This window comes from Rosa chinensis, chromosome 6, assembly GCF_002994745.2.
Source record: "Rosa chinensis cultivar Old Blush chromosome 6, RchiOBHm-V2, whole genome shotgun sequence".
In the NCBI taxonomy this organism is placed as follows: Eukaryota; Viridiplantae; Streptophyta; class Magnoliopsida; order Rosales; family Rosaceae; genus Rosa; species Rosa chinensis.
Genome location: NC_037093.1, coordinates 49,251,211 through 49,361,573, shown reverse-complemented (window position 1 = coordinate 49,361,573; position 110,363 = coordinate 49,251,211). Strand labels below are relative to the sequence as shown.

General features: G+C 37.8%; 8 protein-coding genes and 1 long non-coding RNA gene across 9 annotated transcripts; 8 read left to right on the top strand and 1 right to left on the bottom strand.

Moving 5' to 3' along the window:
• The first annotated feature begins 22,553 nt into the window (after nucleotides 1-22,553).
• LOC112172329 (pleiotropic drug resistance protein 1) lies at nucleotides 22,554-29,496 on the top strand. The gene is made up of 24 exons (XM_024309624.2): nucleotides 22,554-23,091; nucleotides 23,197-23,317; nucleotides 23,407-23,495; nucleotides 23,596-23,680; nucleotides 23,786-23,945; nucleotides 24,057-24,133; nucleotides 24,237-24,290; nucleotides 24,398-24,488; nucleotides 24,600-24,901; nucleotides 25,035-25,316; nucleotides 25,423-25,739; nucleotides 25,842-26,002; nucleotides 26,091-26,194; nucleotides 26,269-26,425; nucleotides 26,509-26,595; nucleotides 26,679-26,788; nucleotides 26,889-27,221; nucleotides 27,309-27,599; nucleotides 27,689-27,772; nucleotides 27,854-27,987; nucleotides 28,063-28,290; nucleotides 28,382-28,553; nucleotides 28,642-28,893; nucleotides 28,990-29,496. The coding sequence occupies exons 1-24, from the start codon at nucleotides 22,754-22,756 to the stop codon at nucleotides 29,245-29,247; spliced, it is 4,287 nt and encodes a 1,428-aa protein (XP_024165392.1). The 5' UTR covers nucleotides 22,554-22,753; the 3' UTR covers nucleotides 29,248-29,496.
• A 31,577-nt stretch (nucleotides 29,497-61,073) lies between these two features.
• Nucleotides 61,074-64,488, top strand: LOC112170418. The gene is made up of 3 exons (XM_024307705.2): nucleotides 61,074-61,585; nucleotides 62,684-62,770; nucleotides 62,872-64,488. The coding sequence occupies exons 1-3, from the start codon at nucleotides 61,286-61,288 to the stop codon at nucleotides 64,210-64,212; spliced, it is 1,728 nt and encodes a 575-aa protein (XP_024163473.1). The 5' UTR covers nucleotides 61,074-61,285; the 3' UTR covers nucleotides 64,213-64,488.
• A 307-nt stretch (nucleotides 64,489-64,795) lies between these two features.
• LOC112171491 lies at nucleotides 64,796-65,608 on the top strand. Its single transcript, XM_024308670.1, has one exon. It carries the CDS (start codon nucleotides 64,796-64,798, stop codon nucleotides 65,606-65,608), a length of 813 nt encoding a protein of 270 aa, XP_024164438.1.
• A 736-nt stretch (nucleotides 65,609-66,344) lies between these two features.
• LOC112172001 (tetratricopeptide repeat protein 4 homolog) lies at nucleotides 66,345-69,781 on the top strand. Its single transcript, XM_024309158.2, has 8 exons — nucleotides 66,345-66,605; nucleotides 66,680-66,892; nucleotides 67,002-67,193; nucleotides 67,290-67,490; nucleotides 67,607-67,687; nucleotides 68,314-68,446; nucleotides 69,245-69,337; nucleotides 69,422-69,781. The coding sequence occupies exons 1-8, from the start codon at nucleotides 66,501-66,503 to the stop codon at nucleotides 69,493-69,495; spliced, it is 1,092 nt and encodes a 363-aa protein (XP_024164926.1). The 5' UTR covers nucleotides 66,345-66,500; the 3' UTR covers nucleotides 69,496-69,781.
• A 210-nt stretch (nucleotides 69,782-69,991) lies between these two features.
• Nucleotides 69,992-72,004, top strand: LOC112171999 (ammonium transporter 1 member 4). Its single transcript, XM_024309155.2, has one exon. It carries the CDS (start codon nucleotides 70,395-70,397, stop codon nucleotides 71,871-71,873), a length of 1,479 nt encoding a protein of 492 aa, XP_024164923.1. The 5' UTR covers nucleotides 69,992-70,394; the 3' UTR covers nucleotides 71,874-72,004.
• A 992-nt stretch (nucleotides 72,005-72,996) lies between these two features.
• LOC112172000 (alcohol dehydrogenase class-3) lies at nucleotides 72,997-76,218 on the bottom strand. The gene is made up of 8 exons (XM_024309157.2): nucleotides 75,963-76,218; nucleotides 75,275-75,321; nucleotides 74,869-75,194; nucleotides 74,488-74,570; nucleotides 74,328-74,403; nucleotides 73,671-73,828; nucleotides 73,434-73,595; nucleotides 72,997-73,346 (listed from the first exon to the last, which is right to left on the bottom strand). The coding sequence occupies exons 1-8, from the start codon at nucleotides 76,131-76,133 to the stop codon at nucleotides 73,230-73,232; spliced, it is 1,140 nt and encodes a 379-aa protein (XP_024164925.1). The 5' UTR covers nucleotides 76,134-76,218; the 3' UTR covers nucleotides 72,997-73,229.
• A 9,695-nt stretch (nucleotides 76,219-85,913) lies between these two features.
• On the top strand, nucleotides 85,914-88,836 carry LOC112171490. Its single transcript, XM_024308669.1, has 4 exons — nucleotides 85,914-85,946; nucleotides 87,430-87,589; nucleotides 88,318-88,330; nucleotides 88,488-88,836. Exons 1-4 carry the CDS (start codon nucleotides 85,914-85,916, stop codon nucleotides 88,834-88,836), a joined length of 555 nt encoding a protein of 184 aa, XP_024164437.1.
• An 8,797-nt stretch (nucleotides 88,837-97,633) lies between these two features.
• Nucleotides 97,634-98,204, top strand: LOC112169233. The gene is made up of 3 exons (XR_002924595.2): nucleotides 97,634-97,758; nucleotides 97,885-98,002; nucleotides 98,074-98,204. It is a non-coding gene; the product is annotated as an uncharacterized LOC112169233 (long non-coding RNA).
• Nucleotides 98,205-108,610: 10,406 nt separating this feature from the next.
• On the top strand, nucleotides 108,611-109,229 carry LOC112172824. The gene is made up of 2 exons (XM_024310314.2): nucleotides 108,611-108,904; nucleotides 108,979-109,229. The coding sequence occupies exons 1-2, from the start codon at nucleotides 108,783-108,785 to the stop codon at nucleotides 109,187-109,189; spliced, it is 333 nt and encodes a 110-aa protein (XP_024166082.1). The 5' UTR covers nucleotides 108,611-108,782; the 3' UTR covers nucleotides 109,190-109,229.
• Nucleotides 109,230-110,363: the final 1,134 nt, after the last annotated feature.

The window sequence follows — 110,363 nt, the reverse complement described above, 5'->3', positions numbered from 1 at the left end:
AATAGAACTGAAACCCTTCTATGTTCATTGTTGGTGATGCTACATATGCTATTCTTTGATTAAAGTTGCTTTCAACTAAATGCATAATTCGCTGAATATATGTGCCATGAAATCTGATGCATTTATAAAATATGATTTTGGGCTTAAGTTGATGTACTGTTGTACTTTTGTAATGGTAATCTATTTCCTTGGGAACTCATGATGATTGTACTAGAACTTTGGGGAGAGTGTTCACACTTTTGTTGGGTGGGCAGTTATTGGGTGTTTAAGTAAAAGAGTTAAATGCAAGAGCATTGGAGTTTGGATTCTATGTTTGATCACATTGCTTTTATAGATTGTCAATTGTGTTAATTATATATTCTGTCTTGTTGCATGTGTAATGTTTCTGTTTCCTAGCAGGTTGTTGAGGAAATCATATTGCAGAATAAGAAAAAGACCAACTGGAAGCCCAAGCAAGGGTAGCTGAGCAAAAAATCTAAGGATTGAAATTAAAAGCAGATGATGTAAGAACTCATTTGTTCTTTCTTCTGAGGCCTACATTTCTATTCTGTTTTAGTGTCTTATTGTATTCTATAAATGTACTTTGCTTTTCAGTTTCTCTGTTAAGACTTTCATCTATGTTTTGCAACCATAATTTGTGAAATGCAGAAAACATAGCTTTACTTGTGAAGGATTCTTTTGTATGGATGCAGCTTTATAAGCAAAATATGCTTTTGACTTTGGTTTCTGTTTTGTTTGATGATAGACTTTGGTTTATTTTACCGATTTATATGTTGTTCAATGCTACATGTACCATCATGTTGTCACATGGAATGTTGGAGAAGAGCTCTTATTAGGGATAACAGGTTTTCTAGCCATTATAAGTTTGATAGTAACTTGGAATTGATAAGAGAAACTTCTGCTCAGTATTACAGATCTCTGCCTTTACTAGGCAAGTTTTTCCACCAAAATTATAGAACCTTAATTCTTAAGCTTTTAGCGGTTTCATTCACCAATTAATAAACTCAAATCTGGAATAATATAAATTTAGGTTATAGCTTTGGTGCTTTTCATGCAGTGGGAAACAAGTATGGCAGGTCTGGGACACATCTATATATATATATATATATATATATATATATATATATATATATATATATATCTCCCAAAGCTATAAAAATTAGTCCCAAGCACCTCTCTTGTTCCCAAAATTAATTACTGGTCGGTTTGGTATTTGTTTTTCTTTTGTGGATTGAACGAATCTGGTGATCGTCCTGATGGATATGTACATATAGGTAAATTTTCCTATATTAAATTCTAATTACCTTTATGGGCTTGTGTTTAGGAGTACATATTAAAGGAGCTGACTATTGTTAGAAAGAGTTTTCTTGTTGGAGAGCTGTTATTGTTGGTTGTGCTACTATTGCTGGAGTTGTAAGGAGGTAGCTTGACTGGTGAGTGTCGCTTGACTGCTACTCTTTGCCTTTGTTTTGTTGAATGCATTTGTTGAAGCTGGAATGCATTTGCTGGTATTATGAGTTGTTATATATGTTGAAGCTGGAAGGCATTAATGTTCTGTGCTGTGATGGTTTTATGCATGAAGTAGTTGGTTTGATTTTCAATATTATCGTGGTCTGGATTAAAAATAATCTACATCAAATGCATTGGCATATATGTGCCAATATTTGCAATTACAATACATAAATTATTCTCTGTTCTCTGTTCAATTACTATATATATATATATATATATATATATATATATATATATATATATATATATAGGGTTGAGTTGAGTTAAGCTTGCATGGGATAATCGATTAGTTGGGGGAGTGGGGATATACTATTACTGATTAATTAAGGATAACATGATTGTGATATATTGTGATATAAAGTGTTTCTCTTTGACTCTAATATAAGTATGTTTTGATTGGTTTCTGTTTTATTATTATTAATCTTTTTTTTTTTGAAAAGGGGTTCTGATTAAAGTATGTTTTGATTGATTTCTGTTTTTCAAATTGAGCAGCTTTTTTTGTTTTTGTTAGGATTATGGAACTTAATGATTGCATGTAGGATATGTTATTGGGGTTTTGTTGATAGATGACTTAGTTTTGGTCTATGTTTTTATTTTAATGTAGATGAATAGGTCATGGATGCATGCTGATAGGAGGTCTTATGAATATAAGTTAGGGGTGGCAGAGTTTTGTGAGTTTGCTTTGGGAAATGCTAGAGACCCTAATCGTATTTGTTGTCCTTGCACAAAGTGTGGAAATGTGAAAGATTTTTCTGCTCAAGTGATAAGGGATCATTTGTTTGTAAATGGGATTGACACGGGATATGAGAAATGGACAGAACATGGGGAGGTTGTAGTGGAGTCAGGATCAGATACAGATAGTGAAAGCATTGATGAAACAGAGTCTAGTGAGTCTGACACTGTTCAGGGCAACATGGGGGTAGATTATGAAGTACAATTGGATAGTGATGTGGACTTGGAAGGCGATGAGGATGAGCAGCTTTCAAGTGAGTGCAATGAGTTCAGGAAGTTTGTTGATGATGCCAACAAACCCTTGTTCCCTGGTTGCACTAGGCACACCAAGATGAATGTGCTTGTGAGGCTCTACAACTTGAAAGCAAAGCATGGTATGAGTGACGCGGCTTACTCGGACTGGCTGATTGCCTTTTCTGAATATCTTCCCGTAGGAAATGAGATACCTGCTTCTGTCTACGAAGCAAAGAAGACTTTGAGTGCATTAGGAATGGATTACACCAAAATACATGCCTGCCCTAATGACTGTATTCTCTATAGAAAATAGTTTTCCGATGACATTATCTGTCCTACTTGTGGTCTTTCTAGGTGGAAAGTTTGCAAAAACGGTCAAGAAAAAGAGGGAGTGCCTGCAAAAGTGTTATGGTACTTTCCTCCTATTCCCAGATTCAAAAGAATGTTTCAATCAATTGAAACATCAAAGAATTTAATTTGGCATGCTGCAGAGAGAAACAAGGATGGCTTAATTCGTCATCCTGCAGATTCAGCTTCTTGGAAGTTAGTGGATGAAAAATGGCCAGCCTTTGGTAAAGAACAACGAAACCTACGACTTGCATTGTCGTCAGATGGATTCAATCCCCACAGTTCATTGAGCAGCAAGTACAGTTGTTGGCCCGTAATTTTGGTAACCTACAATCTGCCTCCATGGCTGGTAATGAAAAGAAAACACATGATGCTTACCTTATTGATATCAGGGCCTAAACAACCGGGAAACGACATTGACGTTTACCTTGAACCGTTAATAGATGATCTGAAGTTGTTGTGGGAAGGAGTGAGTGGAGTTTATGATGCTATTAGGAATGAAACTTTTACTCTTAAGGCTTTACTATTATGGACAATCAATGACTTTCCAGCATATGGTAACCTTTCAGGGAGTATAGTTAAAGGCTACAATGCATGTCCGATTTGTCTTGATAAAACAGAACCTACAAGGTTGGTTCACGGAGGAAAGATGGCCTACACCATTCATCGACGATTTTTAGGGAGACACCATCCTTATAGAAAACAAAAGGCTGCTTTCAATAACCGTCCAGAACATTCACCAGCTCTAGTTCCGTTGACTGGAGAGGAACTGTTGAGAAGGTTGGAAGAAGAAGTTCCACAATGGCCTTACGGGAAGAAATATCCTCCTCCTACTTATAAAGGTGCTGAGGATCAAACGAGGCCTTGTTGGAAGAAGAAGTCGATATTTTTTCAGCTTGAATATTGGAAATATCTCCCTGTTAGGCACTGCCTTGATGTCATGCACATTGAAAAAAATGTGTGTGATAGTCTAATAGGGACGTTGTTGAACATTCCCGGAAAAACAAAGGGTGGACTGAAGACTCGGTTAGATTTGTTGGAATTGGGTATAAGATTAGGATTGCAGCCCAATCTAGATGGTCCGAAAAAGAAGCGGTTGCCATTGGCAAGCTGGAACCTAACGGTAGATGAGAAAAAATGTATGTGTGGCTGTTTTAATGGCACGAAGGTTCCTGAAGACTATTCATCAAACATTTCCAGCCTTGTTTCGATGGAGGATTTAAGGCTGACCGGACTTAAATCCCATGATTGTCATGCCTTAATGCAACAATTACTCCCTGTTGCAATCCGAGGTGTGCTGGAAAAACCTGTTAGAGTTGCTGTAATCCGACTTTGCATGTTTTTCAATGAAATTTGTAGTAAAACCATAGATGCTTTAAGGCTGCCAAAAATCCAAAGTGATCTTGTAGAAACTTTATGTGAGCTTGAGAAGTATTTTCCCCCTTCGTTCTTTGACATAATGATACATTTAACGGTCCATTTGGTTAGAGAAGTTGAATTATGTGGACCGGTTTGTTTTCGCTGGATGTATTCTTTCGAAAGATATATGAAGGTGTGCAAAGGATATGTGAGAAATAGACGTCTTCCGGAAGGGTGCATTGCTGAATGTTATATTGCTGAAGAAGCGGTTGAGTTTCTAGCCGAACTTTTCTTCGACGACAAGACTGTTGGCATTCCAGAGGCTCCCATCACAGATGACAAACCCACCTCAGGTGCTACTGTTGTGTCTGTTTTTGGCAAGGACTATGACCAAGCTCATTTGTGTGTGCTTCAAAACACCGATGAATTCAGAAGCTATTTTCTGTAAGTCACTACCCCTTTATTTACAGTTTTATGTATTTTCTGCTTCTATTGGTTTTCCTATATTAATAATCACTGATTTTGTGTGTAGGGAACACAAGGAGTATTTGAAGAGGGAGTTTCCAAAGTACAAAAAAAATGAAAAGTGGTTGGTCGATAAACAAAACCAGACTTTTGCTGATTGGGTGAAGGAAAGGGTAAGTAGTTTCAGTTTAATTAAAGTTTACATATATAGTAGAGAATTGTGGGTTTAGTGATTGTGAATAGCTTGTTTTAAACATTTTCTTTATTTTGCAGGTTGCTTTTCAACTTAATGAACCTGGTGCTGATATTCCTGAGATTGTGAGGTGGCTAGCAGAAAAACCAGGGAATGAAGTACCAAAGTTTAGCGGTTATAGAATAGGGGGAGTGCAATATAACACAAAGATGCGCAATGATCTTCGTACTACACAAAGTAGTGGGGTCTACTTGGTTGCTAAGACACCTCAAGTAGCTAGTGCTAAGGATAAAAATGTGGTTACTGAAGACATGAGCTTCTATGGGGTTATTGCTGAAATATGGGAGCTTGACTATGATCATTTTAGGGTTCCGATTTTCAAGTGTGATTGGGTAGAGAATCAGAAGGGTGTTAGAGTAGATGATCTTGGGTTCACTTTGGTGAATTTGAATAGGAAAGGTCATGTAAAAGACACTTTTGTCTTGGGAAAATGTGTGGAGCAGGTCTTTTATGTTCAAGACCCTATAGATCATAGGTGGTCAGTCGTATTAAGTCCCCCAAAGAAAGATTACATCGATTCTGTTCAGGTTGATGAGCTTGGGGACACCGTTATTTCCCTCCCTCCAATCGCAAGTACAATGCCATCTATCCATTCACTAGATGACTTGATCGATGAGGAACCAGTGGGTTACATGCGTGTAGGAGACGAGGATATATTAGTTGATGGGGAATAGAGCAGTTTGATTTATTTGTATTTGCTTTGGTTTTTATTTAATTTTTCTTTTCTTGGTGATGGTACTTTGGAATTCTGAGTTATTGTGTCCTCTTAACATATTCAAGCAAACTAAATTTGTATTTATCCCACTATTTATTGATGGCTTGTGCTGCGTACTTGTCCTGCAATTCCATAGTTTTATTATTTGTTTTGATATACTACTTCTGAAAGTATTTAAGTCTAATGTGCCTTGTGTGTGTAGATAATGGCCTCATCAAAATCTGCAAGTGTAGCGAAGAAGTCAAAGTCCAAGGAAAAGCGACACAAGCATAAGAAGACAAAGTCTGCCAAGTCTTCCACATCACCAACATGTTCTGATGCATCTTATTTGAAGAAGGGGAGTTCTAAAAATGCAGAAAATGAATCAACCGGAGGTCTCAAGCTGCTGAAAAAGAATGCGGTTACCATGTCACGCATTACAAGCCGCAAGAGTCGTAGACAAAAGAAGATGGTTCTGTTTAACAGAAAAGGTACTCCCTGTGGGAAGGTGGCTAAGGAGTTGCAGTCCTATATAGGCGTATTGGCACGAAGGAAGGTGCCAATAATAAGAGAAACATGGAAACAAGTAACAAACGATGAGAAGGGCAAGATCTGGTCACGTGTTCAGGTACAAACTTGTTGAGTTTATATAACTATTCAATTTTTTTAGTAAATGAAGTTTATTACTGATGCTTAGCCTTGAAATAATGTTCACAGATTCCATTTGTGCTTGGTCCTGAAAATAAGAAGATGGTAATGGACTCTGCTGCAAGCAAGTGGAGGGAATTCAAGTCTCGACTAACTTCAAACTACATTATTCCTTATCTGAATGACCCTGAGGCGTTGAATTATCCTCCAGATGATTATCCTTTCATAAATGTAGATCACTGGACAGCTTTTGTCAAATCACGCACAACACCTGCATTCTTGGTATGAAAGCAACAGATCACTGTTGTTTAATTTAGTTGTATTCCTATCTTGCATTTGTAAATATGAAATAGTTATTAAATGAGTGCTGGTTTTTGCAGGAAAAGCGTGCTGCGCAACAAGAAAGACGGAAAAAAAGCGTGCTGCATATCCCATCTCCTCATAGACTGTCCCGTAAGGGATATGCAGGGTTAGAGGAAGAGCTGGTTAGTAAAAACTTGTTTTTTAAACTACTTGTGTGTAGTTTTTACAATAAGAAAGTTGGCTGATTAAGTAGTTTTTGTTGTAGGTTGAGGAGATGGGTGATGAGGAAGTTGATAGGGCCACACTCTGGATCAAAGGACGGCAGTCCAAGGATGGCAGTTTCAAAGATGAAAGGACTAAAAAAACTGCTGACAAAATAGTAAGTATAAATAACCAATGTATGTGTATGCAGTTTGCGTAGGTAGAACATTAATGCTTGTACTATAAATATGTCAGGAATCATTGAAGAAAAGAGTTGCTGATGGAGACCTATCTGTCGAGGGAAGTGACGATGTCTTGACATTAGCGTTGGAGACTCCTGAACATGGGGGAAGAGTGCGTGGAGTGGGAGGTCGTATCACTCCCTCTTCCTACTTCCATATGCCCAAACGGAGAAAGGAGAGTTTAGAAGCAACAGTTAGAGTTAGTGTGCAAAAAATAATGTTAGAAGAGAAACAAAAGATAGTAGAGGAGGCAAGGGAAAAGATTATCGAGGATGCAAAGGAAAGGATTATTGCCGAGGAGCGGGCATTTTGGGCAGCAAAGTTTGCAGAACTAGAATCAAAGGTAGGTGCAAAAGAAGATGGGAATTGTGTTACACCTAATAATACATATGTTTCTGGTCAAGGAAGTTGTTCACGCACAATAGATGAGGCTGCTCAAGAACAAGTACCAAAACCCGTGGAAGAACATTATGTGGACCATGTTGGTTTCAAGGCAGTGATAGGAGCTTTTGATCTTATTGAACAAAAGACCATGCATCGTACAAGGAAGGGATCAAAGGTCGTGAAGGAAGGCCTTTTGGATGTATCGCCATGCTCCAAGGACCCTACTGAGTTGACAAACATGGTTGACAAAGTAGTTGTCCAGCCTGCATTGGATAAGCATGTGAGAGAGACTGTTAAAGAGACTTTGGAAGACAATGCTGTACCTAAGGAGCTAGAGCTTCAGGATGGAGCAGAATTGTGGATTTGACATTGCTTTCCGCTTCAAAAAAGGTAAGTTAGTTCCACTTTACACCAATAATGGTAGGATTGATATGGTTGTTTCATTACGTTAGGATCTGTTATAAATTCAAAGATATAGGCACAAAGTCTAATATTATTTTTTCTTCTTTTCAGTCACCTAGTTCTGAGATTAAATGCCAGTTGGCATTAGGTTCTGTTGACCATATTGTGGCCTATGCCACTGTTATGGAGTGTCATGATAGCTCCCAAGTTATTCATGGAGCTCCACTCGGCGATGGCAATATGCGTGTTTCCATCTATGAGGCGGTTGAGGAAAAAGCAAAGGTCCCATTCCCTGTTAAAGATGAAATTGAAACTGTTAAGCAAGCTATGGGGAGTTGGGTAGCATGGCCCAAAGACCTAATCATAAGGTCACTTGTGAAGGTAAGAAGTTAGTATAATTTGAGCTACTAAGATTACATTCACTTGTTAAAATAAATTTGCTTAATTTTATATCAGATGTATAACATATACCTTGCATTTATATTTGTTCTAGAAACCTGTCTTGGATAATGCTGAGAAGAAGAGGAAAAAGAAGGAGATAGAGGAACAAGACTCAGAGGTTCAATTTAGCATGGCATCAATGGCATCTAAATTACCAGAATCATTGAAGATGTTATGCCAATGGGGTGAGGACAAATTCAGAGATGGACGTACCATCAGCTTCCACATAGAACCTGAAGTCTTTGGATTCTCTCGCAAGACCTTTATAATGGGATCAGATGTTCGACGACTTGCAAGCATGAGGGAAGTTTCTGAAACTTGTATTGTTGTGTACCAAAGGTATAAAACATTCAAATTGTTCATTACATATGGTTGCTGAATTCTATTGCTGAAAGTAATTTGTTTGGTGTAAATGGTTGACGCTTAGGTACTTCTATGAGCAGATGGTTGTTTATAAAATGGTGGACATGGTTGCATTTGTTGATCCTTCACTAATTGGTGCAAAAGGGTCTGGAACTGGAACTGTTAGGGCCAAACACATTAGAGATAGGCTTGTAACTGCAAAACCTAGACAGATGTTCATGTTGCCATTCAACTCGGGGTAAGTCCATGAAGGTTTTTTTTTCGTTTATTATTTGCAATTAATTTTAGCTCTGTTGAACATATATACTTTATGTATGTAGTGATCACTGGATGTTGACAATTATCGATCCGGACCAAAGCACTGCCTATTTTATGGATCCTCTTAAAAGACGCTTGCCCACCGGAGATTGGATGAAGATTGTGGAATCGAAAGTCACTTGTATTGATCATACATATTGAGATCATTAAATCTGTTTAAAAATAATTGTTGCCTTCTTTAGTTTTTCTGAAGTCTTAATTTTCTTGTTCTGGTATAGTGCAATAGCTATGTTCAATGCTGAAAGGCAGAAGAAAGGTCGGAGTTCAGTCTTGTGGAAAAATTTGGCCGTAAGTTTCATGCACCTAAGTATATTTTTGTCTTGAAAATACTGGATTTGGTTCATTTTTCGACTTGTTTACACATCATTTGTTTTTAGGGTATTCCTCCCCAACCCACTAATAAGGAGTGCGGGTACTTTGTTATGCGTTACATGAGAGACATCATTGAGGATAAAGACCTGACATTGTTTCCAAGAAAGGTACAAGTGTAGTTTATAAATGTAGTCACTTTAACTTGGTTTATATTGACTCTTTTATGTCCATGCCTCACTTTCATATAATAAATTGATTCAGTGGGAGAGGAGAGGCAATAATCAATATACCCAAGCAGACATAGATATGATGCGAAATGAATGGGCAAAGTATGTCGTGAAGGCATATGTGTAGGAGCTAAAGGAAAGCACAAGAGGAAGTAGGTTGTTGTTGAAGGAAAGCATCATTTTTGTGCTTCTCTGTTGGTACAATATTCATGCACTGTGTGGCATGTTTTGTAACAAATAGTTTGTATTTGTATCAGCTTTTGATGTCCCAAGTAGATGGGCATGCATTTGAATGCTTTACTTCTTTCAATGTTGGCTTGGATGATTGGGAAATCCTCCCTTTTAAAGTTTGAATGTTTTTCTTCAAATAGTATGAGTTGGATTACTGATCATTTCATGGATTCCAGTGTCTTTTCTTTACAATTAGTCACTGTTCATTAGGTAAAATCGAGCATTATTATCAATGTACACAATCGAGGAAAGACGATTATCACACAACATAATTTCTAATGTTAATAATGTTGTCTGAAGTAACAATTTGGATGTTCACACAATGAATCCTTATATAACATGCAACGGTTCTAACAAACATACGTTGTCTGATTTACAATCACACAACTGTAATAACTAGAATACGTTATCTAAAACTAACACACAATGAATTCTTATATAACATGCAACGGTTCTAACAAATATACGTTGTCTGATTTACAATCACACAACTGTAATAACTAGAATACGTTATCTAAAACTAACACACAACAATAAAATTTCCAAAAGTGAAGTGTGAGGATAATTCATACAACAGATAAAATAAAATGCAGTTGTCTGATTTCCTTTCATACAACGGCTCGGAAACAACTTTCGTTGTGTGAATGATGCCAATGACATGTGCAGAATGACTGCGCGGCAACTGTGGTTGCCATCTGCTGAGAGAAGGCACAACGGTTTTAACAAAATAAGTGTTGACTGTTTGTGATTCACACAACGGGTTTCCACCGTTGTGTGATTTTTAATCACACAACGCTCCGATACACAACGGAAATCGTCCAAATCACACAACGAATTTGGTCCGTTGTCTGTTCACTTTTTTGGCCTAGTGATTGGAAGTGAATCTGAAAATTTAAATAAAATATATTACAATCAATAACAATATTTGTGCAACAATTAAATCAAACCCTAGCAACCATTATAAAAGGAAAAGAATTAAGATCGGGCAGCCACTAATCTTGTTTCTTTTATTCTTTTTTATAATATAGGGTGATGAGGATTCAATGGAAGAAATTTGCTTGGAGTAAAGGTATATACACGTAATGAACAATCTTCTTACTTTCATAAAATCATATTGAACAAACTTATTTAAAGTTATTAATATATATATCTATATATAAATATATATATATACACACACACACACTTTGTTTTTATAGATGGTGAAGATTCGCTGGGAGTTTGCATGGAAGGAAAAATGAAGATACAAATAACCCCCTTTGAATCAATATGTTGAAGGCCCCATTCTTATTTAATTAGTTTAAGTGCAATTTTGAGTTGGATTCATCATTTTGAGTTTATTCTAGACAATAAAAGGGATTTATATGATGGCAAGAGAAGGTATGTATCCGTGCCATTCTGGCTTGAGTATGAATGAAATTGATGTTTGGTTCAAAAAAAAAAAATATATGATGGTTAGACATCAAATTTGGATTATTATTTTAAATTTTCTTTCTATCTTTTTTATTTTTTAAATTTAAAGTCAAATAAGCCAAGCCGAACCTATTCAAGCTCGAGCTCGTCCAATAAATCAAGCCGAGCCGAGCCTAACTCGGGCCTAAGAAAAATATTCAAGCCAAGCCGAGCTTGAGCATGGAAAAAAATTTCAAACTTTAGCCCGGCTCGAGGTCGATAAAAAAACAAATGAACCGAACATGATCACCTTGGTATTCGCTCCGACTCGGCTCATTTACATCCCTACTTCCTGGCACCCTCCTTAGCACAACCGTTCAAAATTCAAGGGATGGACGCATGGCTGAGCTTAATGCAATCACTCTAAGAAGTGGTAGACAATTGGAAGAAGTCTCTGGGCACCAAAGAACATCCAAGAAAGATCAAGAAGAGAAGGAGGAGCAAAGAAATACGAAGGAGGAAAAGAAAATCATCGCTGGTGAAAAACGATCGACCTCACGGGGGCTGATAAGAATGTTCATGTTTTTTCCCCTTCAAAGGTAAAAGATCCTACTCCTTCTAAGTTGGTTACTTCATGTATTCATTTTCCTCGCAGGTTCGTGACATCCAAGAAAGATCAAGAAGAGAAGGATGTCTTGGAAACTTTCCGTAAAGTCCAAGTGAACATCCCTCTTCTGGATGCCATCAAGCAAGTACCTCAGTATGCCAAATTCCTTAAGGAGCTATGCTCCAAAAAGAAAAAGTTCAATGGGAATGAGATAGTGGCCCTTAGTGAAGAAGTCTCAGCTGTTCTTCAAAGAAAGCTTCCACCTAAACTTAAGGATCTCGGACGCTTCACAATTCCATCACCATAGGTGCACAGAGGTTTGATCATGCTTTACTGGATTTAGGAGCTTCGATTAATTTAATGCCATATTTTGTGTTTTCAACTCTTAAACTAGGTGAGCTAAAGGAGACAAAGGTGATCATTGAGCTAGTTGATCGCTCAATAGTCTATCCTAGGGGAGTAATTGAAGATGTACTAGTACGTGTGGATGGATTAATTTTGCCTACAGACTTCTTTGTTCTTGAGATGGAGGAAGCGCCTATGCCTACATCATTACCATTAATTTTGGGGCGCCCATTCATGGCCACAGCTCACACCAACATTGATGTGTTCAGAGGCACTTTGAGTAAGGAGGTTTTTGGGGAGACAGTGACGTTCAAGGTGTTTGAACCCTTGAAGCCTCAAATTAATGAGCAAGATCTTTTAGGTGATGGTGGGCAAATAAGAGAAGATGTTCGATTTCTTAGAACTTGGACATCACCTAAAGTCAAGGCAAGGGATCTCGGCGATTCGGAGTTGTTGGCAATGGCAAGCAATGGTCATTCTCCACCAATTGTCGAGGAAGAGGTGGCTACAACCATGCATAAGAGTCTAAATGAAACCATGGCTGCTCAACAAGCAATTCCATGTCATGAAGGTAAGTCTATATTCTGTAATGAATTTGTTCCTTTAGCTAATATAGAGAGTGTGAGTGTTGATGATAGGTGGCTTCATGGGGATTTTAAGCCAAGCAACTGCTATCCTCCGACCAAATCTCCTTTCTCAAGTGGTTTTACTGAGCCTCCATTGAAGAGAAATTCAAGTGGTGATCCCCCATATCCACCTGATCCAAATAAAAAGTCATTCATGAAGAAAACGGTGAAATTTCTTGCGAAGTCTTCGAAAGGAGGCTTCTTTACCTTTGCCTAATTGTTGGTGGTACCGTCAGGCTGAGGACATTAAAACAAGCGCTCGTTGGGAGGCAACCCGAACTTTTTGTTTTTATTTTTAAGCTTATTTTCTTTAGTTCATTTTAATGTGTTTTTTGAGTATGCAGGTGGACCCATTAAGAAAGGCGAGGCAGTTACACTTTCCTGCTCGAAAACAGAGTGCAGGCTGTGCAGTCCGTCAATTTGGCTGGCTCCAGTTTTTAGCTCAGAAAGAACCAGCAGATGTGCCATATATGCATAGAAAGATCTATGAGTCTAGTTTTTGTATGTTTTTACAAAACTGGATTCGGAGTTCTTATATGTTCCCAGTTCCACCTGGAGTACAGGAAGGTCAGACCAACAAAGCAGAAATCTGTGCAATTGGATCACATAAAAAGAAAAACATGGAATAATTCCCGGGGTCCAATGAGGACAAATCTTATATGAACTTAAAGCTTGAGATGTCTACTTCAAAATTGATTTAGAGTATCATCTCCATTGGAGCACTGTAACCCTTCCGAATTGAGGTTTGAATGGGTCAAGGTCCTTTTCTCAGCTTTTCTGTGCAAAATTCTGTTTTTCTTCTAACTTTGCAGGGCTGCCATTTTCAATCTATTTGGAGTTAGGAGACGTGCCACATATGCACGGACATATTGTAACACCAATTTTCAGCTCCCAGTAGCAGTACATCCATCAGACTGTCCCTGAAGAAGTTATAAGGGCTGGAAGTTGGCCTCATGACGCAAAATTGCGAAGTTGGAAAGTGCAATTTTCCTTCCTTCTCTCCCTTTCACCCCATCATCACTTCTTTTGGAGTCCATATAGCACGGAGCTTACATTTTGGAAGTCGAGGTCTTGTGCCTTGAAGATGGTGCCTAACGTTGGTCTTCTCCAAAGGTCGTGAGCAGTGGGAGGTCTACAAGGGGGAGCTTTTCTATAACCTTTCTTATCTTCCTACTTGCCCTCTTTTGTATTTTCTTTCTCTATGCTTTCCTTGTGCATTGTGCGTTACATTGCCATACATTGAGAACAATGTCTACTTTAAGTGTGGGGGAGGGAAATACAAAATACAAATTTGTCAATTTGTTTTTGAGTCATTATTTGTTTAAAAAAAAAAAACTAAAAAAGTCAAAAAGAAAAAAAAAGAAAAAAAAAAAAGAGTCTAGTTTTAGGTTTTATTTTTCTTTGAGTCTTAGGAGTCTTCCAACTCTATGATGAGCATGAACTTTTTACGGATTTATATTTTGGTCACAAAAAGAATGCAAGCATGTGTTAGATTCTTGATTTCAAATAATTGTTAATAGATTTTGATGATTATTGTGCGTGATTTATGTACATTGATGGTTGGATTAATGTAACACTTGAGAATTGATGGATGCGTGCTATGATAGGTTAAACTTGATTTGAACCCTTGTAAGCTTTTGAGCCTATATATATATATGCTATTTCTTTTCTGAGTGTTTAGTATAGAATCATCTCATTTTCTTGCGAGGATTTTGCATGATCTCATCTTTTATTCATCTTGGTTGAGACTCGGATTCGACTTGCATATCTTATAAGGACAAATGCTAGAACTTGCCCCAAAGCCTCTTGAAGTGTATGGTTGAATTGCATGACGGATGGGAAGGGATAAAGCTAGGCACTAGGATTACCATCATAGCCAAATTAACCTGTGTCCCTTATATGCACACAAGATGTGTAATCCCCTAGTTAACCCCCTTGAGCCTACATTAAGCCTTTTGTTTCATCACCACAAATTCCTTAACCCTAAGCTTAGTATAGATGTATCATTACCCTATCCTAAGGAATTAGTGGAGCAAATATTTTTAGAGATATATTTATGTTCGAGGTACTTTGTAAGCAAGTGTGGGGGTAAGACTTGTCCATAAAAAAAAAAATATATATATATATATATATGTATGCCGCAAAGAAAAAGAAAAAAAATGAAAGAAAAAAGTATACGGCAAAAGCAAAAAAAAAAAAGTGTGAATGGATTTTAGTCCCCCTTTTGTGAATAAGGAGTTTATTTTGAATTGAAAGCCTGTTCAAGAAAATGTGGTTTTTGTCCTATTTCACAAGTGTTAAAAGAAGGTTTAGAATGAAGCAAAGGCTCAAAAAGATGACATCTGGCCTTGAAAAAAAATTACTTGCTTCATGTTCGAAGATTGATTACCTTGAAGAGTTTCAAGATTCTTTTATCTCTTATGTTCTTCTAGTGCTCCACTAGGTTCCTTAGGATCTTTGTTATTCCCTATCTTTTCTTTCTTTTAACCTTAACCTTTGGCCCCATTATAACCCTGAATAAAGACCTTTTTGATCTTTGAAGTTGTGCATTCGATTTGTGGAGACTTGTGTGGAGGGGTGAGCATATGGTGTCACTAGCCTTTTGTCCGAGTTTTGGCATTCCAATCATAGGATCATATGTAAAAATTTTTTAGAAAAAGCCTTTCTTTCTTGTTATCATATGTGAGCTATTTGTTTGTCTTATTATATCATTCCTCTCACATATAACTTGAGTGAAATATATGCTTATACATCAAGTCAGAAAATCATGAGTGGAAAGAATTTGAGAGCATCTTTGTGAGAAACTGAGTTGACGCTTGTTTGACCCATGAATTGGTTGGTTCTCTTTGTTGCATTAGTTTGATTGTCCTTGTATTATAACTTTAGCACTATGGTTATCAAAATAAATTAGCTTTTAAGTGAGGTTGTGAATTCTGACATGTGATTGCGTGAATTTTGTTGACCATACTTGTGGGCATTATAAGTTCTCTGAGATGTTTGGAAGATATTAGGTCCGTGTCTTTTGTTCTTGTTAGTTCTTTGTTTGCTAGGGACTAGCAAAACCTAAGTGTGGGGATATTTGATAGGAGCATAATAATACGATAATAATGTTGTTAATTCTCATATTTACTTTGTTAGTTTATCTTATCTTCTGGTTAATTTAGTTGTTTTTATGTTTATTAGGTTTTCCGAAGTAAGGAAAGAAATAAGAGCAAAAGGAAGGAGATATGTGCAAATAATGGAGAATTGTGGACTCTTGATGAATCAAGGAAGCTTAAGGCAACATGAAGAAAAAGATATTCAACAATTAATTCTCTTGGCTGCTCCTATTGGATAGAATGATGTCAATTAATCCTAAATCAATCAGAACATAACTAAGGGGATTACCGTTGAAGCCAAGGGGTGAGAGTCCCAAAAGGAAAGAAGGAAAGAGTTACAAACTGAATAAAATCTCTCCTTGGACGTTGAAGAACCAGATCATCTCAGATACGAAGAAGCGGAGACGCACCAGAGCTCAAGAAGAAGCAAGACTACAAAACCACACCAGAAACGATCGATCGTTGGAATTTCCGAGATCGATCGCCGATCCATATTTTCCAATTTTCTGATTTTTGTTGTCTTCTTTCTCCATGAACTCCTTTGTGTTTTTGATTCCCATCATGTGTAACTAAATTTCCAGTAGTTAGGGGGCAGTTGAAGCCCCTAGACATGATCCATAACATGCTTTGACATTCAATTTGTTTTCCAATTAATAAAGTTGAGGTTTTGTTTGCCGATTTCTCATTGATGAATTCTATGTTTGTGTGCTTTGGAGGCCTACTTAGTATGCATGCTAGGGTTCTAATACTTTGATTGTTTGATGCCTAGATCAATAGTTGGATTCCTCAAATTGTCTAGAGAAGTAATTGGTAGTTTTCACTAGCAAGTAAACAAAACCCTAGGTTTAGCGAGGCGCTAAGTTATTTGCGATGCCTAGTGATTGCTCAAACTCTTTTCAAACTCAATGATCTCTGCATGTTTAATCTAATAAACGTACCTTTAGGTTGCTTTGCTTGGGAATAGTCTAGGTGTAGAGCACTTCCTGCCTAGCATACAAAGTAAGAAAGAGTAATAGGTTGTGTTCAAGCGTACCGAGCCAATCTGAGCGTTTTCAACTAAGTTAATTGGAAGTAAATTGGACAAAGTGTGTTGTGTGTGATTGTTAGAGGTGGATACTTCCTTCCTAGCTAGTTTCATCATCTTGATATCAACCAATCTCAAATCTGTTTCAGTTTCGTTTTTCTTTCTGTTCTCTGTATTTATGTATTTTATTTCCATAGTAAACGAACTCCAAAAATTCCCAAATTTTGTGTGCTATACACATTGTGTGTCTAGTACAACTTCGTAAATTTTCATATTTTTCTGGATTGTTTTGATTAGGATTGTAGTTTTTTTTCGACTGCTGTTCAGTAGGAACTGCAGTCACGTTTTGTGACTTTTGTTTAAGCTTTTAGTTTAACTTAATCCTCTGTAGGAGACCCTTATTTCCCTATATTACAATTGACATATTTGCAGGAGAATAAGGAAAATCAATAGCTTATAAATTTAGCTATCAATTTTTGTTAGTTTGATTCCTCAAGGAAAACATAGAATTCATCAATGAGAAATCGGTAAACAAAATCTCAACTTTATTAATTGGAAAACAAATTGAATGTCAAAGCATATTATGGATCATGTCTAGGGGCTTCAACTGCCCGGCTGCCCCCCAGCTACTGAAAATTTAGTTACACATGATGGGAATCAAAAACACAAAGGAGTTCATGGAGAAAGAAGACAACAAAAATCAGAAAATTGGAAAATACGGGATCGGCAATCGATCTCGGAAATTCCAACGATCGATCGTTTCTGGTGTGGTTTTGCAATCTTGCTTCTTCTTGAGCTCTGGTGCGTCTCCGCTTCTTCGTATCTGAGATGATCTGGTTCTTCAACGTCCAAGGAGAGATTTTATTCAGTTTGTAACTCTTTCCTTCTTTCCTTTTGGGACTCTCACCCCTTAGCTTCAACGGTAATCCCCTTAGTTATGTTCTGATTGATTTAGGATTAATTGACATCATTCTATCCAATAGGAGCAGCCAAGAGAATTAATTGCTGAATATCTTTTTCTTCATGTTGCCTTAAGCTTCCTTGATTCATCAAGAGTCCACAATTCTCTATTATTTGCACATATCTCCTTCCTTTTGCTTTTATTTCTTTCCTTACTTCGGAAAATCTAATAAACATAAAAACAACTAAATTAACCAGAAAATAAGATAAACTAAAAAAGTAAATATGGGAATTAACAACATTATTATCGCATTATTATGCTCCTATTAAATACCACAATGATCTAACACAAGTTTTGTAAATATGATGTGTATAAGCCTTCCCTTAATGATGTTGTCTCAGCTATCAATCTGTTTGTCGAACCAATGACCCTACAAGCAGCAACAATAGGATTAGCATCAGAATTACGAATAACAAACCCAATGGTAGCCTTACCATTCTTAACTGATCCGTCAAAATTTAGTTTAACGAAATTTCCCAAGGGAGGGTACCACTTGATATAACAATCCTTGGACATCCTTTGAGTATGCTTACTGTCAGTGGGAGTGGTCAACTACCACTAGACTTGCAATTAAGGCAATTAACTCCATAGTTAGTATGTTGATAAATGTCGGTCATAAAAGAGGCAATTATTACTGTTTTAACTACGATAATAACTACGCGCAATGATTACAACTATGAATGCACGACGATGTGGTGTTAGCTCAGTAGTTAGAGCACCCACTACCTAAGATCAAGATCCTGGGTTCGAGTCATCATGGGGTAGGAGTGAAATCCTTTTATCCTCTTTTTTCTTTTTCTTAAAAAAAAAAAAAAAAAAAAAAAACTATGAATACACGATGAATGACCGTCGTAAATGTGTCATGATTAACCGCCGTTAGTGCAGCATTAATCATAGTCATAAGTATGTAAAGTTATTGCCTCCATAAAGGCGCAAATAATGGCGGCTTGTCCCCCAAGTAAGTCATTGCCTATATAAAGGCAGCCTGATGTCCAAGTAAACCATCTCATTCCGACTTGTTTTGCTACACTCGACTAAGAAACGTACTAATTTAGGCGACCCCTCCTCTTCGAGCCGATAGTCAAACATTAGTCAACGCTCAAAGGAAGCTTCTTGATTTTTTTGGTCAGCTCCCGCTTCAGTCCGTATTCATTGGTAAGTTAATATCCTCTACGAAATTTTTCATCACCAACAAGTGGGGCCATCTGTGAGAAATATTTTTCCTTAAAAAGTAATGGTGGGACCTGCACCTTAAGGAATCCCATTTCTGTCATTAATGACTGACAGTGACGAAATTCAACCCCCAAACATATATACGCGAAGTGTTAAAACGACGCCATGCAATTCATCGAAATATAGGGAGTTGAAAAATTGAATTTTGGCTAAGTGTGTGAATTCAATTAGGGCAGCAGCATTTAAAAACTTAGACAATAGAAACATAGAAAGTCATGGTCTGAAGGAGAGTTGCACAACAAACATAGAAAAACTATAGTCTGAATATATAGTCAGACAAAATCAAATACTAGCACTATATGAATAATAATTGCACAACAAATAAAAAAAAACTATTGTCTGAAGATACAGTCAAACAACATCAAATACTAACATTATCTGAATAATAATCGCACAACAGACATAAAAAAACTATTGTCTGAATTAAATTACTCAAACAACATCAAAATGCCACCATTGTCTGAATAATAGTTGCACAATAGAGAAGTAAAAACTATTGTGTGATTAAAAACAATTAGACAACATATTTTCTCAACTATTATGTGATTAAAAATAATTAGACAACATATTTTCTCAACTATTGTGTTAATCAACCTTGGACAACATAAATGAAATAACTGTTGTCTGAATTGATTGATTCAAACAACATCAGAAAAACAATCATTGTCTGATTTATAAGTGCACAACAGCAATGTAACAACTGTTGTCTGATTCAAAAATTCAGACAACATAATAATTTTTGTTGTTGTGCTAAAGTATCAGACGACAGTTAAAAATTCTGCAGTTGTGTGAAGTGTGTTGCTTGATGCTGTTTTTGTTGTAGTGAAGATTTAAATTCCAGACTTTATTCATTAGTGCAGAGTTAATATGAGGTATAGTTTGATCAAACCGTATAGCTGAAGCAGACTTAATGGTGAACATACCATTAGCAGAAGGACCCCAAACAAACTCATTCTCAGTAGGGTTTATAGGTAAAGGAATGGCAATAATCTTATCCACTATATCCGGAGGAAGTAAATTCAACAAAGCTTGTTTATTCCAGGTGGAATTCTGAGTGAAGTTAGACACCTTCAGAGACCAATCTAAATTATGTTTTTCTTGCACCAGAATTAGATTAGACAAAGGAAAAAGGAACACCCAGTTAAAAGACCAGAATAGAATATAGTTACTATCACCTACAATCCATCTAACGCCTTTAAGAAGAATATCTCTAGCTAGCATCCAGAATAATTTCCAAGTAAAAGAATAAGAAGATTTTTTCTATAAAGTAAAAATGTGTGAGTGATGTAAGTACTTCCTTGACACCACTTGAACCCACCAATTCTCAAGGTTAGTAAGAATTTTCCAACCTAGTTTGGCTAGAGCTGCCTTATTAAAGCAAGAAGCAGTTCTCACTCCCAGTCCACCCTTTGATTTAGGTATAGCAACTTGGTCCTAGGCAATATGTGGTCTAGAATTACCCTAGAAGAATGAGCTGCAAGTTTTATCAATTTTATTACTCAAATTAGTAGGCATTTTTTTTTTATTAAACCCCGACGGAGCGAGGATAATTTATTAAAAGGAAAAAAAGTATAGTAAAGTAGGAGGGGCCAAAATCATAGCCCACTAGAGACCAAAAACTAACTTATAACTTGCAACTAACATAACCGAAAGTTGGAAAGCCCCAACCAATCGCTCTTACAAAAAGAGAGAACAAAATCGGGTGGCAAGTCCCACCATGTCAAACTTGATGAATTTATCCCTTCATTTGCCAAAGCATCTGCAACTCGGTTACCTTCACGAAAAATATGAGAAGAGCGAAACTCCATCTAGAAAATCCGGTACAAGTAGTTCCTCCACTCTACACTTAGTTGCCAAGTCACTAGCTAGGAGAGCGAAGGAAGTGTAGAACTAGCTTTGAATCCACTTCCAACCAAATATGCTTCCACTCCCTTACCCAAGCTAGTTCAATAGCTTGGATAACAGCCATAACTTCAACGGCAAGAGATAATATGGTTTGGCATATCTGTAATATTGGCTTTGATAAGGGTAAGTTTTCCACCTTGAGATAAATTATTTGCCTTCCACCCTGCAAGCTTTTTCTGAATCCTTAAGAGGAGCTCCTTCATATTAACATGATCTTTCCAAAAAACTATACTATGAATACCAAGATATTTTCCAATGGAAGTTTTATGTTGTATACCAAGACAAGCAGACAGATCCCTTTTAACTTAGCATGGACATTAACAGAGAAATAAATAGTGGACTTATGGTAATTGATTGATCTTCTGTCCAGATGCCAAAGAAAAATCATTTAACGTTGAAAGAATATGTTTGGCTGCTGTATGTGTAGCTTTTGCAAATATTAGACAGTCATTAGCATATTATCATAATCTTTTCCATCCCCATAGCTTGCAATGATAATCTTCCTAACTAATTCTCCTAAGTAAAAGCGTATAGCGAAACAAAAATTGCACATGTAAATTGTGTGAGTTGTAGTACCGTTGCATTTATTATCTGGATGCGAAAGTCAACATTTTCCTTCAAAGTCATTGAATTTAAGCAAAAGTTAAGAAAACTATAAAGCAGTTGATCTATTCTCTAGGGGTGCCCCTAGGCCTTAATTCAAGTGTGTCACCGCTAAACCATAAACCTTGAATGTGAAAGTGTATAGATAGATATGTGTGTAGAAAAATTCTTAGGTATGGCAGCGTGCCACGTGGCTAGTATGTCCAGCTAATCATGTTTCTTTGTCTCTTAATTGTAATTTTTTTTTTTTGAATGAGAGAGGAAAATTCCCCTCAAATTTATTAATAAAAGAAGAAAGAAAAGAAGACTAACTAGATAGAGGGGACATCAACCTAACCCCTCCGGTAAGAAAGTAACCCTATTTTATTAAAATGAAGTACCCAAAATATTCCTCACTACCCCTTTGCATGGGCAATGATTGACTGAGCGTACAAATCACGTGACATGTTTGCCCTACTTAAAATTCTTTCGTATAGAGAAATTCTTAGGTATGAGCAAGTTGAATCATGTGAGCTATAGTAATTGTAGTATTATGAATGAGGTAAACAACGCCAACTTTTCATTTTTCTCGTTTTCAACTTTTCATCAAACAGTTCAAGTAGACCAATAGCTTTAGGCTAGGCTTGGGCCGAACTTATAAGAAACAACTTATGTGGGCTATATAGCTGAAGGTGTGGGCCATAATGAGGGACTTTTAAAATGAGGATTTCATGAAGACTTTATAATATCAATAATTGTGAGACCCATTTTTCGTTGTTTTCGATCACATTTTGGCAAATCAATCGTTAAATGTTTAGACCTTCATGAGTAGATATTTTCTATAAATTTTTAGCCAAATTAAAAATCATTAAGATACTGAATTAGATCTAATCAATAGACGAACCAAATCTATCAAACCTAAAGCTTTCATGTTCATAAAAATAAATCACGATTGAAATAGTCCGATAGCTTTTGGTTGGGCACAGTCCCAAATAAAAAATTAATTAATTAATTTAAAAAAAAAAAAAGGCTTTAGGCAGCGTGGGCGCTGATTTAGGCTGCGTGGGCGCTGAACGTAGAATCAAAAACGTAGGCTTTATTGCAGTATAGCTGATATACTGTAAATCTAGTTTAAAATTTAATGTCCAGTGATCTCATCCCTGATGCTTAATCTCAACTGCATTGTTCTCTGTATCAAGCCAGAGTAATGTGTGTTGCTTTCAAACCTTAAGTTTGTTTCCCTTTTCGTTCAAAAAGACCTGGGTTTGTTGCTTAATTTGCTGCTAGATAGCTAGTTATTTAGTTTCTGCAATGGAGATCATCAGCTGTGACCTTGAAAACGTCGGTCACAGTTTCCACCAAAGCGGTTCGTTTTGGACTGACAATGGCAGGGCGGTTTTCTCAACATCTTCAGTTGGAGAGGACAACGAGGACGATGAGGAAGCTCTCAAATGGGAAGCTCTGCAGAGACTTCCTACTTTCACTCGTTTGAAAAAGGGGTTGCTCACTAGTCCTCAAGGCCCTGCCATCGAAGTTGACTTGCATCACCTGGAGCTGCAAGAAAGGAAAGGCTTGATTGAGAGGCTTGTGGGAGTAGTCGAAGAGGATCATGAGAACTTCTTGTTGAGGTTCAAGAATCGAATCGATAGGTAACACTTCAGACTTCCTCTACTCCACATATTGGTTCTTTTCTGGACCTCTTCGTTGTTTTTGATAATAACGTGATTGGTTTATTCTTGGTGTGTGTATGTCAGAGTTGGGATTAGTCTTCCTACAATTGAAGTCAGATTCGAGCATTTAAATATTGCAGCTGAATCTTATATAGGAGGCAGAGCTCTACCTACAGTCTTCAATTACTGTGTTAATTTAGTGGAGGTAATGCTTATAATTATACTCCAAAATCGATCTTCGTGTCAGTAATAGACTAATAGTAGATATTTAATTGTTTGTGTCTGGTATCATAGGGTTTCTTGAATTACCTTCATATTGTTCCTGTTAAGAAGCAACCCTTGTCTATACTTAAAGATGTCAGTGGGATCATCAAGCCTTGCAGGTGAAGAAAACTCATTTAGTTCTACTTTAAGTAATTATTAGAGTTGGTGTACGTGGCTTAAATTGCCTGATACTCACTTGGTTAGATTTTTGTGATGCAGAATGACACTGCTCTTGGGTCCTCCAAGTTCTGGGATGACCACGCTCTTGTTGGCTTTGGCTGGAGAGCTTGATAAGGATCTCAAGGTTAAATGAAATGAAGTGGGACTTTGATCAAGGTTTTTCAATTGATATGTAGGTATTACTGTTGTATTTTGTTACTAATGTGTTTCAGTGAAAATTCTTGTGCAGGTTTCAGGAAGTGTGACTTACAATGGTCATGACATGCACGAATTTGTACCTCAGAGAAGTGCTGCATATATCAGTCAACATGATGTTCATATCGGAGAAATGACAGTTGCAGAAACCTTGGCTTTTTCGGCAAGATGCCAAGGCGCGGGAACTCGTTATGGTTCGTTTGTGGCTGCATTTATGTTTAGTTTCCTTTAAATTGCTGGGTTAGACCACGTACTGACTTTATTAATGGCAAAAGATAATCGATTATAATGTTGTATTTTGGCAGAGATGCTAGAAGAGTTAAGTAGAAGAGAGAAAGATGCAAGAATTAAGCCAGATATAGACTTGGATATCTACATGAAGGTGAGAAATGACCATTTAAAATTAACGGACTTCTTAATTTCCCCAGTTTTAAAGGGTTTCAACCATTTGCGGTGGTTTTAATTCGTCCTCTCTGCAATTGTAGGGAATAGCATCAGAAAGCCAAAGGGCAGTATTTGTGACAAGTTATATTCTTAAGGTAACATATATTATTATTCTTTTCTGTAATAAGAACAGGATTTTCAAAAAATTACCTTTTACATATAGAACTTCCCTTTATTGACCAATAATCCATTTGATTTGCAGATTTTGGGATTGGATGGCTGTGCAGATACCTTGGTAGGGGATCAAATGATAAGGGGTATATCTGGAGGACAAAAGAAGCGTGTCACAACCGGTACACAAAGTCCTAACTCTCACACACAAATTGTGCTCTAAATTCTGTATAAATATTTCAAGTGGCAGATGTTTGATTAAGTGGATCATATATATATATATATATATATAGGTGAGATGTTGGTTGGACCTGCTAAGGCACTATTCATGGACGAAATATCGACTGGTTTGGATAGTTCAACAACTTATCAAATAGTAAATTCAATCAAGCAATCTGTTCACATTCTCCAAGGGACTGCTTTCATCTCACTGCTGCAGCCAGCACCTGAGACTTATGATCTATTTGATGACATTATTCTTCTTTCTGAAGGTCAAATTGTGTACCAAGGTCCCCGTGAATATGTTCTTGACTTTTTCGAATCCATGGGCTTCAGATGTCCCGAGAGAAAAGGTGTGGCCGATTTTCTGCAAGAAGTAAGTCCATTTATAGCTTTGTTTGATACTAGCTATGACAAAGATGAAAATGAGAAATGCACATAATATATTGAAGAGTACGTGTAAATTATATATATATATATATATATATATATATATATATATGGTGTAGGTGACATCAAAGAAAGATCAGGAGCAGTATTGGGGAAGCAGAGATGAGCCTTACAGGTTCATCACAGTCCAAGAATTCTCGGAGGCATTCCAATCTTTTCATGTAGGGGGCACAATTACTAATGAACTTGCAACTCCATTTGACAAGACCAAGAGTCACCCAGCTGCATTATCAACCAATACATATGGTGTTAAAAAAGCAGAACTGGTGAAAGCTTGTCTCTCAAGGGAGTTCTTGCTGATGAAGAGGAACTCATTTGTTTACCTTTTCAAGCTTACCCAAGTAGGTTCAACTTAGTTTTGCTTCTATATATAAGTTATAACCTTTTTATATATCCTCGAAATATGGCTTTAATTAATCCAATATAATTTTTTTTCCTCCTTTTTAGCAATCAATATTGGCTCTGATTACAATGACACTATTCCTAAGGACTAAGATGCACCATGACACAGTGATTAATGGTGGACTTTATGCTGGTGCTTTGTTCTTCTCCTTGTATACTGTTGTGCTCAATGCAGTGGCAGAGATATCGATGACGGTAGCGAAGCTTCCAGTTTTTTTTAAGCAAAGAAAGCTACTCTTTTTTCCACCATGGGCATATGCACTTCCCACGTGGATCCTCAAGATCCCTCTCACCTGTGTTGAAGTTGGTGTTTGGGTATTTATTTCCTATTATGTCATTGGATATGATCCAAATGTTGGAAGGTAAAAATAACTAGAAACGAAATTGTTAATCACATTCTCCTTGAAACTTGTTTTTATGTTTATTCCCATCCCGAATAATGTATTGTCATGGACATGCCGCAGGTTGTTCAAGCAATACCTTCTCCTCCTACTCATGCATCAAATGGCTAATGCATTATTCAAATTCATTGCTGGAATTGGTAGAAGCTTGACTATTGCTAATACACTTGCCTCATTCGCAACATGCATATATGTGGCTTTGGGAGGCTTTATCCTGTCAAGAGGTAAAAAACCAAGTACAGATACTTGATTTCGGGAAACTTCATTTCTATCAATATCATGATGTTCATTTTTCTTTGGTTAACTTCACAGAGAATATAAAGAAATGGTGGAAATGGGGCTACTGGATATCACCTTTGATGTATGGGCAGAATGCTATTGTAGTTAATGAGTTCCTTGGCAAGAGTTGGAGACATGTAAGTCCTTTTTCAAACAATGGCATTCGTTAATCAAAGACTAATTGTTTGATATTTGTCTATTGCTATCAAAGGAAATTCCAAACTCAACAGAATCATTAGGAATTGCTGTTCTGAAGTCTCGTGGATTCCATACACATGCATATTGGTATTGGATTGGCGCTGGAGCATTGGCTGGATACATGCTCTTTTTCAACATTTGTTACACTCTGGCTCTTACTTATCTAAACCGTATGCAAATTCACCTTTTTTAATTTGCAATTAACATAGGAAAAAAAAAGTTTAGCTCATAATATCATAAAATGATTATGCAGCTTTGGACAAGCCACAGGGTGTTAAATCAGAAGAATATCAAGGCAATAAAGATGATGACAAAAGCTTGACTCCTCAAATCAGCAAAGGTGATATATCTTGTATAGAAGTTTTGTTGTATATCTGTTGACTACATGCCATTTAGATAGACATAATTTTTTTGGAAATGCAGAGAAAGGATATGGAAGTACAACTCATAACACTAAAAGAGGAATGGTTCTTCCATTTGAACCATATTCCATCACCTTCGATGAAATCTCATACTCGGTGGACATGCCACAGGTGATATGTGCAACCAAAATTATTATGTGTTCAACACTAGACAAGCTTGTGCAACTCGATCTCTCAACATAACTTGTGTGAATCCTATACAAAATTGCAGGAAATGAAGAACCAAGGTGTTCCTGAGGATAAATTGGTGCTCCTCAGGCGCGTGAGTGGTGCTTTCAGGCCAGGTGTTCTCACAGCTCTTATGGGAGTGAGTGGTGCTGGCAAGACAACTCTAATGGATGTACTAGCTGGTAGAAAAACTGGGGGATATATTGAGGGAAATATCACAATTTCTGGGCACCCCAAGAAGCAAGAATCATTTGCTCGGATTTCTGGATACTGTGAGCAGAATGACATCCACTCTCCACATGTTACTGTTTATGAGTCCTTGATGTACTCAGCATGGTTGCGTTTACCTGCAGAAATCGATTCTGAAACACAGAAGGTTGGTATCTTAACTTCCAAAGCAGATTTGTTAGGCAACTACCAGCGTAACTTCATTTGTGTCTTATGAATTGATACATTCTTGTAGATGTTTGTGGAGGAAGTGATGGCACTTGTGGAGTTGGATGTGTTAAGGCACGCACTAGTAGGGTTGCCTGGTGCTAATGGTCTCTCAACTGAGCAAAGAAAGAGGCTGACCATTGCAGTTGAACTAGTGGCTAACCCCTCCATAATTTTCATGGATGAACCAACGTCAGGTCTAGATGCAAGAGCAGCTGCGATCGTTATGAGAACAGTTAGGAACACCGTGGACACCGGAAGAACAGTTGTGTGCACCATTCATCAGCCAAGCATTGATATATTTGAATCATTTGATGAGGTAGATCGATAGATAACAAGAGTGGACTTTACAAACTATGTTTTAGTTTCTCCGTGGATGACTATTATATATTTAACATGTCATTGCAGTTATTCCTACTGAAGAAAGGAGGACAAGAGCTATACGTAGGGCCATTGGGGCGTCATTCTTGCCATTTAATTAAGTACTTCGAGGTATTCAGACCCCGAAATTTGAGATCAAATATCCTTCTTTCTGTTAATTGATCTTTCTAATACATGTACTTCTTCTTGAAGGGAATTGAAAATGTCAGTAAGATTAAGGATGGCTATAATCCAGCAACTTGGATGTTGGAAGTGACCAGTTCTGCGAAAGAAATCGCTCTGGGGATCGATTTTGCTGATGTGTACAAAAAATCTGAGCTATACAGGTAGGTTTGACAAAACCTTTCACTTGAGAATTATCTGGTGAGGAAAGTTATTCTTATTTATGGCATATATTTCAGGAGAAACAGAACACTTATTGAAGAACTGAGCACCCCTCCTCCAGGTTCGAAGGACCTGTATTTCCCTACACAATACGCTCAGCCATTTTTAACACAATGCATGGCCTGTTTATGGAAACAACATTGGTCGTATTGGCGTAATCCACCATACACTGCCATAAAGTTGATATACACAACCATGCTAGCCTTGATGTTGGGGACAATGTTCTGGGACCTTGGCTCCAAAAAGTAAGCTACATTAATATTGATAGTATTTAACTTGATATTCTGGCAAATATATTTACTCCAATTAATGTGATTTCGAAAACTTTGAGTGCAGGACAAAACAACAAGATCTCTTCAATGTAATTGGTTCTATGTATGCTACGCTTCTCTTTCTCGGTATTAAGAATTCAACAACAGTTCAGTCCTTAGTGTCTGTCGAACGAACAGTCTTTTATAGAGAACGGGCTGCTGGAATGTATTCTCCATTAGCTTATTCGTTTGCACAGGTGGGTGACCGGCCAATTTACCAATTTTACCAAGTGATAACTGATTTACTTTTCTTCTTGATCTTACGCGATTTATATCTGTTTGCAGGTTGTAATTGAGCTCCCTTATGTTTTTGCTCAAACAATTCTCTATGGTGTCATAGTTTATGCCATGATTGGATTAGAGTGGACTACTAAATTCTTATGGTATCTATTTTTCCTGTTTTTCACACTATTGTACTTCACCTTCTATGGTATGATGGGAGTGGCCGTTACACCAAACCTTCACGTTGCTGCTATAACCACCAGTGCATTTTATTCACTATGGAATCTTTTTTCCGGCTTCTTAATCCCACGAACTGTAAGCATTGCTCGCTCTGTACAGTGCATAGAATCTACAATGATGACTTGATTATTTTTTGATAGTGCAATTCTTTGTCTTGTTCATCTGGTGCAGAGGATTCCTATATGGTGGAGATGGTACTATTGGGTATGTCCAGTGGCTTGGAGCTTGTATGGATTGGCTACATCACAGTTTGGAGATTCACAGAACAACCTTGAGACGGGAGAAACTGTAGAAGAATTTATGAGGAGCTACTTTGGTTTCAAACATGAATTTCTAGGAGTGGCTGCAGCTGTGGTTGTTGGATTTGCAGTACTCTTTGCATTTATCTTTGCCTTGGCAATCAAGATGTTGAACTTCCAGAGGAGATAGAAAATTTCATTTCATTAGTCTAATGCCAAGACAGAATTCTTAAGTTGGTGTTCTTAGTCAACCCATCAACCTTCAAGTCAGTCGCTTTTAATCTATTTACTTTGGAATAATAATTATTTTTTTAACTGCATTCACAACTTGGTAATAATACATTTCAACTGTAAGTGGTGAGGCATTTGCACGATTTAATGAAAGCAACCTCTTAGTGACAAGATAAAACGACGTTTCGCTAGATTTAGTCCTTGTTGACAACAGTGTTAATCTTGTTTAATTGTTGTATAACTTTATATTAACATTATCTTTTTGGTATAATACCTTTGTAAAGCAAATGAAGTTGCCCAGATTGCTGGTGAGTCGATTCTTTTTTTGTTTTGTTTTTCGGAAATGGGGATTGATAAAGCTACCCCAAAGCTAGCCAAAAGGCGGAAACTAGAACCAACTAATAAGTTTGATGGACATACCCAAATAGACAGTAAAACAAAAGAAATTTAATTTCTAACTGGAAACAAAAGAAATTTAATTTCTAACTGGGCTCAGAAAGTGGTAGTACAAGGAAATTAACCTTTATAAAACAACTAAAGCATAAGCCCAAAGAACAAGCCCAACCCATAACAAAAAACCTAGCTACTGTAGACCACCTCGCGTCGTCGACCACTCAGAGTCATCGATGTGTCGTCGGAAGTAGAACACAAAGTAGTTTCGTTCTGAATAATCGATGCCAATCAAATCCCCGTACACAGATCACATGAAATCCAACAACCAAGGGGAGAAGATCTCTCAAAACAACACCATATTGTCCACCATTGAGATCCAAACTAAGAAAGAGCCGTGGCTGTCAAAAGAGGACCGAGAACCATAAAGAATGGTAGGGGTGATGAAACCATGCTTGAGCACCCATACTCGCCTAAGTAAGTGCCTTGCACTATATCCTCGCGGTCACAAGAGCCCTCATGGAGATTGATAGTAAAAAGAGAAGAACCGTTTTGGGGTTTGGTCAGCATTGATTTCGAAAGATGTGGGATCGATTGACAGTGAGCAATAAAGAAAAGAAAAGGTAAGGAACAAGGTCCTCCCAATCTGGACATAGCCAGAAACAAACTGGACATAGCCAGAAATGACTACAAAAGAAGCAAAAGACACCACAAAGGTGAGACTGGAATTGTAAATTCTTGAGGATGCTGAGGAATCAAGATCTGGGCAAAAGAAAAAGGGGAAGGGGGGTTTGTTTTCGATTCGAGATACTTTCTCGTTATCTAATGTAATTTGAGGTTTAAGCATTATATGTCCCCCTTTATAGTTGACAATTTCATTAGTCAAGGCATGTGACCCTTTTTTAAATAAAAAGAAAAATCAACCTTTTATATAGTTATATGATTATTATTCTCTCAGTTTGTGAGAGAAGTGACGACGAAGTTCTTAGAGCATCAGCAATGGAGACTCATTTTTTAGGCTCAAATTTGGGTCCAAATTAGTGGAATTGTGATTTGAGTCTATCTAAATAGTGTACAAAAAGACTTACTTTCATTGGGTGTTGTAGTGATGCAAGACTTATTTTTGGACTGATTTTGTTGGACTCATATTTAGGTCCATAACACAAATCCTTCCACCTTTAAACATCCTCAAATTTGAGCCTTTTATTTTTATGATTGTTTTTTTGCTTAGAAGATATATATTTAACCTAAATTAAGTTCAACATATTATATAAATATCTGCTACTATAAAAGGTAGCCAAAGTTTGGGTGTCAAAAGCTTCATCATATTTTGAAATGCCTACAATACCATTTAAAATCAAAATAAAGCTTATAATGAAATTATCTAAAAAGCTATTATGGTAAAATAAAAACACAAAACACATAAAATGGAGGAAGTGGATGAGAAATAAACTCTCACATTCTCCTTTCAACAATAACATGTGCATCGCACGAGATTGTTTTTTTGTTTGGAAGGTATATATTTAACCCAAGTTAAGTTCAAAATATTATATAAATAAGTGTATATAAGAGATATTTATCAACATCAAGCATAAAATTCATTACAATTAATTTATTACAATATATTGAAGATTCAAAAGTTAAATACGATTCTAGAACAAAACCTGAAAACCCCTCCTAAATCACATCGGTTTTGGCTCAAACTTCAAGAGTTTCGCCGTCGTAATGATTTCAATATCTTAACGAAAAATAAAAACGATCAAAGGTTAGATTTTCTCGAATCATAACTCGAAATCTGAAACATTTGGAGGGTTTGTTAAACGTCTGGAGTGCTTCAAAGCCCAAGTAGTTTCATAGTCGAAGGTGGCCACAATCACAAGTTTCGACCAGGTCGACCAGTGACAGCTGCCGAATGGAAAACGTCTTCGAGATCGATGCTCCTCGGTGGTCGGTTGTTGATGGAAACTGAGGCCGAAAATTGAATGAGCAAGTGTAGGGGCCAAACGGGGCAGGTGCGGCGACCTGGTACAGCCGGACGGCGGAGAACTCGTCTGGTCTCGGGTTGGGTCTAATGTCCAAGTTGAGATAGAGAGAATCTCACTTAGGATTTGGGGTAAATTTCCGAAAATGGAAACTTACCAAAGGTAATTGGCTATTTATAGTAAGTTTCTCAAAACAATAATTTTGCTTTTTAGATCGACCATAACTTTCACATACAAACTTTGATTTGAGCGTTCCATGTGCTCACGAACTCAGTTTAACATCCACTACAACTTTCCTGAATTAAAAAGTCAGGTTTTTGGTCAACGGCAAGTTTGAAACAAGGTGAAAAATGATGATAGTTGTCGTTTACTATCTAAATGACTAATAAACCAGTTAATTAAGGTAGGAGACGTAACAAGCATTGCAGGACAACCATAGTGGTGGGGAGGTTGCTCACGCGTTGCCCTAACATGGTAAGTTTCATTGGAATGGTTCCCACAATCTAGCGTTGGTTTCTCCATCATTATCACATCAAAAATTCAACACCCAAACAAAAATGCATTGAATTAATTGAAATTGTTGAATTTTGGCCGTCAGATCTAAATGGCAATAAATGTTGGCCTTCCATTTTGTAAACCACATAACCTTTGGTTGAACAGCCATTAATGTGAAGGTACGAACCACTCAAACAACACCTCGCATAAGCATGTAGGTGGAGATTTTTTTGCACAGTGGGTCTCACATTATTTGGGGCCAGGGGCAAGGCCTTCACTGAGATCTAGGTCACTACTGATTTAAAAGGAATAGAATCCACCATGCCACCACCACCACCACCACCACCACCAAGCCGCTGTACACTGCCAGCACCAACATAGCATGGAGGATATGATACCTTTTAGTCTCTATCAAATTGAAAAACAAATTAAACAATTCCTACCACTTAACCTATGTGTAATTTGATTTCTTTTTTCTTTCTTTAGATTGCTCTGATAACCTGTGAGATTAATATTTTAAAGTTTGAGAGTTATATCTGTCACTACTAGAATAATTGACTATAATCAGTGTATATAAATGCTAATAGTCACTAATATTTGTGTGAGAAGCCTATTAGCTATTCTACACTCAAACATTTAATTTTTGTCCCATTTGAGGGGGGTGGTCTTTGGTCTCGATCTCCTTACTGATAAAAAAAAATCAGTATGAACTCTTTAGAGGGACCCTTCTCTGCACCCAATATGCCATTAAATTACTTGGTACTTAAAATCTGTGTGAACTAATTAAATTTTAAAAAGTAAAATAATCTATTTCACCATTTGTGTTTAAGGATGTATTTTTAGCATTTTTGTTTTTCTTAATTTACATGATGAAGTATTAAAGATTAATTAATATAATCACATTTAGTGATAATAATGTTATGAGTTCTAATCCTAGGCGATAATATTCACTTTTAGTCATAATCTCCATATCGTTCTGTTCATCAGTAAGCATCTTTTGCTTCATTATCATAATAGTTAGGGATTAATTAACACACTAGCATGTTTGTCCAATTTATACTTGCGGCCCTACATGGTCTCGATTGAGTATATTTTAAAGTAAATCATATACATGAAGGATCGGATTGATTTCCCCAAAATCCTTGAGTATGATAGTGTGAGGCACTGAGGTGTAAGGTGCTGATCCTTTGGTATGAAGAGCAAATTGGAACTTAATTATATAAATCTTTGTCTAAAACACATCTACTACTTAATTAGACATGTACTTTTACAATCTGCAAGGTAGTGCCGAATTTTGGTTGAAACTAGTGTATATAGGGTGTTAGCGGTTCAAGTCCAACATTTGGGTTAACAACTGAAGACGATGAGTTGGATATAATGGAAACTTGCTTCGGACAATGAGGAAACGAGAATGTTTGATTGGCATAATGCTTCCACTGGAATGAGGTTGTTGGCAGTTTGTGAGAGTTTTGTGACAAATTAAATTTTTTTTTTGTTATGGTGAGTACTTTGGAGTAACATGCATGAGCAGCGGGTGGGTCTCTGATGAGATTTGCAAATTGATTACTGAATCATTGGATTATGCTACTGCTACTGCTCTGAACTCCATGAGGCTATGCAGTGTGATTATTTGTTTATTTTGAAAGACTCCTCAAATCTAAATGCTCGTGCATGTTAGATATCGCTTTGGCGATGCACTATTTTATGAGGATTCCAAACACAACAGAAAGAGTAGCGATCTGTTGATATTATAGCTTAATTACTTGGGACATATATTTCTCAAGGGCTGCATGTCTGGTTGCACAAGCAAGACTTGGTTGTTGCGAAAGTTTCAAGACGCTCATCCAATAGATTACATTTCTATTATGCTTCTAGAAATTGTACGTATTTAGTTGGGTACCTCCTTCCATGCAAGGGATTAATTAGCAATCGGGAGCAGAGAATTTTGTTGTTCCCCCCCATGCTCTCTTGGTGCTTTCTGTGGATGAGTTCGTGCGTGTTTAATGTTTCACAATTGCTACTAAGGCCATTGAACTATATATATGCTACGGTTTGGTGCTATCATTGTTTTACTATATATGATGGCTTTCACTCTCCAAATGTAATTCTGGTGTGAAAGCTATATTGTTAAAAGAAGTGAGAACATTTTTTCGCTTCTTTAGTCCAGTTATATGTACATATACCTGTAAAAATGTAATCAAGCAATCAGTGGCGGATCCAGGATGTAAATTTGGGGTGGGCTATTGATAGGAGCATTTTATGAGACATTGATGTAGTCAATCCCTATATTAATCTTTGTTAGTTTCTTATATTTGCTTTTTATTTATTTACTTTTATGTTTATTAGATTTTTCGTAGAGAAGTTTTAAATACACATTCCTAATTACTTAATACACACTCCTTACTCAATACACCTACTATTTAATTACTCATTCTAATATTTTACTAAATACACAACCCAAATTGCCTAAAATATCCTTAACCTAAAAAACCATGAAATACACTATTATTTAACTACATTAAGGCTACTATTTAATTTGATTAGTATATATTAACATATTAGTATTTTATAATTGACCATATTAATTATTTGTGTTAGTTATTGAGAAATCCATAAGGAATTATTATTGTTCCCTTCAAATAGATGCTTAGAAATAGTTTTGTATTATTTAAGTTCCCATCCACCAAACACCATATTGTTCAAGTATAAAATTTTGAGTCGAACATTCAACCAAGACTGTATCAGTAATTTATCCACGATGGCGGAACTACGAAATTGTCATTGGATGGTCAAACAAATTAACAATTACAAAGTTTTATACCTGTGATTTTTTATATTAGATAATAAATTGACTAATCATCATTTTTAGCTCAGTGGTTAGAGCACCCACTACCTATGTACGAAGTCATGGGTTCGAGTCACCATGGGGGCATGAGTGAAACCCTTTGATCCTCTTTTTGAACAAAAAAAAAAAACTTTTAGAAAGAAAAAAAAAAACTAAAAGTGAGAGTAAAGCGATTTGTTTTAAAAACATTTAATGCCATTGATTTTGAAATTCTAAATGATATGGTTTCTCACCCCATTTAATTATAATTTATTTAAGGAAAATTTAAATTAGATGATTTCTAACTTTATTCTTGTTTTAAATGAGGATGCATGTATAGAAATTTATTGTGTTTATAATTATAGAATCATATAAGGAAGATATGATTATTATTATTATTTTTCTTTTAATATATAGATGTCTATTTTGGTCATTTAATCTACCTATAAAATCTGATTTGAAATATAAAATAATAGGGATGTGTATTAGGTAGTTTGGGGTGTGTATTTAAAATCTCTCTTTTTCGTAGCAAATATACAAAAATGAGATAATATGGAGGAAATATGCGTAAATAAGGAAAATCTTGGAGTCTAGACCCAAGTAGGAGACCTTGATGGATCGAGACGCCCAATCCATGGAGAAATCGCAGCAATAAAGGAGAAAATACTCAGAGAGTATTGGTGATGACATGGCTTATTCTCATTGGACAAAGTGATGTGGAGAAATCCTAATTCAATCAAAAAATCAAGAAGTTGGTTTTCTTTACACCTCAAGGAATCTCAAACAAAAAAGGAATGAAAGAGGACTCAAGAGCACTATATAAAGGCTAGAAAAGCTAAGGAGAAGACTCTTACGCGTGAGAATCAAGCAAAAAATCCAAGCACAAGAATCTGAACAGAGCGATTTTAGACAAGTTGAATCTAATTTTAGACTAGTTGAATTTCGGTGATTTTCAACTCCAGTTTTAGGATTGTTCTGTTTTCTTTCTTATTAAGTTTTGTGAACTTTCAGTCCAAACCATGTGTAACTAAACATCTAGGTTAGGGGTTGTTGAAGCCCTAAACATGATTTCAATAGCTTTGTGATACTTGATTCTTTTTATGTTTATTGGATGAATTTTGGTTTTCTGGTTTCCCATTGATGATTCTTGTATTTGTTTTCTATATATGGAGGCCTACGTAGAAGCATGTTCTAGCTCTATTGTTTTAAGCATGTAGATGACCACCTAATCAATGCATGTTTAATAAGAAACAACCAAGGAACTTAGCCCTCTTTGTGGTAGACAATTTCTAGGTAACCTAGTGATAACATCCTTAATTAGGTATCTTGTTATGTTCATATACTCTTCTTGTTTAATGAGTGCTGCATCTTAGGTATTGATAACACCCTTCTTTACCATTTTGTTGCATATCAAGTTATGGTGATAAGACTTTCACATAACATGTCAACTAAGAGAGTATCTAATACGGTTTTGACCTTAAAACCCTGGGCTTAATCGTGGACATAGTCATCCAATTGCATGGAATTGAGTTAAGTGAATTGCTATTGATTGATTGTTTAGATGAGGTGTAGACATTCCCTAGCTCTTTTCTCTGATTGATTTCTTACAACGTATTTTGATATTGCTTTAATTCTTGTTCTTAATTATTTATTTTCACAATCCAAAATTAAATTTTTTCTGAAACATTTAGATCCAATAATCCTCTGCGGGAGACCTTGCTTCCCTAAACTACAACTCTACAAGTGACATTCATAATTGGTAGTAGGAAAATAGTTGGCTATTAATTTAACCGATCAGCTATAGTTTAAGAAAATTTTTTGTTGTCGATAATACTTTCAAGAATTTAAGACTAGGTTTTTTAAGAAATTTTAAAGAAGTATTAATAGAAAATCTTGTAACTAAAGATAAAAAAAAGGTAGAAGAAAATGGGGAAAGAGGAAAAAAAAAACATAAAATATTTGCTTTTAAGGAAGAAATTTTTAAGCCAATAAAATATTGCAATAAAGGAGAAAAAAAATGAAAGGAAGACAAAGAGGGAGGAGAAAATGGGGGAAAGAGGAAAAAAAACAGGAACAAAAGAATAAAAAAGAATATGAACATGGGAGAACGAATTCAAACGGTCAAACCATGGTCAAGAGCCAAATAATAAGCTTAATGCTTTGCCAATTGAACTAAGAATGATTTCTTTAAGCCTGTATTGCATAAAATATTTATGGAAATCTGGGTCGGACTTTAGCCTAACCAGCCACTAGAGTAAATATGCCCCTGCAAGCAACACATGTATTAGTTAGGAACGCGCTTTTGTTTCTTGCATTCAAGATTTGGTGGCAGATAGACCCCATTAGTTATCTAGTGTACTCATATATATATATATATATATATATATATATATATATATATATATATATATATATATACAGATCTCATCCAGAGCGAAGCTCCGCTTTGAAATTAACTTGTGAAGTTCGAGTTTTTGGTCACTTTTCGGTCGCATATCCACATCTTGACCTTTCAGTTTTTAGGTATTAGTGTATAGATCATCTCTGTAAATTTTCAACCAAATTGATGATCTTAAGGTATCTAACTCGCTTAAACTAATGGACGGACTGAATCTGTCAACCTGAACCGTACTAGCTTTAAGGCAGTTATCAATGCCTTAACGATCATCATTTTGGCTGAAAATTTGCAGAGATGATCTATACACTAGTGCCTAAAAACTGAATGGTCGAGATGTGGATCTGCGACAGAAAAGTGACCAAAAACTCGAACTTCACAAGTTAATTTTCAAAGCGGAGCTCCGCTCTGGATAGGATCTGTATATATATATATATATATATATATATATATATATATATATATATATATATATATATACAGATCCTATCCAGAGCGAGGCATCGCTTTGAAATTTCAGAGCGAGGTTAGGGTTTAGGGTCATTTTTCGGTTGCATATCTACATCTCAACCGTTCAGTTTCTAGGTACTAATGGATAGATCATCTCTACAAAATTTTAGCCAAATTGATGGTCGTTAAGGCATTGATAACTGCCTTAAAGCTAGTACGGTTCAGGTTGACAGATTCAGTCGTTAAGGCAGAGATGATCTATACATTAGTACCTAAAAACTGAACGGTTGATATGTGGATATGCGACCGAAAAGTGACCCTAAACCCTAACCTCGCTCTGAAATTTCAAAGCGATGCCTCGCTCTGGATAGGGTCTGTATATATATATATATATATATATATATATATATATATAAATTGCTTAATAATTTGCAATTCTGAAAGAAAAAATAATAATAATAAAAATTACTACAGCATTTGGGTTTAAGGGTCAGAACATAATCTCAACAACTAATTTTCAAATCCAAAGTTTTTTTTTTTTTTTTTGAAAGGGGTTTGGAACCCAACCCAATTGGGAGGCTCAACCCCACGCCCGTGTATTATTATTAATAGGAGAAAAATTGTACAACGAGAGGGACATAAAACCTTTACCTCGAGTAATAGTACAAGAATCCTCATAGAGAGCATTCTGAATAATAACATGAGATTTCTCTAACCAATACTCATCTAAATAAGATAAAATAGCGATGTGTGCCAATCTATCTGCAACACCGTTCATAGACTATATTCTAGCTGAATGAATAGAGCTCAAGTAAGCCTTACAATCCTCCACAATACAGCCTATCTCAGATAAGTCCCCCATATCTTCATTAAAAGAAGTGACCACCAAAGCACAATCAGTCTCAACCACAATGTTGATCATGCCTAGGTGAATAGCAAGTAGGAGACCAGCTCTCATGTCTTCAATTTTCATGTGAATAGCAGAGCAAGCAAAAGAAAAGGAACGTGCAATAGCAGATAAAAAAGTACCATTTTCATCACGAATAACTGCCCCAATTCCTTCTTGCCCACTGTCAGCGTTAAAAGCTCCATCAACATTCAATTTCAGTCTATCCATGGGTGTTGCCATCGTGTCCTGGGACGTTTCTTTGACACTTTAACCTTGACACCTTGTGCACTTGTTAATAGTCAGAAAGAAGTTTGGATGTCCAGCATGCCGTGTTCAAAGGGTTGAAGGAGCCGCCCTTCTAGAGTACTCTGTTTCTTTCGGTCCAAATTGCCCATAATAACATCAAGAAAGTGTCGCGTTGCTGCTGAGGCAGTGTTTTAGAGACATCACGAACCCATGCAGCAAGGCTGGCAACAGGTAACGTCTTTGTCTTCAAGATTAAAGGACCAAAGAACCAGTACTCCTCTACCCTTTTACAATCTCTAAAAACATGAAGGTCATCTTCCACCGCTTGATGACAAAATACACAACTCAAATAATCTAAATGACACTTTTTAGGTAGGGCCCTGTTAGTAGGCAATATACGCTTAATAATCTCTAAGTAAAGCAACATACCTTTGGTGGTACACATGCATGCCATGCAATCTTGATAATCAGCCCTTTGTGATATTTGACGTAGAAACATGCTCAGTACCATTTGGTCTAGTGGCATAAGTCTTTCCTTTATAAATAGGTCGTGAGCTCGACTCACAATAAAGTACTTGTTGTATATGAGTTGTTTTACTCGATAAAAAAAAATCACACGTTTAATTATTATGATTTTGTTTAAGTAAATCCAGAATATGTAACTGGCCCAAACTCTAGGTTACTTGACCTAGTTGTAATAGGGTTTTGAATTAGAGATATTCTCGGAGATATTCATACATATCCGATTAATTGTACAATTATCTTTCCTTGTACAACTCTGATTCTATGTCTTATAATCCTTTATATAAAGAGGCCCTTATTATCAATGAAAGCACGACCCAATTCTCTCCCAATTTCAGTTTTCCTTAAACATGTTATCAACACGAAGCCCCAACCCTAAAACCCTAAATTTGTAGCCTTCAAACCCTAGCCACCACCATCACATATATTGAAGCCCTCAATCCCAGGATTCCAGAACCGGCGGAGGAACCACCTGACCGGCCAAAAAACCACCGAACCGGCCACCGGAAGTATCGAACCAACCCTCCAAGAATTAATCGGATATGTATGAATATCTCCACCTTCCAGTATCGAACCTGCACCGATTCACCACCTTCCAGACCTTTGATTGTTACCAAATTTTGCCACCAGCAGCGTCTCGATCCTAGGATCCAGGAACCGGAAACAAAACTCTCAAAACTGGTCTAAAAGTTACTGAACTGGCCTGCAGAAAAATTGGCAGAAAAAAAAAAAGGAAAAGAAGGCAGCCCAGAGGCCCACTGCCACGTCATCACAGGGACCCGCTGCCACGTCAGCAAAGGGACCTACTACCAAGTCATCATCTGGGGGGCCCACAGCCACGACATCACCAGGACCACTGCCACATCAGCACCAGTCAACTCCGGGCAACTTTCCAGCGACTTTTCTAGCCACTTTTTTTGGTGACTTTTTCCTTTCAAATTTTCTGGTTACCTATTTCGAGGTATTTTTTTACTAAAAGTTCCCCTTTTTTTGTAAGTTTTTATTTCTTTTCTCTTCTTTTTCTCGGGTGATAGGAGCATTTTAATGCGATGTTTTAATAGTTATTTTCTCATATTTACTTAGTTATTTCCTTAAATAAATCCTTCTTGTTTAGGAAAGTTTCCATCCTTAGAAAGTTTCTATTTTTAGTAATTTTAATAAAAGTTTCTATTTTCTAGGTACCTTGCAATAAATGGAGCTGAAATGAAGAAATGGAGTTTTCCTGGTCTGACTAGGAATCCCAGTCAACGCAGGAATCCTGATGAGGCTAGGAAACCTGAAGGCATTAGGAGACCACATGATGACGTGGGAGATATTTTGGGAGATTAAATCCGATTTTTGCATGGGAAATCAAGGAGATTACGTTGAGAATATCAAGGGAGAATTTCAAGGAAGAAAATGTTCAAAACAAGTCCAGATTCGTTCCTCAATTCCCTCAAGATATGTTGGCTGAAATTAGAGAATAAAATCTGCAATTTTAATGTGAAAATCAAGAGAAAATCAAGGGGAGGACATTAAGGATAAAGCCATGGAGAGATTTAAGAGAGAAAAGGTCCAAAATGCGTCCGGATACATTGTCTAGGTTCATGCCTACATATTTGGCCGAAAATGGTGAATAAAATCAGATTAAATCTTGGGAAAATCAGTAATAATATATTTGGAAAGATTATGGATTTATTTTGGAGCTTTTTGATTGGTTGAGTGACATGGTAGAGCTGACGTGGCATTAATTCATTGGTTGGAGCTGTGTGGTGCAACCAGAAAATTCCTTAGAAATTAAATTCACGAAGCCTTGCCTCCCCTATATAAACCCCCCTATGCTACACCACAAAACACACCTCTTCATTCAGAAAATTCTCTCCATAACGTAAAGCTTTCTCTCCATCCTCTAGTTTCAAGTCTCTGTGTCTTCAAGCAAAGAGAAGAAGAGAAGAAGAAGCCATGAAGCCTCCTAGCCGCCATCATCCACCTTGTGTCGTGAAGCTTTGGAGCCTTGCTTTCAAGATCCAAGACCAAAGTCTCAAGCTTTCCACCATTCATCCTTCATGGTGTAATTCTATCTTATTCCTTGTAACCTTTTTGGTTTTCTTTGTTTTGATTTCGTATGAACTTGATTTCTAGTTGACATAAACATTAAGGGCAAAGTTTAAAGCCTATTTTATGTTTTGAAAAAAAGTTGTGATTTTTATATGTTGATTTAAATGTTGCTTATGTGAGATTGCTTGATTGATTTTGGATTATAGAAAACTTTTTCATGTTTATGTTCTTTGGTGGCCAACTTAGGATATATGCATGTAATTGGAGCTAATTTAAGTAGTGAAGGCTTTGGATAAAAGTCGAAATCAATTAAGGAGGATTGCAAATAGGTGAACTTATTCATAACTAGGTTGTGCACTTTGGTTGACATCCTTTCTTTGTTCTTAATGTGTTGAATGTGTTCTTGATTAGCTAGCTTTCTAGACTATGATTGCATGTTCAATAGGATTGATTTAGGTGCTTTCACTTAGATTAATTATTCAAGGAAAGTAAAATATGGGAAATCGTTTGCTTTCTAACATTTCACATGGTCAACTTCTTTCTCATGACATAGAAGATCAACTATAGGAATTGTGATTGGATTTCATTCATATGATTGTGGATTTGATCTTTGTTCCTTGCGTTCCACCGTACCCTTGTATATATGTTTTTATGTTTTATTTATTTTAATTTTATTTTATAATTCTAAAACCCCCTTTTGTGTTCACTTGTATATATTTCTATTCTTTGTTTTATTTTTGTAAATAATACTTTATACTTATTTTAATTCTTTATTTTTTTTTGCAATTACAGGTGTACCCTCAATCCCTGGTTAGAACGATCCCTACTTATTCTATACTAACGATGACATTTCAGGGTTAAATTGAACGCTTACTTTTAGCGTTGTCAATTTTTGGCGCTGTTGCCGGGGATTGAAAAATCACTTGTTTTTGTTTATAGTTGTTGTATATAAACTGTTTAAAAATTAGTTTAAATTAACTAGGTTGTTTTTTATATTGTTGAACGCGATTTTTAATTGTAAGTTGTAAATTGAATGGAATAGGTGAAGTCTCTTTTGTTAATATTGGCCTAAACCCCTTATTGGTACCTAGCTCAGGTCCCTTAAGGTTGAGGGCAGCCTTTATTAACACTTGTTGAACTGTCTTCACACTTATGACCTTTTTCATCTTAGTAAGTATAGCCTATGTGGATTAGTGTCTAGGAAGAGGACAATGTTCATGACGGGTTTTTGAATCCAAAAGTGCTTGCAAATGGGCCTAAACCACTATGTGGGAGTAGCTCATGCCAAAATGGATTTTTCCTCTCGTGTTCGTCCTCCCCCGCCTGGCCATTTCAGTAAGGTTGCTCAAAGGATTTGAAAGGGAGTTTGTGTCTAGAAGACTATACTTGGGCCGCATGTCCACTTGATTTACCACTTGCAATTAGATTCGATATCAACAATATTTATAACAAAAGAAAATGTTGTGATATACTAAGGTAAAAAAAAAAATTTACACTTGTAAAAAATAGTTTTCTTGTTTTATACTCACTTGTGTACTTAACTTGTGTCTTATGTACAATGTACTTGCTAATTATACTTGTTTAATTATTCTTACTTGTAATCATTACTAACTTTTTAATTTCTATTATGTCTGGCTGAAAGACGTTAAACTCAAGCGCTGCTTGGGAGGCAACCCAATTCAAAAGTAGCTGTGCTGGAGACTACAAACACAGATTTGCTTTCTCCTTCCCTATTTCTTTTATTTTTCAATTTTTCTCTTTTGTTTTTGTTTTCGTAAATTCCATCGCTATATGCTTAATTGTTTCATTGCATGCTTATGATTGATTACATTGAGGACAATGCAATATTTAAGTGTGGGGGAAGGGATTTATACTTTTGTTTTTTATTTTGAGTCATATATATTGAAAAATACAAAAAAATGGAAAAATGTCAAAAAAAAAAAATTTGTTTTTGTTTTTGAGTCATAGGATGCCTTTCAACTGTCTAGAATGATTCTATATCTCTGAAATTATGGCTAAAAGAGGATCACAACATTGAATTGATTTTTAAATAGTATTCTTTGGTTAATTGAGATATATGAAAAATGTATGCATGTGTAGTGGATATGGATTTCGTGACTTTGGTACAGAATAGAGCATGTTAGGATGAGTTTTGATTCATAAAAACTCATGTGAGATATTTGAGCCCATGTCCCTTTTTCTCGGAGTGAAATGAAAAATATATTCTTATTTTCTTGGCGATGTTTTGATGATCTCATTATTCTTTCATTTGATTGATTGCTTGCCATAGATTAAGTTTGATGGACTAGAGAATGCTAGAATTCGCTCTTGTGCTTGTTGAGACTTTTATCAATACATGGCCCTGATTCTGGAAGGGATAGAGGCACTCTAAGAATTATCACCATTGCCAAATAAACCCGTGTCCCCATTTGTGCCCGTCGTGGGACTCCCCTAGATAAACCCCTTTGAGCCTACATTAACCCTTTTCTTTCATCACCATAAAAATCTTTAACCTGAACCTTAGTATAGTTACAACCTTACCCTTTGTTCTAAAAACTTAGTGGAGCTAAATTTGAGACTTTGCTTGAGGATTTGGATTTGAAGATGAAGGATGAGAAGAGGTGAAAGTTCAAGTGTGGGGGTAAACTTGTCCATGAAAAAAAAAAATTATGTGAAAGCCGTGAAAATGAAAATGAAAAAAAGGAAAAATATGTCTATGGATTTTAGTCCCCCATACTTGGTGAGTTTGGAGATCGTTTTGAATTGAAGGCCCACTATTGGAAAATTTGGTCTTTGTCCAGTTCACTAGTTCAAGAGAAGTTTAGAATGAAGGTTGGGCCCAAGACATTAGGCCCTTTTATTTTACCTCTATGGGATGTGACGTTTTATATGCCTTGGTGGATTTCTAGAAGCCTCTCTACATCTACATGAGCTCTGCTAGGTTTTTAGGACACTTTGTTAAATTCCTTACCCTTTGTTTCTTAAAACCTTGAGCCTTGGCCCCATTACAACCCTTTATAAGACCTTTTTTATCCTTAAGATGGGACAGTCTTTGATCTGTAGAGATGAGTTATAAGAGTTGAACCTATGGCTTGGGTCTATCCGTGCAAGTAGTTGATATCTTTAATGAGATCTTTTGAAGAAAACTACATTCACAAAGTGCTTTTCGTTTCTTATATATGTGAGTTATTTGATTGCCTCAAAATATTTTCTCTCACATATAATTGAATGATGATAACCTTTTAAGCATTGCCTTGATTTGAGAGAAGAAAGAGTGGATATACCTTGTGAGGATATGAATCATACTTGTTTGAAACATGCTGAGCTCCACCCCATCACCATTGTTACAACCAAGTCCTACTTGTGTATGTGTGGATTATATGTTTTAATTAACTCTTGAATATCTACATATTGATTCTTGGTTGAGTGCTAATCTTGATGTTGTGAAAGTAAGAGATTTCTGAGACAAAATGTTGAAGGGCAATAGAGTCATTGTTTGTCGTAACGCTTTCGTATTTTGTTTCTTTAAATTTTCATTGAGTCTTTATTTTTAGTTTCTTTGTTTTGATTTTGCTAAGGGACTAGCAAAAGTTAAGTGTGGGGGAATTTGATAGGAGCATTTTAATGCGATGTTTTAATAGTTATTTTCTCATATTTACTTAGTTATTTCCTTAAATAAATCCTTCTTGTTTAGGAAAGTTTCCATCCTTAGAAAGTTTCTATTTTTAGTAATTTTAATAAAAGTTTCTATTTTCTAGGTACCTTGCAATAAATGGAGCTGAAATGAAGAAATGGAGTTTTCCTGGTCTGACTAGGAATCCCAGTCAACGCAGGAATCCTAATGAGGCTAGGAGACCACATGATGACGTGGGAGATATTTTGGGAGATTAAATCCGATTTTTGCATGGGAAATCAAGGAGTTTACATTGAGAATATCAAGGGAGAATTTCAAGGAAGAAAATGTTCAAAACAAGTCCAGATTCGTTCCTCAATTCCCTCAAGATATGTTGGCTGAAATTAGAGAATAAAATCTGCAATTTTAATGTGAAAATCAAAAGAAAATCAAGGGGAGGACATTAAGGATAAAGCCATGGATAGATTTAAGAGAGAAAAGGTCCAAAATGCATCCGGATACATTGTCTAGGTTCATGCCTACATATTTGGCCGAAAATGGTGAATAAAATCATATTAAATCTTGGGAAAATCAGCAATAATGTATTTGGAAAGATTATGGATTTATTTTGGAGCTTTTTGATTGGTTGAGTGACATGACAGAGCTGACGTGACATTAATTCATTGGTTGGAGTTGTGTGGTGCAACCAGAAAATTCCTCAGAAATTAAATTCATGAAGCCTTGCCTTCCCCTATATAAACCCCCCCTATGCTACACCACAAAACACACCTCTTCATTCAGAAAATTCTCTCCATAACGTCAAGCTTTCTCTCCATCCTCTAGTTTCAAGTCTCTGCGTCTTCAAGCAAAGAGAAGAAGAGAAGAAGAAGCCATGAAGCCTCCTAGCCGCCATCATCCACCTTGTGTCATGAAGCTTTGGAGCCTTGATTTCAAGATCCAAGACCAACGTCTCAAGCTTTCCACCATTCATCCTTCATGGTGTAATTCTATCTTATTCCTTGTAACCTTTTTGGTTTTCTTTGTTTTGATTTCGTATGAACTTGATTTCTAATTGACATAAACGTTAAGGGCAAAGTTTAAAGTCTATTTTTATGTTTTGAAAAAAAGTTGTGATTTTTATATGTTGATTTAAAGAGAAAAAGATGCAAACAGTACCTGACCTTTGGCCCATTAGTAACTTTAGTACCTGACAAAAAAAAAAAATCACTTTAGTACCTGAAGTTCAAACCCCGACCCAACTTTAGTACCTAAAACACTGTTGGCCGTTACGGCGTTAGTCAACTGTCAAACTTTGAGGGTATTTTCGTCCTTTCACTAAATTTCTTCTTCTTCCTCAAGCTCTTCGTCTTCTTCTTCCTGGGCCGGGTCACCCTTTTTTTTCTCTCTCTTTCTCTCTTCTTCCTTTTTTCTTTTCTCTCTTCTTCTTCCTTCACCTGCTAGTAGATCGAGGGTGGGCAGACTGCAGGTGAGATCGAGGGTGGGCGCTGGTGGGCAGGCTGTAGGCTTGCTGCATGGGGTGGGCTACGCAGGCACGGGACGCGGGGCTGCTGATGGATCGAGGGTGGGCAGGCTGCAGGGCGAGATTGAGGGTGGGCGCTGCAGGCTGCAGGCTTGCTGCGTGGGGCGGGCTGGCAGGCGCGAGACGCTGGGCGGGGCTGCTGATGCGGGGGCAATAGCGCGGAGGGCGATTGGGTGATGCTGGGCAACGACTCGGCATGGCGGGCGACTGGGTGAGGTTAGGCAGCGCTTGGCCTGGTGTGCTGGTCTGGCCGGCTGTGGGGCTTCGCGGCAGGGGCTGCTACAAGGTGGGTGGGGCTGAAGAGGTGGAGGCAAGAGGAGGAGGTGCTGCAATGCTAGAAGAAATTTTTTTTTTTGGTCTGGGGTGGCGGCAAAGAATTTTTTTCTTCTAGGGTTTTGGTTTTGGTTTTTGTGGAGGAGGTGGTGGGGTAGAAGCGTCGGCGAGAGGAATGAGGGTTCTGGCGGTGGTGGTGGGTGGTCATTGATAATGGTTAAGGAAAGAGAGAGAGAGCTCTGGAAGAGGAGGTTAAAAAAAAAAAATATATATATATATATATAATGAATTAAATATGAAAGGACGAAATTACCCTTCAATATATGCCACCTGTCAGACGCCGTTATTGAGTTAACGGCTCCAGGTACTAAAGTTGGGTCGGGGTTTGAACTTCAGATACTAAAGTGATATATTTTTTTTGTCAGGTACTAAAGTTACTAATGGGCCAAAGGTCAGGTACTGTTTACATCTTTTTCCCTGATTTAAATGTTGCTTATGTGAGATTGCTTGATTGATTTTGGATTATAGAAAACTTTTTCATGTTTATGTTCTTTGGTGGCCAACTTAGGATATATGCATGTAATTGGAGCTAATTTAAGTAGTGAAGGCTTTGGACAAAAGTCGAAATCAATTAAGGAGGATTGCAAATAGGTGAACTTATTCATAACTAGGTTGTGCACTTTGGTTGACATCCTTTCTTTGTTCTTCATGCGTTGAATGTGTTCTTGATTAGCTAGCTTTCTAGACTATGATTGCATGTTCAATAGGATTGATTTAGGTGCTTTCACTTAGATTAATTATTCAAGGAAAGTAAAATATGGGAAATCGTTTGCTTTCTAACGTTTCACATGGTCAACTTCTTTCTCATGACATAGAAGATCAACTATAGGAATTGTGATTAGATTTCATTCATATGATTGTGGATTTTATCTTTGTTCCTTGCGTTCCACCCTTGTACATATGTTTTTATGTTTTATTTATTTTAATTTTTGATTTTATAATTCTAAAACCCCCTTTTGTGTTCACTTGTATATATTTCTATTCTTTGTTTTATTTTTGTAAATAATACTTTATGCTTATTTTAATTCTTTATTTGTTTTTGCAATTACAGGTGTACCCTCAATCCCCGGTTAGAACGATCCCTACTTATTCTATACTAACGATGACATTTCAGGGTTAAATTGAACGCTTACTTTTAGCGTTGTCAATTTTTGGCGCCGTTTACTTGCAAACTCCCTTCTTCTACCCCCCCCCCCCTTTTCTTCATCATAGGAGAGACCTAATTAAGCCGAACTGTGGGGGTTCGTGCTCACTCCAAGCTTGGAGCTTGTTGAGATCTCCAAACTTAGAGTTTGTAGAGAATTTATGATCGACCACTTACGACATTGTCAGGATCGGCCTTGCTGCTGGGCAACATTGGCGATAGCCCAGGGCCGCAGATTGAAGGGGGCACCAAATTTAAAATTCCAATTTATTTTAGTATATATATGTATGTGATATGATGTCATTTTTGTAATGATAGAGACAGGAAAAAAAAACTGATCATGAACCAAGGAGATTCTAATTAAATAGAATTAAAATAGGTTCTCTCTTCTAGGCATTTTTCCTCTTTCTTTACAACCTCTTTCTCTCTTTCATAAAACAAGAAAACGCTCTCTTTTCTCATTCTCAAAAAAAAAAAAAAAACTTTCTCTTTTCTCAAAGTTTCCCTCCATATCTATCTCAATCCCTCTTTCCTCACAAGTTCATCGAGTCACTGCCTCATCATATTTTCTTCCCTATTTTTTTTCTTCTGCTTTTTTATATTCTCTCTTTTCTGCCTCATCATCATGCTAACTGTAGAGTAAGCTCAAGCTTTGGAAGCAAATAGAGCAGCCTTAGAATAAGGCGAAAGCCATCATCCTAATGACTCGTCATGGATGATTTGCTCTAGTACGAGTGTATGAATGAAGAAGACCCCAGAAGGTTGTGGGTCTCACTCGAAGAGAGATTTGGCAACGTCCGTGACTCCCTGCTTCCTGACCTAGAAGTGAGATGGCATAGCCTCCGCTTCTGTGATTTCAAGTCAGTTCCTGACTACAACTCGGAAGCACTTTGTATTAAATCCTTAATGGAATTCTGTGGTAAAGAGATCACAAATGCGATGTTGATTGAGAAGACTCTCTCTACCTTCCTCGTCTCTGCATTGATGGTTGCTAAGAACTATCGAATCGATGTTATTGCAGGACAGATCACAAGGTTTCATGAGCTCATTAGAGCTATGAATGTCGCTGAAAAGCATGACAACATCCTTGTGAAGAACTATAATTTGAGATCCGTGGAAACAGAGCATATTCCATAATCCAATTATAGTCGCACCCCTAAGAGAGGGTACCAAGAGCAAAACCCTAATCTTAGGAATACTTCTAGATGTTCTGGTCCATATAATCGCTCTACTTGGGAAGGTAACTGCCAAAATAGGCGAACACAGAACTGAAGAGGTCAACATGGAAAGAGAGAGGAAGACAATGCCACTGGCCATGTTGGTGGCTCCACCAACACTAAGAGCCATCTAAATGACGCTTTCAAAGAGCTTCAATCAATGGAGTCTAAGCAAAGAGATGTATGTTCTCGATGTGGAGTATCCGGTCATTGGGCACACATTTGTAGAGCTCATGAAGAAATTGTCACCGCCTGCAAAGCATATTGTGAAGCAAGAGAAGCTCACTATGTGGAACAAGAAGATCAAGAAGATGATCTAGAGTGAAAGTTGAAGACTACAAATCTGGCTGGGATCAATAGATCGTCAATTCTGTTTAAGTCTTTATTTTTCTAAGATATGTAATAGGCAATTGTCATATACTTTGTAGTAAATTCCATTGATTTTGTTTTTCTTCACATAGGCTCATCCAAAATGAATATGATGTCTAGGAAGGTTTTGAGATAAGTGGTACTTAAGCAAGCTTTGCTGCACCGACATCTCTCTACTCACCTGGTCATATTTATTTTGGAGTTACCAAAAGAAGTCAAACGACTACTTTTGTTTTGCATTAGCTAGCATTTGGATTAGATTCTCCTAATGGTTAAGAGACAATGATGTACTCCGTTGGCTTATGAATAAAATTTCGAGTTCTTTTCATTATGACTCCATTTTGATTCTGAGCATATTACTTTTGTGACTACGATGGCTGGGTCATAAATATTAATTCAAGGACATGGAATAGCCCAAGTTCCCCTTGTCAAATGGCAACTTGATTACTGTCACAAAAACTCTCTACGCTCTTAGGGCAAATCGCACATATGAATAGCCAATGGATTCTATGCGAAAACACATGTAGAGAACAGAAATGAGTTCTTTTGCAATGCCTCTAATGATTGCGAACAAATGAGCATTTTAGAGAAGTTTATGTGTCTCTCTAGTGGACTCTATGTCACTATTTGAGCTATTAAATCCAATAAAGTTATGAAAGAGAATCTCTTGGATTTAGACACAGAATGGCTTTGTCACGATAGGATAGGTCATCCTAGTCATGATGATCCGTTTACTAAAGACTTCATACGGACATATATTCTTTCCAGCGAAACGAAACATGAATCAAAAGTTGATTCCTGGACTAAGTGTGACCGCCGCTGCTGCCTCTGGCACAGCCGCCGTCCGCCACCAGCCTAGGGCTGGCACAGTCCCTATCCATGACGCCATGGATGGCATCCATCATGGTGATGGTGCTCTAGGTGATGCTGCAATCACCAACTTTGCTTCAAATAGCGTTTCAAACACTCAGGCCCAACCACAATTCTCATTAGTTACTTCTAAAGCCTCTCGCTTGTTTACAAAGCCTGTTTCTTAGGGAAATTAGGACTGAGACAGTCCTATGCAAAAGATATGAAAATACTCATTCTGTTGTTACATAGAATCCATGGAGATTCTATGGACTGATTCAACCAACTTGCAGACGTTTAAATATCTCATGATGTTGGTTGACATGCAAACACACTGGTCACGTGTTACGCCATTAGCCACTTGTAATACTTCTTATGCTACACTCCTAGCACATATCATATGACAATGGGCTCACTCCCTGAATCATCATATTCAGTCAATTGGATTTGACTATGCTAGAGAGTTTACATCGAAGACTTTTGATGGTTATTGCAATGGGATTGATGTTGGACATCATATTCTCATGTACACACCCAAATGGTCTCGCGGAAACGACTAGGATGGTAGTCAGGATATTGGTAATGCACACCAATCTCCTTATATCCGCTTAGGCTGATGCAATATCACATGCAGCTATGTTAATTCGTCTACGACTCACCGCCACTCAATCTACATCTGCTCTACAGCTAGTGACTGGGTACAAGTATCGTACTTACGCATATGTGAGTGTACCATTTATGTGCCAATTACGCTGCCATAGCTCTCTAGGATGGGTCCTTGCAGACGAATAGGCAACTACGTTGGATTTGAGATTCCAACATTCGTCTGCCACTTAAAGCCCTTGTAAGGCAATCTCCTTACCACTAGATTTGCGGGTTGTCACTTTGATGAGACAGTCTTCCCGTCATTAGAGGGAGATAAGAACACGGATGTTCAGCAGGAACGACAGAAATTGTAGCGGCCTGTCCCCACTATGTCTCATCTCGATCCCCGTTAAAGTGACGAGATCACACAAATATGTTGCAAACATGCCTGCAAGGATGGACGTCTCTACAAGAGGACGTAGCACCACCCTACACGGAGATAGGCATGGCACCAACGCCAAAGAGAGTGGCACTCTAGCGTTATAGGTCATGGCTCCAGCTAGGATGCGTGGGAGGCCCCTGGGTTCAAAGGATACTTTGGCACATTCCAATCATTTGATCATCAAGACTCAAAATCTGTCTTATGAGAATCTTCTAGGTTATGGTTATCGTTAGGGGATGCCTCAACATCAGAACCTATTCCTGAGAATATAGAGCTCTTTGAAAATCACACTAGTGTACATGAGACATCAGATAGAAACTCCATCATCATTTATAATGTAGTTGCGCATGAGTTTGTTGAGTCCGATGATATTGAACCATGCTCCGTTGATGAATGGATGCCAACATAGAGAAATTTGGCCTAAATGGAAAGATACAATCCAGGTTAAGATGGATTCTCTAACGAAGATGAAGGTTTTTGAGCCAGTTATGCCAAATGCCAACACCTCCTAACCTAAAACCTATTGACTAATAGGTCTTCGTTAGAAAGCGTGATGATAAAAAGAGATGGTAATCTCGCCTTATGGAGCAAGACTTCTTATAAAACGTCCTGGAATTGACTACGATGAGACATATTCTCTCGTAATGGATGTCGTTGCACTCCACTACCCTATCAGTTTGGTATTTTCCGAATAATTGAACATGTAGCTTACAAATATGGTCACTACGTATCTCTATAAGGATCTAAATACGGAATATACATGAAGGTTCATGGTGAACTTTATTTATCCAAGTCAAGTGGTTCTAGACCACGGAGCGATTTTACAAAGAGGTTGAAACGCTCACTAAAGTTACTACTTGATTGGAAAGGGATATGCCCACGCATTTCTATAACAAGTTTCGGATTCTATCGCGGTTCATGTTGGACATGATCTTCATTGGAAGCCCTTAAAGAGTTAAGGGAAACCGCTGAACACTAGAAATCTGAGTTTGAGATGAAGGATTTTGGGAAAACACGATTATGTCTCAGTTTAGAACTTGAGCATCGTGTTGATAGATACTGTGATGCCTCGGAAATTCGTAATTATTTTCCGAGGAATTTTCGGAATCTAATTTATGGTTGTTGGACGGTTTCGTGGCTCGTGGATGGAGCGGAAGCGTTTCGGACGAATTTCTATTTGAAAAGTATGACTTTAGGGGGGGTTCAAGGTTGACTTTTTATTCGTTGGGATTCTCCGAAAACTTCCTTCACGAAAGTTGTAGAGCGCGTCGATACGAGTTCGTGGATATGTGGAATGCGTAAATCGGAGTTCGTATGAGAAAGTTATGGCCATTGGAAGGAATTTCCATTTTGGTATAAATAGAAGTTTCCCGAAGGAGAAACTTACTATTTTCATAATTTCCTTTTCCGGAAACCATTCCTTTCTCTCTCTTCTCTCTCGTTCACACCTTCAGAATCGAAATTATCCGGCTGACCCGACCCGAACCCGGACGATCCGACCCGACTTTCCGGCCAACTGCGGCGGTCTCCGACGACGAAACTTTCCAGATCAGTTCGTCTCCTCCATCTAGTCGTCCCTGTGGTGTCCTCTAGCACCGATTCTCGGTGGTGGCGGCGGTAGAAGGCGGTGCAGGTTGGTGTTTTCGGACCCGGTCGGAAATCCTTGTTCCGACGTCGGCGAGGCTTCAAGTCTTCTTGGTTGAGCTCAGAGCAGCCTCGTTGATTGATCCTTGGTGGTTGTTTGGATTGATTCACGTGAAACTTCGATCAACTCGGATGAGATTACTGTTCACGGCTTGTGAGGTAGTTTTCGATCCCTTAAGCTTGTTTTTTGACTTCGAGCCAGTTATGAAAGTTCACAAGCATGCTTAGATAAAGCTTTTTGATGTTGGGAGTTTTGTGAAATAATGAGTTTTTGGCCGGCGGCGATGCACCACCGTCTGTGGTGGCGTTCCGGCGGTGTTCCGGCCACTTAAGGAACTGTTGTTGGTATTATATATGTTCTACTCGTTGATACGAGCGTTTCGATATATAATATGCAAGTTTTGGAGTTCGTTTGGAATTGTTATGATTTTTGCAGTTTCATACCGATCGATTTATTCTATCCGTGAGGATTTGAGCGTCCGATCGACTTGTGGTTTGGTCACATCGATCGTGGACGTATTTCAGAGACTTTGGGAGGTCTCGAATGTGGTTTCGCCTCGATTGGCGCCACTTTGGGGGATTTTAGTTCAAAACAGGGGTTTCGGACTTAAATTGGTTATGAATCGTTACTGATTTGAGATCATTGGTGAATAGGTGCTTCTAAAAGGTGAATTGGACGAGTTGTTGGTGATAGTGTTAGTTCGGTTCTGTATAGAAGACGCAGCGGGATTCTGAGGTGAGTAATCTCACGAAGTTCATTCACGAACGGGAATACCTAATTGTTTTGAGAGTTATTTAGTTAACTGCAAAATATAGTTGGTATTAGTAGGCATTCCTGAGCGGATGACTACATATAGATATATATTGCGTGATATATATATGTTTTGGGTGGTTTGTGGATTTATGAAAACAATATGCATGAAATGATGCTTTTTATTGTTTTGGGGTGTGGCTTTTGGAAAACAAATGATTTGTGGAAATGATTGATTTCGATTTGTTTTGAAAAGCATTGAGATTTGAGAAAAGTGTTGAGATTTGGGTATGAAAACAATAGGCATGAATTGATGCTTTTTATTGTTTTGTGTTATGGCTTTTTCGGAAAACAATGATTATGGAAATGTTGATTTCGATTGTTTTCAAAAGCGTTGCGATTTGTGTAACATTTTGGGTCCAATGCGACTCCTTTAATGATTTGCTCCAAGGGACAGTGCGGCCCGAGAATCGAAGGTCTAAGACCTTGGGCAGAATATCAGGTGACCACGTCTTTGGCCGGACGAGTGGTTACGTTTTCAGTTAGAGCTCTAATCTGTCTGCCATATAGGTAATTCATGGGGTAACGGGAATTGGTTATTTACAACTCATGACATTACGTATTTTTAGGGAACAAGGTGTGAGTTGCTTCCTTATTAATGGTTTTTAAGGGGACAAGGTGTGAGTTGTTTTCCTTATTAACGTTTTGATAGAAATCAAGGCGTGAGTTGCTTTCTATGGTACGATTATGGTACATTTGATAGGAAACAAGGTGTGAGTTGTTTTCTATGTTTTACTGATAGAAATCAAGGAGTGAGTTGCTTTCTATGTTTTATTGATAGAATTCAAGTGTGTGTTGTTTTCTATGTTTTACTGATAGAAATCAAGGAGTGAGTTGCTTTCTATGTTTTATTGATAGAATTCAAGTGTGAGTTGTTTTTCTATGTTTCGTTTTAAAAGAAAACAAGGTGTGAGTTGCTTTCTTTTATTTCGATTTGGAAGGAAATTAAAGTGTGAGTTATTCTCCTTTATTTCGTGTTTTAAGAATTCAAAGCGTGAGTTGTTTTCCTTATTTTGGCGTGAGTTGTGCATGTGTGTTTTGAGTTACTCATACGGGCTTGCAAAAGCTTACCGGGTTTGTTGTGTGGCAACCCGGTACACTATTCAAACGGTGTAGGGGTTAATCCTGCAGGTTAGGATAATCGGGGCTGAAGCTGAGGTAGCGCCTTTGCAGCTTTACGGTAGGAAGCCATTTTTGTAACTTTACCGTCGATAAGGACTTCCATTGTATAGTTAACTCTGAGCAGCATTTACGTTTTATTTTGTTGTTGACAATTTAATTCGTAAGCTTATGTAATATATGACTCTATGGAGCGGGTCAATATTGAGATAGTGAGTTCAGGGCATCAATATGTACTTGGGTTAAAAGGAAAAAGTAATAGATATATATTGTATTGATGGCTGAACGTTCACGCATATGTAATTATGAGATTATATATCGATTTTCATGTGTGTAAAATCAGGGGCATGACAGATACTTAGGCATTTTGACAAGGTCAAACCTCCAAACACCCCCATGATCGTCCGTAGTCTTGATCCTAAAAAGGATCCTCGTCGTTCGAAGGACGATGAAGAAGATGTGCTAGAGGCGGAAGTGCCCTACATAAGTACAATAGGCGCATTATTGTACTTAGCTCAATGCACGAGACCAGACATCTCATTTGCCATGAACTTGTTAGCTAGATATATCTTTGCGCCAACGCGACCCCATTGGATTGGTGTAGAAGATACCTTTTGATACTTGAGATGTACGATTGATATGAGTTTGTTCTATCCCTACATAGAGATGATGGATTCAGACCCATCACACACCAGTAACGCTGCCAATACTGGCCTACATCCACTATCCTCATCCCAAAACGACATGTGTTTTGGAAGGTTTTGCTGATATTGGGTATCTCGTTAATCCACACAAAGGTCATTCACAAACTGGTTAAGTATTAACCATGGGTAAAGACCGTCATATCTTGGAGGTCTACAGAACAGACCCTAGTCGTTATATCTTAGAACCATGCAGAGATTATTACTTTTCACAAAGTTGTTTGTGAATGGTTATGGATTGGATCCATAATTACACATGTTCGAAAAATTGTGGTTTGAAGTCTACCACAGATGAGCCTACAAGCATTTAGGATAATACTATTTGCTTTGAATAAGTGAAGCAAGGCTACATCAAAAGCGACAACACTAAGGATAATCAGCAACAACAAACTCTCCTCAAGATCAAAGTGAACTAGGTTCAATCTGAGGACAGTGTGGCAGGCTTGCTCACTAAGTCATTACCTAAATTCTACTTTCGAGAAACATTTGGTAGAATCGTTTGCTGAAGTTATCCGAACTCCCATGACCGTAGTCATCAGAGGGAGATGCAGACATTAAGGGGAGATGTCTACATGTATGGTCTCAAAACGTGAAGGGTGTGTTGTACTCTTTTTCCCCTTGACCGAGGTTATTTTTGTCCCACAAGGTTTTTGTTACTCGGCAAGGTTTTTAATGAGGCAACGCAAGGAGCACCACGTTTGGCCCAAACTCTAAGTTACTTGACCTAGTTGTAATAGGGTTTTGAATTAGAGATATTCATAGATATCTAATTAATTGTACAATTATCTTTCCTTGTAATCCTCTATAAAAAGATGCCCCTATTATCAATGAAAGCACGACTCAATTCTCTCCCAATTTCAATTTTCCTTAAACAGATTTAAAGTTTTTGTATAACATATGAAGATTATTTCATAATTTACTATATCGTAAACACAAATTCCGACATATTTTTGAGGTAGACCCCCACAACCCTATTAAAGGGAGGTGCTTGATGCATTGACATCCCAAACTATTGTTCACAAGTTTGATTCAAGATATGTTACACTTAAATACATTGATAATGAAACAATTACAAGTCTAACGCAATTTCTTAATTTCCCTGGCCTCCCATCTCTCTAGCCACCCCGTAGTCAACCCGCGACATTTTGGCGTTAGTCTAGGCAAAGCCTGACGTTGGTTTCCAGCGATGCTTATCATCGTGCCTCCTCCTCTTGATTCTCCTCCTCTTGATTCTTCGTCATCGAGCTTTAATTTGGCGTTGACTTCGCCTCAATGTTTGACAATCTACTTAGTGATTCTCCAGGGCAAGCGTGGTGGAAGTCAAAGAGGTCCTTGGTTCCTATGATTGTGTGTTCGGTGGCGACAAAGACTAAATGCGACATAGTACTCCAATTCAAAGGTCGTCCCCAACCCCATGCGGTGATTGTTTTGGCACCGCACCTTGGGTGCAAGGTTGTTTCCTCGAGTTGCCGGCGATGGGGATCGCTATGTTTTGTTAGGATGAACCACCTCCTGACTTCATGGTGAGGCTGCAGGGCTGGGCCTCTACTCTCCCTCTTTGAAATTGGGCATTTGGGCCTAGTTTCAAAGGTGGGGAGTTAATCTATGCATAATTTAAGTGTTTTGTTTGTGGTTTTTACTATCAAAAATTCTTCTATAGTCTTCTTAGAAGAGCTATATCTATTTTCATACCACAATTGCGTGCTCGGTGAGAATAGGTAACAAACTATATTTTCTTTTGAAAGTGAAGTGTTTTTGTTTAATTATAAACTTTGGAGCTTTATTGCTTAAAGAGTAGTCGAGTATACCAATGTAGGTTTGTTTGCGCTAGCTTATGTATTGGTGTATGTTCTATATATTTTGACTAATTTGGTTAGTTTCATTAATACAATGAAATTTTTCTACCAGTCGAAATAATAATAATAATAATTTCAGGTCTAACCCTATATACCTTTGATTTTACTCTGGAAATTGATAGTTTGATAATTATGCACCCCATTACTACTGGTACGAGATGAATTCAGACTGCAAATGCCAAATGGTTTGTAGCTTCATTGATAGGAGCATTTTATGCAATGTTTATAATGTTAATCCCTATATTAATCTTTGTTAGTTTATTGTATTTTCCTTTTATTTATTTATTTTTATGTTTATTAGGTTTTTCGGAGCAAATATACAAAAAAATAATAATATTGAGGAAAGATGTGCAAATAAAGAAAAGCTTGAAGTCCTGGCCCTAGCAAGTGACCTTGATGGATTGAGGAGCCCAATTCATGGAGATATCGCAACAAATTATGGAGATATTCGCAGAAATATTGATGATGACATGGCAAATTCTCATTGGACAAAGTGTGGAGAATCTTAAATTAAATAGAGAATCAAGAAGTTGCCTTTCTCTACAATTCAAGGAGTCTCAAACCAAAAAGGAATGAAAGATGGCTCAAGGAGCAATATAAAAAGGTTGTGCAAATCTGAAAAAGTTCTCTTCTTTCTTCTCTCTTCTCTTCTTTTCATCTCCCGTGACTTCTTCGTCCCTTTCTTTAGTTTATTTTGTTTTCGTTTTTCTTTCTATGAGAAACTAACTCTTTAATTAGGGGTTGTTGAAGGCCCAAATCATGATTGTAAACTTGTTATGACTTTCAATTAATTTTGTTTATTTATTGGATGAGAACCTAATTTCTATCTTCACATTGATGATTCATTTGCATGTTTTCTTTGGTGCGCAACTTAGATTGCATGTTTAGGATTCTCTTGCTATGAATGATCATTGTCTGTGCCTTGCTTCGAGGGTTCCGTTGAGAGTTATAGAGTAGTAAATTGTCTATAAGGCAAGTGATTAGGTCCCTAGCGGTTAATTGAGACGAGTCGTACTCAAGATGCCTTGTGATGTCTCGTTTTTCTATTGCGTAATGATTTCTTTGTGTTAAATTTAGAGTTGCGTCAACCTAGGTTGCATTTTAGAAAATAGGTTAGGTGTAGAGCGTCTCTCACCTAGCATACAAGTAAGGAAAAACAATAGGTTAATTCAGGCGTTGGGTTAACTTGAGCATCTTCATCCATAAATAAATGAAATTAGGTTGAACATGATTAGTTTACTTGATTGATTGGTGGTGGATGCAATTCCTCTAACTTGTTTTATCTTTGATTTTCAAAACCTTGAATCAAGTCTTTTTATTTTCGTAGTCATTTAGTGTTTCGTTTTTATTTAATTAGTTCGTCAACCAAAACACCTTCAAAAATTATCAAACTTTGTCAGTAGTTAGTTTATCATGTCTAGAGTTTGTCTGTAAATTTTTGTGACATTTAGAATAGTTTACAGTCGTCTGCCAGTCAGATCTTTCTACATGAACAGTTTAAGATTTGTTTTGTTTTGAGTCTTTAGATTAGTGCTTAGACCACAATCTCTTGCGGGAACGATCCCTACTTACCTATACTATTTTCGACATTCTTGTAGAGTTAAGTTATAGGTATTTATGCATCTATTTAGGTGCATAGAAATAGTCTATCATTCATGATAGTAGAAGCATGCATATATGAGCTGCCCAAAACCAAGCAACCCATATAACAAAAGTGGTTATTCATAATTAGAAACAAGCACAGAAATGAATAGAACTGAACGATCAACTTCCTACACCTAACAGGAAAAATGTGTCGGAGCAGGGATCGAGCTAGGTAGGGTTGTCTGGATGTTGGTCTTACTTGCCCATCGATCAACCTATACATCGACCCAGATATTGGTATTAATTCCTCAACTACTACACACATACAAATTTATAATACTGTGTCCATACAAATAAACATTCTTAGACGAATCAACAAAACAAGTATAGTCGTAATCGAAAAAACAATCTACATCAGTAGAGTTAAAGGAATTTTTTTTTTTCTGGCAAACAACCCCAGTATAGTCTAATGCACACGGTCTGCATGGTTTAGATGTTGATATTCAGATCCATCCATATTGGATATTTGGTTAATATGCCTTATTTCTGGCTAGGAATTCTTCTCTTGGGTGCTACTATATATATTTTTGCACACGCAAGTAAAAGATGCTCTTCAGGAATATATATATATTGATCATGAGTTGAAGTTGGTTGGTTGCAGAAATACATACATACATACACACTTCTCGAGTGCGGTAGTCTAAATATAGAGATAATTGACAAAAAGTGAAGGGCTCTTTCTCAAGATACACGTCTCGAGTGGCTGGGTCTCGTTATATTATGAGATGGCCTTGGCTCCCCAAACTTCCGTGTGGCTGTATTTGATTGATCATAGTTTTTATAAATTACACATTATAATTATTAAAATTAAGAGAAAATATATCATTAGACCTCCCAAAAGTTTTGGGCTAGCTCCGCCATTGCACGTCTCATTCTCATCTTAAAGTGCAAAGATTAACAATCATTGTTTTTGCCCAATAAGTGATTTGATGCGGAGTGTGTGTTGGACTGTTGGCAAAAGACTAATGCTTTACCACAATGAGTGGAGGAGGGCATCTTAGCCATATGGACATCTTGCGATTGGTGTTTAATTTTATTACTTTAATAAAGAAATCTAAACTTTTTTAGCAACAAATTGTGTTATTGAAAACATTACTTGAAAGACGTGATACACCTTCTAGGAAAAAAAAAAAAAAAAGACGTGATACATGATTTAAGTTTTTTTTTTTTTTTTTGAGAACTAATACATGACTAACACTTGAATAGGGGAAAAAGGTTTACCTAACAATCATCTACAACATTTGTTATTGTTTTCACATAATAAGTAATTTCGAAAGTGATTCGCTCTAATCTGTTTGAAATTCAAAACAATCGTGAAAATATTTACTCAAGTTCGAGTCACTAGATCCGATCCTATGCCAAAAGGGCGTTTAATAATCATATTTTATTTATGTGATGTGAATGAAATGTGATATATAATAAATCATGGCCAAGTAAATACAACAACATTACCACATTATATGAAAATTTTCGAAATTCAAAATTTGGTTTATGCTAAAAAATCCTCACAGTCCTGTTTGGTCCAATACGAAGATTTTTCAAGCCCAAAATGCAACAAAGCCTGCATACGCTTGGGTCATCCACTACGCTGCCGTTGCGCCTTGCGGCACACGATCCCACCGACTCGCTCTATTCCAGAAATACCCCTCTGCAGAAAAGTACAAGAACCCCAGAGTGAAAAGAGACCAAAACGTTGGTAAAGTGGCGACTCCGACTCACTTCTCACTCAGTCTCTCCGCCACGATCCCATTTCAAAACCCAGAAATACCCCAACAATTCTCAATTCCCCCATCTCCTCAATCCCCCCCCTCCACCCACAAACCCTAACCCAATATTCTCGAGGCGCCCCAATGACGATTTCTTGAAAACCCTAACGCGGCGATTTCTTGATTCTCTAACGATGAATTCGGGCCCCATAGAGATAAGCTCCGACGAGGATACGGGTCTCAACGACCTCGATGACGACAGCGCCGACTGGCTCTCCAATCTCATCGAGTCCGTCGAGAAAAAGTTTGGGGACGACGATTCCGATGACGTGGTGGTGATCGGCGAGGTTAACAGCGGGTCAAAGTGTTCCCTGAAGGAGGTGGATGACGATTGTGTGGTCTTGGATGGTGACCCGGACAAGGCGGTTTCGGTTGCGGACGACGAGTCGGGTAGCGGGTCGGACGATTTGGTTGTGGTGGGCGAGAAGGGCCAGGTATTGTATTACAGAAATTTGTACTCTTTTTTATGTGGAAAATTGTGCTGTGATTTTGGCTATGTGGGGTTTTTGCATTCTATGGTTTTATATAATCACAAGGAGAGAGGTTAGAGAAGGAGAAGTAAATGCTGGGCGTTTTTCTTTGAAATGAAAACTGATATAGAATTGGGGGAATGATGATTTGTTTCCTATAGAAAAAAGGATTGCAACATGAAGTGTTTTCCAAATTAGGCTAATCGGATTATTGAGATATGAAAGAAGAACAATCTAGTAATAGTTTTTCCGGTTCTGGGTTTTCAGTGAGGGGAATTCGATTATGGATGTGTGAAGCATCAACAGTGGTTGTGCTTGACTAGATGAACTTTTGGTTTAAACAAGCCCGTGAAGATTGGGTCTTGTAAGGTGAGCTAGCTTGCTTGGCTAACTGATGTAGTGGTCCTTTGAAAGTATATTTTTGATTTGCCCATGACAGGATAGACAAAAGGTCTCATAATGTTTACCCCAAATCAGGTTGTTAGTTGCAATAAAGCTCTGCATAGTTCTGCCTCATGGTAAATTCTTGCAGGATTTCAGCGCCAATGCTTGAGATGGCAAAATACATGGACCTTTGGCTAGCTACTTCAGCTGCCGGGTTTGAGATAACTCCTTTTTACATGGAGTGACAAGTAGCAACCTGATCTGGGGTCCATGGGAGGTATCATCAAAAGAGAGTTTTTCTTATTCCTGATATCAGTTATAGTTTTTTTTTTTTTTTTTTTTTGTACGATGAGTATGCACCATATTGATTTTGCTCCCGTTGATTTACCATCAACACTTAGTTTCTTGTTTATCACAGCCTTGAATCTGAAAATCTGTGGTTTTGAAGAAGTGTTTCTTAGATTATGGGGCTTCTTGGCTTGGGTTATATATGTGTTATTTGTTGTCTGGTGGCTTAATCTTTCGGTATTTCCTTGTTATATTTTATGCTAAACATAGTTACATGTGCCTGATCTTAGTACCGCAAATGATCGGATGCTTTAGGATTTTAATTGCTTTGAAAGATGTAGAACCATTTTGTTTCTTGGTTAATTCGTGTTATTTTTGTTGTTGTTGCAGATAGCGTGCAGAGACTATCCTCATCCACGACATCTTTGTGCCAAATTCCCTTTCACTTCTACGCCACATGAGAAGCACTGTGACCTGGTAAGTTAATTCTTGTGAGCCATGAATTCATAAAACATTATGCTACTTATTGTGCTAGGTTAGCTACTCACCACTGTGATTCTATACTTGCTGAAATGCAGTGTCACTGTTATGTCTGTGACTCTTTGGCACCCTGTGTACATTGGGGCATTGGCGCTTCGCATATTGGCCATTGTCATGCTACGGAGAAAGTAGAGATGTGGAAAGTACTGAGGAGAAATTTCAAGATGGGGAGAAGTGCTTCCATGCCAGTTATAAAAGTATCTTTGGCTCTGCCTCAACTTAATCAAGTTCCACCTCTTGATATTATTAGATTGGCACCCAACTCTATTCCACAGACTCAGGTCTGTAGGCCAACTACGACCCATGCTGTCTCCTCCACCAGCCCTACTTTGCCAGCACCTACCTCTATACCACTGAATCAGGTCCCGAGGTCAACTTTGATCCGTGCTCCCCCCTCAACCACCCTTATCAATTCTACTGTCAGAAATCAAGGTAGAAGCCACCAACCAAGATTTCTTTCATCCAAGAATGGAGTCCAACCAGCTTCTGTCCAACCATCTTCAGCTTCTCAGCAGTTGCATAGTAATGCTGTAAGGAGTAGCAGAGCTCAGAATATTGGTAATGGAGGCCTTCACTCTACCTCTTCACCGACAATGTTTAAAAGAGCAGGGCCTGTTCGGATTTCTTTGGGAAGGAACCGTTCTGCATATGGTTCATCATATAACAGCAATCATGTTAATCCATCACAGTGTGGTTCGTTAAATAACAGCGGCTGTGCCAATCCATCACAATATGGCAGAATTCCCTCCCCCATGGCAGCATCACATGACGGAATTCGCTTCAGTTGGCAGGAGGTTCATAACAGCTTGAATCGGATCCCCTCCGTGCCCATGGGCAGTGGTATTGTTGGAAGTGCATTGCCTCCCCAGCAGCCCCAAACATACAGTCAACCTTTTGCTCAGTCAGCATATAGCCAAAATGTTCAGCAAGGGAGTCAAATTCAAAATGATGCCCAAAATATCTATCAATATGGGATTGAAAGTCAAAATGCAAGCCAGAACGTCTCTCTGCAAGGCATAGGTCCCAGTGCTGTGGACTTAGGGTTTTCAGATTGCAACTACAGTTGGACGAACAACACCAGTCAAAGCATTCAGCAACCTCAACCTCCCATTGGAAATTCTCAAGTTCAAAGCACCGAGGCTATATATGGGCCATCTCCAGTCAAGGAACCTGATTTCCAGTCCAACGGATACCCTAATTTCCAGGGGTTGGAAAGTGATTTCGAGAACTGGCTACTGGACAATCAGCCAACTCCACCAGTAACAAATGATTATGTGCCTTCTCAACTGGATCTCTTGTCTCCAGGGCCTGCTCTTGCTGACGCGGGGATGCTTCTGTTTGATTTTGAAACCTCTCTCAACAGTCTCACACAGGTGTAGCTGACTGTCGGTCACTCCTTTGTGGTTCCTTAAAAGAACGAAGCTTGCAGAGGTTTAGCAACTCTTACCTATTGTGGTTTAGAATAGAAGGAAGCTAGTTAACCCAATTTGAGATCAAGTGTAATAGTTATGGAGCTATGGTAGCAGCACTGTATAGTCCTTTTGAAGCGCCAGTGTACAAAGTGCCCCTAGGTTGGAGTCTTGGAGATGCTGTATAGGGAGTCTGGTTGTTCCAATACACCCATTTTATTAATTAATATTCTCCCATTTTCTGAATTTTCTAGTTTAAGCATCATTTCTGAATTGCCTGAAATAGAAAGCTTCGTGCTTGGCAGTAGTGCCAGTATGAAGCTGTTTTGGCTTTTGTATACCAGATTACCGTGGTTAAAGAAATGAAAGATTGTCGAAGATTATAAGAGCAAAATAATGTAGCACCTTTTGAAAGCGCAGATCCAATTTCCAAAACCTCAGCCTGTGTCATTAATCCCCCCAAAATCGTGGAGCCTAAAACCCTAAAGTATAATCCCCAAAAACCCAGGAACATGCTCGCGGTCTAATAATTCTCGATCATCTTCATCCTAGTATGCTTGCTGCTATCCACAAACACATCATCCGCACCCAATTTCAGTGCTCTCGAAGTTACCCTGCTGCTTATGCAATCAGTCTTCAGAACAGCTCCAAAAATTGGCAACAGCTCAGAGAAGAGAAACTGGCGGCGAGCACATTCGCCGCGGCTGTCGGATTCTGGCCTCGCCAGCGGGTCAAGCTCTGGCGAGAGAAGATTGCAGCTGTTAAGCCGTTTTCCGGTAACCTATCTACCTCCTGGAGTAACATCAAAGAAGAAGAAGCTGTCCAAAGATACAAGATGATAACCCAAAACAATGTTTTGCCTCCTCGGTTCCGAGTCCATAGCAAAGCTGATTGGCTCGCAGCTTCACCGGATGGGATGGTCGAATTGCCTTCTAATTCGACAGGAGTACTGGAAATCAAGTGCCCATTTTTCGACGGAGAGAAGAGCCAGGCCTTGCCGTGGTTGCGCATTCCGGTGCACTGTATCCCCCAGGCTCAGGGATTGATGGAGATTCTTGACAAAGAGTGGATGCATTTCTATGTTTGGACACTGGACGGGAGTAGCTTGTTTAAGTTGTACAGGGACAGGGAGTATTGGGGTGTTTTGGAACAAGCTCTCTCGGATTTTTGGTGGAAACATGTTCAACCGGCGAGGGAGATTTTTAGTAACAGATCGAAAACGGTGAGGAGCACGCACTTGCTATTGAAACCGTTGAGGCCAGCAGAAACGCATGAGATGATTGATCATATAGTTTGTGAAAGCAGACGCATTGTTTGTAGGTCTGAGTTGTTGGTGCGTGAAGTCCATACCAAAATGCAATATTGATGTATCCCACGCCTATTGTATAGACAACTTTGTGCTTACTCTTGAGATCAAAACAATTCCCCATTCGATTGCGAATTTGCGAGTGGTTTAGCCTTTTTAGTCAATTCGTCGAATATTAGCGTCAAGCGTTTTCAAGTTTGTTAGCAAATACCTGGTTGCTACACCTGTTAGAAAAGAACCCAATACATAAAGCTACAGAATTTTTCATTGCTCAAGGAACAAATCAATATCATGCAGTACGATTGTAGTTAACAAGACTTGCAAATTCTGTGATCGAGTAAATATAAGGAGCATCGTGTTTATTCGTAAGACATGGATTACTTAAGTTTCGAAAGTCCCATGAGAAGGTTAATCAACTTAGATGATCCTGATGTTAACTCTAATCGTTTGTTTTTTATTTGAACTTTTTACTAATAAACAAGATTGACATGGTTCTAGATTCTCTAGATAATGTTTACTCCGATAAGCATCATACTCCGATGCATTTAGAAAAATTATTAAATAATTTCGGATTGTAATTTAAGATAATCTGATTGATTCATGTGGCCTTGCTTTGATAGTGATTGATCAATTCTCTTACTTTTATTTTTATACCGCATTTACGCATGTGAATTAGTGATTTAATCGATGACCTTGTGAAAGTCTCGAACTATATAATAATTATTCAATTTTTTTCGAAGAGTAAATTATTTAAAGAGCCAAAAAGGAAAGGAGTGAACATTCTAGCGTAGGGTAATGTGGTCAACATGTCATGGACTCCAAAATCTCAAGTATAAACCAAACAAGAAACAGCCCTCTGCCTCCTTTTCTAGCTGAGTTGCAGGTAACACTAACACTAGGCAGCAGAAGAACAAACTAGTAGGGAAGAAGCGAACTCAAGAGAAGCAAAGCAATGGCACTATGGATGGAGAAAGGCGCCGAACCCCAAACCGAAAGCGAAAAGGCTGACCTTGATGCCATCGCCGCCCTCAAAGAGTCTGCTGCTATTGAACTCAAGGTCCTCTCTTTCTCAACAAGTAAACAACTTTGTGACTCTGGTCTCTTGTGTTTAAAATTTTACTGGGTTTGCAGGAGAAGGGCAACGAGTTTGTGAAAAAGGGTAAGAAGCATTACTCGGACGCCATAGACTGTTACACCAGGGCAATCAATAACCAAGCTTTGAGTGACCCAGAGACGTCTATTCTGTATTCGAATAGAGCCCATGTCAATCTTTTGCTTGGTAATTACAGACGTGCTCTTACTGATGCCGAGGAAGCAATTAGGCTCAGTAACACTAATGTCAAGGTAGTACTGATTCTTGAACTTGTTCTTAGTTCTCAGCTGGGATTTGTATACAAAGTTTGAATATTTGGTTGTTTGGGGTGTTAAGCATATTTTGGTGTTGTTGGCTTAGGCATGTTACCGAGCTGCGAAAGCGTGTTTGTCATTGAACTTGTTGGCTGAATCGATTTCACATTGCAAAAATGGGCTTCAAATTGACCCCAGTAATGAAGGGCTAGAGAAGCTATTAGGGCAGGTTGAGTCAAAGAAGATGGAACTTGAACAGCGTGAGGCTCAAGTCTCCAAAGCTCTTGCTGAGGCTAAGGTCTGAATTTTCGTGCTACTGGGATGATACCATTGTGAATTATAGTTGTTTTGTGGTGATTGTTCTCAAGATGATTTTTGTTTCTTGGTTGAGCAGGACATTGTTTCTGCGATTGAAAAAAGAGGCTTGAAGGTTGGGAAGCCAATGTATCAAGACCTTACTGGATCAAGAAAGCCTGTATTGGACAAGAATAGTATTCTTCATTGGCCTGTTCTTCTTTTGTATCCAGAGGTTATGTCGAGTGACTTTATCGAGGATTTCTGTGAGACAGAAATGTTCTCGGCTCATCTTGATATGATATCCTTCTCTTAAAGTGTTGTCCTATATTTTAAAGATGAATTGTCAATGAGTGTTTTATGTGGTATGCAATGCTTTTCGACATGCGGATTTTGTTATGTCCTGAACTCCCAAACATGTTTTCAGAAAGCGCCCCGCCTTTGCCGTGGGATGAGAAACACAATTATACTCGTGATGCTGTTGAACTATTCTATGAAGTAAGTCATTTATTTAAATGTGATTTTGTTGTTAAATTCCCTCTATATGTATAATGTTTTGTTTACTTGAAGTAGAAGGAAGTTCCTTCTTCAAGAGTCGTTTGTAGATTCTTCCATATTGAATTTTTTGGCAAATAATTCTTTTAATTAGCATGCTGTTCTATTTTTTCTGGTTTCTTATCATTTTGAGATTAATTAGCTAATTCAACTCAGCAATTTGACGATATCAACCACATGAGCTGATGATAGTTATACTGCTAGGATGGTGCTATTCACTTTTTTGCATGATCTTTAGTGGACTCTGGCATGCCTATTGGAAATCAAATTTTGATTAGTTTGTAGGTTTGTCTAGTTCCCAACTGTCAGGAAATGAGTTCACAGCTGGCTTGTTGATATAAATCAACTTTTGAAACAGGATATTTCTCTTTTGTGTTGCGACTAGCTCTTTCTGGGATTTTTGTGTGCATGTCTGTGTATTAGAGAACTTATATAAAACTAGCCCTCTCATTTTTCATTTTCCCTGAAGACCTGATGCATATCCAAGTACTCCAAGTAATGATTTTCTGTACCTTTAAACATCGCATAGTTGTGTCTCGTTTCTAATTCCTCTGCCCTTTATTTACCAGGCTAAATCAGGAGTTCCACTGTCAAAGACGAAGATTCTTCGTTGTCTCCTAGAGGGAACTCCAGCATCCAATCTGGAAAGCATGGTTCAGGAAAAAGATGCAGCTGAAAATTCTAATTTTGGCAGCTCAGCTGGTAGGCTTCATTCAAATTATTTTTCCTTCCATTTTCCTATTTCAAGTGACAGCTAACTGATATATACAATATTTGTTTTTTCTATTTCTGTACCTTTTATCTGTAGTTCATTAATATGCACCTGAGTATTCAGCTATTAGGCAAGAAATCAATCAAAATCATGGTTTGTGAGCGTATATCAAGGACTAGAGGTCTATGAATACTTATGTTGTCAGTGGTCTGTGGATATAGCTTCTCCTATTCATATAATTATTAGAATACTAGTGCAGAAATCTTACACTATATGGCAACTTTGTTTATCTTACTTTCGAAGTTTACACCTTTGCTATTTTAATAAATCATCTGTCCCATGTCTTCTCTTCTGCGTTCAGTCACTACACATAATTATGTTTTCACTTGGCTTTAGGATATGAACTTTCATTTGTGATTGTAGATTATATGTGCTCATGCTGATACAAGTTGAGAGACTGAACACTAGATTGGTGATTTAAGTTAGGGTCTTTGAGCTACTTCTACAATACGATCATTTTATGAAAATTGATACCTAATGGACTATATACAATCTTTCAGTTCATTTGGGAGAGCTGATAGTTATCTCTTACTTTTGATGCATCTTCTTTAGTTCTGTTCCAACTTCCAACTAAATGTTGTATGTAACTTATAATTTTTGCAAACTGTTTCTTATAGCGATTCAAGTTATTGCTTTGGCTGATTGCATAGAAAATGATCCAACCCACTCTGTAGGTTTTACTTTGCTCCACAGGGTTAGCTAATCTTTCTTTATCTGATGTTCCTCAGGCAAAGGTTCCTCTAGATGGGTCAAAGTAAATGAGAAAAGAACCCTTTATGATATTCTGAAAGAAGCTAATTTCATTATTCAAGGGATCCCAGGTGTGCATTTAACACTCGTTTTTAGTCAAGTTTTCATTTTTTAAATTCTTGTTTCCTTGACACAACTCTTTGCCGTGTGTGCAGTGTTCGCTGTTGTTTCTAAAAAATCCAGCTTCTACAAAGAGTTCAAAGCTGGGGGCTGGGCTCTTCCAGGGTAGGTTGCAATTTTAAGATACTGAGTTCCTGGTTTGGCTCCCTATTGAATTAGTCAAAAGCAAACAATAGCTAGGTATGTCTAGGAGTCATAGTTTTTGTTACAGGACTGGCTTTGGACCACCCATTTCAGAATGAAGGCAAGGCAAGTCACAACGTTGTACAATTGTGTTTCTTTAGAAATGTTTGTTTAGTAGTTAAGTTAGTTCTTACACCATCGACATGAAGACCCTAAATATAGCCCAGCCTATATGACCAAAAAAAAATATAGCCCAGCTTTTCGTTGAATCAGGTCTTTTTCTTCATTGTGGAATCTCTATTCTCTAGACTTCTCATTGTCCTTGCCTTTTAATGAACACTTCAAAATATTTCTACACGGAATTAACGCTTAGTGTTTTAGGTTGTTAGCAGCTGTGAGATACGTAAGACAATAGTGATGGAGAGTGTTTACTCCTATAGAAAAAGACCCGAAATTGGAATTTTTCCATTTCCCAGAACAAGAAATTAGAAGCAAAAGAGGAAAGAAAATTTCATTTGACCAAAGAAAAAGAAATTAATTTTTAACATTCATTTCACTAACGTGTACTTAAAACATTCGTTTAATTTGCGTTCATTTCACTAACGTGTTCTTGAAATATACATTTAACTTGGTATGTAATTTGAATTCCTCACGTTATATTCAAAATTCAAAAAAGGAATTAAAGTTCACAAATTTACAGCCAGTGTGGTAACTACTGAACTGTAATCCCTATAAAGATGGAAAACCAGACGTCTACTCCACTCCGGAATCTCTTGAGAATCTCCCGTTTATAACCAAATCCTTGGAATCTTCCGTTTCTCACTATAAAAACTCTCCATTCATTGCTTTCAGATTTCCCTATACCTCTCCACATTTCTCCCTCCAATGGCGGCCATCACTTGCTCCGCCTCGGACCTCCAGCCCCTCCTGGGCCCCAATGCCACTGCAGCTGCAGAATACATCTGCGGCCGCTTTGGTGCCGTGTCGAACAAGTTTGTCGACACGGGCTATGCAGTTGACAACACGTATCTTCTCTTCTCTGCCTATCTTGTTTTTGCCATGCAGCTCGGCTTTGCAATGCTCTGCGCTGGCTCCGTTCGCGCCAAAAACACCATGAACATTATGCTCACCAATGTCCTCGACGCCGCCACCGGCGGCATCTTCTACTATCTTTTCGGTTTTGCCTTCGCCTTTGGAACTCCCTCCAATGGCTTCATTGGCAAGCAATTCTTTGGTCTCAGCCATTTTCCTTCCCCCTCTTTCGACTACGGCTACTTCCTCTACCAATGGGCCTTTGCCATTGCAGCTGCCGGAATCACTAGTGGTTCGATCGCCGAACGGACCCAATTCGTGGCCTATTTGATCTATTCATCTTTCTTGACCGGATTTGTGTACCCGATTGTGTCACATTGGTTTTGGTCTGCAGATGGATGGGCTAGCCCTGCTCGTGCTGAGAATCTCTTGTTTGGTTCTGGTGTGATTGACTTTGCAGGCTCCGGAGTTGTCCACTTGGTCGGAGGCATTGCCGGTTTGTGGGGTGCCCTGATCGAGGGGCCTAGGATCGGCCGGTTTGATCATGAAGGCCGGTCCGTGGCAATGCGTGGACATAGTGGCACATTGGTTGTTTTGGGCACATTTTTGTTGTGGTTTGGTTGGTATGGTTTCAATGCAGGTTCATTTCTCAACATATTGAAGGTTTATGGTGATAGTGGATCTTACTATGGACAATGGAGTGCTGTGGGCCGGACCGCCGTGACAACCACCTTGGCCGGATGCTCGGCAGCATTGACTACCCTCTTCGGAAAGCGGCTGCTCTCCGGGCACTGGAATGTCACTGATGTGTGCAATGGCTTGCTTGGCGGGTTCGCAGCTATTACATCTGGCTGTTCAGTGGTTGATCCTTGGGCAGCAATTATTTGTGGGATTGTGGCGGCTTGGGTTTTAATCTGGTGCAACAAGCTTGCCGAGAAGTTGAAGTATGATGATCCTTTGGAGGCTGCACAGCTTCATGGTGGGTGTGGTACGTGGGGGATCATATTCACGGCCTTGTTTGCCAAGAAGGCTTATGTGAATGAGGTCTATCCAGGGCACCCGGAGAGGCCATTTGGGCTGTTTATGGGAGGCGGTGCCAAACTGTTAGCTGCGCATTTGGTGCAGATTGTGGTGGTTGCTGTGTTTGTGAGTGTGACGATGGGGACATTGTTTTTCTTGCTGCACAAGTTGAAGCTGTTGAGGATTTCATCAGACGAGGAAATGGCAGGAATGGATGTGACGAGTCATGGAGGATTGGCTTATGTCTATACTGATGAAAGTGGCATGAAATCTGGATATATGGTGTCTAACACTGGTCCTCCACATGTTTGATTTGATGATCCTAGCTAGTTAGCTTTAAATTCTACATGCATGTATCTATAGGTCCATTAGGTAATTTTAGTTTATGAAACATGTAGTAGCTGGACTTTGTTTAGATTACAAATGCATTGATTCTTCATTTAGCTTCATTTTGCTTAGTTTGTGTGGTTTCAATGATATCATATGTTGAGGTCAAGTAAAATAAAATTATCTGTACTTCTAGTCTAACTTGTGTTTGTGTGGTTTGATAAGAAATTCTCCTGTGTTTTGAGCATGTAGTGTCATCTGTCTACTTCATTAAAACCACCCGAGTTAAACACAAATCCATAAAACAAGAGCCCACATACACAAAATCAAGAGTTTCTTCTCTTTCTAAATGTACCAAAACAGATTGAAAACACCTCAAGTAATACGTCGCTGAATAGAAACCTTCAAGCATTTCTCGGAATCAGCTCAAAATCGGCATCTTCCTCTTGCAACTTGTTGTCCCTTGCAAAAATGGGTCATGTTGATACCGCTCACATGAGTTTGGTCCATGCTACTGAATTTGGCGCAAGGATTTCTGTCTTTTAGTTGCTTCAGAAGCTGCAACTCTCCTTGGTTTCGGTCACTTAATCCCTTGAAGTCTCTCTAAAACCCAACTCCCCTGCATAAATCAACTGAAGACATTGAAAATGTGCAGCTTTCTAACAGGCATTGATTGAACTTTATTTGCTGTTAAAGAAACCAAGACACTCAATATCAGATGCACATTTAATGATCAAGCAAATATTAGGATTTAGTGAATTGGCCTAATACTCAAAACTATTCCCGTTACTCAAAAGAATTATAGAATGAGTTTTAAGTATTTTAATCTCAACTCTTTAAATTAAATCCAAGGACAAAATGAAATAGTTTTGCCATAAAGGGAACCGGAATTAGGCATAGAAGAAACCTATGGCAATGAAGCATGGCCATTAAGTTCTTCACTTCTTCAACAATGCCCAGATTTGTTTTAATTTTCTGATAACCATTGCGTTCTGTTTTTATCATGCATTAATTGTATTCAATTATTCATCCTGACAGAGTTTCTCGATCAACCTATTTGGACTAGACTGGGTTCAACAGCTGCTATTGTCAATGTATGCATGCAGGTAAAATGATTGAATTGTGACCAACAAGAAAGCATAATATCAAGACTGTTTCACTCTTCTTAACAAGCAAAAGCCTCCTTCAATACACAACATCCAGCAAACCAGTCTGCAGTTCTACTTTAAAAAGCAGCAACATCCAGTTATTTTTTGAAACAGCCATCGGTAAGAGGGATATATAACAAAGAAAAAGGGAACAAGAAGTTTCATCCCATGCGAAACTTGGAGGCAGGCGCTCTTATGCTTCTGTAGAAAGCACACACCGGAGGCATCCCCCTTCATGCATCAAATCAAATGCCTTGTTTATTTCCCCAAGGGTCAAAGTGTGGGTGATGTATTCATCAACTTTGATTTCCTGTAACAAGAGAGCATAATGTTCAAATTCATTTACTTTAATAAAGAGGAATTCACATTGTTGAACACTTGTCAAACCATTTGTCACCTTCTTCAAGTACTTCTCTACAAGCCAAGGCACCTGTGAGCGGCTCTTGAAACCACCAAAGGCTGTTCCCTTCCACACACGACCAGTCACCAGCTGAAAAGGACGAGTTGATATCTCCTGCCCTGATGCCGCAACACCTACAATAACTGATGTTCCCCAGCCCTGCAAGTTTTTCAAGTGATGTCAAGATTTGTTCTATACACAATAGATCAATCCACCAGTCAAAAAAGCACTCACCTTGTGGCAGCACTCCAAGGCAGCCCTCATCACTGAAACATTCCCAATGCACTCAAAGCTATAGTCAACACCACCATCAGTGAGATCAACTATGACCTGTTGGATTGGCTTCTCATGGTCCTTTGGATTCACAAATTCAGTAACTCCAAAGTTCTTTGCTGCAAACAATACATGTAAATTTTAGAATCTTCGCTAAAACGATACCAAAGAAATTGAGAAACTGCTTGAGAGACGAGACATTAATAACAGAAGCTGAAGATACATCAATAAGTATTTTTTGACTTTTATGACAAATTAAAAGCAGTAGCCAAAAGACAGTCCTAGGTGCAGGAACTATAATACTCTTGACAGAGGCAAATTGAATGTACTTCAAATATTTGGTCAGAGGGGTATAATTTTTGCAGGAAAAAGCTTGTGACATCAACTCATTTTCAGTTAGTGTGAATGCCACCTATTCTGACTACCCATTACTGGTGGCCTAAATGCTTCATTCCTTCTTCCATTAAAATTTACAAGTAGAAGTCAACTTTTTCCTTTCACCCAAGGTCACACTAGCTTTGTTGAAAAGCATGGAGAATCATACGAAAAAAGAATACAAAAACTGATAAATCAAGATTTACTGTATAAGGTTATGATGTGGAAGAACTTCAGATTTACCGGTATCAAACTTCTTGCTATCGATGTCGATGCCAATTATTCGTGATGCACCAGCTGTTTTGGCACCCTCGGCAACCTGTCAAGCATGTCAACTAGTCACCCCTTACAATTCAGAACTCCATCATAAGATTATGAAACTGAAAGTCCCGTGGAAACTTACTGCAAGACCAACAGTTCCAAGGCCAAAAATAGCAACAATTGACCCTGCTTCTACTTTTGCTGTGTTCCAAACGGCTCCAAGACCTGGAATTACATGCATATGAGTAATCAAGATGGAGAGAAATTTCACATATATCATGCATACAAAAGGCCAAAACTGCCAAAAACATGTATCAAAATATTAAGCAAAACATCCTCTCTATAGCTACACTTTTATCTTCTTTCTTTTTCCTTTTAGAAAGAACCAGGCAACTTCTTAGGAAAGCGGAAATAAGTATCACTGCTGTATGAATATACAGTTTCAATACAAACTGAATTGAGATGTATGATTTTATCCAAAGTTGAAACCGGGGACTAACTAGAAAAGTTCTATTATCCTTACCAGTAGGAACACCACATCCGAGAAGGCATACTTTCTCCAAAGGAGCTTTTGGATCTATCTTGGCAACGCTAACATCATGAACAACAGTGTACTGGCTAAATGTCGAGGTTCCCATAAAATGGTAAATAGGCTTTCCGTTTATAGAGAAACGGCTCTGACGATCACTCATCATGACTCCAACTCCAGTGGCAGCACGTACTTTTCCACAGAGATTCGTCTTCCCGGATTTGCAAAACTTGCATTCTCCGCATTCAGCCTGGTAACAAGGGATGACATGGTCTCCCGCCTGAACGTCAGTAACACCTTCACCAACACTCTCAACAATCCTGCATTAAGTTGAAGTGGCCGCCTTTGAATCAAAGAAGCAACAAAACAATTAATACATGATATAGCGTGAATGACATACCCTGCAGCCTCATGACCAAGTATACAAGGGAAGAGACCTTCAGGGTCCTACAAGGCAAATAAAGTGAAATCAGTGTATTATATTTCCCTCTGCATAAAATTGGTAATCAATCAGAGTACTTTCAAACTAGATTCAAACAGCAGCATTATATTTTCGAAATGCAGAAAAGAACCTATCAACGAAAGTGCTGCCTTACCGAAGCTCACTACCCTTAGCCTTAATAAATTCGAGTTCCTCCTACCGTTTCCAAGAATCCTTTGAAATTTTTGTATTCAGTGAGTTCTATTACCACATACCCTTATAATAACAAGTCGGCATTGATATATAATTTATATTTACAGTGCTTCCATTCATATAATCATTTTTACATAACACGGCTAATAATAGAGTATAATGGGAAAATTCAATTTAGATGGTACGTCTTAACTCACAATTGATTATCTAACACACCTAATATTAGTTAAACTTGTTATCAAAACAAAGTCTTGTCAAACAAAGATAAGCTTTGATGGGATGTCTAAAGTCCCCATTTCCAACACACCTAATATTAGTTAAACTTCTTATCAAAAATACTATTTGCCACCAAACAAAGATCACATAGCTAGTGCCGTATAAGTAATCAAGTCTATAATTTTAATTTTACAAAGGTAAAAAGGTCAAAAAATACAGAGAGAGGGAGAGTTTTGACCTTGCCGCCCCAGGTATAAGCGTCGGTGTGGCAGAGAGCGGTGTAGAGAATCTTGACGCGGACCTCTCCGGCCTGCGGCGGAGCCACCTGGACGTCTTCGATAACCAAAGGCTTGTTGGGTTCCCAGGCCACCGCCGCTTTGCAGGTGATGACTTGACCTTGGGTCGCCATGGATTTGACTGTAACTGAAACCACAGAGCGAAACGAGAGAGAGAGAGAGAGAGAGAGGATGAGAGATCGGATGGAGAAGAGTGACTACTCACTCTAGTGTATCATATGTGGACTGTGAAATGGACAAAACAAACAGGGTCAGTGAACCCGACCCGGACCCGGGTTCTAGTTGGGTTGTGGGCCCTACCGTTTTACTCGTAATGAATCTATGATTGGGTGCACTTTGCCAATTCAAGATGCGTGAGTCCCTACTCATTTCTTTTCTGCTAAGACGAAAGTATATCCATAATAATATCACTTGTAATTAAGCCAAATTGAATCGGTTTTGAAATCCATATTTGTTTCGCTCCGTTGATCGAGTATCGCATTTCTATCCTCTATAGATTCAAATCAAAACTCAACACGTTGTGAATATACTTATGAATATTTGATTTGTTATAAAGTAGGGAGAGATAGAGAGAGAATAGTTTGGGGAGAAGTAGAAGTGTATCATTCAGTCTCATTAGCCTCCTTTATATAGAGGTAGGGTTTACATCAAAGTACATAACTAATGAGTACTTACACGGACATCCACATAGATAATAATATTTACAACACTCTCCCTTGGATGTCCACCAATGAATGATGGTATTGGACGCGCTTATTGTTGCCTAGTTAAAAACCTTGTCAGGTAACGAATCAGGTAACAAAAAGGGTCTTTTCCCGTATACCCAAAAAGCCTTGGTATTTTTCCCAACTGCCCAACACTTTGGTATTACACTGTTGTTGATAGAAAAAGACTAACAGGGATGGTTTAAACAAACAAATGTCTTTTGTATCCTATGTTGACCTTTGGATTCTTCTACAGTTCTATTCAATAAAAAGGGATCAGTATTTAAAACATCAAAACAAAAACAAGTCTAGCCTTCAACATGCCACATTTCGCCTAACGACTCCTTGTCTAAACGGCTACTCACAGGGCGGAATCACTGCTGCTTGTCCTAATTTTTTCTGTTTTAAAACTGATTCTTTCATGTGAACAGTAAAGTTTTAGAACCTTAGATTTCCATGGGATGCATGCATTTTAAATAGTAAACACTATGAATGACAATTATCACGAACTGATAAAAATTATGAACTGATAAAAACAATATTGGTTAAAGAAGTGGGTGAACAACCATCTGAATTTATTCAAATATACATATAGTTAAAATATTCAGAGCCTCATTCTCAGGTAAACAGCAAAAGCTGTTTAGCTATTCATAAGAATGAGAACAGGTACTTACTTTTAATGAAAGCACACTACTTCACACCTAGACAGGAAGGGAAGCACACTGCTATACTATTTGAGAGAAGACTCTTCTGCTCAATTTTCTAAATCTTATCTGATATGAGAGTTATTCGATGTTTTTTCGAATATCTTCTAAGGAAAGCTAAAGCTCCTTATATAGGGAGCGGAACTCAAAATACAATTCAAAACACATAAATGTACAGAACAACTCCGTGACTCCTGCTTTTCTGAGTGCTCCTGTTGGTGGAGGTCGTTCGGGGAAAAGCAAGTTAGGTGAAAAGTGAAGTGTTTTTTACTTGTCCTTTTCTTTTGTGAAAAGGAAAAAGCAAAAGTAGTTTTAGAAAAGTCTAAAGGTCTGCAGTTGCTATTTTGGTGCTGATTCTTCACCTGTAGCTTCACATGTTCTCGTCTGTTTCAGAATGGTGGCCAAAGACAAAGGAGTTGTTGTCTGTCTGGGCCATGCGAGTTGTTGTTGCGTTGTCCTCGACATCTGTATCAACATACATTTTGTGGTGGTTGTCATTTTCAAGCTTTTCCACCCAGCGCATGCATGCCATCGTCGAATCTATCTCTTTTCTGGTTAAAGATAGGAATAGGTCACTGCTGACTAGGTCAGGATGATCGTAAGCAGTGATAATTGTTTTCTCTCCTGCTGCCAGGAAGGTATTGCTGATATCTTCAGAGATGATCTTCTTCATGTATTCCAGGGCCATGGCCTTCATCCAGGGAATGATTGAATTTGGTTGACCATTGTACCCAACACAGGCTGGTTGAAGATATTTCCTTGGGATAATTCTCACATAGTGATATGGAGAAATATATTCAATTTCACCGTTTGCCTTCTAGATCCATTCTGGAGGAGTGGATCTAAACTTCAGACGAAGCATACAGTCATTTTTCCTGATGTTCTTGACTGTGTTGACAATAATAGGTGGCAAACCCTTTAGATCATCATTAGTTTTAGTCCACAGATTATGGACAAAACCATTTTCAACAAGCCAGAGCTTGTGTTCCTGAGGATATTCACTCTGAACATTGACCAGGTATCTTCCAACATAAGGACCTGAAACGATAAAGAGAGTTGGAGGAACTAGGTCTTCTGGATTATGTCTTCCTATCAGACTATGGAATTCATGCCAGTCTGATTCATTGAGTGCCATGATAGGAATCCTAGCACTTTCTGGACTTTCAAGGAAGTGAATTTTCTCTTTTCTGACAGCACTCTGCTGCATATGAATTTCTTCAGTCTGTGGTCTGGCATTCTCATAGAGTTCTTCAGCTAAAGCAAAGAGTGCCGGGAACATTAGACCACTGCTTCTTTTCTGGAAGGCAAATAAGAGGTTATCCAGGATTGCCTTCTGGTGATAAGCCAGTCTCCTGCCAGTTCTGAACACAGGATTTTTGAAAGTTCTTAATTCATAATTAAAAACATTTATAACTCCACTTGGAGTTGGTCTGCTTTTTGGCAAAGCAGCAGCCATCAACGGTCTTGATGTGCCTTTACCGTCTGCCGTTTGAGACGGGCTAGCCAATCCTTTACCCTGGGATTGATCAGTTGAGGCCAAGCTTTTTGAGCTTAGCAAAACCTTTTAAGGATTTTTTCCTTGGTTTCTCTTGGATCCTCTTCAGGTTCCTGTTCTTTCCCAGCTCTTCTGCTTCTGGGATTACGACCTTCGTCGTCTTCTCTTTGGCTGAACATTGCCATTTCTCTGGTCAATGCGTCTGGAAGATAATTCTTGTTTCCTGCAATTAATTCAACAGTATAATCATATTGGTTAAGAAATAATTGCCAGTTAGCTAATCTTCCTCTATCAGCAGCTTTATCAAGTTTAAAATTTTTGAAATTCTTTACTCTGGCACAATCGGTGCGGACAGTAAAAGGTTTTCCAAGATAAGCTGGAGAATATTAAATTGTCTTTTTGACAGCCAAGATTTCTTTTTCCCCTGTGGGATAATTCAGTTCTGCAGGGCTAAACTTGCCACTACAAAATTTGCAGATCTTTTCAATGTTAGTTCCAGGCGCTCTCGCTAGAACTACACCAGACCAGTAATTATCACTCGCATCTGTTTGGAGGATAATTTCATCATTCTCTTCTGGTTCTTGAAGAGGAGGGAGGTTTTTGCAGAGATTTTTTATCTGCTTCAAGATCTTTTCATCATCTTCTGTGAAGTTCCATTTTCTTTTGGAACTTGTCTTAGGAGATAACATTGCTGTTAACCCTGAGATTTTAGGGATGAAATCTCTCCCATAATTTATGACACCAAGGAATCTCTCTAGACTCTTAGCATCAAGAATTTTGTCTGGAAACTTCCAGATCTTTTCAAGGATATGTGGTTGGAGTTTTATCACTCCATTCTTGATGTTTATTCCTAGGAAATCAACTTCATCGAGGATAAAGAAGATCTTCTTTTCACCTAGGATAATTCCATGCTGAACTATCAGCTTTACAACCTCGTGGAGGTGCTTCATGTGTTCTTCTCTGTTTTTGGAGAAGACAAGAATGTCATCTATATAAACGACGCAGAACTCCGCAACATGTTTGAAGATGTTGTCCATCTTTCTCTGGAAGATTGAGGGAGCTTGCTTTAGACCAAAAGGCATTACCAACCATTCGTAATGACCTTGTGGTGTTCCAAGTACAGTGAGAGGAATACTCTCAGGATGCATCTTGACCTGCCAGAAACCCGACTTTGCATCGAATTTCAAAAAGACTTTGGCTCCTCTGAGCTGGTTGATCAAAACTCTTACTTGAGCTATTTGATAACCGTCTTTGACAGTCTTCTTGTTGACATCTCTGTAGTCAATCACCATTCTAGCTTTTCCTCGTAGATTCTCTGCATGATTTCTCACGTAGAATGCTAGAGCATGATGAGGGCTAGTGGAAGGTTGAATTAATCTCTTGTTCAGGAGATCTTCAATATCAGTTCTGAATTCTTTCTGATCTTCCTCTTTGTACTGAGGAATGGCTTTGACATGACATATGGCATTCATGTCATGCAATCTCAATTCACAGACCACTGGGTTTTTTTCCCAAAACTTCTGAGGATTTTTATCAACATTCTGCTCGAGTAGTTTCTTGATTTTTTCAAGAGTGGGAATTTGCTAAGACTCAAGCTTGTTCTGAAAGTGCTTGAGGTTATGCTTATGGATGAAACTAGCTTCTTCATCTTCACTAGTTTCTTCTTCTTCTTCTTCAGAAGATTCTTCAACAAGTAATTCTTCTTGTTGTTTGATTTGGAGTATGGGTTGAAATTTGGGTTTGTAGGGGGTAAGATCACCACTATTCTGTTGCGATCTCTGATACTGATTAGTAAAATCGGGACCTACTACACTTTTTGCTTGTGTAAGTCGGTCTGCCCAGAACACCCGTTCTCCTTTCCTGAAGCCTATCGCTTCTTCATCCTGAATGAATCTTTGTTGGAGAATAAAATCATTTCCCAACAAGAAATCAGCTCCTTGGCCTTCAGATTGCCAAACATTCTGGATGATAAATGTTCCTCCACCAATGGTGATATGAACATTTTTTGCTACTTTTTTCATGGTGAGATGGCTTCCATCAAATGTAACACCAGTAGCAGATTTTTTCTTATCTTCTTTCCAGAGTTCACCTGGAATTGCAAATCTCTTTGCAACAGTAAATCCCGATCCATTGTCAACAAAGGCATGTAGATGATATTTTTTGTGATCAGGGAATTTCAGTCCAATCTCTATATAGTTGCTGTATCTACTAGTAGAGACGACTTTCGATTGTTGAAGCTCATTTTCTTGAGCTTGTTCCTGTGGAATGAATGGTTTACATTCTTTTGGAACAATTTCTGGTGTTTCAACCAGTTCAACATCTTCATTGATTTTTTATTCACCGATGATTTCTTCCTTTATTTCTGAGGAAGATGGTTCCATGGTTTCCTGGAACAGAGTTTTTACTTCTTTCACTTTTTGCTCAGCGAAGTACTCTTCATATTCTTGTTCAACCAACTGGCTTACAAGGCCATTCTTGGTTTTCCTTCTTGCTTCAGCTATGAAGCATTCTTTGTGATAAGTCTTCTTAGACTCTTCACAAAACATTGGGAGACCATTCTTTTCGTGACATAGGCAGTAGTCACAAACGAATGTACCAGGGTTCACTTGATAAGAAGACATGAAAGTTTCTGTCTTGCTTTCTTCCCAGTTTTTGATTCTCAAAACATTCATTTGTCTGGATTCGAAGTACTCTACTTCAGAATCTATCTCAGACTCTTCTGATGAATCTTCTTCTTCAGACCAGGCAAAGTAAACTGACCTGTCGTCTTCTTCTTCATCAGAATAGGCTATTTCATAGCCTTTCATGTTTGCTACTTCTACTATCTGCTCATATTCTTCAAAGAGAGCATTAGTAGATCTTTTACCCTTTTCCGGGCATTCATTGGCATAGTGCCCTTCAGCTTTACACAACCAACATCTGCAAGCTTTCTTGCTAGGTTGTTTATGCTGATGAGTATTCTTCTTTTTCTTGAAGAATTTCTTTTTAGGATCTTCATCCTGCTGCTTCTTATAATTGGAACTTCTCTTGAACTTCCAATCCTTCTTCTGATTACTCTTTTTGAATTTTTTAGAGTAATATTTTTCTTTCTTCTTTTTTCTGTGGAATTTGGATTCATGACATCCCCAGTTTGTGGGCATATCCAGTATTCCATAGCAGAAATTCTCAACTCCTTTGAGTTGCTTCTTGGCCATCTTAGCTCTAAGATTGGCTTTGCATTGCTCCTTCAGTAATTGCCGGATTCTGTCGGCAATCCCTCCAACTGAAAATCTTTCAATTGGTTTCTCAGCTATGCTTTCTCTCACAGCTGTTCTCCATGGTTCAGGGAGCTTTCTGTGCAACAGATGAACTAGATCAGTATTCTCTAGTTCACCAATTGTACAGTAATATTCCTGAAACTCATTTAGGTATTCTTCGAAATATCTCATGTCACATGTTACACCCCATATCTGAGATACCCTTTTTACTGAGTTGCATGAAATTCCTTATGGTTACCGTTCGCGGTTATAATTGTAACGTTTAGGGGGGTGGTTAAAAATTGACTTTTTGTGAGTTAATAATTTGAGAAAATTTCCTTCATGAAAGTTGTAGAGGGCGTTAAACCGAGCGCGTGCATATGTGGTACGTAAAAATCGGAGTTCGTATGCAAAAGTTATGAGTGAATTACAAAAATAACTGTTCATGGTAAAATTTTAATATATATAGAAAGTTACCCGGGTAGGTTTCCAAAACCGGAAACCCACCCCTCTTTCTCTCTCCTCTCCCCCGATTCTTCTCCTTTCCCCTTCGGGTTCTCCTCTTCCCCTTCGATTCTTCACTTTCCGGCCACCATCCGGCGTGCAACCGCTCACCACAGGGGCGCCTCAACCCGCTCTTGACACTAGTGACCTAGGATTTTGGAGTTTTGGCCGTGAAAGTCCGGATCGAAGCAAGGTTTGCTCCGGTTGCAGTTTTGGGATTTTGCCGATTTCCGGCCATTCCGGCCACCTCCGGCCACCAGATTCACATCGAAGGTTTGGTTTTTGATGGAGATTATTTCCCCTAAGGTAGTTCATTCCAATTTGTGTTGTAGAGGTTGAATTGACAATTTTTCATTTCTAGGGTTCTTGAAGTTTCGGGGCTTTCCTTCGCCGGCTTGATTCGACCACTTCGAGGTAAAATTGGATGATGTTGTAGTTGGGAAAATTGTTAGGCCTGTTGTGTATATGCTAGTGCCGGAATTTGGTGGTCATCGGAGGAAGTGGTTGCCGGCTCGTGGTCCTCACGCGCCGCCACTGTGGGTAGCGCGTGGTGGTGCGTAGAACTGTGATTTAATTGCAGTTTTAATCCCATATACTCTATAACGATTGTAGAATGTAATGTATGAAGTTTGGTGGAAATTAGAGGAATTACGAATTGTGTTTAATTGATTAATTAACGATTTATGTGAATTCGATCGCCAGAATTCTTTCGAATTCACTCTAGAATTTATTTATCGATGAATGATTATGGATGGAGTATTAAGGATGGAAATTGTAGAGGGTTGAGGAGTCAGATGTTAGGAAGGGGGATGTTTTGAATTTCCAATTATAAGTATCGTAAAGTTAAAGTTCCGTCCTGTGAATTATATATATTTATGATTGTTATTCGTACAGGACGAGAGGAGTCTCCATAAGAGGAGAATCACGAGCGACGTCAGGATTGACTGCATATTATGAGTAGACCTTTGATTTTAATTGATGCATGCAAATTAAATTCCGCAAGTTTTAAGTTATTGATTTATCAACTTAATTATCGAGCATTTTATTTTGGTTTGGATTATTGAATGTTTTATTGGTTTGAACTTTTGAATTAAGATTCGTTATGCTCGATTTGAGGATTTTGTTTTATGCGGATTCAGAAATTTATACTATTGATTTTATATTTATATTCAGCTCTTTGAGCTTTTTATGAGATTTACGAAATAAGAATTCGAGGAAGCAAAACTTTATACTTCTTTATACCCTACTTATATTGGAACTTGAGATGATCTTGGTGTGCGGGGTCACGTCTTTATACACTTGGATTCTTATTTCGTGAGATATGTGGGGGAACTATACAGATTTATTGGTTTTCGACGATCTTCTTCCTCACCATACGCGGGTCATGTGCTCAGGTCTCCTCCTCACTTACTTTGTGTTTGTGAGTGGCAGTTGAGGTAGCTTTCTCCTCCTCACGTGGGTGGTAGTCGAGGTGATATTCTCCTCCTCGCACAATCTATGTGTGAGTGGTAGTTGAGGTTATTAGTTCTCCTCCTCGCACAATCTATGTGTGAGTGGCAGTTGAGGGTAGGTTGAGCCCGAGGGGCTCCATTCCCGTATGGTGAACCCATTTTTTTCCCCATATTCTTTGTTGTTGTTCTTGACTAGCGGGGCTAGTCGGGTTTTTCTTATTTGTTGCATGCATCGGGAGTTTTATGGATATAAATGTGGAAAAGTATAAAACCCTTTTTCTTTCAATTATTTATTTTTGTCCACTCACGCTAACGTTTTTATATACTTTTCCCTGGGCCCTTCGGTTTCAAATGCCCAAATTGCAGTATTGTTGCTCGGTGTACGAGTGTGAGGCATAATGACCGCACCTGCTTCCGCCATCACCTTCTGTAGGTTACCTGTTTAACCTACTGCACTCCTTGTCTATTTATATTCCTAGAATGCTCTGATTACTAAGGGATGTGACCCAAACTTGTATGAATTATATTTGAGGTCGATGACCTAACTTTGGTGATTGTAGTAACTTTTACCTTTTGGAGATTATGTATGATGTTATTAACTTTGAGATGGTTTTGGTTGAATTTGGGAGCATGGTGGCTCCAGGAGTTATGGTTGGATGATTAGAAGTGAATTTTGGTTTTCCGCAGGATTTTGGGTTATCCATTTTTAAGGGAGGTTATGCCGAAATTTTTGGTAAATCTCCTTTAAAGGTGGGTCCCGCAGGGCCACTTCGGATTTCAGGGTGGAATTCGGGGTGGGTCTTGTCATCACAGATTTTGAGAGCATAGATATTCGACTTTGCCGTTTCTTTGGCTTTCTCACTCAGATTTGAAAGATCTACACAGAACTGATCGTACAAGGGTACTGCAAAATCATACCGAGACTTTGAATTCTTGATCTCTTCAAGCCAGTCTCTTCCTCTGGCAGTTTCTTTGAAGGATAGGTAGTACTTTTTTGCCACTCCGGTAAGAGTAGTTTCATAGTACACCTGCAAATCTGGTGCTTCAAATTTGCCAAGGGTAAGTGCAGAAGCCATCATCAGGCTATCTACCCATTGGTCAATGGTTTTTCTTTTGTCTAGACTCTTGTCTAGATTTAACCAGATGCCGTAGTTCGTGATAGGAACTCTTGGCAGATTGTCCTCTGGGACAAATCTTTGGGAATTTCTTTCCCCTTTTTTACCCGTGGGGGCTTTCTGAAATGGGAGTTTTGTTTCCCTTTTTTCTCTGCTAATGAAAATTCTGGAGCTCTCTCCATCTTCCATTTCAACATCTTGGTAAGGAAAAACTTTTCTCGTCTTTCTGATTTTGAATTCTTTCATTTCTTCGATTAGTTTTTCTAATCGTTCAGGATTTTCACAATTCTCAGCTTCTTCATAAAGATCATAGAGCCTCTCAGCTCTGAGCATGTGGACTGGTCTGTTCAGATCAGCTTCCAATTCTTCTTCAGAAATTGGATCTTCAATAGTGGGTTTTGTACCACTGACACTAGCTTCTCTAGTGCTGTAGCTTCTTCTCAGAAGGTTGTTATTTATCCTGAGATTCTCAGGACTGACATCTTTTTTCTGTGGTTGTCGAAGTTGAGGCTGATTTCTCCAGTTCTTCAACTCTCGTAGATTTTTGCTTTTGCACTTTCTGCTGGTAGCTTCGGACCTGATAATTTCCATTCAAGAGGAAAAGTTACTTCGTTCCAAGCAACCTTGTGAATCTGTTGTGAATGGTTCTTCTGGCTGGTGAGGAATCCAGTAGTGAGACCAGGGATGTTGGAGATCCGTGTCTTCGGCTCTACTGTGGTGCTCATCAGTTTATAGTATATTCTGTATACTATCGCCAATTCTTGCATATCATTTTTCATTGATATGCCATCTATCTTGATTCTCAGTCGGAGACAGTGGGCTGCATCCTTCAAGCTGGTTGAGAAGTTAGGGAAGCAGTTGAAATACGCCACTTGATTGCAAAGTGATGCTTCTAGAGTTCCCAGCAAACTAGCTTGAAAGTCTGTCAGTCTGTTGTCATGCAGGACACATAGGACTGAGCAGTTGATGCCTTCTCTTGCCAATAGCTTTATGCCGACTTGGACTGCTCCAATGTGCATAAATTGATACTTCTTTGCTTGTGCTCTGGCAACTTCAGCTGGAGTGATCATCAAGAGATCTGTCTCTCCTCCTGCTGTAGAGGGGGTTGTGAATTCAAGTAATTTGAAATGATGGCTGTCCATTAGATCAAATGATCCCCTTTTGTAGATCTGTTTGAAATCTAGCTTTGGAATTGAGGCGTTTTTTACCTCTTGCTCGATTTCATTATATTCAAATTCTTCAGAATTTAGGAGTTGTACTCCTTTCTTTTACCGAAGATGCTCATCATTTTTACATGTCGAGTATCCTTCGGCTTTTCATACCGAATACTAGTCTGACTAGTAGATGGTTCCAGAAAAATCATGTTTGGAACAAGATTTGAATTTGGTTTTTCTAATGGTTTGAATCCATTAGCTTTCTCTTTCTTTTTTACTGTAGGCACTTTCTTGTCCTTCAGTATATTTTTCATAGATTCCAGCGTTTTTTGCTGTTCATTGATTTTTCTGCTAACACTTGTTAGCTTTTCTTTTTCCGTTTTTGGAAGTTCTTTGATATAATCCAGTTTGTTTTCCAATCTTTCCAATTAGGGGTGGGCTCACGAAACCGAAAACCGAAAAAAACCGCACCGATACCCGAACCGCAGCAAAAAAAAACCGCACCGCACCGAATCTGTTCGGTTCGGTTTTCAGTTTCGGACCTGCCGAAACAGCACAAAACCGCAAAAACCGCACCGCAAACCTCAAAACGACGTCGTTTTTGAATAGGGTTTTTAACTTACCCTAATGACCTAATCCACTCGGTCTCGCACTCTCGCCTAACCCTCGCAGTCTCGCACTCTCAGTCTCTCACCGCGATCTCTGTCGAACCCACCCCTAGTCGCTCCTCAGCCTCCTCTAACTCTCTATTCTCTAAGCCTAACTCTCTCAGATCGCCTCCTCTAAGCCTCTAACTCTCTCAGATCGGCGACCTCTCTCTCTTAGACCAACCTCTCTCTCGATCACCTTCCGGAAATCGAAGCTCTCTAGACTCGGCGACTAACGACCTCTCTCTCAGACCGACCTCTCTGCCGATCACGTTCCAGAAATCGCAGCTCTCATCGATCTCGCCGGTAAGCATTGTGTATCTCTCATCGATCTAATATTTAGGGCTAGTTTTTGAGTTTCTCTCATCGATCTGATTGAGTCTCTATCTCATCTCTCAGCCCTCAGTTTCTCTCCTCACCAAGTCACCAGCTCGCCTCCTCGAATCCTCCACAGCAGTTCTGGGCTCGTTCTGTCTGGAGTTCTGGGCTCGTTCTCCTCCACAGCAGCAAGCGAGCAAGCCACCTCCACCTCAGTACACTCATCTGAATCTTTACGCCGGTAAGGGTTGGATTGCATAATCTTGAATCGATGGGTGTGATTCATTTTTGCTCATTTGTGTATAGAATCGATCATTTGGAGTACTTATTAGGGTTTTGAGTACTAGGGGATTCCAAAATGTCTCTCTCTCAGTCAGGTTTTGTTAATGAGTTGCTACTGAACTCAAATGTATTATCTTTTATTACGATCTGTTTGCTTGTAGAGGTTGGGATATAGGTTTGGTATTAAAAGCATTGTCAGGTTTTGTTAATGAGTTGCTAAAAGTTCTCTCTGAATTGCTAAAAGATCTTTTCTCTGATTTTCCCAGACGTTATTCAATGTTCATATTTCATAGTTTCATACTCTTATTCATGTTCTATAGTGATGTTCTGCAATTTTAGGTAGTACTTGATTTATTATGTATAATGTGGTATTAGTATAATATTGTGTAATGATGTTCTGATGTGATTTTGCAATTTTTATACTAGACTATATATTACTGTTTTTATATGCAGTAAGCTAATTGCAGTTTGCAACTCCTTGAATTTGAATAGGAGTGATCAGTAGCAAACATTATGAAGAGGCAATCTAAATCTGCTGCTACTAGTTCCGGTGCTAATCCGAAATCAACTTCTTCATCTTAGGTACCAATCTAAATCTCTGCAGTTTGTTTTTCTGTTTTGTGCTGGCATTATTGCAGTTTCTGCCTTTTGTTTTCTATTTTTTGTTTTCTGCTGATGTTTGTGCAGTTTCTATTTTGTGGTATTAGTATTATTAGTTTATTACAGTTTCTTATATATCAAAACTGCTTATGTTTGAGTTTTGCGCACTAAAACTGCAGTTTCTATTCTTTGTCTCTTATTGCAGTTTTTGTATTTTGTTTATGTTTGCAGTTTCTGTTTTTTGTTTCTTATTGCAGTTTCTGTTCTGTTTTGCAGATCAACACTAGTGTTGGTGAATCTATAGCACCAATAACTCCCCATGAAGGAACTTCTACTGCAACTCCGGAAGTTCAAGGAACTCAAGCAACCCAGCTTGAAGATGATGGAAGTGTGGAAAGCATCCTTGAGGCGTTGAAACGAAAAGAAAGGTCAGATATTTGGAATCATTTTGAGAGGGATATGGTGGATGGTAGAATTAAGGGTCAATGTAATTATTGTGGAAAAATTTACTATGCCGATCCTAGGAAGAATGGTACAACCTCCCTTAATAATCATATGGATAGGTGTCCAAAGTATCCCCCTAATATTGAGATGATGAAAGTGTAAGTACATTGGCCTATTACCATTCAACATATGATTTCCCACTACGACGAGGAAACCGGAGCTTCAAGGAAGCAAAGAGAAAGATCACAAGATCGGTTCTTGAAGACAAGATCAAGTCAAATCGAGTCACTGATCTTGAGTTTAATGTGTATTCATTCCATATTGGTTGGTATAAATCTAAATTGATATGCATATCGGTTGTATTAAGTCAATAATCCCTTATGCATTAAAATGGTTTTTAACATGCATATCAATTTGAGACCTTGTTAGGAAAGTGTCGATTGCACATTCAAAAACTGTTTTAAATCTTTCTATATTTATCTTAATCAATTATCAAGAAAAGATTTGATTGAGGGGGAGTTTTTCTCCCTTATAAAAAGGTTTCAAAACTAAAGTTTTGGTTAGGGTTTTTGACGGCTGAAATTGGTTTCTCTTTGAACTTCTTGTTTTGTTCAAATCGTTTTCGAAAAACCCTCTTTAATTGTTTCATGTGTTACTTTGCATAATCATTCACATTCACTCTCAAGATCAGTGATTCAATTGAGTGAAAGGAAGGCTGAAGATTGATTGCCTGGAATGTTGAATCTAGAGTTAGAATGGTTGTAAAACAAGTTAGCATTTGTTGCTAAGAAAAGGTGTTTGTTGTGAACAACACTACTTGTATTCTGTAAACTCTAGTGTTTAATATTGGATTGATTTTTCGTGTTGGCTACGTTAAAAGCCACGCAGTGAAGTTTCCTCAGTGGAGAGGTTTACACTGCGTTAGCAAATCTTCGTGTCATGTATCATACTTTCTTTGGTTAAACTCTTGAGAAAAAGTATTTTATCAACACTGGTTCCATCTAGTATTTTCAATTGGCATCAGAGCGGGTTCTAGAACCTTCTAGAGATCCCAGGAAAGATGGAACATTCACGTGATAGGGCTGCTGGGGGATCTATAAATAGTCCTCCCTGGTTCGAGGGTGGATGTGAAAAATACACTCAATGGAAGATTTACATGAAATCATATCTCTATGCTCAAGATGAACACGTGTGGAACATCGTAGAAAATGGCTGGAGTGTACCTATGACAAAAGCAAAAGAAGAAGGCGCTTCCACTACCACTCCCAAACCAAGGAAGGACTGGACTGAGGAAGAAGTTCGTAACTTGCAAGCAGATTTCAAAGCGAAGAACAGCATCTTCACAGCCCTATCGGAGCGGGAAAAACTGAGGATAAGTCATTGTGAGACTGCCAAGCAGGCATGGGATCTCCTACAGATTACATACGAAGGAATTCAAAAAATTTCTCAAAAGCAAGAACTCCTCTAAAAACACGAATGCTCCCAGAAGGAATAACTATATTGGCAGTGGTAACAACAGTGACTACAATAGTAAGAATGGAAGAGGAAACTTCAAAGGAAATCACTCAGGGAAACCAAAATGCTATGAATGTGGTGGTTTCGGTCACATTTCTACTGACTGTGGAAATAGGAAGCTTGGAAACAGCAACAACAAGTCACTCCTTTCAACTTGGAGTGATGATGAATCTCAAGAAATTGAAAATGTGGCTCTTGTCTCATCATTGTTGCCTGATTCTGAAAGTGATGAGTATTTCTCTGATGATGATGAAACAAATGTTCGCTGCAAACAACTCTACAAAGCTTCAAAGGCCACTCTGATTAGAAACTTGAGCTTGGAAAAAGAAGTAGATTTCCTGAGGACTGAAAAAGAAAAGGTGGAGAAACTATTCGAATCCTCACAATCTGCATGGAAACTGGAGAAAAGCAAACTCGTGAGTGAATCGGCAGATCTACAAGGTGACCAAAAGATACTGACGTGGAAGACTGAAAAGAATGAGTATCTCAACAAGATCAAACTTCTAGAACTGGATGTTAAAGGACAAAGAGCCCTGAACTTGGAACTGTTAGCGAAAAATGAGTCTCTACAACATGAGTTAAAATTAACTCAAGAAAGATTCATGAAGTTTGATATCAGCTCCACTTCCATGTCCAAGTTACTTGGATCAGGAAAAGCTCCTCATGATACATGTGGGCTAGGATACACTGGAGAAGATTCCAAAAGCACCAAATTCGTACGAGCCTCAAAACCATCTGTAGAGCAGATAGATGTCTCCCTTGATGATCATGTCAAAAGTGTAAGGGAAGGTAATTCAAACCAACATCATCAGGTAAAACTTGACCAAGAATCCCCCACTGGTCAACACAGGTACGCAAACCCTAGAACCTTTGTTCCTACTTGTCATCACTGTGGTAAGATTGGCCATATCAGACCTAGATGTAATGAACGGTTTTTAAACTTACAATTTTCTCAAGAAAAATGTACTGTTGAAACCTTACAGGTTGAGCTTAAAGAACAAAAGGAACTCATTAACAAATTAACTGAAATTGTTTCTCAAAAGAATCCTCAAACTGAAAGAAGAAAAGATGTCTGGACCAGAAAAATTAAAAGCAAAAATCATTGGTCCCCTGTTGGTGAAACTGATGATACATGTCTTTTTGTTTGTGCTAGCAAAATTCATCAACGCTCTCACATTGAGGCAACTTGTTTGGTAGCTTTAACTGCATTTGCTGACAAACGACGAGATTTTTGGTATGTTGACAGTGGTTGTTCTAGACACATGACTGGAGACAAAACCTGGTTTACTTCATTTGAGGATGAAAATACCTCTGGATCAGTCACGTTTGGAGATGGGAGGAAAGCTAACATTCTAGCTCGAGGTACAGTAAACACTCCAGGTATACCTAACCTTAAAAATGTGTTATTTGTTGAAGGATTAACTGCAAATCTGATTAGCATCAGCCATTTGGCTGATGACTATGAAGATGTGTGGTTTAACAAACAGAGATGTTTGGTCCTAAATCAGAAAGGTGAAGGTATCATGGGAGGTATGAGATCTGTTGATAACTGTTATCATATTCAAGCAAATGAATCTTCTAGTTTGCAGTCTTGTTTGTCTGTTAAATCCACAGAGGAAACCTTTGAACTTTGGCACAGAAAGATGGGACATATCAACTATCAGGACTTGCTGAAATTATCTTCCAAACAATGTGTCCGAGGCTTGCCAAATTTAAAAGGTAAAACTGACAAGATGTGTGGAGACTGCAAGGTTGGAAAGCAAACTAAGGCACCTCACAGAATGGTAAATTCTGCGACAACCTCACAAGTATTGGAACTATTACACATGGATCTCATGGGACCAGCTCAATCTGAAAGTCTTGGAGGTAAGAGCTACATACTAGTAGTTGTAGATGATTTCTCAAGATACACCTGGGTAAACTTCTTGAAAGACAAAACTGAAACGTTTGAGTCCTTTAAGAACTTGAGTCAAAAATTAATCATTGAGAAACAATCATCTAATAACTGTTTAGTGAGAATAAGATCAGATAATGGAACTGAATTTAAAAATGCCTCTTTTTCTAACTACTGTCATGAGCTTGGTGTGTCACATGAGTTCTCAGCTCCAATAACCCCTCAACAAAATGGGATAGTGGAAAGGAAAAATAGGGTACTGCTAGACATGGCTCGAGTATTACTACACGCTGCAGGTTTAAGCAAAAACTTTTGGGCTGAGGCGATCAGCACTGCTTGCTACACAATAAATAGAGTATTCCTTAGACCAGGTAATGATCAAACTGCTTACGAGCTGTGGAAAGGTAAGAAGCCAAATGTTAAACACTTTCATGTTTTTGGCAGTCCTTGTTACATTCTACGAGATAGAGAACACCTTGGTAAGTTTGATGCTAGAAGTGATGATGGTGTGTTCTTGGGGTATTCTCTGAACAGCAGAGCATATAGGGTTTACAATAAAAGAACTCGTGTTGTTATGGAATCCATTAATGTTTCTATTGATGATCAATGTGTGAAACAGGAAGTAACATTTGCAGATACCTCACCCTTCTCGGTCACACCTTCACAGAATACTGAAACATCATCTGAGGAAGAGGAAGAGGAAATCCATGACAACATTTTTGAACCAGCTCCCACCCAAAGAAGAGGGTTCAAGCAAGTTCAAAAAGACCACTCCACTCAAGATATCATCGGCAATCTAACAGATGGTCCGATGACAAGGAGAAAGGCTGCAGTTCAGGTAAGTGAAGAAAATGTATTACTGTGTTTCATTACCGAAAATTTGGTAAGCATGAACATTATATCTCATTTTGGTTTTGTGTCCATTATTGAACCAAAAAATATTAAGGCAGCCTTGTTGGATGATAACTGGATTAGCGCCATGCAAGATGAACTGAATCAGTTTACTAGGAATGATGTATGGTACTTAGTACCAAGGCCTAGTAAGTGCAATGTTATAGGAACTAAGTGGATTTTCAGAAATAAAAGCGATGAAAAAGGAAACGTGATTAGGAATAAAGCCAGACTAGTTGCTCAGGGATATTCACAGGTCGAAGGACTTGACTTTGACGAGACATTTGCTCCTGTAGCTAGGTTGGAATCTGTTAGATTACTCCTATCCATTGCTTGTCATCTCCGGTTCAAATTGTTTCAAATGGATGTCAAAACTGCCTTTCTGAATGGATTTCTTCAGGAGGAAGTTTATGTAGAGCAGCCTCCAGGTTTCCAAGATCCACACAACCTAGATCATGTCTACCGGCTCAAGAAAGCCCTGTATGGGCTAAAGCAGGCTCCTCGAGCCTGGTATGAGAGATTATCCACTCATCTTGTGGGAAAAGGGTATGCTAGAGGATCCATAGATAAAACATTGTTTGTGAAACGAACCAAAAATGACATTATCATTGCCCAAGTGTATGTTGATGATATTGTATTTGGTTCCACTTCTAAATACCTTGTCAAAGAATTTCAATCTGTCATGGAAAGTGAATTTGAAATGAGCATGTGTGGTGAACTAACGTATTTTCTTGGACTGCAAGTAAAGCAGATAGACACAGGTTTGTTTCTCTCTCAATCAAAATACGCTGAGAACCTGATCAAGAAATTCGGTCTTGCTTCCAAGAAGACAGTGACCAATCCCATGAGTACAACTACCAAGTTAAGCGAAGATCATGAAGGAAAATCAGTTGATCCGACTCTCTATCGAAGTATGATCGGGAGTTTGCTCTATCTCACTGCCAGCAGACCTGACATCTCTTACAGTGTGGGTGTGTGTGCTCGATTTCAAGCAAACCCCAAAGAATCTCACCTGGACGCTGTCAAAAGAATAATCCGCTATGTGGCAGGTACAGTTAATTGTGGCCTTTTCTATACCTTCGACACTAATGTAGAAATTGCAGGATACTCTGATGCTGACTGGGGAGGAAATTTAAAGGATCGGAAAAGCACTTCAGGGGGATGTTTTTTCATTGGCAACAATCTGGTTGCCTGGCATAGCAAGAAACAAAACTGCATATCCTTGTCTACTGCAGAAGCTGAATATGTTGCCGCTGGAAGTTGCTGCACACAAATACTTTGGATGAAGCAAATGCTTCATGATTATGGCATATCTCAAGGTAAGTTGTCTATTTTCTGTGACAACACTAGTGCTATTAACATCACTAAGAATCCTGTTCAACACTCTCGAACAAAGCACATTGATCTCCGATATCATTTTATTAGGGATTTGGTTGAACAAAACATACTTGAGTTAAGCTTTGTGCCCACTGAAAATCAACTTGCTGATCTGTTCACTAAGCCTCTTGACACTGCTAGGTTTGAAATGTTGAGGAATGCCCTAGGGATATGTTCTAAGCATTAAGGCAAAATGATGACTGTCCACTATTGATTGAGAAAATTGTGATCCTAGTATCCCTTGATCACAGTCACTAGTGAAATGTACATATTTTCAGTCATGTATCTTATGTTATCATGCCTTATTCTGGACAAATGAAATTGTGTACTCATGTTTAGTCACTGAATCAAGTAACCCTACTATGCATCTTCACCTATAGCCTATGTGGTGGCATGTTTCCTTTTGTTTTCTGTCAAATGAGATTCAGTGAAGTAGACGAACTGCTTCATTTGCTCACATAACTAATTCCCTCTTCTCAAAGTAATCAGGTCCTAGTTGTGGTGAACTTTCTAGGATTTATAAGAAACGAGAACGGAAAATTGTATCCCATCTCTCAAAGTAATCAGGCCTTAGTTGTGGTGAACTTTCTAAGGTTTGCAAGAAACGAGCTGGTGAGTGATCTTTGCAGGTAACATAAAATCATGCAGACAACTACTCGAGACTCTCTCCATGGAGCATCCTTGTTATGCTTAGTACCCTAAGAACATCTGTTCTGGGAGTTGCTGAGAAGAGTCTTGTTACATGAGTACTATTTGTCACTAAATAAAGGAGATCTTTGACTCCACTAAAACATGTGCTTGGGAACAATGATTCCTGCTCCTTCTTAGGAGATTTCATGAGCTTTACTTTAGTTCTCTTACTTCACTCCTTCTCTATGACACTAAACTCTTTTCTAAGCCCCACATCATGGTTATATTCACTTCTATCACAGGTTTACTCCTTAAGGTCTAACTATGAGTACCAATTCTTATTGTTGAGAGAATACATCATGCTTCGTACTCTGAACTATGTGCCTTCAACTAAGTGATCTGTGCTCTCTGTGATTAAACTTCGCTATATTTTCTCTCCTCGTTATGACCTATGCATTCATTACCTTGATACTTGCAAAGGAAACGATCCTCTGATATACTTGCAGATTCCCTGAATATATTTTGGCTCTTCGTTTCCTTCCTTGATGGTAATCTGCCTACACTTAATTTCCATAATGATTATGCCTAAGTTGAGGGGGAGAAGTTATCTGCATGCGTATATCTAGGGAAAATAAATTGTCATAACTTCTCTCCCCATTTGAGCCGCTCTCCCAATCGGTGTGTTCCTTGGTCTTCCTTAACCTAACTGTTCACTACATATAGCCTCTCTTGTCTCCCTCGGATTTTACTCTTGGTTGTCTCTGTGTGCAGGTTCTTTCACCCACTGCTCTCTCACCATGGTTCGCTCACAGCAAACAACTCGCCTTGGAGGACATCGCCGCCTGCCTCCTCCAGAAGAAGGTCGTCAGGCCGCTGCCAGAGCCGGGATTCTCCATCCCGGCATGCACCGTGCACGCAGTCGGAGTCCTCCTCCTCCTGTCTCTCTGGAAAGTCTCCGTGATCAGATTCTGGTGGCTGACTGGCGAATTGCTTGCCTCACGACGGACATGGACGACATGCATTCTCTTCTGGTTCGAACTCGTCATGCCCTGACCACTCTCACACAGGAGATCCGGAACATGCAGCGCCACCCTCCCGGGTTTGACGCTCCCGGTCCATCCCATGCCATGCAGGAGCCTGTCGCACCAGAGGAAAGCTCGGATTCCATGGATGAAGAGGAATTTCTGGACACCGTCACCAAGCTTTGTGCGGAATTTGACGTGCCCTCCCATTCAAAGGGGGAGAAGTAACTTGATTTTTCTTACTTATTTCTGTTTCTTCATTTTTAATTTTTGATGGACAAAAGTTTTTTTTTTTGGTGTGTAAGTGCATAAGCACAGATACTCTTGGGATGCTTGCTATTATTATTCTTAAGTAATCGTATTTTGGCTACTTGGATCCGGAAAAGGATGGAAACTGATTCCTTAATCCAAGTAGCACCCTTTGTTTAGTGATTAGTGTTTATCTGTGAAACCTAACTTGCAGGACAAAAGATGAAAAATCATGTGTTGAATGGGAATGCCCAAAGGGGGAGATTGTAAGTACATTGGCCTATTACCATTCAACATATGATTTCCCACTACGACGAGGAAACCGGAGCTTCAAGGAAGCAAAGAGAAAGATCACAAGATCGGTTCTTGAAGACAAGATCAAGTCAAATCGAGTCACTGATCTTGAGTTTAATGTGTATTCATTCCATATTGGTTGGTATAAATCTAAATTGATATGCATATCGGTTGTATTAAGTCAATAATCCCTTCTGCATTAAAATGGTTTTTAACATGCATATCAATTTGAGACCTTGTTAGGAAAGTGTCGATTGCACATTCAAAAACTGTTTTAAATCTTTCTATATTTATCTTAATCAATTATCAAGAAAAGATTTGATTGAGGGGGAGTTTTTCTCCCTTATAAAAAGGTTTCAAAACTAAAGTTTTGGTTAGGGTTTTTGACGGCTGAAATTGGTTTCTCTTTGAACTTCTTGTTTTGTTCAAATCGTTTTCGAAAAACCCTCTTTAATTGTTTCATGTGTTACTTTGCATAATCATTCACATTCACTCTCAAGATCAGTGATTCAATTGAGTGAAAGGAAGGCTGAAGATTGATTGCCTGGAATGTTGAATCTAGAGTTAGAATGGTTGTAAAACAAGTTAGCATTTGTTGCTAAGAAAAGGTGTTTGTTGTGAACAACACTACTTGTATTCTGTAAACTCTAGTGTTTAATATTGGATTGATTTTTCGTGTTGGCTACGTTAAAAGCCACGCAGTGAAGTTTCCTCAGTGGAGAGGTTTACACTGCGTTAGCAAATCTTCGTGTCATGTATCATACTTTCTTTGGTTAAACTCTTGAGAAAAAGTATTTTATCAACACTGGTTCCATCTAGTATTTTCAGAAAGCTAAAAGGAGAAGGAGCAAAGGAGAAGAGCAATGAAAGCCGGGATCGTAAACAATGATGTGGATAGATATCTTGGAGATCCTATTGAAGGAGATGGTGAAGGCTTTGATTTGTTGAATTGATGGAGGCTGAATGGAGTTTGTAAATATCCTATATTGCCCCGCATTGCAAGGGATGTTCTAGCTATTCCGGTGTCAACCATAGCTTCGGAATCTTCCTTTAGCACGAGTGGGAGGATTATTGATCCATACCGTAGCTTCCTAAGTCCTAGAATGGTGGAGGCTTTGATATGTACACAAAATTGGCTTAGGAGTGAAAATGTGTATCTACATCATATGCCTACTGTTGAGGAGATGGAGTTGTGTGAAGAAGCGGAAAGAGGTAATTTAGTTTCTATTTTCTTAGTTATAGTTTTTTGGGTTAATGAAGTTGTAATATTTATGTTATATATGATTGTATGTATTTATTTTCTAATGTTATTTTTATTATTCTCTTATACTAATGTAGAGATGCTTAAGATGTCATGTGGAGCTGCAGTGGGGAGTAGTCGGAGCGGAATGTTAACTCCAAAGTCGAAGACTTCATCTTTCCGAGCTTGAGATTATGCTATTGCCCTCATTCATATGTTGATGTTGGTTCGTTCTTTTTTTTTTATGTTTTATCTTTTAGCGAACTTATAAATTTTTAATTTGTGAGGTTAGTGTTGATGTAATGATGGACTTTTATAAACTTTGGACTCTATATTTTTTGACAATTTCATATATTGATGCTAGAATTTGATGGACTATATGAATTGAATTATATGGACTATGGAGTATCGAATTAGAGATTATTGTCTAGTGAAGTACAAAACATGCATTAGTAAACTTGTAAACTTCTTGTTATAGATTATAATTACAGGTTTGTAAAAACAAAAACTTCTCGAGTTACAATACCAAAGGAGTATATTAGGTAAAAATCTGTTTTTCAAAAAAAAAAAAAAAACCGAAATTGGGCCGAACCGACCCGAACCGAACCGTTCGGTTCGGTACCAACTTCCCAAAACGCAAAAACCGCACCGAATGTCATTTTGGTTCGGTTTTCGGTTTAGGCTTGGAACCGAACCGATCGGAACCGAACCCACCCCTATTTCCAATTGGTGGATTATAGCAGGTAATTTTTCTAGATGATTTTGACATCTAGATACTTCTAGTAACAGCTTCTGATATTTCTCATCAGAAGATTTCAGTAGAGAATTTATTTTCTCTAATAACAATTCGGACATTGTCCCCATTAAGGAGGGTTCTCCTTGAGCTATTTTACAAGCTCTGATACCAGTGATGTGCGGATCTAACCAATGCTCAAATAATCAAGAGGTTTTTGTTCCTCTTTCAGAACATATAGGAGATTATCAATCTCTTCTTCTATTTTATAGATTCTAGCCTAAAGTCTATAAATGATATCCCAATAATTGGGAGATTCTCTGTCGAGACTATCTCGATAAGCTTTCAGTTTTCTCAATTTTTCTTTCTCTCTATGCAATTCTTTACTAGTGTTTTTGCAGATTGCAATCAACTCAAGTATGTCTGCAATCGAAATTATGAATAGTAATACGCACTGTTTACCTTTGAATTTAGAGGATGACTGTCAACTTCATATATATATATTCAAATAAAACTCTGATGGGCCCACCAGGTTTCTTAAAACCTTTAAATAAACAATGAAATAGACAGCAACTAATTTATTTTAATTCATATGCAGACTCTGACAAACAAAGACAGCAAAGAAAATTGCTAGAAAAAGGGTACTAATGGTAGGGATTTTGAAAAGATGGATAGGTAGGACACAAAGTGAGAAAAGTTTGTGTAAGGGGAAACAAAAATAAGACACTGGGGTGTATGAGAAGTATTTTCCCGGATTTGGGATGTATGAGCATTAACCCTAACAAAAAACCCAGTGGGACAAAAATAACCCTGGTCGAAGGACAAAAAGAGCACAACGCGCATATGTCCTAGGTAGCATGCTTCTGGATGTTCCCCCTGATGAGAATCTCTCACTGATTGTTGCAAGCCTTAATTATGTGTGCGATAAGCTACATGTACCATGTATAGTGATTTGATGTGTCTATCACTGAAGTGAGACCACGTGTGCTTTGCATATAGGGGCTCATCACAAATTTTCATACCTGAAAAGGTTAAGCAATACCAACAAAACTAGACGATTTTCAATAAGCCTTACCTCATATGGTAAGGTTAGAAATAATCTCATATGCTCAAATTCATACACAAAGTAATAGCTAAACAATATAAAGAAATTGACACATTAAACTTTGTATAGTTTAAAACATTGAAAAAATCATCATGGCATACCTAGCCATACACATCAATATCTTTATGTGTTGATATGTCTAATATAAGTTTCTTCAAGAGCTTTAAGTTATAATTTTGCGAAAGTTAGAATATGTTGCAACATTATATTCATAATTCGAATTCAATAGTAGTCTCTTCATAGTACTCATTAAGGCAATTTAAATCTCGTTGACTAGAACGAAATGAGTACATATGAGCTAGCTTTAGATTCTTTGATTCTATGAGTGAGCTTCAGGCTCTTTCAACCTTTCATGAACTTGAATCATTAATGTATTTGAATCCCTTGAGGATTTGATAAGCAATACGCTTATTATGACCCTTTGCTTTTGAGATTTTGCTTTAAGCAATGTGTCTTTAAGATCTTCATAATATACGATGACAACGTGCCATAAATCACTCGTCAATATAACAGCTATATGTAACACTGTACTTATAGAAAATTGTCATTCGTATAAGGGAAGATATTCTTAATCTCATGTCTCGATAAATAGACATTGTGTCATAATGATTTATCTTCACTTTTGATAAATACCCTTTTGTAACTTGTAGGGTTAGAGGTCCAAGTATTTCATCACGTTTCAAATATTCAATTTCATTGGAATTGCCTCTTTCCAATATGGCCAATAATATACTCTGTCGACATTCATGGTGAAACGTGGTATAGCATCCATACAACCCTTAAGATTTTTGGTAGCTACCAAATGTAAATTATCATCGATGATCAACAATCATAGATCCCACACATTCTTATATGCATGCATTAGCTATAATAAGCTTATTGATATTGGGTACCCATGCCATTTCTGGGGCATACATTGTCACTTCCAGGACAATCATCTCTCATAGATGAATTATGTAGAATGTGGATCTTTTTACGTATAATATAATGTTGAGCACTATAGGGCTTGTATGATCTTCCCTTTTTGGGAGTTTAAAACTTTAGACCTGGTGGATATAATCCACACAAATTCACGCCGTTCTTCAAATGACAGTAGTCTTTTCTCCCCCTAACGATGGGAAGACTGTCTTATTTTGACCATGCTCAGAAAGATGCATTCAAAAATCTATCACTTTCTTTGGATTGAAGATGTTCATTGGATGGTGGCGAACCCAAACCAAGTTTTAGGTCAAAAATGTTTTGTCCAGGAGCATCAACCATATTGATTTATTATTGTATCACTAAGACATCATATCATAATGGCATACTTACACCCTTTGTATGTGTAGCCATATTAGGAGTTGTGATATTGTTTAATGACATTCTCTTCAGGAGAACCATGTCAATTGGATACAATTGCATCCCACAAATCAAATGGAATCTACATTGTTTGTATTAATATGGTAGGTCTCAGAGACATGAACCCAAGCAGATGCCTTTGCATTTAGCATATAATTTTGTCACTTTCTTTTATCAATTCACTAGTTTTGATATTTCTCAAAGTCAAAATGAGACGGTGAATAAATATCTCACACCAATTCATATCGTTCTTCAGGAACAATATTTCTCCCCCTCATTGCAGGAGGATTGTCTCATTAAAGTGACAACTCGCAAATATGTAAATAAACAATTTGCTTGTGAGTAAGATTAGTAATCATCAAACTTGTAAGTGATTCCATGCAACATAGTAGACAAAAGGTGACGTAACCGGTCATGCCAAAATAGTGTATTTGGTTCAAGGAACTTCAGGTTCATGACATCATATGCCTTAATTTACTGCAGAAAATTCGATACAGTATATATCCGATGGCATAAAGTCTTCTCCAACCATATAGTAAGCAATTAATGCAACAATATTTCAAATTCGGTAACATGATAGTAGCTCATTTGGAGCCATAGATCAAGATCTACAACTCTTGATATGGTTGTTACCTTAGCTTCAGTAAACATTAATTGTGAAATACTGCTAATTGGAATGGACCAACTTCATTTTGAACTACTGGCCAAAATGATATACTTGAAAAATTTCGAGTTAAAGACTACAATCCATAAGAGCAAGTAACTTTATCATGTGGAGAACCTCAAGTTCTATGTCACATATAAATGTGTAGTCATAAAGAGGAGGGACTTCAGGCCCTCATATAATTGGAGATCCAAGAAACTTGAGGTTTCAATTTTTTTCAATTTATAACAACCTCTTAAGGAACATCAGGTTCCTAGATAATCGGATTAAGAAACATTTAGTTTCAATGGGAACTCAAAAGGATACAATAAATCTATATATGGAGTAGCATAATAGTGCTTTCAAGTTGCTTGTTGTAAGCAAAAGACATCAGGGATGTGTGATGATCTCAATGTTCGTACTAGTCAATGTAATTTAATTTGATTAGTGCCCTTTCGAAAGTGGCTTGATAATCATCCACCATATAGTGTACCATAGGCGACACACACCCAATTTACAATTCCTCACATATGTGGATGTTAGGGTAGTATTTACCTTGACTCCTGATTTCCCTCTTGCCATGATCCACTTCTGGTGGCATTTCATGGTGTAGCCATGTCAATTGGCTTTCTTGCTATACAATGAGATCCATGAGATGGAGAGGTTATACATCTCTGGTAATATTGGAGGCATAGGATGCAAGAGACAATAATATGTGCTCTTCTGGAGCCATCAATCAGATATGTAAGATCTGAGATGATTAGCTTCACGATCATACTTTATAAGTGAGGGACTTTAGATTGTCATCTAGTGAGTATGATCATTGAGGGACTTCAAGTCCTCATGTAATTAAGGATCTAGAAACTACAGGTTCTGATCTCTTTTAATTACAAAATCCACGATCACAAATTTTGGATATACTCATACTCATTCGTCATAAACCAACGGTTAAATATCTGCTTACTTTTAAATTGGTGTCAATATAATTCCCTCGAAACTTCAGGTTTGAGGTTGACCCAAATTAAAACTTTATGATAAATTGTCTATATATTCACTCGAGAGTTATGGCTCGAGTCTGCACAATTAGAACTTCAGGTTCTAAGGTGGAGTGAACTTATGGTATAGTAATTAATGTAAGAAAACAATAAGAGTGCTTTACGCAAGCATAAAGAAGAATGTATCAATTAACATACGAAAATTCACTCGAAACTTCTAGTTCGAATTGGACATAAAGTTAAAATAAATCATGTGTAATTGAAGCTTCAAGTTCGAATTTTTTATTATTAGAACTGCTGGTTCTAAATTTTCATATGTTGAACTTTAGGTTCAAACAAATTTGGTACTCGAAACTTCAGGCTCGAGGTGACTAAAGTGGATCTTCAAGTTCACTTTATTTATATTTTATACTCAAAGCTTCAGGTTTGAGTTTTACTGTTAGAACTTCAAGTTCTACTATGTGGTACTTTGAACTTCTAGTTCAAAAGATGTACACTCGAAATTTTGAAGGTTCGAGATATCAGACTGCTGGTCCGTATAAAAAAAGGAAAATTACTTTAATGAAAGAAAAGAAATTAATATAATGCAAGCAAATAAATAAAATAATAATGGAAAACTTCTGGTTCCATTAATGAAGAGAATACACAGAACTTCTGGTCTGGTTCATGATAATCTTCTATCTCTCTTCAAATTGCACAAGAACATAATATTGTCTTCTGGACATATTCTCTTATTAAAAAATTGTTTAATAAAAGTAAAGGAAATAATACGAGTAAATAAATAAATAAATAAAATGATCATGGAAGCTTCTGGTTCCATTAATGAAGAGAATACATAGAACTTCTGGTTCTATTAATGAAGAGAAAACATAGAACTTTTGGTCCGATCTCTTCAGATACATGATAATTAAAGCTCTCCATTAACACAAGACATAATTTTATCCTGTGGAGAAACTTAAGTTCTCTTTATATATAAGGTATAGTCAGAAAGCTTCTGGCTTCGACTAGTGTCCATCTTTAAACTACAAGTCGTTTGAACAAGCTTCTGGCTTCGACTAGTGTCCATCTTTAAACTACAAGTCGTTTGAACCTTAAATTCGCACATAGTGTAAGGAGGAGGGAACCCCAATATTGAAAGTTGAGGGACTTCTACCGCTCTTATAGTCGAGAATCAAGAACTATGTGAGTTTCATACATTTAGTTGTACATATAACACCGAGGATCTGCTGGCCCTCATTATTAGATGCGTGCATTAGTTCTAATCAAGAAACTTCACGTAGCAACTTTTCATTAGAACTCTTGAGGAACTTCAGGCCCTCATATAATCTGATCAAGAAACTTCAGGTTTAGATCAGTTTAAATTACAAAACCGAATAATGAGTAAGGAAAATAAATGAACTTGATCAATTATGCTTAAAAGAACATACCTGAAGCTATAAGTTAACGAATAACCGGTGCCATGATGTTGTTCTTGCAATATATAATAGATATGCATATGGACTGATATATGGCATCTAAGCCAATAAGATGGACTAGGGTGACATTTAATTAAACAATCAAAACAACAAATTCTCAATTTAAGTGACCACATACAGTCATAGATGGTTCACATTAAGTAGTAATGAACAAAATTGGCTGTATCAAGCCAACAATTAAAACTGTGTCGATAAGAGATAGAACAATAATAATTAGAGGTTATCAAGGGTTCTAAAGCTACCTGGCTAGGTAATATGTCAAAAGAAGTCTATTCAGAATGAAATTGCAATGTTCATGATTGTGTAATAATGGTATGACACAAAAAATAACGAAACAAACAAATAGAATATTATTTATATAATATTTCTTTGGGAATCATATGTATATATGTAAATCAATCAAGTTGCATGTATGATCAGCATACTTGAAAACGAAAACCGTAGAAACCATGAATTATGGATGCAGGGATATAATGGAATCAGAATCGATGGAACCAAAAAAAAAAAAATTCAAGTTAATTGACAAAATTAGAATAGCCGTGCCATCATATAATCTAAAAATCTTGACTCGTAGATTATGAGTTATGGTCAAAAGCAACAAAGTTGCACCAAAAACTCTTAAATCATCATAGAGTGAAAAAAAAATTAAGAGCAAGCGTGCTGATAACGTGTTATAAAGTAGGGAGAAGATAGAGAGAGAGAATAGTTTGGGGAGAAGTAGAAGTGTATCATTCAGTCTCATTAGCCTCCTTTATATAGAGGTATGGTTTACATCAAAGCACATAACTAATGAGTATTTACATGGATATCCACATAGATAATAATATTTACAACATGATTTTATTTTTTTGCCCTTTTAAAGGCTTTTATATATGATCCATTTGATATAACCGACTGTGTTTGTCAGTAAAACCCAATGGCTTTGGATTTAGGCCCATGGAGAGTTTGTATAGCTCTAGCTCCTTAAGATCATACTCCACTCGGCCTAATACATAATGAAGAGAACAGGAAAATGAGACATGTCCATAGTTTGTTAAGTTCTTAAATTCTTACGGCATATATATGGTCAGTTAATGGATTCTAGAAGCTGAAGTACCGTGTACGAGTTAAGCTTTGTTGGCGTAATAATTTACAACACAGATTATAATTTAATTTGAAGTTAAAATCATAGATCAACAGTTGACAATCATTTACTCATAACATTTGATGATTAGGGTTTGTGACCTGAAAGAACTCCGTCTACAGTGCTAGATGTTAATTATTGTAGGTATATACGCTCCTACAAGTCCTACTAGAAACCCCTCAAAAACGACAATGACGATGGCGATGACGATGGCGATGAATGGGGCACGTGAAGTCTAGGTGAGTACTGCTCCAGATGATTCTTAACTTTCAAGTTATACCTGATCTGTTTCCTTTAAAGCCTTCAAAACGTGCATGCATGTACAATTAACAATACTAGGCACAACAACTCATCGTTTACAAGGTATAAAATGTGTGCAGCCACTAATTAAGTCAAATTCCATGTCTGAATGAGACAACTACTGCAATTTCTAACTTGGAGGCAACAACTTAATGATTTTGATATTCACTTGGGGTTCACTCTTGTATTCCAAATTGGGCAGCCAAAATTGAAGAAGAACCTGCTTCATACATAAACAATGTGTGACAGATATGGATTCGTGATTCACATATATGAGTTTAGAATTCTATGTTAAAGAAAGTGGGTGCGGATGCTCTCCTGATCTTTTATTTGCCTAATCTACCAAAACTTTGAAAAAGATCAAGACACGTGTTAATATTGAATCTAATGGCCTACAACTAGTTCATGCCTTATTTTTTCCTTTCACTTCCCCGTTTGTCTCTTGTCTCTCTCCTTCATAGTGATGACTCTTTTAATTCATCTTCATGGAAAACCATCAGTGATTAACCCAAGAAAAGCAAGAATAGATCCAAAATTCGAGAGATGAAGAACAAGCCCAGTAAAGAGGATATAATCAACCAAAATAATTGAAGGAGCTCGAATCATGGACTGGAAATCGCCCAAAACCCATCCAAGAAGCAGCGCACATCATGCATCAGCGTGAACCATGTAGACTCTGATACCATCAAACCCAGAAGAAACACAATTGATTGTATACCACTATACCAGTTCATTCAACACCCTTTACAACACTCTCAAGTGGGTTTCGATGATGTTTTACAGAAGTGGCCGTGCTCCATTTTGAGATTCCATTTTGAAGTTATTGATTTCGTTGATATTGCATTCAGATTCATAGATGAACCCAGGTCCTCTACTTAAGAATAGGGATGAGTGATAGAATATATGCCTGAGATTCTGGGTACGGAGGAAAGGAAGAACCAAAGTGAGGAAATGAAGTGCAGAGAGAAGAAATAAGGTTGGAAAAAGACAAAATAATATTAAAAAATAAGGGACAAAAATCATGTGAGTTTGTTGTAGAGTTGTAGACCATTGGATCTCATAATAGCCATGTGGCATTACCTCATTAAAAGCTTAGGAGTTTAGGTAGATTGTTAGTTAGGAGAGGATCTAGATCCTAAAGAAAGACTTGATGGTTGCCCCTTAACATTTGGACGTCATTTGATTCTAAACGTTTAATACGTCCAAATATAATTCAATAATTAAAATTAAATGGCCAAACATTTTATTTGATGGATCTTTAGTAAATACATTGAAGAAATGACAAGTCTCAGATATGTCGGTGAATTATGACATATTAACTATTTAGATAACAGTTTATAAAAATTATAGACACGATTAAAGTCAATAATTCAATAATATTTGCACGTGGTGTGACACACACGTGGAAGATGTTCTGATTTTGATTTGAGGAGGAGGAAGAGGATGACTTATGCCCTATGGAGGAGGGAAGCAAAAAGAGCTGACAGTAGCTATGTCGGCATCTTCAAGGATTTTGATTCCCGGTCAAACTGTCATATGGACCATCCATTCACCACTTGCCACGTATCCCATGTCGGTTAGATTTTCAGTCCAACCGTTGGACCAGTCAAGGATATTTAGGCATATAAATATCACAACAGTAAAATGCATTTGCACAAATTAAAAGCAAAAAACTGTTAATATACGACGTTACGTGACAACAGTAAAATTTTATCATAGACCGTCACAAATCTACTTACTATATTGGAATGATTTTTAACACTTCAATAGTGCAGTGCATGTAGAAAAATGCTAGAGATCTCAAATGATGTGGCATGGGTCATATTAGCATTTTGCCTTAAAAATATATTGATGAGGTGGAATTTATTCATTTTTTATTATATTATATTATATTCAGCCTAAATAAAAAATTAAATTTAATCCCTTATCATTTTGTGGGAATCGCCTCCACAACTCCACCCTCACCATACCAATTAATCTCCAAACTTGATCCCTTTTTGCTATTGCTATTTCAGATATCTTGTTGGAGGGTCAGTTTATTCACTCATAACATGACATAAGCAAAAGCGGCTCTCTCTCTCTCTCTCTGTGAAGTTTTCTGTTACAAATCTCCGCCATTAAAATGTATTAAACCCTGCATGTTTAAGTTTTTCCTCTTGTCCATCGTGATTTTTTTATTGATTGAGTTTTGATTGCAGCACTAGCTGCACTTTAATATCAGATGATTCACATCCCTTTTCCTATATTTCCAATGAATGATATGAGACATGAATCATATTCATGTATCATTGCTGGTAAATAGTCTAAATAACATAATTATCAAAATATGGAAAATCCACCTCACTAGTTTTCTAAACAAAAGCTGATGACATAGCATATGCCACCTCATTTGGTATTAAAATTTTGTAATACTTTTTGGGATCTGTAGCACCACTCGTTTATGTATTTTCTTAAAGTACAATCGCGATAAATTTAGAAATAATTACAATAGTTTGAAAAGAACTTATTATGATTTTTTTTTTAATGTTTGATCATATGTTTGTAATCTATATAGATAATATGATGATATTTGATTTTTTTTTTAATTGGCCGGTCCTAATTAAATTTTGTTTGAACATAATTTAATAAGTTCATACGTTAGTGCGCTCTGTTGCACACTTGCACAGTTGCACTATTATTTTAAATTTTAATGAAATGTTTGCGGTCAAACAAAAAAAAAGAAAAAAGGTATCCTAAACATGCTTGAGAGGAGAGGAATTTCAAGTAAAGAATGAACAACACCGTTAGCTTGGAGTTAGGGAGAGATTAGGGTTCTTTGCGACGCAAGTGATGACATTAATACAATTATTTTCTCAATTTGAATGGGATTTTGAAATGAAGAATAAATCTAAGAATTGTGATGTAGCGTAGCGTGAGAGTAAGTGCTTTACCAGTTGACACCCAATTGCAAATTAAAGCACCGAAAAACAATAATTAGCGATTATGACATATATAATACACATAGATGCATGTGAAAATTGTGGTCAAGTCAATGGTAAATACTTAATGAGGAGTGAGGGTGAGAGAGAAGAAGAAGAGCTAGCTAGCTGTCCTTCTCTTCCTTCCCTCCCCTATATATTAAGCTTCTTATCCTTCTCCTTCTCTTTCTGTGTAAAAAGATTCCCTTCCCCTTCTTCCATATCCCCCACAATACCTTGAGCTTTTGGCTACAACCCAAAATTAGAACAAGATATTATTCCCAAAAAACAGTTCCACCAGTACTGCTATAGCTCTTTCTTATAAACATGGCTGCAGACTATTCCTGCTCTTCATCTTCATCTTCTTCTTCCTCAAACCTAAGAATCACAGTTGAGAAAAACCCTTCTGAGTCTCGCTTATCTGAATTGGACATCAAGTGCTGGCCCAAGTGAGTCTCTCTCTCTCTCTCTCTCTCTCTCTCTGTGTTCATCATATAATATAATTAAGGGTGTGTTTTGTTAGGTGGGGTTGTTCTCCTGGGAAGTACCAGCTGAAGTTTGATGCAGAGGAGACGTGTTACTTGCTCAAGGGAAGAGTGAAGGCATACCCGAAAGGGTCATCGGAGTTCGTCGAGTTCGGAGCCGGCGACCTGGTTACGATCCCAAAGGGACTCAGTTGCACTTGGGATGTATCAATTGCTGTTGATAAACACTATAAATTCGAATCATCTTAACTATTTTAATATCACTCTTCATAGATCATTGTCTTCCATCTCTTTCTAATTTAGATTTTTTCTGGGTTTTTTAGGGTTTTATTTAGGATTGATTGGGAGGGAGTGAATCTAGTAATCTCATTGTTCTTTTAGTAGTCAAACAAAGGGAAAACAATTAGTCAATGCATGTCCCATTGCAACTAATCCTGATAATAGCTTTTAATGTACCTTTGACTGGTCAAACTGGATAGTTTTTTTTTATTGTTATTATTATTTTTTTTATAATTTATAGATGCAAGTAAAAAAATTCTTTTGTGTAGCCAATGATTTGGACACGTAAATGTTTCATATATTTTAATTGTTTTGGAATTAGGTTAATTAGTTTTACGGTTTATTTAGTATTCAAATGTTTCATATATTTTAATTGTTTTTGAATTAGGTTAATTAGTTTTACGGTTTATTTAGTATTGAGTTACACGATTTCATATTCTAAAAATTTTACAACGACACTAGTTGAAGTGAAATAAATTTAAGTCTACGACGTTAGTCTAATTTTTCTTTGGGGATATGTAGAGGCATAGCTATAGTTGAAACTTTGAGTTCTCTATTATTAAGTAACGAAAAGAATCGGTTAAAAAGTTGGGCTATTTGCGATGGATAAATTTTACATTGCCATTCACCCCTAATGGAAAGGTGTTTTCACCGTTAGCTTTCATGATCATGGTAGTTAGTAAGAAAATGGTGGTTTTAGTTGGACCTCCAAATTTGCTATTTAGACCTCTTATACTTAGTTCACCTCTAATTTACTTTTTTGAATACTTGAAAAGCTAAGTAGACCTCCTTATTTTTATCAAAATGCCCCTGAACATGAGATACAACAATCTGTTACTCTACTTTTTATCTCTATCTTCAACCACGAGAAGAATAATGAATCAAAATCACATGATATTACTCTTTTATGAGTAGGTCTCTCCTCGACCAAAATTAATCAAAGGGTTGGTTCTCAATCTTGATATGTTGTTGGAATCCCTTTGAATTTTGCTAAAAGAATGATAGCTATATCATAATATTCAATTATTTCTTAAACTAAATATTCAAATCAGATTGTTTTGTATTTATTTTTGTATTAAATGATGGGTCATATATAGAAATTATTATTTTTACTTAATTGTTTTTGGTAAATTATAAAATCATA

Excerpts from the sequence above, each read along its gene's own strand:
- LOC112172329 (XM_024309624.2), top strand. The coding sequence starts at position 22,754 with ATGGAGATCATCAGCTGTGACCTTGAAAACGTCGGTCACAGTTTCCAC. Across the intron at positions 23,318-23,406 it reads ACTGTGTTAATTTAGTGGAG|GGTTTCTTGAATTACCTTCA; the intron begins GTAATGCTTATA and ends CTGGTATCATAG. Across the intron at positions 28,291-28,381 it reads TGGGACCTTGGCTCCAAAAA|GACAAAACAACAAGATCTCT; the intron begins GTAAGCTACATT and ends CTTTGAGTGCAG.
- LOC112170418 (XM_024307705.2), top strand. The coding sequence starts at position 61,286 with ATGAATTCGGGCCCCATAGAGATAAGCTCCGACGAGGATACGGGTCTC. Across the intron at positions 61,586-62,683 it reads TGGTGGGCGAGAAGGGCCAG|ATAGCGTGCAGAGACTATCC; the intron begins GTATTGTATTAC and ends TTGTTGTTGCAG. Across the intron at positions 62,771-62,871 it reads ATGAGAAGCACTGTGACCTG|TGTCACTGTTATGTCTGTGA; the intron begins GTAAGTTAATTC and ends GCTGAAATGCAG.
- LOC112171491 (XM_024308670.1), top strand. The coding sequence starts at position 64,796 with ATGCTTGCTGCTATCCACAAACACATCATCCGCACCCAATTTCAGTGC.
- LOC112172001 (XM_024309158.2), top strand. The coding sequence starts at position 66,501 with ATGGCACTATGGATGGAGAAAGGCGCCGAACCCCAAACCGAAAGCGAA. Across the intron at positions 67,194-67,289 it reads AAGCTCTTGCTGAGGCTAAG|GACATTGTTTCTGCGATTGA; the intron begins GTCTGAATTTTC and ends TTGGTTGAGCAG. Across the intron at positions 67,491-67,606 it reads TCTCGGCTCATCTTGATATG|ATGTTTTCAGAAAGCGCCCC; the intron begins ATATCCTTCTCT and ends GAACTCCCAAAC.
- LOC112171999 (XM_024309155.2), top strand. The coding sequence starts at position 70,395 with ATGGCGGCCATCACTTGCTCCGCCTCGGACCTCCAGCCCCTCCTGGGC.
- LOC112172000 (XM_024309157.2), bottom strand. The coding sequence starts at position 76,133 with ATGGCGACCCAAGGTCAAGTCATCACCTGCAAAGCGGCGGTGGCCTGG. Across the intron at positions 75,322-75,962 it reads CTTATACCTGGGGCGGCAAG|GACCCTGAAGGTCTCTTCCC; the intron begins GTCAAAACTCTC and ends TTTGCCTTGTAG. Across the intron at positions 73,347-73,433 it reads TAGAGAAGTACTTGAAGAAG|GAAATCAAAGTTGATGAATA; the intron begins GTGACAAATGGT and ends CTCTTGTTACAG.
- LOC112171490 (XM_024308669.1), top strand. The coding sequence starts at position 85,914 with ATGTTGGAGATCCGTGTCTTCGGCTCTACTGTG. Across the intron at positions 85,947-87,429 it reads GTGTCTTCGGCTCTACTGTG|CCCTCAGTTTCTCTCCTCAC; the intron begins GTGCTCATCAGT and ends CTCATCTCTCAG.
- LOC112172824 (XM_024310314.2), top strand. The coding sequence starts at position 108,783 with ATGGCTGCAGACTATTCCTGCTCTTCATCTTCATCTTCTTCTTCCTCA. Across the intron at positions 108,905-108,978 it reads GACATCAAGTGCTGGCCCAA|GTGGGGTTGTTCTCCTGGGA; the intron begins GTGAGTCTCTCT and ends GTGTTTTGTTAG.